General features: G+C 45.3%; 4 protein-coding genes across 17 annotated transcripts; 2 read left to right on the top strand and 2 right to left on the bottom strand.

Annotated features, from left to right (window-relative positions):
* Positions 1-6262: 6262 nt before the first annotated feature.
* On the bottom strand, positions 6263-51815 carry AMZ1 (archaelysin family metallopeptidase 1). 4 transcript variants are annotated; one of them, XM_029577553.1, is made up of 8 exons: positions 51433-51815; positions 35516-35658; positions 20713-21049; positions 17651-17818; positions 13414-13542; positions 9592-9722; positions 7997-8173; positions 6263-7421 (listed from the first exon to the last, which is right to left on the bottom strand). In XM_029577553.1, the coding sequence occupies exons 3-8, from the start codon at positions 21017-21019 to the stop codon at positions 6852-6854; spliced, it is 1482 nt and encodes a 493-aa protein (XP_029433413.1). In that variant the 5' UTR covers positions 21020-21049; positions 35516-35658; positions 51433-51815; the 3' UTR covers positions 6263-6851. The 4 variants fall into 4 exon arrangements, with proteins under 4 accessions (XP_029433413.1, XP_029433414.1, XP_029433412.1 ...); XM_029577554.1 differs by lacking the exon at positions 35516-35658; XM_029577552.1 differs by lacking the exons at positions 35516-35658; positions 51433-51815 and adding an exon at positions 25124-25256.
* On the top strand, positions 32771-61239 carry LOC115076097 (probable cytosolic oligopeptidase A). Its single transcript, XM_029577213.1, has 22 exons — positions 32771-32856; positions 35751-35807; positions 37159-37334; positions 38470-38529; positions 43672-43850; positions 44395-44531; positions 44821-44889; positions 45239-45399; positions 47595-47720; positions 48838-49014; positions 49325-49449; positions 51885-52002; positions 52946-52987; positions 53302-53423; positions 53775-53858; positions 54387-54505; positions 56700-56904; positions 57083-57158; positions 57374-57440; positions 58069-58232; positions 60119-60249; positions 60860-61239. Exons 3-21 carry the CDS (start codon positions 37300-37302, stop codon positions 60234-60236), a joined length of 2184 nt encoding a protein of 727 aa, XP_029433073.1. The 5' UTR covers positions 32771-32856; positions 35751-35807; positions 37159-37299; the 3' UTR covers positions 60237-60249; positions 60860-61239.
* Positions 61239-74531, bottom strand: BRAT1 (BRCA1 associated ATM activator 1). Of its 3 annotated transcripts, none has more exons than XM_029577539.1 (13): positions 74145-74531; positions 72861-73028; positions 71847-71994; positions 71352-71724; positions 69067-69186; positions 67466-67557; positions 67015-67130; positions 64699-64885; positions 64236-64309; positions 63919-64021; positions 63554-63652; positions 62938-63098; positions 61239-62401 (listed from the first exon to the last, which is right to left on the bottom strand). In XM_029577539.1, exons 2-13 carry the CDS (start codon positions 72975-72977, stop codon positions 61673-61675), a joined length of 2319 nt encoding a protein of 772 aa, XP_029433399.1. In that variant the 5' UTR covers positions 72978-73028; positions 74145-74531; the 3' UTR covers positions 61239-61672. The 3 variants fall into 3 exon arrangements, with proteins under 3 accessions (XP_029433399.1, XP_029433398.1, XP_029433400.1); XM_029577538.1 differs by having other exon boundaries at positions 72861-73015; positions 74145-74404; XM_029577540.1 differs by lacking the exon at positions 69067-69186 and having other exon boundaries at positions 72861-73015; positions 74145-74404.
* Positions 74532-74825: 294 nt separating this feature from the next.
* IQCE (IQ motif containing E) lies at positions 74826-108094 on the top strand. Of its 9 annotated transcripts, none has more exons than XM_029577543.1 (24): positions 74826-75186; positions 76154-76272; positions 77310-77357; positions 77964-78009; positions 84502-84648; positions 85241-85372; positions 85959-86029; positions 86185-86298; positions 86530-86580; positions 86669-86739; positions 87114-87186; positions 87866-87915; positions 88276-88439; positions 88908-88963; positions 89977-90191; positions 91301-91384; positions 93147-93222; positions 94692-94859; positions 96191-96214; positions 103211-103315; positions 103590-103717; positions 104233-104333; positions 105423-105533; positions 105654-108094. In XM_029577543.1, exons 2-24 carry the CDS (start codon positions 76219-76221, stop codon positions 105782-105784), a joined length of 2220 nt encoding a protein of 739 aa, XP_029433403.1. In that variant the 5' UTR covers positions 74826-75186; positions 76154-76218; the 3' UTR covers positions 105785-108094. The 9 variants fall into 9 exon arrangements, with proteins under 9 accessions (XP_029433403.1, XP_029433402.1, XP_029433401.1 ...); XM_029577542.1 differs by lacking the exon at positions 74826-75186 and adding an exon at positions 75257-75400; XM_029577541.1 differs by lacking the exon at positions 74826-75186 and adding an exon at positions 75447-75589.
* The last annotated feature ends 10384 nt before the right edge of the window (positions 108095-118478 follow it).

Genomic DNA, 118478 nt, shown 5'->3' on the forward strand with positions numbered 1-118478 from the left:
AAAACTTAACGCCAGCACTGGACTGGCATTAATTTTTGAGGGTTAAAATGTGAGGGTTGGGCAGCTCATTTGAGGATTGCATCAAGCAGCCTAGAGAGGTGATGTACACACATTCAAAAACAAATGTGCATCCAGGTTGGATGGGAGCTGTACGGAGCAACCTCCTGGCGGAGTCGGTGGCGACAAGGATGCTATTTGCATTCAAGAAAGCATGGGCTAAGGGCGGGGGAACTCTGAGGAAGACTGGCCTTACCATAAGAGTAGGAGTTCAAAGTAGTGACAGCTAGTTTTTAGCTTCCAGGTTTGCACGATGTTTAAACAAAACGTTGAGCCTGTGTTGGGTTACCCCCAGAGCTCCTACAGAAGGCCTCTCTGCTTAGCAGAGTTAAGTGGCTTCGATGGGGTAAAAGTGGAAGCTGCTGCCTTGGAGCCTGTAAAGGGTTTGCCCTTCGCCCTGCTCTTTTGCTGGTGGCTCAGGTGTCAGAGCACGGACCCCCCTGGTGACGAAGGAAACGCACGGCTATCCCTGGGCACTTTCCAGCCCCAGCAGCCAGGAAGCCATCAGCCTGCCTCCCGGAAGAAGGCAGGAGACGAAAACGCCGTCGCTAGATGGCAGTACAGGCTCGGGGGAAAAGAAATCCTGTTTCAAGCACATTGGGCCAATTTATGTGTCTTTAGTCCTTTTTAACTTAAATCTAACTGTTCCTGTTCATTTAATCTGGCAGGCACAGCCCATGAGGTTCAGCATATTTAATTTCCATCCCCTCTCTGTCGCTTTTCATAAAGCAGTGCAGCAAGGCTAGACAGCGTTTCTGTAATTTTCATCCATCCCTGCACAAGTACAAAGAAATGACCTTGGGCAGTGGTAGCAAAAAAATGTTCCCCAGCTATTGCCTACGTCTGCACACAGTAAGGCTAACTGGCTTGTGGCACCTCCTTATGGGAGATGATCCAGTTTATTTAAGAAACTCATAGCCCGCTAATCCGCAGTCCTTAGTTGGTAACAATGATAAGGTCCTGACGAGAGGGTGCTAAAAGCTCATGACTTTACGGATTGACTTTCAAAGCATTTTCTGGAGGATTTTAAAAGCCCTACGCGTGCCAAAGTCGGAAGATACGCACGTGACTCGGGCCGGCACACACTGTGCCGGTTTTAAGCACGCCAAAAAAAAAAGGAGGCTGATGTGGGAGGGGTCTGGGCATGTGGGGGGAAGATTAAGAGATGTGCGCGTAAATACGTACAAGCATGCGGCAGCGGTCCCCGTGGCGTAACTTTACTTCTACTATTGCTGGCGTGTAAGTCAAAAACCAGAAAAATCAGGGCTAATCAGTGGGGTTTTCAGGGTGGGGTCTAACTCAAGAGAAGGGAGCATTTAAAACTAGGGGGGGGTTAGGCAGTCCTATCCCTACACTGCGTGAACTGGGAACAAACTGAGAAAAAGGTAAATAGCCTCAGCACGCACCCCCTTATAAAATCCCCCCACACACACACACCTTGCATGGTAGATGCGGCATTTCCAGGTCTATATAAAATTAAGCGCACATGTACGCGCGTACAGCCGATTTTATAACATACGCACATATTTGCTCTTATGTTATAAATTGGTCGCATCCACTGGTGTGAGCGGGCATATGCACGTGGGTCTTATCATTCAGCTGTTTATGTGTATAAAACCTTTTAAGCATGTAAATTGTGCTTTGAACATCAACTCTTGGATTCTATGTGCAAAATCCCATTTTGCGCATACTTTTCCATTTACCTGCAGTCAAAGTAGGCATTCCAGGGACAGTGCCGAGGCTGGGAAAGGATCGACTTGTATACACTCTGGAAAAGCAAAAGCATGCAGGTACATGTACCCTCGCTTAATACATTTCTCTGGCATGCATACTAATGCTAGGGGTTCAGGTAATACGATCTTACTACTATTGCACTGTTCAGTAACTGCCTGAACATTTTATCAGCCTCTTGAACTGCTATCTATAAATAACTAAAGGCCTCCTCAGGCAAGCACTGGACCGTAATGGAAAAAGTAGTCTAAATGAGGATAACTTCGGCTGCAGACACTGATAGGAGAAGGGAACATTAATTCGAGGCAGTGGTCACGCTACAAGGAGGCCAAGGATGGTTCAAACAAATTGATGGAAGTGTGGCAGAGACTTCACCTCTGGGTCGCCAGCTCAGGTCCCTCCTGATGAAAAGTCATTAACATATTAGAACTGTTTTGGAGATCTCTGTCCACTTTCTAGCAGTGAGCTGTTAAGGTCACAAAAGCCACAATCCCAGTTTGGGACCAGTTGCAGGCATGGAGACCGAAATCCTCTTTCACGCTCAAGAGGCAATAATTGACAGGGTATCATGTAAGAGGTTGCATTGCCATTGGCTGCGCTGTGTTGGTTCTGTGCAGGACTTTGGTTTCCAGTGCTGGCACCTTTTGCAAGCACTAAAATTCAGTACAAATTAAAAAAAAAAAAAAAATACCCTCATTCTAGGAATAATGGCCCTCCAATAGACAGGTCTTTACCTGCACTTAAGTGAATATTTTATTTTTTTCAATTTATATAAAGATCAAACGATACGGGATCACGGTGCGGTGTTATAGCGTAATACAAAAGAGGAAAATTAACAATGAATACATACTAATCAATAGCCCACATGGCAGGGATCCCATTTAAATATATAAAAAGCAACAGAAGAGATAATATAAATTTATATTCCTTTAAACCTCACAACCTCCATTAAAGCTCTGTCAGCTTTACCATTCAGAAATGTTTCAAGATGTAGTGGATCAAAGAAAAAAGAATTGTTCTTCTGAAACTAAATATGACATTTGCAGGGGACTTTTAGGAAGAAAAAAAAAAGCAGCACCGTTTGTTAAAACCCTCTGCTTTAGTATAAGAAATTGTTTGCTGCTTGATTGTGTCAGGACTGAAGCAACATCTGGGACTATTTGAATGCTTTGACCACAAAATAAGAATTGTTTGAAAAACATTTTCCATGTAAGCAAACACTAAATCTTTCTCCTTAGCTAAACCACATGGAACCAACAGGGTAGCCCTCACTGGAATGTTATCTAAAGAAGACTCAAGGAATGTAAAAGGATAAACTGTCCCGTACACTTTCTTGTTCTTTAACAATCCTCCTATTCTTAAATAGATCATTTTAGATTAAGTACGAGTGGAATTTTTTCATCAGCAAATCCTAGAATGTCACAAAGAGTTTTTTAAACATTTCATAAGGGGACAAGAGCTGTGTCATTGGGAAATTCAAGCATCGTAACTTTTTTGCCCGCTATTAATATTTTCCAAACAATTATTCAGAATTCTGGTATCTTTAACAAGTGCAGTTTTTAATGCTAATTCCTCATCCATTTTAGATTTAATTACAGAAACCTCCTTTTCAATTGAACATCATATCCTATTCCTGAAGCATTGTTTAGAATCACCTGTAATCGGCTCCCTCCGTTCTTGTTACTGCTTTCCAAATATCAGTTAATGATATATTACCAGGCCTCAAATAATCTCTCAAGGGGGTGACATTTTGGAGGAGTTAACAAAGTTCCCCTAGATGGTGTTCTCAGCAGCCTCGGAACATCACCCAGATCTTTCCTCGCATTTTTCTCCTCCAGTACTCCCAGACTCCACTGTTCTGTCCATACTCTCAACAGCCCCCGAAGAACTGCAACCTAAGGTTTATTTTCCAAGGAAGCCTCCCTTAGAGTGGAGCACACTGAGTCTCCTTCCCTAAAGGTTGAGGCTGTAAAGCAGGTGAATTGGAAACGGAACATAGGGCGGCACCCTCCACTAAAATTAAGTGAATATTTTAAATCAAACCTTAGGGATGAATTTTCAAAATGTCACACACACAAACTTTAGCATATATGTGTGTAATTAGCCTCCACTTGCGCATTCTGTATTTTATAAATGTCCAAAATATACACGTATTTTCACTTTTGCATGAACATATATGGGTGTAAAAGAAGAGATCTAGGGGTGTTCCAGAGTGGAGCCAACATTTGCACGTGTAAGTTGCTATTTTTAGACCCGCATGGAGATTTGCCAACTTAATGCATGTAATTTTATACCTGCTAATTATTTAGCTTAAATGATTATTAAATGTGTTTATTGTGTAGTACTGACTGAGTGAGAGGGCTGGGGATACTGGGGGCAGTTCAGGCTGAAGAAGCACGAGGGTCTTAATGAGCTGGAAGAGGACTGGGTGAGCTGGTGGATTAATTGGTAAAACTGCTAGCGTCCTTGATGTGTGCATGTTTTAGAACATCGGTTTATTTAAGTCCGCCTTTATTTTCGCGTGTATATTTTTAAAATTGGTAGGAAATGTATGCACGTTTAATGCAATAAATGTATTCGCGTGCAAGCCTACATCCATGTGCATGTTGCTGTGTAGAAATATGCATATTTTATAAAAATACATGTATATCATACACACAGGTTATAAAATACTAACGTAGATCTGCTTGCAGCCTTATACATGCAGATACAGCGCTGGGCACATTTGTTTGAAAGTTATCCTCCCTACGTTTATGTCTAATTTTGAGGTATCTGAATAAAAGCAGAAATGTGCAACGTGTGAAGGTATTTGGTAAATCCAATAAAAGGGGATCACCTACAACTTTTTTTTTTCTACACATTTATAGTGGGGGGGGGGGGGTGGCCAACTTGTGGCTTGGGAGTCACGTGTGGTCTTCTATATGTGAAATGTGGCCCTTGCCCTCCTGTTCCCGTGGCAACTAAGCAGCAGTGCAGAGGTCAGAAGGGGCGGGGCTGAGGGAGGACGTGCACTCACCAGAGCAGAGGAGAATTGCTCTGCTCCCTGTTCCAGTCTCTCCATCCCTCCCTGTCCCTGCTGCTTGCTACAGAGACTAGAAGTGGGGAGGCAGCTCTGCTCCTAGAGAAACCCAACTAGGTGCGCTCTTCAGGAAATCCACACCGGCTATGCATGCAAGTGTAATCTTATGTATATTCATTGTGGCTGTCCTGACTCCAGGACTAGGATTGCCTGCCCCCCCGGTGGGGAGCATGGATCAGAGGCTTTTCTCTCCTCCTTCCTGCTCTGCCCCTACCTGTCTGCAGCAGCGGTGGAGGACAGAACCGTGGGCAAGGCTGGAAGCAGGCGGGACCAGCAAGGAAGCCCGTCCGTCATCTCCTGCAGGGGCTGGAAGGAGGAAGAGAGCCCCTGGTGCTGCACGGGCCCATGGGGCCTGCCCCTCTGCCGTGGGAAGAGGCAGCAAGGCTGTGGACGTGCTTAGATCAGGGAGGAGAGAGAAGGCGGCAGTCGATAAAGAAAAAACTGAAAGGGGGGGGGGGCCCATCCACACAGGTTTGCCCAGGGCCCCCTCTCTCCTTCCCCTCAGCTGGGCTAGAGTTTGGCGGCCCATAAACGTTGGTCAGCGGGGCTGTAGGTGGGGGATCCCTGCTCTAAGGTTCCAGAGCTTTCCTACTCTGAGCAAAACCAGATACATTTTTTTTTCTTTGTAAGCCTCTCCAGTCCTATTTCTCACAAACTAAGGGCTTTATAGTAAATGTGATATAGTCTTTCCTCTCTTGAAACATCCGTTTCAAAAAGATTTGGTGCATCCTGCTGTATTCCCAAATGGATAAATGTTGCTGTTACTTGTATGTAAGAAAGCTGTATTCACATTGATGCTGTAATCCCAGCCTCTCCAGTCATGGCTGCAGGAGGGCCACGGGCGGCATGAGATCGATGTGCATACACGCTCGGGTATCTAATAGGTGCAGCTCCTCTCTCCTGTCTATTCATTAGCAATAGCCCAACAACCTGCCGGGTTAGGGGAGCCACCTGGAGAGGGCTGGGAGACGCTGCTGTAATCAGCTTCGGGAGAAAGTAATACAGAAGTATAAAATATAATGTAATATTAGGGAGGCGCATCAGACTGAGCTTATGCCTTATCTGGCCCAAGCTCGGGTCCATTCAGCCAACGTGGTATGATCGGTCTCTCGCAAAGGGAAGGCGAAGGCTGTAGGTTGACGGATGACTTCCTTTTGTAGTGATGACTTGTCAGCAGTTATTCCAAAACGTTATCTTCCTCCTCGGCTTTTCAGAGCCTTAAATAAAGCACAGTCATTTCCCTGGAACCTATGCTTCATAAAGCATAATTTCTTAACTATAAATTGTTTGCCTTAGACCCCTCAAGGTAAACCAGCATCCACCCATGATGGTAAATTCAAAGTGTTATTTACAGCTTGAGTCACTAAACCGTGCTATAAATCAATCACTATAACGTGCATTGCATCTATTTTAATGCAGCTTACATTATAACAAATGTGGCCTATTCACTAAAGTACATTAATGTGAATAGGCCTGTAATTAAGGTAGCAATGAAATCTGACAAAGGTGAAGCAAAACCTGCTAGAGCAGGAAATCACAAAGAAACAAATGACCTTCTCCGCTCTCAGCATAACATAAGGATGTGCTGTTTTGTTTAGCATGCATTAAAAATTAATATATGCTAAATTTTTAGGGCACACGAAAACTATTTGCATTCCCTGGAGCAATTTAGCACCTGCTAAAAAATATTTAACACGTGTCAGAAGCAAAGGTGGCACAATAAATCTTGACATTAAAAAAAAAAAAAATCAAAAAGACCTCTTTTTCTCCTGCACACCTCCCCTAGATAAGGGAATAGTAATAGAAACGTTTTCTGTTGTCCGTGGCATAAGTTCTATCCCTTCATTTCCCACAAACCCAAACATTTAGGGCTAGAGAGATCAGCTTCCGAAGGACATCATGAACAAATCCAAACACGTTAGTGAGGGGTGGGCGCTGGCCTTCCGCCTGTCTTATACTAAGATGGCTTTGAATTTAGAAACACTTAACCTTCTTCACATCTCCAGCGATGGGGCGAACATTCACTTCTTGCCAATTTCCTTGAGCTCAGTTTCCTTCGGAAGGAGGAGAACTTGGCGCCGAGGACCCTCTTTAACCCTCTTTTGTCTGTTCTTAAGGTCAAATCCTTCTTTACAGAAGGAAGCTGCCCTGTAAACATTTCCCACGTAGTCAGGCCATCCACTTCTTTGTCCACTTTGGATAGCTCTTCTATAGGCGCGACCCTGTCCAGGACAGCCATGCAGCTTTCTAGCCACCCTTCATATTTGTGAAGCATGTCAAGGGACGGGCTAGCCTCATCTGGCTCCTGTTGGCTGCTTGTGTCTCCCAAGGTGCAGGACGTCCCATCGTCTTCCGGCTCCCGGTCAATGGTGAAAGCTTGGCTGTACGTGTCTAGGGATAAGGACTCTGAGAGAGACATCTGATGTTCAGGCTCGTTTTCAAAACCCATCCCAGAGTCTTCACTGAATGGAAGGATGTCCTCAGATACCGAATGATCTGCAGACCGCTCACCAGCCCCAGTGGCGAGCACAGTCTGTGTCCAGACATGAAGTTTCTGTAGGGGAGGGGGAAGAGTTACTATTACTGTACAGACATATTGGAACCAAAATAATAGTAACCTTGTCAATAATTTGTCATCTTACAGCAAACCTGCAGGAGGATTTACGTGCGTAACCTTTTTAAAATCTGGCCCACAATTTGTAGAAATCCCTATCGGAAATGTTTTATAAAACAAGAACCTGGAAGTGAAACCTCTCTTTCAATTATTCAGTCACTTGTTAACCTGTAAAGATACAAGAGTGCAATAGATCAAAGCTAGGCATCTCTGGAGGGCCACAAACAAGTCTGGTTTTCAGGATATCCACAATGAATAGGCATGAGAAATGTCTGCATGCACTGCCTCCATTATGTGCAGATACACCTCCTGCATATTCACTGTGGATATCCTGACAACCAGGCCTGTTTGTGGCTTTTGAGAACAGGAGATGGCTGAAGATCAAAGGGGATGTGGTCTCTTAATACAGAAGTGCAAAAATAATTATTGGATGTGACCGGGGGGAATATTAAAATGGTGCTGCTGAAATTAGAGATTTTTTTTACACTCGTCACAATGTACAGCATCCTCCTGACCTGGTAGCGTTCACGGAGTTTAAATCCCAGCAAGTACTGCAGCTTCCGCAGGCAGACTGGGCAGAGCTCCAGGGGCTGGACGTGCACCTCATTCAAGCTCCTGGTTCCCTGCATGATGCAGTGCAGCCAACGGCAACGTCCCAGACCGAGTAGGTGGCCAATCTCATGGCCTATAACCTTTCAGAAAAAAAAAATGAAATCACCAGGGTTACAACACGAGAAATCTATTACGTTCTAGCTGAGTGCGATGAGTAAATGACGCTTGCTAAAGCAGGCTAATTTGTCAGAGACAGATCGCCCTGTGGCACAACGTCTAGAGTCCAGGAGAAACCGTCGAGGAGAGGGCTGCAGACTCCGAGAAGTTGGTTTTGGTAAACAACGAATCCCCTGAGGAAAGGCATTCTTGTCTGAAACATGTTGGGATAACGCAGAAGAAGTATGGACACACCAACCTAAATCGGGGAAGTCTGTTTTTACCCTTTATTGACATTCTCATTGAGTATAACGGAGTAATTTTCCTTGCGGTTACGCATTTAAAAACAGCATTGTCACGGAAGAGCCCTTTCACGTGTTGTTAGGGACAACACAAGTTCACACAGAAAATTTTTAAAAAATAATTGTTTAAAGATCATTGAGGAGGAGGAGGAAGGTTGATGATTATAAGTTCACCTTACGGAGGTGCGGGGCACCTACACTATGTATGAAACCTTTCTCTGACTCCACTTAAATATTTTTAAATCCACATAGATGACAAAAAATTTTTCACCATTAACAGTGTAGGTATTTACTTTATCAAAAATAATTTCAACACACACGTTATTCATTAAAAAGTTTATTGAACAGCTTAGCGACAGAGCGGCGCTCTTGATTGTTTTTGTTTAGTATAGCAGTTCGCAGCAAAGGTGTATCTTTTGATATAGATTAATTTGTCTGTTTAGCCAGGTATTCTGCCTCAGGAAGTTTCTGGATAGCTTTGCTCTACTCTCATTTCCCTGCTAAGGATACCCATTCTAATGGATGTTACATTGGAAGCAATTATTCTAAATGCTTGTCAGGTTTCTCTACAGACAGACATCTAGGCTAGCCAGTCACCTTTCCTAAGCTATTTTGTGGGGTATTGTGTAATGGGTATTAGAAATTAGGGATGTTGGAAAATTCCAGTATCTCTGCTTTGTCCAGCAAAAACAAGAGCAATTTTTTTTTCTCCAAACTAAAAATGTCCCTTTTGCTACAGGCCTGTTTGTCGCCATGTAAATATCTCATTACCTCATCACAGGTATGGAGTGCATTTCAATGCCCTCTCAATTTTCATTCACTGATAGCCTGAGCTCCAGTCCTATAATGTAGTCTTCCAGTAGGGGGCAGGCCTGTCTTATTGTTTGACCTTTGCACCACCGTTCTTATCTACAAAAGAACATCTGCTTCTGTCATGACAAACATCACTCTGGCTTGGAGTGAGAAAAATATCCAGTCTTGCTCTTCTCTCTTTCCCTGTGTACTACATTTAAACAATGAAAGGCCTGAAAGGCAGCATCTATAAAGGGGATGGATGCACACTGAGAGCAAGGGCACTCAGTCCAGTCTGTTCCTCTTACCTTGCAGCACAGTATTATCTCTACCATACTGAACTCGCGGATTCCCTCACTCTCCCCGGCTCGTTTTAATGTGGCAGAAACCGATTGGGGAAAATCTTTTGTAAACCTGGCAAAGCTGCACACTCCAACCTCTAAAAACAAATATTTAAGAAACCAATATTAAAATATTTTGCCAATCTGTGACCACACTGCAAATGTTTACACTCCAGCAGCAATAACATGCATTGCAAACCTCAAGGAGTGGCCTGGGATGCTGAGGCACAAATCTCTTCCATACAAAATGGTGCTGAAGAAATTCGGAGGGGGAGGGGGTGCCAAGACAGGGTTTTTGGTCAATAGTAGTAAAAACTTAAAAAACGAAATGAAGGAAAAATATTTTTTCGTTTTTCTTTCATTTCTAAAATTAATTGAAACAAAATGAGAAATTTTATTTCATTTTTTTTTCAAATAAATATACATCCCTGCTAACGTGCCATCATGTAGGCCATTAACATACGTTAATGACTTGCAAGGCAGTAGATACATTTCTTGCAAATAACATCACCGCATTAACCGTAAGACTGATGCATAGGAACTTAACTATACCTCCATAACTTGTAGTTAAGTTTCTTGAGGAAATGGGGTTGCATTGGAGTTTGCATGCTTTAACTTGTGCTGTTTCACTATGTGTTCATAGATAATGAACTGATTTGCATAGTTACACAGCTCAGTACCTGTTTTGCATAGAGTTTTGACCAATGTTGGCAACTGCTAAATAACACACATTAAAAACGTTGATAACCTGTGGAATCGATGTAACCCACATTAATGCTTTCGCAAACATCAGCCTGCCAGTAAAGTATCAGACTGTGGAAGAGCATTATTCTGACTGCACTAGGTCCTCCGTGGAGATTGGTGCTCGCACATTAACAGTTTCAGCAGCAAATAAACCAAGGATCCTTCTGTCCTAAAAGAACGTCCCTCAATGTGTTCGTAACGCATCTGAAAGCTAAGAGTTTGCTGAATGCCTCCCTCGATTATATACAGAATGTATCCCTTGATAAGAGAGATGTGCTAGATAAACTTTTCACACTGCACAGTAACTGGCCTGGTTTTCATTTAATAAAGAATAATTTGGTCTCTCAATCGGCACTGTGCATCAAACCTCTTTTATGGTAGAATCCTAACATTCATGGCCACTGGGTCTGAAATATCTTCACTTCCTCCTGCACCCATCTGAAATGGTTTACAGCAGCAAGCCTTAGACTGTTACATCACTTGGCCTGTTTCTTAGCATGTTCAATCTTACCTTAGTCTTCCTCTTTTCCTGTCTGTCATATTTTCCTCAAAAATAGGGCTTAATTTGCTAAAGGCAACAAATAGAAATGTATCTATTTGTTGACTTTAGCAAATAAAAACCAATCACCTCTTTTGTTTAAAACAAAATCAGCCTTAAGGTCTCACCTATCTTGGAATTGCAATATATTATCAGTGTCCTTAAAATACGCAAGACCCTCAGCCCTTTCCTGATAGGCAGAGGCACTGTGATGTTATCACTAACATCTAGAATTGGCCACAGGAAGCACACCTGTCATGTCAGCAGGTCAAACTAACCCCTAGATTCATCAAAATGCTACAAATTTTACATGAATAACACCTGCGATAAGGAAAAGGGGCGTGGCTAGGGTAATTTTTTTATAGTTACCGCACTGTGCACTGTTTTATAGAATGCATCAAGCTAGGGCAAGAGAACGCTGTAGAAATCTCATCTTTCTGTACCTTTCCTCATTCCAAATCACGTCAAATCTTCACTGATGTGTACCGTGCTGTTCATATGTCTGCCTGTGCATGTAAAACTGGCCCCAAAACCCTACACCACCACCAAAACCTCACCTCGAGTTACCTGTTGGCCCTCCGATAGTGGTATAAATAGTTGACTACTATGTGTGCCACCCTAGAGGCTCGCTGTCTCTCTCTTTCTCTCTCTACTCCACTCCCCTCTCCTGCCTGAAACAGAATTTGCGAAAAATCCCAATTTTGGGCAAAACACACAGCTATTGCAGGTCATGATGCTAGGAAAAAAGGTGGAGTCATTTTCAGCCTTATTGCCCACAGCATTACCACATCCCAATTTCATTAACTCTGCCCAAATTCCTCCCAAAATCCACCCATCTGAAGAAAATTTGCATACGCAGCGCATGCTGCGGATAACGCATGCTTTATAGCATTATCGCAGGCGTTAGGGCCCTAACACGGTTTGATGAATGACCCTGTAAGGGCTAAAGTAGAAAAACGTTTGCCCACACTACACTGACCTCGCTCATTCAAACAGGCTCCAAACTATTTACGTGGCCCAACTCCAGAGGAATCAAAGGGATGCAAAGAATAGAAATCTCTTTCTTGCTGATAAATTATTATAATAAGGAGGATAAAGAAAATGCTACGTTTGAAGTGGGGAAGACTCGCACGCATGCAAATACTTTAAAATCAAAATATCTCCTCCCTTTTTGCACTCTGCCTTCTCCTCATTGTCTTAGCAGCAGCACTGCTCATCAAGAAAACGACATGTCTGCTTTTTCCTACTCTGAAGCTTCAGCCTCACCGCTCCTTCGTAGCTAGAACGGGCCCAAAAAAAAAAAAGCAAACATGCACAGAAAAGGCAGAAGGATGCTCAGCTATGTAAGGTAACACAGCCATCCTCAGCTGAAACCCATAGCATCACAGGACCGCTTCAATGCGAAGACAAAACTCTGACTAAAAGTTGTTTACATTTTTTATCTGTAAAATCCGACATTTTGTATACTTGTTTTGCTTGTGGTGTTCAGAATCACTGTGTTTGGCAGAAAAGATATGAGTGGTGAACTGTTAAGGGCAGGACTGTCTGCACTCGCTTGTATGAAATAGTGCTATTCAGTACTAGAGGTAGTCAGAGTGAATGATTTACAATTTATATAGCATTAGTATAGGACTACAGTATTGTCATGGGGGATCCATTGATGTGTGCTGTCTGATGGAAAAGACAAAACAATGCACATATGAGAGAGCTTTGCATGCATGTAGCAGAGGGCGTAAAATCCTGAATAAGAAGCAGTTACCTGTCCACAATAAGACATTGCTGCCTATCTCATTACCTTTTAATTTCCTTTGTACTCTCTTTTGATGGACTTCACCAAATGCCTTCTGAAAATCCAGATTCACTTTATCAGCTGACTCACCCTAATCAACATGCTTATTTTGTTTTACACATCCAAATAATTCTAACCGATTAGTAAAGCAGGACTTTCCTTTGCTAAATCCATGCTGGTTCTTTCCCTTAAACCATCTTTATTGATATGTTCCATAATTCTGTTTCAACAATAGCTGCCACCATTTTACCCAGCACAGTAAAACAGGAAAGTTAGATGAGAATAAGAATGTCTACAAACCATCAGATAGACCCTGAAACATTTTACAAGAATGTAAGAATGGCAATGTTGCGTCAGACCAAGGTCCCTCCTGACTCCGCCAGTAGCCGATCCAGGTTGCAAATATCTGGCAGATCCTATAAAGTAGGTTTATTTTATGTTACTCGTTCCCAGGGATAGCAATAGCTTTCTTTAGTATACCTGGCTAATGTGTTGTTAACTTTTCCTTCATGAATTTTGCTAATACTAATGCATTAAATATTATTACCAGGTATGCTGCTTTATAATGAGATCTCTGCATGGATATATATTGAGCCTGGGTTCTGCTTGCTCCTCTCTCGTTCCTTCTTTAGCATCCTGTGATTGCATTAATCCAGTTACACACTCCCTAAATGGCTATCAGGGATGTAGGAAACGTAGGCCAGTAGAAAATGCTTACCTTCACCTGGCAGAGATTTGCTGAAGGTATAACGCCAAGACTCACAGGGATAGATGTCGATAAGCGTAAGCCCAAGAACACAAACAGCATCCAATGGCTTATTCCTCTTGAGGAAGTTCAAAATCCCATCTGCCAATGGAAGACAATGGAGACAGTATGTCAAGCAGCCTCAAGGATGGCCAAGCCAAGTCCCTCACTTGCCACAAATGTGTCTGTGTTTCAAAATAACCTAAACAGTCAAAAAACTTTATTTTTATTTACAAACACAGAATATGATGGCAGATATTAATAACAAGGCCCATATGAATTGCCCATATTTTTCTTCCTAATCCAATAGTGCAAACCCTATTTTATGTATGGAAGTGTCACATAATTGATGGCTGTAGTTCAGTGGTCTTGACTCAACCTATTATAGGAATAGGTTGTTATAACGGGTTGCCTAAATTTAGATAAGCAAGGAAAGAAATCCTCACATTCTGATTGAAGTGTGCCTCGGTCCACCTGAACAAGATCTTACGCCGGTTCCATCTTTAATATCTGAGAGTCTGGATATTAAAGTTATTTGGGGTTTTGACAGATATTCATTTTGATCTGTTAAACCAAGCAGAATACATACAAATTATGTTAGAAATGTCCTTAAACCATCACTGATAAAGTTAGATGTAAAACTTTGATAAGGCAGGCAAAAAGAGAATTTGAATAGAGGCTGGCCTTAGAGGCAAAAACTCATAATAAAACCTTTTTAAAATATAACTGAAGCAGAAAGCCTGTAAGGGGGTCAGTTGGATAGTTAGATTATCGAAGGTTTAAAGGGTCACTTAGAGAAGGCCATAGCAGAAAGACTAAATTAATTTTTTGCTTCAGTGTTTACTGAAGAGGATTGTGGGGAGATAAACAGTATTTAATGGGGATGGTTTGGAAGAACTAAAATAAATTATAGTTAGCCTATATAATAAGGCAGCTTGATAAACTAAAGAATATCAAATCACCCCAGAGTTATTAAAGTACTCAAAAATGAAATTGCAGATCTATTGTTTGTTGATCTAACACTATTGTAACCCATTTTAATTGTATTGTAATCCGCTTTGAGACCCTTCATGGTAAAAAGTGGAATATCAAATAGATAAATGTTACTAGTAATTTGTAACTTATCATTAAAATCATCTGTTTGGCCACCTTCCAGTCTTCAGGCACAATGTGATGCCAATTTTTAAAAAGGGCTCCAGGGTGATCCGGGAAACTATAGACCGTTAAGCTTGAAAAATCGTGGAAGCTATTCTAAAGAACAAAATTCAAAATTATATAGATAGACACAGTTTAATGGGACACAGCCAGCATGGATTTACCCAAGGCAAGTCTTGCCTCACAAATCTGCTACTTTTTTTTTTTTTTTAAGGGGTTAATAAACGTGGATAAAGGTGAACTGACATTGTGTATTTGGATTTTCAAAAGGCATTAGAAGCCTCGCATGAGGGACCTTGGCAAAGAAAACGAAAAGGTCATGGAATAGAAGGTGATGTTCTCTCGTGGATTGCAAGTTGGTTAAAAGACAGGAAACAGAGTGGGATTAAATGGTCAGTTTCCTCAGTGGAAAAAGGTAAACAGTGGAGTGCCTCAGGGATCTGTAATTGGACCAGTGCTTTTCAATATATTTATAAATGATCTGGAAAAGAGTATGCAAGTGAATTGATCAAATTTGTAGATGACACAAAATTATTCCAAGTTGTTAAATCACAAGTGGATTGTGAGAAATTGCAGGAGGACCTTGTAGAAATGGGAGACCGGGCAGATGAAATGTAATAAGTGCAAAGTGATGCACGTAGGGAAAAATAACCCATGCTATAGTTACATGATAATAGATTCCATATTAGGAGTTACCCAGATCCTTTTTCTGTGTGGTATCATCGTGGACTAGGGTTGCCAACTGGCTCCAGATTTTCAGGACAGGTTCATTCAGTCCTGATTTTACCCCATTGCATGCTGGGACTTATTCTGATTTCCCTATTGCATTCCCTAAGAAAAGTAAGACTATAAGAACCCACATGCAGAAGAATAAAACCAGGAGTGGATCTACCTGTCCTGAAAATCTGGAGCCAGTTGGCAATTCTATTCTGGACAAAACTTTGAAATCCTTGGTTCAGTGTGCAGTTACGGTAAAAAAAGCAAAAAGAGTGTTAGGAATTAATAGGAAGGGAATGGTGAATAAAATGGAGACTGTCATAACACCTCTGTATTGCTCCATGATGAGACCGCACCTAGAGTACATTGTGCAGTTCTGGACACTACATCTCAAAAAAGATACAGCTGAACTGAAAAAGATACAGAGAAGTGCGACTAAAACGATAAAGGGGATGGAATGACTCCCCTATGAGTAAAGGCTACAGAGGTTAGGGCTGTTCAGTTTGGAGACGAGATGGTTGAAGAGGGATAAGAGAGAGGTCTTATAAAATCGTGAGTGGAATAGAGTGGGTAAATGTGACTCTGTTATTTACTCTTTCAAAAACTAAGGGACACTCCATGAAGTTAGCAAGTAGCACATTTAAAACCAATCAGAGAAAGTTCTCTCTCGTACAATTAAGTTCTGGAATTCATTGCTGGAGAATGTGATAAAGGCAGTTAGCACAGCTGAGTTTAAAAAAGGTTCCTGGAGAAGAAGTCCATAAACTGCTGTAAACCAGATAGACTTGGGGAAAACATTACTTATCCTTGGGCTTCAGTAGATAGATCTCATGCTGCTATTTGGAATCCTACCAAGATACTGGGCTTGATAGACCCTCAGTCTGACCTAGTGTGGCAATTCTTATGTTCTTATGTAACTATCCTAAAGGAGATAACGTCCTAAAGTAAAACTGCAGAAGTTACAAATTTATATTGCTCAATGTTTTTGTTTATAAGTTATTTCAGAGGGGTTTTTTTTGTTTTAATTGTACTGATCATTATGTTATGGTTCTATTGATTTGATGTCTCTCAACTGGTTTTAGTTTTTTAGCTTGTTAATTAGTATTTTTGTGCTTTTATGTTTATTGTATGCTTTGTATTTTTAGGTGGGTGTCCCCCACTCTAGGTGTTTGTTTACAGAAAAGCAGACTACAAATTTCAATAAGTCCTGAGCTGAACTTTTTTTTTTTTTTAACAGAAACAGAAATTGTTGTGAGATGTAGAAAGTAGATCAATTTATTACCTTTTTGAATATGAAATCTGAGTACAATTATAGTTGCAGCAATGAGCATAAGGCTATTTGCAGCTTTACAATTTTAGCGTAAAACAATTAAAATAGTAGCAACTTAGACACTTCAATTTGGCATTGAAAAGGTGCTTAACAGGCTGATGCAGTAATGTGTGCATTAAGAACCTGTGCAATCTGTGCATTAACAAAGTGTTAATGCACAGATTACAAGTTGTTTGGTGTTTTGGTTTTTTATGTTTGTTTGTTTTTAACTCCCTCCTGCAGTAAGCTAAAGTTATGTTAATGCATTGGGAGGTAAAAAGCACACTGAAAGGAAAATGTGCATTCAACACAAGCCCAATGTATATTTTAATCTGGGAAGGGAGAGGCGTTTTGGCTGACAGCAGAGAGTACTTATCCAGCTATCAAGAAGACTGCTCACCCCGTAAAAAAAAGTTGCTAGCAGTAATTTTGAATGCTTGGTTTTGATTGTAAATATTACTACCCTGTAAGGCTTGGAGGTAAGCTACATCGAGCAGCAGTTCTTAGCCTAAACAGGAAACATGGGGCTAACCTGCACGAAGTGGCAGTTACTATCCTTAGAACCTTGTTGGGCAGACTGGACAGGCCAGTTTGGTCTTTTTCTGCTGTCATTACTATGTTGCTATGCAATCTATCCCAGTCACTGCATCTGTGGCTACGCACCAGGCTGCCCCCAGAACCCTGCAATTCTAGGCCTCAGTCCAGCTACTGGGTATTGCCATTGCACAATGACTGATGACCCCCCAAGGACTGGGAATGCTATCTTCACTGCATCCTCTGCCCTGGAAGACCTGAACCAGAACTCAGATTCAGACACAGACTACCACTGAGCCACCAACGTGGCTGAAAAAATGTCTTTCTGAAAGCAGACTTATACTCCCAGGGGCCTGATATTGCCCTCTATGCTCACAACCTGTCCTCTGAAGCCATATTAGGGGAGTGGTTGTTCTGGGGAATTGGTTATCAGTGTGAGTTAGTCTGTGTGGCTCAGGCAGCTTTTTCCTACCCTTGTCCATGTCTGTTTCTCACCTGTATGGAGCTGCATCCTATTGGACTGCTGATTTTGTCGGAAGCTGCAATTGATGGAAGAAATGGGAATGGAAGGCAGACAGTTCACCTGAAGTCCCAGGAAGAAAGACTCAAGCCAGCTCCTCAGGCAGTCTAGCAGCGATATCACAGCAGGCTCTTCACTTAGATCTGAGAGCAGAAGAGCATTATTATTGGAGGGTAGAGTCAGAAAAACTCAAACCTACAATGGAGACATTACTTACCTGATAATTTTGTTTTCCTTAGTGTAGACAGATGGACTCGGGACCAATGGGTTTATACTCCCCTGCCAGCAGATGGAGACAGTCAGGTTTCAAAGCTGACGTCACCCTACATTCACCCCTGCAGTGACCTCAGCCCTTCAGTATTTTCTTCAAAAGCCACTGTGGACGTACTATCGAAAAAAATTAATTAAAAATTGATTAAAAACTGATAACCGCATCTGTACTCAACCAAACATAAACACTGAACCCCAGTAAGATTACAGATGCCCTGATCTAGGGACCGGATGACGGCTTATCCATAATCTCCTGGAATCAATATCCACTCCACAGGGGGGAAACCTTGGCACCGTTCTTGGGGCAGCCGTGGGCGGGATGCTGAGTCCCTCTGTCTACACAAAGGAAAACTAAATTATCAGGGAAGTAATTTCTCCATTTCCTAGCAGTCTAGTTTCCGCCCATGAGACTCCCTGAGCCCTAGTGGAATGAGCTTTAACCTGAAGGGATAATGACTTTCCTGCCTCTAAAGGACTGAGATCTCCCAAAGGATTGAGATCTCTGAAATGTTGAGCTTATGTACAGGAGAAAGCATTGGGAGAACCTGGATTGCCCTGCTTTCTCTTATCTTCGCGTAGCCGGAGTACTGGAGATTCACCCCATTTACCGGGCAGCTTTTCCAATTCACTTCCGAAGTGATCCTTTAAAGGGCATCTTTGTGAGAGTTGCCTTGGAGGTTGCGTCTGCTGACCAATTCCGCAGCCATAGCTGTCTTCTGGCCACCACCAGCGAGGCTACTCCTCTGGCTGAGGTACAGGTGCTAAATTTCCCTCTCCCAAGGTTACTCAGATCCTGGGTACTTCGGGTTAAGGCTGTGGCCGACTCATCCTCTGAATGGGAGGAGCCGGGCTTAGCAAAGTCCAGGGAGGCCAACTCTCCCAGGGCTTCCTCACAGTGCTGACATAAGCAAGAATCCAGGTCAGACTGTGCAGCCCTAATATGACAGCGCAGAGAGAAAGGCGCTTATGTTTCTTTGCTGCTGGAGCCACTGGCGACGGTAACTGCGTGCTCAGACGGCTCATGCTTAAAATTTTATGCGCACAGATTTCGGGCGCTTATGCGGGCTGTGGCGAGGCACAGCCCGTGCGCCCAGCTTTACTTGTATTCTGCTCTTAATCAGTTGTACGCGTATGTACATGTGCGATGTTATGCGCAAAGCACGTGCGCAGATCTGACACGCACTGTGTGTACCAAAACTCTATGGTGAGCAATACGGGCACAAACGCAGGTAAGATTGCGCCACCGTGGCCTACCACGCGGTGTGCCGAACAAGCCTAAAGCGGGGTCTAGCCCACCAGGGAGGCCGCTCAACCTGCTCGGAAGCCCACGGGATCGGGAAGCCAACGGGATCGGGAACAACGTCAGTGCGGCGCACTGAGCAAGGAGACCGGAGGAAGTCTGAATAGGGAGGAAATCTTCTCTCTTTTTTTTTTAATAACTTACCTGGGCTCAGCGCTTACCAGCTGAGTACAGAGATGGTCTCTGGCTGCGGGGGGAGAGGGCTTTGGCTGTCACTGTTGCGGTCGGCTTCCTGCACCTGCTGCCTTTCAGCTGCAAAGTACACGCCAGGAACCGGCTACTGGACCTCTGAGAGATCTCGGAAATCACCTCAGGAATCCTCAACTGAGGGAGGGACCTTTAGGTATCACCGCAGGAGAGTGGGGCTCAATCTTTCTCCAGTTTAAAAGCAGAATTTCTTCTTCCAAAAGGTACAGCGATCCCCATAGGGAAAGCACGTCCGCATCTGCTAGGAGACGGAGAAATACTGAAGGGCTGAGGTCACTGCAGGGGTGCATGTAGGGTGACGCCAGCTTTGAAACCTGACTCCGTCTCCATCTGCTGGCAGGGGAGCATAAACCCATGGGTTCCCGAGTCCATCTGGCTACACGCAAGGAAATACCAATTTACTTTACTAAGAGCATCATTAAAATTGCAACTTGAACAATGGACAATGGGCAGCCCTAGTCTAGTAAGTTACCATAGTAACCTTTCAGAGCTAAGCTTCAAACTGCAAGTGTAAGACTAAAGAGACATTCTGCTCATTCATCAACACGTTGCTATAGACTAAAAGCTGAAAAAGTGTTCCGTGCGACACCCGCCAGCAGCAGCAGCAGCAGCGAAATCCATCATAAACCAGCAACAAGAAAAACAACCTTGGTGTGTAATTCCCAGGGCCAGATTCCTTCCTGTGAAGGTCTGTTTGAGGGTAGCAGAAAACCGTTCCCTACTAAATGAGATTCATCAGATTTTAGGAGACAGCACATCTTATCCAGTGTGCGGCCCCTAAATGTTTGCTGTCCTAGGCACAAACATAACAGGGGCCTATAGACAAATCCAGAGCCGGGACCTCCGTGATGAGGCAGCATTGCACAATCCTCTCTGACAATCCAAAACCCCAGCCTTCCTCTCTAATATACCAATGCCAGACACCGCTCCTTAGAGCTGAAGTCGGCAGCAAAATGAAAACTTCCAGAAGGCGGCATGCACTGTTTTTTTTATTGGGTTCTTGACTACACCCTCTCTTTTCATTGTTTCACCTCTGTTCATGGAAAACTGCGTGGAGGTTCAGGCAACGCTGGAGCCTGTTTCCCGAGCTAGAGGAGCCATGCCCTTGTGCGCACATAAGTACTTAATGCTGTAACATTTGATTTCTTCATGCATTGGTTATTGGTATACAAACTTTCAACATGCGGCGTGCTGAAGCAAAGGAGGGAAGGACATACAAGCGGCCGGCAAAGAGCAGTAATTACTCTTTGCTGGAGTTACCTATGGGCTGCAGATAAATATTCTTCCGATAGCGCTTCTGCTTTTTCATTGGCAGCGAACGATAGAAGGTTTCGAAGTCTTCAGGGGCGTCCGGGTGACTGATAACCCAATCCGAGGCCGTCCTAATCAAGAGAGTGCAGAACAGCGTCCTGCGCGGGTTGTAGGCCTCGGAGAGGAAAAGCCTCTCTGAGCTGGAGAAAGTTTGGAGGTAAAGCTCCTGCAGCACTGGGTCGGTGGAGATGAGTGCATCCTTCAAAGCTCGAGGGCCAAAACTGAACTCTTGAGCATGTCTGCACTGCAACATCATAGCCTGTGCCAGAAATCACCACCGCGTTGCCTGAAATAATAATTAAAAAAAAAAAAAATGCTTATTACTATTACTCAGCTACACTTGGGAGAAAGTGCACAGACTCAGCGCTAGCTGATGTCACATCCCAGTTTTCTTGGCTTATTTAAGTACTGTATTAGCCAGATGCCTTCCCCACTTTCTGAATGTAGGAGAAAACTAGTAACATCAGTAACGACCTGATCGAGAGCTAATTTCAAGCTGCATCAAGATTTCTTCTTGGATTTTTCCTTCTCCTCCCTTTTTGACTTCCTATCTGTCCTTCACATGCATATATACTGTGCATGGGATAACAGGAACCAGCATGTGTTTTCCAATAATTAGCCTACAAAATGTCAGCTTGCCTCCCATCCCCACCCCCTTCGAGGGTCCAGTCCAATTGGTACCTACTCTAGTCCTGTTCGCTACCCTTGGTGATCGGGAGAGGGCCACAGCTAAAGGAGCCGCTGGCCTTCATTTGCGGTCACCAGTCCATTTCTTTTCATAATGGACTGGTGACCGCAAAGGAAGGGCCAGCGGCTTCTTTATTAAAATGTTTCATAAAATGCACCGTAGTTACAACATAAAACTTTTACTGGCAGCTTTTCTCTCAGTCATTGCAATAAATGACCATACCATGCTAATAACTGCCTAGGATAAACCTATGTTTATGTATCTTATAGTTTTTGTTGATTTATATATTTATCTCTCTCTAATCGTTTCTTAGTTTAAACTCTGTACTGTCTTCCATTGCCCAGGTTTTATGCTCCCTGTTTAATGTAACTTTACTTTCTACCTTGATGTTAATTGGTTTCCCCTCAGTTACATTGTAAACCGGTACGATAAGACCTAGTCTTGAGCATCGGTATAGTAAAAGAAACTAAATAAAATAAATAAAATAAATAAATGTTCCGGACATAGAGGCAGAGACCATGAGCCCCTTCTGAGCCCAGTACAAGTTTGCTCTTCAGTCCATTAGTGTGGAGCCTTCCTCTTGTGGGGTGGGTGTGTGTGTGTGAGCAAGACGGATTTTAAAAGCAGCTAATTATGGGATGTATGCGCGTGCGGGAGCTAAAAGAAAGGGGTGCAAAAGGAGGAGAGCCACCAGTTATGCGTATTTTAAAACCAGAGGCTGCAGTGCATGATGGCTTGTTAGCCACACGTATTTACTGCTGCTGCTGTTCCAGAGTTAAGCCTGCAGAAATCAGATTTTAGGCCTAACACGACAGGGTAATGGAACGGGACAACTGGAGGGAGTACTGGATGAAGAACCAGAGGGGGTCTGGATGACCTTGAGACTGACTGGGCAAACTGGTGGCCTAATTGGAAAAACTGGGAATGTCCCTTGCACAAGCATGTTTCCAAATCTGCTGACATACGTGTGTTAAAGCCGGCAATGACCTACAGGAGCTACGCAAAGTAGGTTTGCTTGAGTATCCACTTAAAATTAGAAGCATACTTAGGCACAATAGGGCTATATTAAATCATGTGTGTGCAATGACTTAAAATGCCAGTGTATGTCTGCTCGCGTGCCCATATGCGTGTGCATGGGCACCCACATGCTCATTTTAAAATTAGCCTGATAGTGTGTGTGTGTAATTACTGCTACATTATTGGACCAGGCTAAAAAAGATATAGGGCCTGATATTCAGCACTTTGCAGGTTAAATTTGGACTTAGCTGGCTAAGGGGTGCCATGTGAATATCTGGGTGCAGTCAGCGGCTGCCTCTTAGCCACCTACCTGTTTCTCTGGCTTAAAAGTTAGCTGACTCAGTGAGGGGGGAGGCAGAGGGTTCCGGGGCAGAGCCATTTGTGTGGCTAACTTTAGGGGTCATTTTCTATCCCTATCGCACGCGAAAAGGGACTTTTCGTGTGCGGTACCTAAATAGGAGCGGCATTGGGACTGGAAGAGGAGGAGTTGGGGTAGACGCTGCGGAAACTTCGCTGGCGGCGATAAGGTAAGACCCTTTATCTCCGCCAGTAGCGCACCCAACAGCGCCACCTTTCACGGTGGCGCTATTGGGTGCGAAAGCCGGCAGCGATAACACCGCGATGGCACGATCGCTGCCGGCTTTCGCAGGCCCGCCCCCCACTTCACCCCCCATCCCCCGTTACCGCGGGCTTCAATAACGTTTGCGACATTAGAAAAATCCAGCCCTTAGTTAGATAACTGCCGATATTCAGTGCTGTCTAGCACTGTTAGCTGAATAAGTGCAGAGGGACTGCTATTCGGCTGTACAAAAACCTAGATGGATAAACTTAACCGGCCCTCAGATAGCTGAATAAATGTATCTGACTAACTTGTGCAGCTGGACAGCGGCTGATCCCCTGTCTCCCATCTAGAAAGCTGTGCCAGCATAGTTATGTACCACACTGACAAAATGCCTTTCAGCAATTCACAATGAATAACTTTTCCCAACAAGCGTATTCTTAGAATGTTTAAATTAACAAATAAAAACGTGGAAGCAGTTAATTCCATTATAATGGTGTCGATGTAATGAGGTGCGTACGGAGGAAGAGCACGGTTTAACCTGCAGTTATATGCACCTGTTTTGTTCACAGACTTTACTGCTGATGCAGCACAGTGTTTTGGGCACAAAGTATACATATACGGGTTTGCATCCTTTCATGAAAGTCCCATGCTGACAATGTCATTCACTGTTACCCTCCAACGTAGACTTAACTCCTAGCCAGAGGTGGAATAAAGTTTCCAGGGCTAATGTTAGTCCGGGTGCAGATGCAGCAGCTCTTGTGGTGGCACCTATAATTGTAATCTTGTGCACATAACATGTATTTACACACAGAAACCCTGCTCTGGGTGCACAAAACATTTTCTGTGCATAAAAGTGTGGGGCTTTTTTGGGTGCATAAATCCTGAGTCCTTTTTTTTCCATTGCCAAAGGCTGAGTGCTTTTTAAGTCCCAATGCCCTGGTCTACCATTTGCTTTCGGCAGTGGGAGTTAGGTTTTAGCGGGGTTGGTTAAAGGATTGTGCGTTGACTTTCAGCAGAGCTCTATTTACAGCAAGCACTCATGAAAGTCTGGGGTCGGCCTCGGAAAAGGAGTGCAACTGGTGCTGAGGATTGTTTGGTTTTTCTCCTTCCAGTGAGCTAGGTTCAACCTTTCCAATGTTTTCCTAAAGAGAGATAAGATCATAAAATAACTAGAAAATTATGAACTGTGCCCATCTGAAAATTATGAGCCAACCTCGGTGTAGCTTGCCTCTGCTACAGCATGGGTTTTTTGTTTTTTCTTTGTTTTGGTTTGCAGCTGGAGCCCTACACAGATATTTTCCATTTTGCAAATGGGTGTTCTGACCCAGAGGACTAATAAAGCAATGTAATCTTCTCAGGCTGTGGTTCCAATGCTGGAATTTGCTATCCCACCCTTGTGGTGTGATAATCAGACAGCTGCAAGCCATTGTTTTCATTCTCCCTGTGGTGCTCCACTCCTTATTTTCCAGAATCCTCTGGAGCAGAGGTGCCTAACTCTGATCCCGGAGAGGAACCAACAGGCCTGCTTTTCGGGATGTCCACAATAAATAGGTATGAGGTAGATAGATAGATTGATTGATTTGAATGCAATGGAGGCCGTGCATGCAAATCTATCTCATGCATAGTCATGAAGCTCCTGAAAAGCAGACAGGTTATGGCTCTGGGGGACCGGAGTTGGCCACTGCTGCTCTAGGGAACTAAGAAGCAGTACTCAGACTGGACGAGGACCAGAATCTGTCTCCCCACCTCCCTGCAGGGTAAATATGTCCTGCCCTGGTGCTCGCGCGTAAACTCTTTCCACGCCCCTGCAGCCCTGGGTAACCTGTGGCACTGCTGCCTGCAGGGGGGTGGGCACCTGTGGCACTGCTGCCTGCAGGAGGGTGGGCACCTGTGGCACTGCTGCCTGCAGGGGGGTGGGCACCTGTGGCACTGCTGCCTGCAGGAGGGTGGGCACCTGTGGCACTGCTGCCTGCAGGAGGGTGGGCACCTGTGGCACTGCTGCCTGCAGGGGGGTGGGCACCTCGCAGGGGCACCGGTGGGCATTACAGTTTTACAGAAGCCGCTGAGGGGGGGGGGAATCGCTTGTACTTTACCTGCACGCAGGTCCTGCTCAGAAAGTTGGCCCCTTGCTTCCACGCTGCCTGCCCCCGGACGGATCCGCCGCACGTCGGAGCCGGCCCCGAGCTCGATCAACGCTAGCCCGGTTTGCTCTCCGGCGCCGCTGCCTGCTGCCCGGGCTCTGGGCTGGAAGAGCGCTTTTCCCCACCAGGGAAAGGAGATGGGGAGGGGGGAGAGAGGGCTCCGCCTGACGTCAGCGCCGCGGGTGGGAGGGAGGGCAGCAGGAAACGTGCAGGGAAACCCAAGTGAGCTAAGAAAGCCAGAGATGTCAAAAAACAAGGATCTCATCCTCGCTAGAAACAGAAACGCTTTAAGGATTAACGAGCAAAGGCCCCTGCAGATCCCCCTGAATCAATGTGCGAACGATTCATGATGCAGGAGAAAAGAGAAGTGAGTAGTTACGGTCTCAGGCAGGCGCAAGGTCGGGATCTGCCTGGTGATCACTGCAAGGTCAGCGAAGGGCATCGGTGTTTACTCAAGAGGATGCTGTGGAGATCCCCATGCCTGAAACTGTATTCAGTGCTAAGGATTCAGAAAAACTGAAACAAATCAGGGAGAAACTGGAAGATGTAATCGGGCAGATTAACCAACTAGAGTAGCAAATCGCCCAGACCAGATGGTACCCACGCCAGAGTTCTGAAGGAACTAAAAATGACATTGCAGTAATTTGTAACCTATCAATAAAAATCCATTGTAGGCAAAGATTGGAGAGTGGCCAATGTAACCTCTTTTCTTTAAAAAAGGGCTCCAGGGGTGATACAGGGAACTGCACACCAGTGAGTCTGACTTCAGTGCTTGGAAAAATCATGGAAACTATTTTAAAAAAGAAAATCACAGAACATATAGAAAGACTTGCTTTAATGGGACACTGCGAGCATGGATTTACACAAGGGAAATCTTGCCTCACCATTCTGCTTCACTTTTTTGAAGGGATTAATAAAAATGTGGATAATGGTGAATTGGTAAATGTAGTATATTTGGATTTTCAGATGGCTTTGACAAAATGCCCCATGAGAGACTCCTATGAAAATTAGAAACTCACAGGATAGGAGGCAATGTCCTATTCTGGATTGCAAAGTGGTTAAAAGATAGGAAACAGAGAGTAGGACTAAATGGTCAATTTTCTCAGTGGAGAAGGGTAAACAGTAGAGTGCCTCAGGGATCTGTACTGGGACCACTGCTTTTTTAAATTTTTATAAATGATCTGGAAAGGGGAGCAAAGAGTGACATGATCAGATTTGCAGACATCACAAACTTATTCCAAGTTAAATCACAGGCGGATTGTGAAAAATTACAGTCAGACCTTGCGAGACTGGAAGATTGGGCATCCAATGGCAGATGAAATTTCATTTGGGGGAAAGTAGCCTGCCCTGTATTTATTCATTGTTAGGCTTCATATTAGGAGTTTCCACCCAGGAAAGAGATCTGGACTTTATAGTGGACAATATTTTGAAACCCTCGGTTCAGAGTGCAGCAGTCATCAAAAAAGCAAACCATGGTAGGAGTTATTAAGCAAGGAATGGAGGAGAATGTCATAATAAGAACATAAGAAATTTCTATAATGGGTCAGACCAAGGGTCCATCAAGCCCAGCATCCTGTTTCCAACAGTGGCCAATCCAGGCCATAAGAACCTGGCAATTACCCTTCTATTATCAGAAAGAGTAAATAACCAATTCACATCTACCCGTTCTAGACCTCTCATGATTTTAAACACCTCTATCATATCCCCCCTCAGCCGTCTCTCTTCTAAGCTGAACAGCCCTAACCTCTTCAGCCTTTCCTCATAGGGGAGCTGTTCCATCCCCTTTATCATTTTGGTTGCCCTTCTCTGTACCTTCTCCATCGCAAATATATCTTTCTTATTTTACTTTCTCTCTTTTTTTTTAACATTTTATTCTTTAATTTTTTGGGGATCAAGCTGGGCCCCTCTAAAGCTTTGGGACCTGGACAAGTGCCCCAATGAATAAAATGATCCTGGGACCAGTGGCGTAGCCACGGGTGGGCCTGGGTGGGCAGGTGCCCACCCAACTTAGACCCAGGCCCACCCAACTGGCACCGGAACTGCAAGGCTGTCGCGGGATCCCATCCCCGCGACAGCGAACAAGAGAACCCACGCCTCGCGCGCCATCACGGCACACATGGGGAAGCGCTGCTGCGGCCGTATGGCCAACCGGTCTTCCTGTTCGGGGGGGGGGGGAGCGGAAGCGCGCGCGCAGCTTCCGCTTCCTCCCCCCCCAATGCAGGAAGATCAGCTGCCTCTCCTGCTGCCACCCGTTCTCCTGCTATCTTCGGGCCAAACGGCCGCCGAACTTCCTGTTTGGGGGAGCGGAAGCGCCGCGCACAGCTTCCGCTTTCTCCCCCAAAACAGGAAGATCAGCTGCCTCTCCTGCTGCCACCGGCCTCCTGCTATCTTCGGGCGTCGGGCCGTACTGCCCGCCGATCTTCCTGCTTGGGGCGGGGGAGGGAGGAAGCGGACGTTGTGCGCTGCGCTTCCGCTCCCCCCCCCCCGACAGGAAGTTCGGCGGGCAGTACGGCCCGACGCCCGAAGATAGCAGGAGGCCGGTGGCAGCAGGAGAGGCAGCTGATCTTCCTGCTCTGGGGGAGAAAGCGGAAGCTGTGCATGTGCTTGAATGTGTATGTGTGGATGAGAATGGGAGTGTGTGTGGGTGAAAACTGGAGCCTGGGTGTGTATGTGGGTGAGAATGGAAGCTTGAATATGTGGGTGAATGGGAGCTCGAATGTGTGTATGTGTGGTTGAGAATGGGAGCCTGGGTTTGTGGGTGGGTGAGAATGGGAGCTTGAATGTGTGTATATATGGGTGAGAATGAGAGCCTGGGTTTGTGTGGGTGGGTGAGAATGGAAGCTTGAATATGTGGATAAGAATGGGTGCTTGAATGTGTGTATGTGTGGGTGAGAATAGTACCTTAAATGTGTATATGTATGGATGAGAATGGGAGCTTGAATATGTGTGGGTGAGACTGGGAGCATGGGTTTGTGGGTGAGAATGGGAGTCTGGGTTTATGTGTGTGGGTGAGAATGGGTGCCTGGATGTGCGTCTGTGTGTGTATAAGAATATAAGCCTGGGGAGGGGTGAGAAAGTGAGAACTTGAATGTGAGCTTGTGGGGGGTGGGGGGGGGGGAGCATATGAGAGTGACAGCTTGAGTGTGTGAGAGGGAGTCTGTGAGAGAAAGCATGTGTGTGTGTGTGTGTGTGTGTGTGGAAGGGAAGAAGACAGTAATAGAAGAAAGACACTGAAAAGGAATTAGGAAATGAGCTATAAGGGAAAAAATGGGAAAAAGAGACCAGGACCAACTGATTAGAAAAATACAAAGATCAGACAACAAAGGTAAAAATATATATCTATATTTTGAGATGTTAGCAATTTAAATATAAGCAACACAACCGCTCTCTCAAAATTTATGGACAGGTAGGAGCCGTGTATAAAATCGTAATAATAAGAAGGCTAAAGTACCACAAATCACCGTGAATTATGTTTGTATCATTAAGTAAACCTCATACTTAGGCGTAGATGTGAATGCTATGCTGCATAATTTGGCATTATTTATCAGTAAAAAAACAACTAGTAGACCTGCATGCCTACAGCCCACCCATGTTAACCTTGTGCCCACCCAAAAAATCAATTCTGGCTACGCCACTGCCTGGGACTAACCATTGCTTATCACTGCGCTATAGCAGCGTGGGATCTATTTATGGTTTGGGATTTTGCCAGATACTTGTGATCTGGATTGGCCACTCTTGGAAACAGGGTTCTGGGCTTGATGGGCTCTCGTTCTGATCCAATATGGCAATTTTTATGTTCTTATATTGAGGAAAAAAAATAAAATAAATGCTTATTATGTTCTATTGTAAATAACATAAAAAAAACCTGGCTAGATGTACTTAAGACGAGTCGGAGGAGAATCTTTTCCCATGGCTTAGCCCAAAAGGATGGTGTAGTGAGGATGATCCTTCACATCGACACTGAAATGAGAAACGCCACCCTGCGTGGCCCGCTGCAACCTCTGCATCGCAGCAATTAACAAAGGGAATCACAGGAATTCGTTCTTGCCCTCTGACTCGCCTTCTTCACTGGTTGTGTCCGTGATGAGGTTTTTCCCCGCAGCTCCTGGTTCCTCTCCCCGGCTTCAGGGCCTGCTCTGTTTCTTATATGTAGGGGAGGTTTGACCAGGCAGCGTTTGCCCGGGGCTCAACAGCATTGCCAGGGTGGCGTCGGGCACAACGCATGAGATCTGAACAGGGGGGCTTCCCAAATCGTGGGTCGGAAACTCAAATGCGGTCACAAAACCTCCCGCTGCAGCCTCCGAGTGCCACCTGTATTGGTAGTGGAAGGTAGGGATGGGGGCCTTTGAGCCGCCTGCGGTGGCCCCACTCTGTCATCCAACTTTATGCACCGGGACTCAAGGAAAAATGTTTCTGCTGATCCTGGCCAGAGGGATGTTTGTAGAAGGGGCTGTTTGAAGGGAGGGGTCAGATGAAGGAGGGGCTTTAGGGTTGGGTATGCTGGAAGGGATTGTGCGTATGGGGAATACTGGGAAATGTAAGAGAAGAGCTTGAAGTGAGGGGATGTGAGAGAAGGATTGGAGGAGAGGCTGGTGGGTGAGAGAGAAATAATGGGGGATGGAATTATAAGAAAGGGGTTTGGGAGTACGAGGATCAGCTGGAGGAGGGGGATGTAAGAGGGCATCAGCTGGAGGGGAAGGAGACTGAGAGAAAGGATCACGTGGAGAGACTAGAGGTTGAGAGAGGGGGAGAAGAACCACACCCTGCTAACTTGTTTTGCTTGTCCTCTGGGGTCCTGTGAATTTTCAAGTGGGTCAGGATGGGACGTCCCTGTAATAGACTTTATGAGGCAATCTGGTCACGGCAGTGTTGGGTTATGGGAGTGTGATCGTCTGCTTGTATCTTATCCCAGAGTCCGCACTGCAGGAGGCTATTTAAACTCTTGACAAGATTGGCTTTCCTAAAATTAAAGAGATATCCAGTTCTTAGCAGAGGCACATTGCAGGCCATCTGGCCATCTCTCTTCTTGGCATCTTCTGGTGCCATCAGCTTGCCTCTCAGAGCACTTTATGTGATGGAAGTCAAAGAATATTTTGTCATAAGTGTAAATAAATGTGCTAAGGACTTGATGTACTAAGAGGTTTTTCTCATTCTGGCTCTTAGTTTTTAGTGCTTTTCAACCAGGGCTGAAAGCCTATTTAGTTATTTATTTTCTTAGATGTATTCATGGCTTCAATCCACAGCAGCTGAAAGTGATTTACAATTTTGTCGAAAAACATATAAAAGAAAACAATAAAATACAAGACAAGACATCTATCCTAACAATCTTTTGTTAATCATACATCAATATAACAAGCCCTAAAATATCTCAAAATTTTCCTGCTAAATGTACATCCTCTGACCCTAATCTGTATCTCACACTTCAGAATAATAATTCCTAAATAATCTGGTTTTGGCATTTTTCCTAAAAATCTAAGAATCTTTTTGAAATCGAATGGCCTTCAGAAGAGAATTCAACAATTTAGGGGCCACATCAGAAAAACTCTGCTGTGCAGTCTTAACTAGATGCACTTCTGAAGAAGCAGAAATCATTTACAGCTCTTTCTAGAGTGATCTCAAAGCTTTGCTTCACAAGTACTCAGGTCCTGCATCTGACAGGAACCAAAATCTTTAAAACCTCTAGCTTCAATAGGAAGCTAATGGAGGCACTTCAGCATTGGCGTCATTTGATCCCTTGCCTTTAAGCAACTTTTTCAGAGTCCTCTGGGGCAACCCACAAGGACTGAGTTACAGTAATCCCATCTGGTATCAATAAGATTTGGGCCACATGAACTAAATCTGCCTTAGACAGCAAAGATCTTAACTACCAAGCCATCCTCAAGACCCCAAAGGCTAACTTCAATATCACTGCAACCTGGGGGCCATGTCCAAATCTAACGTCATTCTCAGATCACGTACGATTGAGTGAACTGGCAAAGCGATATCCACCCAAACAACCTCCACATTAGGCTTCAGTTTATGGTTACTAAATCACAGAGCAACCTGAGTTGCATATTCGTTTAAAGACTTCAACTCTTTAGGATCTAGAACCTTAAAAGGGAATCAAACTTGTACATCATCCACAAACAGATAGTGGTTTGTACCCTTGAACTGAAAAATTGTAGTGATCCAACCCATCCCTCTGTCCATCTGTCTGGGTGCAGGAATACTAGTGACAATTAGAATTGCATTGAGTGAGGATATTAGTTACATTTATAGAAAATTAAGTCTACAATATATAAAAACTTCAATGTGCGAGCCAATGATACTGCCAATTGGTTCAAGCCAGTGACACCAGTGCTGTGCAGCCTGCCCCCATCAGCCTTTCCCTCTCTCTCTCTCCCCCACCACTACCACCACCCTCTCCCAGCATTCTCTCTTTCTCAGCCCCCTCACTCTGTCTCCACTCTCGTTCTTTCAAACTACCAACTCTGCTCACCAGTCTCTCTCTCCCTCAACACCCCACCCTGTCCCTCTACTCCAGGGGTGGACAATTCTGCTCCTCAAGCACCACCAACTGGTTGGGATTTCAGGATATCCCCAATGAATGACAGAGATTTGCATGCACATTGCCTCAATTGTATGGAGATGTCTCTCATGCATTTTCTCGAGGGATATCTTGAAAACCTGATCAGTTTGTGGCCCTCAAGGACCAAAGTTACCCTCCCCTGCTCTAGTCTCACTCTAGAAAAAGGCCATCCCAGTGGTAATTTTCTAAAGTGAAGGTACCGGATTGGGGCAGTGGCATCCATCTTCCACTTGGGAGACAAAGCAGATTTAAAAAGGTTCCAGGTGAGCAACAGAAGGTTTCAGATTAGTGACCTGCAATGACTTGGTAGAAAATCACCACTGGCCTTTCCTGCTTCTTTTCATCTTTGTGGATTGATTTGAATTTGTGTTGATTGATTCATGTTCCTCCAAAGCACTTTGATTACAAATGCTCAGGAAGCATGAATAGATAAACAGAATAAGTTTTGTATTTTAGTTACCTAAAATTATGCTTATTCTGGTCATTGGAAGGGGTTTTTGAGAGAAAAGCTTCCCTTGGGCTAAGTGCAATATGAGACTCAGTGTTCACGGCTGTTCCTTTATTTATTGAATTTGTTTAATAATTTTTATATACCGAATTTTTCATGCGAACATATCAAACTGGTTTACAGTAGGTAACAAATATTCATTTAAAAATATTTGCATTTCCAAAAGAGAAAAGGAAGTAAATACATAGTTTTATAATATAAATAAAATAAAGAATTAAGCAAAATAAAATAGTAAGCTAAATAATCATAAAATTTAAACAGATAGAGAGGAGTATAGTTAGAGGATAGATAATAAATTCAAAAATATATACATTACCTTGATATACATTCAGTAGTCCAAAATCGTTAAGTAAGTAGCTCTTGGTAGGCTTGTTTAAATAGCCATGTTTTTAATGCCCTTTTTAAATAATTTTGAGTCTGTTTTTATGACATCATTGCTTTTATGACATCATTGCTTCTTCTATTAGGGTTCCAGTAGTCTTGGACTATAAAGGATGGGAGAGGTCTGGTATCCTGGGAATGAGAGGCAGACGTCTCCAGTTACAGAGCTGGAGAAAGACGGACGCTCACTCAGTGCTGGAGCTTGTAACTCCTGAAGTCTTACCGGCTGTAAGTAAGAACTTTGAAATGTCAGGTTCCCAGCTCTGGATGTCTGTAAAGGTACTGTCCGATGCCCGTGAAGACTGTTAGTGGTATTATTGCTTTCCAATTGCCACTCTCTAGGTCAGTGATCTTCATTCTTTTTTCAGGTGGGGGGCCAGTGACATTGAAGTTGCACTGCCTATCACCACTAGTCTCTCTCTCAAGTCTTCTCCTAGCCTGTCCCACCACCGTGCATCTCTCTTTCAATCCACCCACCCTGTCAGCATCACTCTCTCTCTCTCTCTCTCTCAAATCCCCCACCGCCATGTACATTAGTGCTGCTCTTTCTCTCTAAAACCCCACTAGCCTGTCACCACCAATATCTTTCCCGCAGTGTCTCAGTGGCTGGCGGCGGGCAAGCAGCCCTCTTCCTGCACATCCAACGGAGCTGGAGCATGGCTGGTAGTCACAAAATCTTCCCTTCCTGTGTAGGAGCACAGGCCAACGACACTGCTTGTTAGATGTTGGCGGTTTTGCATGGGATTATATGGAGAAGCTGAAAAATGTTTACTGGGAGATGAGCCATGAAGCGGATCCTTCTAGGAGCTATATTAGAATTTTAAGAAACCCTTTTTATAATCAGTGTACCTCAGTGAGGGAATTTTGGTTCAAGAATGATATTTCTCCTCAAGAAAAAACTCTTTGTGGAATGATACCTGATCATGATCCCCAGTATCTCCTCCCAATCTCTTCTTTCATCTCACCATTCACCACAAACTTCAGTACTATGGTCCTTCAGAAATTTTGGATTCTTTCCTGACTCCTGAAGGCTACCTCGCTCTCTATTCAACATCCCAGTCTCCTCTCCATCCATGGTCAACATTCCCTCAAACACTAATAAATACCAAAAGACCACCTGCATGTTTTAACCATACTCTTACGTAAATTATCCTATTCAATTTAGTTTGTTTTTTTTTAACTATTGGTAATCTCAGCTACTTCCCTTTACACTTTCCAAATAAATCATTATTTGTTCCCTCCAGTCCAAATCTTCACCGACGTCCTGCTTTATACACCCTAGAAAATCATCCTGTAGTCTGCCCTTCTTTTGACTCACATGAATAACAGCATGAAGGCAATATTTTGCCTCTCAGAGGCACTATTCTTGTATGGAAGAGCAAGACATTCTGTGAGATATAGCACGCAGCCTGGGTCTGAAGTAGAAAGACAGGATTGAAGATAAAGATTATGGGGCAAATACAGACAGTTGAAAGCTGGAAAAGAGGCTGAAGAAAGTAGCCATTCAGGAAGGCCGAGTGAGTAAAAGAAGCACTAGCTAGAATTTGAGCAGAAATTGAATAATTGTAAATTGTCGCATGAAGAATGTATAATGAAGCTTTTGGAGCCTGCCTGGCTCTGAATTATGGACTACATTATCAGCTACATTACTATATGCATTATCCTCCTTATTGTTCTAGTGATGTCTGTAGACAGGCAAGGAAGCTGCACTGAGCATGTGCAGGTCATGACATGTCCTCGAACTAAGGGCAAGAAGTCAAAAACTGCCCGCTCACACTTCATTCTCCACCTCACTTCAATCGCATACTTTGTGCAACACTTATTTGTCCTGGTTCCATAGAATTCGGTGGTGAAAACCCCAACACTCAGACATTAAGGAAAAGAGTATTACAGGGCAAATGTTACAAAACTTGACATGTTACAGCCTCTACCAGTAAACATGTATGCAAACTCTATCACTGTAGTAAAGAGCAGTTGTGGCCATAAAGAAGAAACGACCTCTTCAAGTGACTAAACATACCTTTCTGTTATGCCTAGCGTGCATATAACTTCATTTTTCCAATGCAAGGGTGTCCTGACATTTCATCATCATCGTCATCATCATTATTATCAAGTGTTGTCTTTGATACAAAGATTGGCAATTCTATGTCCAACCTTCTTCGTGGCTTCACCCATATTTCCATATTCAATTGAACTGAATTTTAATTGGGTCACGCCTTTGTATGGGTAAAGCCATACTCAGCGTTTGTTATAAAATCACAATAGCATTAAATTCATATAAACATAAATACAGCAATAAATGATTAAATACAAAAATAAAACATCATAATATCACAAGTACAGAAAATTAAATCCCTGATAGAATGCATTCCATCCACCACTGTCACTAGGGAAAATAGAAAAGACTGTACAAGAAAGCTAAAATAAATTACCCACTCCCTACTCAATCAATGCATGAAATTACCCAAAGTAAAAAAAAATAATAATCCTACTCAATTTCTCTAAGCCCCCCACAACCACCCAGAAAGCCTACAGCAGAGACCTCCTTTAGGTTTGCTCCTTCAAGAGCGACCGGTCCCTATCTCCGGGATCGCTTAAGAGGCCCGAGTGGATGACATAAGTGGAGAGGAGGCAGGGACTGGGAGCAACAGGATCCTTACCGAGTCAGGTAAGGCTCTCACTAGCCTCCTTGGGGTCAGACTTGGTGGCAGCACCTTCTTCTCCTCTCCCCAAGAGGTCCATTTTTTTTTAACATCGTTGCCCCAGGCTACTCTCTGCTTTCATTCACTCCTTTGGCCTCTATCATGCATTCCATCACTAATCTGCCACCAGAATCTCCGAGAACATGACCAGCAAACCTCATTTTCCTTTTGATCAGGTTTCCTACCTCCCATCATCTCATGAACTCTTTCACTTCAGATCATGGCCTTCCAGTTAATCTTCGGAGTCCTTCTGTAACACCATTTCAAATGTCTGCATCTTCAAGATGATCATTCTTGCAAATCCATGTTTTGCTTGTGTTTCCTGCCACTGAGATGTATGCACTCTGTTATTTTCTTCTCTGTCTTTAAAGTTAAGTTTTGTTGAATTAAGAAAACTAGTAAAGTTTCTATGTTTTACAGATCGACAAAAGCAACAAGAGGAAAAGTAATGCTTGAAGTGGATTACAGACCCTGAAAGTAAATGATCTGTTAAAGAAACTCTTAGTGATTCAGCACGAGTGAAAAGAAGTAACTTTTATAGACTAACGCAGGAGTCCTCAAACTTTTCAAGGGAAAGGCCACATCAAACATTTCAAGTCATTCAGAGAGAAGGGGGGGATGGGATTCCACTCTCCCTCCCCCACATCCCCCTTGGAGTCTGAACTCACTGAGGAGGGGGAGGGATGATTTAGATGATTTGAATGCTGGGAAAGGGGGGAGGCAACTGGTGACTTGGCTCTTCGGCCATCTTGGATCCTGTAGGCTGAAAGAGTGTATGACTTTCTGGATAATGTGACTATAATTATTACGTAACTTGGACTTTGATAGCTTGAGGAGGCTTTATATCAAGGATAGGTCTACGCTCATAGGTATGTTTTATTATGTTGTTATAATTTAATTTGAATAGAAGACTGCTCTGTATTTAGGCAGGCTCACCATCTAGAGGCCTATGTTGTATTATACTGTTATGATTTTTTTTTAACTCTTTAGTTTTTATTGTATATGTATTTTAATTTGGTACTGAAAATGCAGTATTATTTTTATGTCTTGAACCTAGATATTCTGGGTAAATGCAGAATATAAATACCTATTTAGATTAGGTGAGAATAATAATATTTCTAGATTTCTGAGAAGCTGACAGCTTTCACACCCATAATAACCCTGACCCTGCCTTCCCGATGTAAGGGTGAGTGTGTGTGTGTGAGGGGGCGTGCATTATTCCCTTCATTTCCCTTTCCTCTCATTCTCTGCCTCTCCCTCTCTCCCCTTTCTCACCCTCTCATCCTCCTCCCCTCTCTCTCCCCCTTTATCCCCATTATCTTTCATCCCTTTCCCTCTCACCCCCACTCCCCTTCCTTCTCACACCCTCATTTCACTTCCTTCTTGCCCCCTTTCCTCACTCCCTTCATCTCCCTTCCCTCTCTCATTCCTCCTCAATCCCCCCCACCATCTCCCTTCCCTCTCTAACTCCCCCTACTCCTCCCCTCTCCCACCCTTTTATCTCCCCTCCCCTTTCCTCTCACTCTGCCTCCCTAGACTCCCACTCACCCTGTTTGATCTTCAGCTGCCAGGGCCTGTCCTCCCCGCCAGTGACTCAGTTCGGTGGTGCAGATCAGCCAGCTCCTCTTCTGCTGGCGGGCGATGGGAAACCCCCAGCGACCTTTCTGCTGTCACCGACACGGTGTGGAAAAAACCCAAAAATTTCCTGCAGTAGGGAGGCAAAGGACAGCAGGCCAGAAAAATTAGCCGTAGTTTGGGAACCCCTGGTCTAAGTAATAAAGCTTGATTGTCAAATAACCATGGCAGCCGAGTTCTTGTTTTCCTCTAGAACAGAGGAAAGTCCTGCAAAGTCCAGTAAAGGAACACATTTGACTCTGAACAGAGTAGACAAGACAGCCAAGGCCAAGGAGCGATGGATCCGTTGCAGAAATTGGAGAGCAGCAAAGTTTTTGCATGAAGCAGATTGTTCATGAAAAAGACAGAGGGAGTGAGACTGAGGATGCAGTGAGTACCCCAAAACGGACTGATAAACAGGGTAGAAAAGGACAGAGGCTTATGAAATACTTGCATGTGAGATATTTGTAAGTAAGAAGGGCATTTTGTTAAAAAAGTATTTTGTGTTACATAATTCTGTTGCTAGTTTGACAATAGTAGTACATTTCACGTGAAAATAATGTATTTAATAGTTGTTTATTTATTTAACATTTTTCTATACCGTCGTTTGGTGGGAACCGTCACAACGGTTTACAATAAGGCACATAAAAAATTAAAATTAATAGATGAAAAAATAAAGGTGGGGCTAATACATCCCACAAATATATTTTTCACTGCTAGGAGGGTGGACACGGGCTTCCGGTGGAAGTGGGAGGAGCCAAAACAATGGCTGAGTTCAAGAAAATTTGGGTCAGACATAAAGGGACTTTAGTGGCAGGGCAAAGGACCTCAGACTGAGTGAAATCCGTGTGAGCAGCCTGGGTGGCCCACCTGCTCCTGGTCTGCTGACATCTTCCAAGTACTTGTGTTTCTACGTAGGGTGTGTGCCGAGGAAAAAAATGAAAGTTCATCGTGTTTCAATGGGGAGGAGGTTGTGGTGAAATTTCATTTCGTTGGGGTGGGGGTCATTTTTTTGGGGAAGGGGATATTAATTGTGGGAAATAGCGCTCTTTCTGAATAGTGCGAGCTATTTACAATTAGCATGTGCTATTCAGAAATTTGCAAATAGTGCGGGTTATTTCCTGACGTGAAAAACCTGAAAACTTTTGAGTTTTTTGGCTTTGTTTTCTTTTCCGTATTCATTTAAATAAATGAATGCACATCCATAATGTAAAGCGGTTCAATCAGAAGAGCTGAAATCTACTCGCATCCACTACTGGGAGAATCTAAACGGTGGGCTCGGGACAAATGGGACATTATCTAGCAGCGCGGTGGAACCAAATATTTCTCAGTCTGCACTGCTAATTGCAGCTGAGCCTCATGGGGATAATTTGGAGAGTCGGGGTTCCCTCTAGGGCTTGGCGGTATATTGGAACCTACATTTTAGTGCAATAAAGTTACATGAGTGTGCTGAAAGTGCATTGAAGGACTGGGAAAGTGTCAAGGAAAGGGTTTGATGGTTTGATTCTTCACTGCTTGGTTGCAGGTGGTGTGTTCAATGTGCGATCCTCTGTATTACATGGAAAGGGATATTCTCTTTTAAAAGGTAAAATACATTTTTTATTCACTTGGTTTACACCGAATGCTAAGGGACGCCGTGCACTCGTGCATTTGGGAAGGGATATATGCAGTCCCAAAAGACAGAAGATGCCATAGCAAAGACAAATGTTTCTGTCTGGCCTTACGTATCCCTGGACCTTTGCGCCAGACCTTTTTGTGCGGGTAAATTTGGTAAGGAAAATATTAATAATGCGCGTAGACGTGGAAGTGTAATCCACACGCGTTATTTTCCAGTCCTAACCAAAGCATCCCCTATGTGCTGCCGAGCAACGTATTCCCTCTTAGGTTAATTGTCCCATTAATGCGGGTAAATCACCCGTGGCTTTGAGACTCGTCCTCCATGAAGACAGGTCAGGTGCTGTGTCTGGTCAAGGTTCTTGGGCCGGGGAGGGGGGGGGGGGCAGGATTTTCCATAGGGGCACACACCACGTGTAGTCCTTACCATGGAACGTCGTCTCTTTTGATGTCTTACTATTCCTTTTTAATGTCTTTCCTTAAAATAAATTTAAGATCTACTTTATTGGATACCCATTTGCAAATTGTGGCAGAGAGCGGTTAGACAGAGCAATACTTATGGTTTACCTCTGTTTTTGATCTCTGACACTGTTCCTTTTATTGCCAGATTTGACTGTCATTCATTCAGTCGTCTGATAAAAAGATACAAATAAAATTAGATTTAAACCAACAAAGCAGTTGGGTAGAGGCGAGACCTTTACAAAGTTAATGAATGTCTAAACGTGCAGGATTTCAAGACTACAAGGTCTCATCTTCACCTTCAACCTCATTAGTTTTCTTTATTTTGTGAACAGTTTCCAGCCAGCCTTTCTGGCCACAAGCAGTGTAGTAAATCAAGATGTTAACCACCTATCCACATCTCTTGGGAAGACTTTTCGTACAGCTCTGACAGTTCTTTTCGTAGTAGGTTTAACAGACTGATTGTTTACAACTTGATACGCTGCAATTCTTTAAACATCGAAGAGGATTAAAACTCATTTTCAATACTTAATAAAAGAAACCCATGCCAATCCACCCCTAATCCTATAACTTCCCAGAAATTTCCCCTACTAAAATAAAATTACGTAAGCACCCCAATCCATACTCAGTCCTCCTGAGCCTATCACCATAAGCCTCAGACTGATTATAGATCCCATTGCCTACAGTCAGTACAAACCACTTACACCCCTCACTCTTAACTCGATGTAAAGACCACAATAAACAACCACATTTTCACCAACTCTCCGAATTTAAGGTAGTTTAAGGATTTTGAAATACATTGGAATCAGGTTATTATTAAGGAGATTGATGCTAATCAAATATTGGTGATAGAGGCTTTATTTCCTTTGTTTCTATGTTATTTTATGTTTTACTATAATTATAAGTTTTATTTTATTTCTATTCCTTTTAATGTATATATAATTTATTTTATTGTAAGTTTATGGTTTTATTGATTATTTTATGATATTATTCTTTGTAAACCGTTATGATTGATCACAGAATGACAGTATATAAAATAAATAAATGTAGTGGTCCTCAGAGTGCAAAGAAAACACAACCAGCAACTTCCTCAGGAATGAGCTGCACACCAAGAATACGTTAGGCTGAAGTGGGGTTCCCATTATGCTGCTTTTAATTACACAGCACATAACAGCTTCATACAGTACTTAGCATGCTTCCATCGTCTGGTAGCACTTGCTCAATAGAATTCTTTGCTCCCTCCTCATTATACCACCCTTCCCTTTCTCTAAATGTACAATTGAATCTTTATGGCTAGAAATCCCTTGTGTGTTGGGGAAGAGTATAGTGATAGGAGTATACTGGCCAAAATGGTGAGAGACAGACAGTGAAATGCTAAGAGAAATTAGGGAAGCTAACCAAACTGGTAGTGCAGTAATAATGGGAGATTTCAATTACCCCAATATTGACTGGGTAAGTGAAACATCAGGGCATGCTACAGAGATAAAGTTCCTAGATGGAATAAAAGACAGTTTTATGGAGCAATTGGTTCAGGAACCGATGAGAGAGGGAGCTATTTTAGATCTAATTCTCAATGGTGTGCAGGATTCAGTGAGAGCGGTAACGGTGGTGGGGCCGCTTGGCAATAGTGATCATAAGAACATAAGAACATAAGAAAATGCCATACTGGGTCAGACCAAGGGTCCATCAAGCCCAGCATCCTGTTTCCAACAGTGGCCAATCCAGGCCATAAGAACCTGGCAAGTACCCAAAAACTAAGTCTATTCCATGTAACCATGTAACCATTGCTAATGGCAGTGGTTCTCTAAGTGTATCATAATATGATCAAATTTGAATTAATGACTGGAAGGGGTCAGTATGTAAATCCATGGCTCTAGCATTAAACTTTCAAAAGGGAAACTTTGAGAAAATGAGAAAGATAGAAAAAAACTGAAAGGTGCATCTACAAAGTGTGCAACAGGCATGGACATTGTTAAAAAAAATCCCATCCTAGAAGCACAGTCCAGATGTATACCATACATTAAGAAAGGTGGAAGGAAGGCAAAACGATTACCGGCATGGTTAGAAGGTGAGGTGAAAGAGACTATTATAGCCAAAAAAAAATCTTCATTCAAAAATTGGAAGAAAGATCCATCAGAAGAAAATAGGATAAAGCATAAGCGTTGGCAAGTTAAATGTAAGACATTGATTGATAAGACAGACTAAGAGAGAATATGAAAATAATTTGGCCATAGAGGCAAAATCTCACAATAAAACCTTTTTAAAATATATCCGAAGCAGAAAGCCTGTGAGGGAGTTCGTTGGACTGTTGGATGATCAAAGGGTTAAAGGGGCACTTAGAGAAGATAAGGCCATCATGGAAAATGTAAACAATTTCTTTGCTTCGGTGTTTATGGAAGAGGATGTTGGAGAGATACCCATTCCGGAGTAGGTTTCCATGGGTGATAATTCAGATCAACTGAACCAAATCACGGTGAACCTGGAAGATGTGGTATGCCTGATTGACCAACTGAAGAGTAGTAAATCACCTGGACTGGATGGTATACACCCCAGGGTTGTGAAAGAACTAAAAAATGAGATTTCAGACTTATTAGTAAAAAATTGTAACCTATCATTAAAATCATCTGATGTACCTGAAGATTGGAATACGGCCAATGTAACCCCAATATATAAAAAGGGATCCAGGGGTGATCCGGGAAACTATAGACCGGTGAGCCTGATTTCAGTGCTGGGAAAATCATGGAAACTGTTATAAAGAATAAAATCACAAAACATTTAGGTAGACATGGTTTGATGGGCTACAGCCAGCATGGATTTACCCAAGGGAAGTCTTGCCTCACAAATCTTCTACAATTTTTTGAAGGGGTGAATAAATATGTGGACAAAGGTGAACCGGTAGATATGGTATATTTGGATTTTCAGAAGGTGTTCGACAAAGTCCCGCATAAGAGACTTCTAAGAAAACTAAAAAGTAATGGGATAGGAGATGATGTCCTTTTGTGGCTTTCAAGTTGGTTAAAAGACAGGAAACAGAGAGTAGGATTAAATGCTCTGTTTTCACAGTAGAAAAGGGTAAACAGTGGAGTGCCTCAACGATTTGTACTTGGACCAGTTCTTTTTAATATATTTATAAATGATCTGGAAAGGGGTACAACAAGTGAGGTGATCAAGTTTGCGGATGACCCAAAATTATGCAGAGTAGTTAAATCTCAAGCAGATTGTAATGAATTGTAGGAGGACCTTGTGAGTCTGGAAGACTGGGTTTCTAAATGGAAGATGAAATTTAATGTGGACAAATGCAAAGTGATGCATATAGGGAAAAATAACACTTGCTGTAGTTACACTATGTTAGGTTCTATCTTAAGATTTACCATCCAGGAAACATCTAGGCATCATAGTGGATAGTACATTGAAATCGTTGGCTCAGTGTGCTGTGGCGATCAAAAAAGCAAACAGAATGTTAGGAATTATTAAGAAGGAATTGGAAAATAAAATAGAGGATGTCTTAATGCCTCTGTATTGCTCCATGGTGAGACTGCACCTTGAATACTATCTGCAGTTCTGGTCACCACATCTTAAAAAGGATATAACTGCACTGGAGAAAGTGCAGAGAAGGGTGATCAAAATGATAAGGGCATAGAATGACTGCCCTATGAGGAAAGGCTAAAGAGGTTAGGGCTGTTCAGTTTGGAGAAGAGATGACTGAAGGGGGATATGATAGTTATACAAAAGCATGAAAGGACTTGAACAAGTTAATGTAAATCGGTTATTTACTCTCTCAGATAATAGAAGGACCAGGGGGCACTCCATGAAGTTAGGAAGTAGCTCATTTAAAACAAATCAAAGTAAATTCTTTTTCACTCGGTGCATAGTTAAGTTCTGGAATTCATTGCCAGAGGATGTGGTTACAGCAGTCAGTGTAACTGGGTTTAAAAAGCTTTGGATAAGTTCCTAGAGGTTAAATCCATAAACTGCTATTAATTAATAAGCAATAGATCTAATGTTTGGGTACTTGCCAGGTACTTGTGACTTGGATTGGCCACTGTTGGAAACAGGATGCTGGGCTTGATGGACCCTTGGTCTGACCCAGTACGGCAATTGTTATGTTATGTTCTCATTCTTGCACTCCTCTTTGCTCCCCCTTCCCCCTCACCTCCATATCCCTTCATTCTCCCCCTTCTGTCTTGGCCCCCAAGCTCTCCTTTTCTTTTCCCCTAGAGGTCTCTGCTCCCTCCTCCATTCCCCCCCCTCCCCCCACCCCCTCCAAGCAGCGGCACCCGCTGTGGATCCTGGTCTGATGGGGGCCGAAGATTTGGCCTCCGCAGCTGCACTGGGAGGTCCTCCATCAGGAGGAAGGGGGAAGTGTTTGTATTTAGCTGGTGGGAAGCCTCCGTGGCTGTTCCCTTGTCAGGCTCATGTCTTCCTACAATTCTCTAGGCAAAGAATACCCAGTAAAAACAGCTAAACCACATTTAACAAGCTTGTTCCAGAAGATACGTCTGGCTTCCTTATTATTTTAGATATAACAATGAGATGAATAAATAGCAAAACTCAGCCTCATCTTTCTGCCTATTTTCTTTCTCCTTTCAATATTCACACAAATTCTCTGTCTTTTTTTCTTTTTTTATATATATATATATATATATATATATAGCATACAGTTCCACTCTGCTGAGGCCCAGTCAAAGACTAAGCTAAACCCACTGCTGGACACATCCTCTCTGCCTCGTTTCTCCAGCATTCTGCCAGCGCACGTTATTCCAGGGATCACAAAGGCAGGAAACGATCTTCTGAAGGCACTGAAGGACTACGAAAAGCGCCTGGAAGAAAGCAGTAGGTGACCCGTGCAGGGATCGAATGATCCAGTGGTGCTTTCTGAGGTTTTCCTGGCCTGGGCTGCACAAACGTACTTTGCATGGCAAAGCACAAACTCTTCAGTTGAAACCATTCATGTGGTGTTCACTGAGCAGTATATTCAAAGAGCGCGATTTAGAGAACGGAGCTGCTGCATAAAATGAAAATGTTATTACAGTTAATTGTCAAATTCTTGCAGGGGCAAATAAGGACTGCATTAACCCTCCTTCCTGGAAGGAAATGCCACCCACAGTATTCCCTATATTAGATCTGATTGATCCGTATTGACAAGAATGCCGCAAGATTTCTTGTCACTTCTCTTACTGTTCGATGTAATCGGAACTTGAAGCCTTCTTCAAGACAGAATATTTGTGCTCCGTTTACTAAATTTCACACTTTGTGCTCCTTATGGATAAAAAAAAAAACATATTAGGACTACGACTGATGGATGTCTGCATGAATATTTCCTTTTGTCCCTTTTCCTGACGTTGAGAAGCTCAGCCCTTCCTCTTGCTTCGTGCAGGGAATGTGTCCAGGACGTGGGAATCGGTGCAGGAACCCTTGGAGGTGTTGCAGTTTCCCTTCTTCTACAGCTGGCAGATTGTCAGCCACCTGCACAACGTGAAGAATTCCCCCGAGCTGAGGAGCAGGTTCCGGCAGGTGAGCACCAGAGGGGACGGGTAGCCGCCTACCTACCCACCCACTGGGCATCTAGCTCTCCTTGACCAGTGCCGCAGCACGGAGAAGGCACGGGGGGGATAACTTTTCCCGTTGAATGGAAGCAGCCTACGAATGGTGAATGAAGTAAGTGTTCTCCAATCTCCAGTGAATCTTGTTAAGGTCCTGACTTACTCAAACGTCTGTCTGCAGTGATAAGATAAGTTTATAGTTAATCTCCTTCGCGTACCACCGTGATAGAAAGGTGGAACAGACTGTTTGTGCATTGCAGGTGCAGCCCATCCTTGTGAACATCACCACCTGCCTCGATCAGAGTCTGATCATTTACAGTGCTTTCAAGGTGTGAACGACTTCTGATACTGCTTGTCATCTCATGGAACATGGTCGGATGTGTGTATGGACTTCTCATTTACATTTCTCTCACTATATAAGAAAGATCCTGATGTACCACAACGTAGTGAATTATGGGTTTAAAGATTTGAGTAAAAAATTATGTCGGCAGATTGGATGCTCAGTCTATCAGAGATGGCAATCCTCTTTGTCTGCTTTCTATACTTATAGGCATTTGTGACGTCGACAAGACTGATCATTTTTATTTATTTAATAACTTTTAATATACCGACGTTCGTAGGACACATCATGATTTTCTTCTTATTTTTTCACATGGAGATTTTTTTTTTTTTATTCAGAAGTTAAACCAAACTCAACAGATCTTGGATGGACCCCAGCGACGCATCGTCCATGCGTTCCTGATGTCTGCGCGCCATGGAGGTGCAGAACTCCACAAGCACGCACAGAAGAGGTTAAATACCATTAACCTGAGGCTCGCCAGACTCATCACAAAGTTCAGGTGCGCATCTGTTTTCTTTTGGTATTTTCTGGAAGAGATGTCAATAAAAGTTTCTTAATATAGTCAAACAGTAGAACCCTCTTAGATGTGCAGAAGACAAATAATGACTCACATAATAGCACTACCGGCCTGAGCAAAAATGGCTTTCACTTGCCTTATTGGTCAAATCCATCACTATGACAAAAATTCCATTTTTTTTGATAATTGTTTTGCTTTTGCAAGTAAAAACAGACTTAGCTTTTTGGATGATCACAGGAAGTCATTTGTAGAAGAACAGGCAACGTGGATGATAGACCCCCAACATGGTCCATGTTTCGAACAAGAATTCTGCATCGGGGGTACTTGCTCCGATTCTGTTTAGTTCCAACAAGCGCCGACAGAATCAGTTTCTGAAAATAGGTGGCAATGGATTTACAAGATGACCTGACGGTATCCCGCAGCGGCCTTGCGGCTCTGACCCTCCTCTTCGACGTCGCGGGGATGGGATCCCGAGACGGCATTGCTCCAACTGGCCTCTTCCGGTTGGCTGGGCCTGGGCCCAAATTGAGTGGGCCACTGCCCGCCCAGGCCCACCCGAGGCTAAGCCACTAGCTCCCTCATATATACGCATGCTTACTCATACCCCCCTCTCACATGTGCTCAATCACACACATACACACGCGCTCCCTCTCTCATGTTCACATATTCCCTCTCTGAAAGCACAAGTGGCAACAGCAACCTGTTCGTTCAGTTCTGCAGCGAATGGGACAACTCCCCCTTCAGGCCACAGGGACGGACGCTGGTCTGTCTTCTGCCTCTGTCCTTTTCCCCCCACCGCATGGCCGATGCTGCTTTACCTAGGCTCCTCCTCTTTTCAGCCTCCGCGGTGGACACTGCTCAACGTCCTGCTCCTTTTGGCCTACGTGGTCAATGCTGCTGCATCCTCTCCTCCTTTCAGCTGTGCAGACCTATGGTACAGCCTTCCCTTCGGCAGCATCTTTCTTTCTTTCCACCCACGCGGGCCCAGAAGAAGAAATGGTGTCACATGAGCTCGTGCTGACTGCAAGAACGAGACGCACTGCCACCCCCTCCAGTGCCGTGGTGCTCTAGGCAGCTGCCTAGTCTGCTTAGTCCTTCTAACGGCCCTGCTCCTAAAACGCTTTGGGATTTGCAGACCTCCATTTTTTTTATTGAAAAACAAATCTACAGGAATTAAAAACTAGGTGTAGTGTGAAATGTCTTTCTTTACCTGGAACCCTCTGGTTATGTGAATCTGCATATAGCATGGTGGATCCAAATCTATTCCTGCACTTAAGGGTTTTGATAGAGTCATGAGACTCAGTACCAAGCAAATATACAACTTTTAGAGGCCAATTTTCAAAGTGTTTTACCTGCGTTAATCGGAAGTTTGAGGCTTGTCCTTCCTCAGTGAGGCTAAGGATCGGTCATCTAGTCCTAGCAGCATTAAAAGGAGGCAGCTCGGGGGGGGGGTTAGGTCAGGGGAATAATAATGCAGACGTAGATGGCATTTTCAGCTCTACATGTGGACCTTTTCAGCAAAATCCTATCTGCAGACGAAAATACACACGTCAGAAATACACACATTTCACCCTGAGAATTGCTGCAAAGTCCCAGGATGAGGGATTTAAAAATACATGCGGTCCTTGTCCCAACAGGGGCAGCCTGAAAATTTGCCCCCTGAACAGTTTTTCATAGCTTTATATTGACTGTTGAAAAGCTCCAGTTAGTCAGATTTTCAGATCATGCGGCTACGTTAGCCGGTTTCCTCTGTGGTCAGCCTCTCTTATGCCTTATTGTTGATTTGCAAAATGGATCATCAAATCATCCGAATTCCGACCTGCAGCCTATCCAGGATGTACTTTTGCCATTCTCAGAGTTGTAGCACGTGGTGCACACTGAAAGGGTTTAGTATTGACCTGTATTCATGGGTGTCAATGTACAGTAACCTCTAATCACTATTTACGTACTAGTAGTGAGTGCCTGAAAAAAGCTTTAGACAGTGATGGTCTTTTGGATAAGTTGCATAAGGTGACTGACTGACAGACACTGTTCTCTTTCCCAGAGTCTAACAATTCTGGCTCCATAATTCTAAGCTGACCCCAAGTTTAAGAGTTTGGAGTTTGTGGGGTCCTTCCTTTCAGCAGGCCTCCAGTAATCCCCTTTTTATGAAAATGTTGTTTGTGTGTTCTTTTCAGAAACAACGTGCTGGATGCTACCACAAATTACTCCCTGTTGCTGACAGATAAGGAAAGCGTGAAGGGGCTGCCGGACTTTACACGGACTCTTCTTGTGATCAAGGCACTGCGTGGAACCAACCAAAGGTTTGCTTGGAAACAGTGTTCAGAGCATTTAACATTGCACACGGTGCCTCAGTCTGACTTTGGGGGATGTAAGCGGGAATAAAAGGAGACCTTGCATTCAGAGACTGCAAACTGTTGACTTTCGTCACCCTTAAGTAGAAACCCCCCCCCCCCCCTAAAATCTTCACGTCTATTCTTGTTGGAAGGGACTTTAACACTGAAGTCTCCTAAATTTACTGGGATGCAGGGCTCATTAGATGGAATTTTGTCAGGGACTCCATCAGAGGATCCAGAGAAAATTGATAGAAACAATCTTCAGTAATTTCATGATAAATCAGAAAGTATTATACCGTATATCCTACATAAGGGCTTTGAAGAAGGATCTCTGGGATAAGGCCTACTTCTCCTGCTCATTGTACCCATCTCGTCTCTCTCTCTCTCTCTCAAATGAGCTACGTCACCGTCTTTCTCCGAGTCTTAACGGCAGTGGCAAAACTATTGCATCTGGGGCTAATTTCATGAACTGCATTCTCATGCCAATATTTGTTTCTGCGATGAACTGAGCCCCATTCTGTAGCCCATTCTGGGGCAGCTACCCCATTCACCCCGCCCTAGTTATGTCACTGCTTAATGGTAAGATCGCCAATGGATACAGAGCTGTTTAACTGAAAGTCTTCTCTTACTGAGTAAATCTGAACGTCTCTTAGCCCCTCTTCTCCTCTCCAGTCACTCTCTCTCTCTCTCTCTACTGGTCTCACTAAGATCCTTCTTCTATACTGATCAGAGCTGCATCTTCCTCCTCCTCCTCTGCTGCCTGGCCCAGCTGCTGCCTTGAACAGTGCAGCTGTGCAGTCCCATGTAGTTCAAAGCCCAGAGGTGCAGGATGTGGCTTGTGCTTCACCCTTCTCCCCCTCCTGCCACCGAACAGTTGGGGCCCGTCCAGCCTGGCCCTGGATCTCCTGTGGTGACTGTGCATGAAGCTCCTGTGGCCCAGGCCCATCCCAACACCCATGCTGCTTAAGATTCTAGTACTAAGTCTATTGGTCTTGGAGTTAAAAAGTGTTCTGATTGGCAGATGCAGAGCTAATAAAAATGTAGAGGTCTCTCCCGTGTTTACTTTGCCTGTATTCCTTCATAGCACCGACTCTGCAGAAGGCCCTTGGAAGGTGACTTTAGACAGGCAATGTTATGGGTCCATCATGAAATACAGTCAAAATCGTCAGCTCCGAAGGCGCCTGTTCCATGCCCACATCACTCGTGCCAGTTCAGGCAAATTCAACAACAAAGAAATACTTGAAGAAATCAGACGACTCAGGTGGGACTTTTTAAGAGATCTAAAATATGTTGCTTTCCATTAGAAGAAATCTTTGCTTCCTTTACAGACAACTAGATTGTCTTTCACACAGGGTTATTGCTTTCCAACATGACGACTTCAAAAGACAACAAACCCTCTACTGATTTGACAGAGTATGTGCAGCTTGGAATTGTAGTTTTGAACTGGATAGTGCTGGCTAACACCGTATTCAACTCAGAATGAACGTCTGGCGCTTTGTTTTCCCACAATGATGATGATGATGATGTGTGTGACTGTCCGTCTGTCAGTTACATGTCTTCCTTCCCCACAGGCAGGAAAAGGCGAGCATCCTGGGTTATCGCAGCTATGCGCACTTTTCTTTGTCAACCAAAATGGTGCGCCAGGTGGAGGCTGTTTGGGAATTTCTTAATCTCCTCCGCAATAAGAGCTATCCCGGTGAGCACCAGCGCTCTTTCACAGTTTCGTTCAGATGGTAAATTCTATCCACGGGCCCATTTTAAAGAAATCAATTGGATGAAAGTACAATAGGATAATAATAATATTAGTGAGAAGAGTTAATTTTTGAAAGGGTCCTGAACGCCTGACTTAGCCGGCTGAATTAAGCTGATTTTCAGATGAAGGCAGCTGGCCGGATTTCCAGCTGAAAATGAAGCTTGGGAGCCTAAACTTAATGGGCTAGTACTGAAAATCGGTGCCAGCTGGCTAAGCTGCTCCCAGTCCCCTCCCCCCCCCCTTCCCCGGAGAGCTTCTCCAGCATCGTCCCAACCCTTTTCCGCCTGCTCGATATTTAAAAGAGCGGGCCCCCACCCTGATGGTAAAGAGACATACGTAGGCATTGCCAGAGCGACGTTGGGTGCCAGGCTGGTAGAGAGTACCCCCCCCCCCCCCCCCGTGTCCTCCTGCCAGCTCAGCACTGGGAGATTTTGGGGGTTGGACTTCTCTCCTTCTTTTAGATTACGGAGGGCTTCATCTATTGGACAGTGGGGGGGGGGGGGAGGGCAAGAGGAAGTGAGAGAGAGAAGGGATCATGTGACTTTATTCTTTGGAGGTTGAGCGGGTAGGAAGGGGGATTGAGGAGGCAGTTCTTTTAAAGATTAGGCTGGTGGGGGGAGGATCGTGGCAATGTTGCTACCTTTTGTTTTTTGTATGATTGGGAGAGAGAATATGGATTCCTGGCTCCAGCTGCAGAGTAGACTGGCTAGATTTAAGTCAGGCTATCCCTGCACCTAGACTGGGCTGGCTACTTTAGGAGGCTAGCCCTGAAAATCAACACAAGCCCCCTATCTCCCAGGGCTGCACATTTTTGGGGAGGATAAATGTGGTTGCTGGGAAGATGGAAATTTTCCCCTTGGGGAATCTTAAGCCGCCTAAGTCCCAAGTCAGATAGCTTGATCCCTTTCAAAATGCACTCCCCAAGGTTATTAGAGCATCCTCCCTTTACACGGACATAATTCACAACCATGGATATAAAATCCCCACCTCAAGAGCTTAAGGGGGGCCATCGTCAAAGATATTTACCTGCGTAACATGGCCCTCCTGCAATGCAGCCAAAGGTTTGCACAGTTGCCATAGCACAAGCAGCTTTAACCACATCAGAAAGAGGCTTTGCTGAGGGGCGCGCTCAGATCAGGTGACGAAAGTACATCTGATTGGGTTCACACACTAAGAGTCCATGCACCTTCTCAGCCACTCACACAATATAAGATGCAAGGTCGGTGCACTAAGAATGCACGTACCTCGTTCCTGATTTGCCACTCGCGCAAATATAAGATGCAAGGTCCATTTGCTAAGAGTCCACGTAGCTTGTACCTAGTCAGCCACATGTGGAAACATAAGATGCAAGGTCAGTGCACTCAGAATCCACATCACTTGCACCTACTCAGCCACTCATGCAAATATAAGATGCAAGGTCCATTTGCTAAGAGTCCACGTAGCTTGTACCTACTCAGCCACTCATGCAAATAGAAGATGCAAGGTTCACACACTAAGAGTCCATGTACCTTGTACCTACTCAGCCACTCATGCAAATATAAGATGAAAGGACGGTGCACTAAGAATCCACTTCCCTTGTACCTGCTTAGCCACTTGCACCAATATAAGATGCAGGGTCCATGCATTAAGAGTCCACATAGCTTGTACCTCCTCATTTTTAAAGAGAAACATCATGGGTTGTTTCCTTTTTGAAATCTTCCATGAAATGCACATGCTGAAGCTGCCCACAGAGGTTGTAATGATCAGGGCTATTTGAATGCACTCAGCATTTGCCCCAGATGCAAATTATTACATTTATTTATTTTACAAATGTACTACCCGCTCTATCCAAAGCGCAGGGTGGCATAGAAATTAGCAGTCGCAATAACATGGACCACATTTTACAACCTTGGAACAATTACAATAGTACAAATAAAAAGTACTTACTGCATATCAAGAATCACCCACATCTGGCTCCATGGCTCCAGGTCACACAGGGAGGGTAATCAGAGCATTCGTGGTTGTGGTTTCATTTCTTTATTGTGTATTCAAGCTCATGCCTTGTCATGAGCAGTGCAAGGCGAGTTCCAGTACCTTCTACTCCTTCTTCCCAGCGGGGGTTTATCCCATAGACACAGAACGGCAGAAAAGCCTTAGTAAATCAGGCACTGAGTTTCTACCCCAGCCAACGGAGGCTGAAATGATTTGCCCATACTCACAAAGAGGGCCAGCAGAAGAGGGGATTTGAACCCTGGCTTCCCTGGTCCTCCGCTCCAGTGGGTGCACAAACGCGCTCGCAGCCTGAGCCTGTCTGGCGTAGGCAGTAGTTGGAAGCCTTCTTTGCACCCTCTTTCTGTTTCATGCTGAACTCCATGTGCTGTTACTGATTTACTCTTCAGCCGCAGAAGCAGAACTGCAGACTTTGAAGAAATTTGCGCAAAGCCAGGGGCACACAGGAGAGCTAGAGAACTGGGACGTTGCATTCTGGATGGAGAGACAGTACGAATCCCTGTTCAGGTAACGAGTGGGATAAAGGCCCTTGCTTTATGTTCCTTAATGTCATCTCCCTACAGGTCTCCATTATTCTGCCCTCTGGTCGAACGTGTGCCACCGAGTGGGGTCATTCTCTCCTTACGTGATTACGCCCTTCCAGGGCACTACCAGAAAAGATGGGATCTATTGCCCGAGGAAGTGGTCAAAGCAACTAGAATAGTGGGGTTGAAAAGAGGGTTGCACAAGTTCCTGAAGGAAAAAGTCCGTAACCAGTTAATAACCAGTTAGACTGGGGAAAGTTGGCACTTATTCCTGGGAGTGAGATACAGAAATAGATCAAGTATTGCAGATCTGCCAGGAACTTGTGAACTGGACTGGCCACTGTCGGATTCAGTGGGCCTTAGTCTGACCCAACATGGCACTTCTTATGTTCCTAATGTATAATAATAAACACAGCTGGAACTTTCCCCCCACTCTTACTCTGAGCCAAAGTTTCAAATAAGCTTTCAGAAGTCTTAAGACGTTATGGTGCCAGGAGCCGTCACTCACAACTGTTAAGATAGTTAAAAAATGAAACACTCCTCCCTTGCCATCAAGTGCAGCCGTCACAGTGGGGGCCACAGACTCTCTGCCGAACCCATGTGCATGCACCGTGAGCCTGGCCTCTAGGCCTGAAACCTCCAGGGCCTGAGAACACTGTCGGCTCAAGCAACAGAAGCCGAGTGTGAGGACTGAACTCATCGCTCCCGCACAGCAGCGGGCATCACTGGCCCCTGAACCCTCAAGTCTATGTGCCATCTCCTGTCTAATCCTTTGTTCAGCATAAAATGCATTTGTGTTGGGAAAGTCAACAGAATGAGCTGATGCTAAGAAAATATTGAGGGAGCAGAAAAACAACATGCAGCTTTCTGTCTGAGCTTCAATTGCTTCCTGTTTAAAGCGCCTACACGTGCCTTCTGTTTTTCAGACTGAACGATACCGAGCTGAGGCGCTATTTTCCGCTGGAGACGTGAGTGCAATGCATCCCTTTCTCGTTTGGGTTTTGTAACTCTGCACGGCGCTGCGGGGACTGAAAGACGCAGCAAATCCTCATCCCCTCACTCTGAAGACAGGACCCCACCCCCCATCTTATTTCTGGGAAGGGATATCCACATCTCCTATAGTTTGCGCTGGGTTAGGAGTGGCTTGGCACCGGGCAGTTGCAGCTAGAGGCCGTTTTGGGGCGGTTCGGTGGGAGCCCCTGAAAAGGAGACAGTTGTTGAATGCTAGCCCTTAGATGAATGGTAGCCCGCTTCGAGTTAATATTTTTGCTTCTGTTTTCAGAGTTTTATCTGGCTTGTTTAAGCTCTGCTCGGACCTCTTTGGGATTAGCATTCATGCGGCAGATGGGGCTGTGGAGGTGTGGGACCCTGCTGTGCGTTTCTTCAAAGTCTACAACGAGAACGGTGATTGTGCTGCAATCTCTGCCAAGGTCCTGACAGAGGGAGACAACGGACACACAAAATATCCCATTCTGCGCTGTTGCACCTGCGTACAGCGCAGACTGTGTGCGCGCACGCAGGTGCAACAGCGCAGAATGCCGGCAGGTCCTAGGGTGAGGCCAGGGAAAGAGCGGGCATACGAAAGGTACAGGAAGAGTCCTCGATGCAAGGACATCCTGTGCCACAGCTGTCGCACATCTCACCTATAGGAAGGCAAACGTTCCCATTTCCCAGCGATCCTCTAAAACTGGAAATGTCTAGCACATTTAATAAATGTCACTGTAGACACCCTCTGCTTTACCAATTTCTCTGCAGGAAAGCACCTGGCCTCCTTCTACCTGGATCCCTTCTCCCGGCCACAGGAAAAGAACAGCGGTGCGTGGATGCAGGATTTTATCAGTAAGTTCAGCTCTGGTCCTGTCGGGCCTATTTTCAGCCAAACTTACAAGCCTAATTTTTCAGACTGAAAATTCACCTCAGTTTAGGACCTCTATACGATTTCCTAGACGGGCTCCTAAATTAGATGCCTAGGGCTGAAAATCAATCCCACAACTCCCCCCACCCCCATAGCCACCCCCATCTTAAATTTAAGATCCCACTTCGTAGGATCTTAAATTTAAGGACTCGGCCTTAGTAAATTAAAAAAAAAAACAAAACACAAACACAATTTAGGAGGTTAAACCCTTTGAAAACTGATCTCATTATTTCTCCTAATACATCCTGCTTTCTGGAGAAGAAGATGCTGAATCGTGAGGAAAAGGTGACCCGAGACGTGAAACTTGAAAAAGGCTGGATCTGTGAATATGAAGGCCTTATAGACTTTATAAAATGATCGTCCCCGGCCCCAGCAGCAGTGTTGTCTAAACTGCTTTTTACAGGCTGCTGGACGTGATCCGTAGAGTAACGTGTGCTTCTGTCTCTCCTCAGCCAGGAGTCAGCTTCTCCATCACACGCCCGTGGCTTTTGTGGTCTGTAACCAGATTCCTTCCATCGATGCCTCCCCATCCACGATGTCCTTTGGTGAAATCTCAACACTGTTTCATGAGGTGGGAGAGGGCTGGATTATTATAGGATGTTCAGCAGGACCACTTGAAAAATGGAAGCCCGAATTTTAAATTGCCAGCGTGCGTAAAATCTGGGGGTTACGGGCGTGGCCGGGGCCCATCCAGAGTGCATTTTAGAAAGGGCCCGGCCCTGCATGCAACTCCCCATACGCACAGAAGTGCCGGGCCTGCAGATAGGGGCGGGCGGGCGGGGTCTGCACGGCACCATTAGACGCTGTCCCGGGGAAGCGCACACCGGCAGCCGGCTGGCACGCCAAGTTTAGTTCTGCGCCAGAGGAACAGTAAGTATAAAAATAAAAAAAAGTTAGGGATAGGTAGGGTAGGTGTAGGGGTCAGGGAGGAGAGAGGAAGAGGGAGGAAGGATAGGGTTAGGGATGTTCCCTCCTAGTCCACTCCTTTATGGAAGAGGACTGGGAGGGAACTGGGCAAAGGCCCGATCGTGTTGCCACACGATTCTTTTGAAATCCCCCGCCCGCACGGACATTAAAATCCAGCACGCATGGGCACAGGGGAATCTCAGTTTATAACATGCGTGTGCCGACACGCGCATTTTATAAAATAGCCGTGACCACGTGTGTGCACCAGCAACTGCGCACGCGGGCCTTTTAAAATCTAGCCCCGACTGTAATTTTTTTGTGCATTGAAAAAACCCTATTAAGGCAGTGTTATTTAAATTAAAAAATTGTCAAGAACCACAAAAATCAAGAGTGGATACCTTTATAGTATGTGCTATCATTTTAAAATCAGTCTTAGTGTTGTATGCAATTTTAAAAAAAGAAATTTTAATGCAAATAAAAAGCAAACACTTGCTCATAACAAAGAACTTGAAACTTCTCATAGTTGGAGTATGAAGATGTGGGTAAATCTGCCCATATAAAAGTTCATTAGCGGTAGCTGAGATCACAGACCGCACATCTAACCCAACGCGCCACCCGTTTCCGTTACTTCATCAGAGTATGTGTCTTTCTCAAGCCAGTTTAATTCTGGAGAAGCAATGAAAACAAGTAGAGGGATCGGTGTAAACAGGACTTTATTGAAGCTTGCCCGACTCTGGCCGAGTTTCGCTCAAAGAGCTGCCTCAGGGGCTTAAAAGCCACATGTGTTGGCTTAAAACATCACAAGGTGAAATCAAGCGAAATTCGCACAAAAGATACCTTTGGAACATCAATAGCTTGCAAAGCAGAGCTTAAAAGGTGTCAGTATTGCATACCAATTGAAGAAGTACTTTAGACGAGAAGACTCGCAAAATCAGCACTAAAAAGTGGATTCTGCGAGAATCCACTTTTTAGTATGCAATACTGACAGCTCTTTGAGCGAAACTCGGCCAGAGTCGGGCAAGCTTCAATAAAGTCCTGTTTACACCGATCCATCTACTTGTTTTCATTGCTGACAGCCATCTTGGATCGGCTACCAGTTTGCTTTCTTGGACCACTAATTCTGGAGAAGAACAGACATGAAAGTCTCCAATCTTCTCTTGATTTTGTTGGTTTTGACAATTTAAAAATTTTTTTTTTATAATTGTTTGTGCACAGAGTGCAACTGGGACAAGCATATTTACTTCACAAAGAGCAATGGAACATTTTGCATGGAAGAGTAGCCCAGTGGGTAGAGCAGCAGACTGAGAACCCGAGAAGCCACCTTCCATTGCTTCTGGTGCAATCTTAGGCTCTGAATCTTAGAAAGACTTTTCTCCCATTTGGTGGATGGGGAAAATGCTTCATAAATGAGACCCTTAGATCTTGAGCCCTCTGAGGATAGGGACTTACCGACTGTAGCTGAAAATAATCTGCTTTGAAGTGGCTGAGCAATCAAGAAAGGCATTAGTATAAACTTAAAAAATGAAATCAAATTATGGTCCCACAGCAAAAGGGAAGCACAAAACCAGGATCACGAAGCTGTAGGATGCTCTGCAGTAACTCCAGCAATCTTACTCAGTTTACGGTGATTTTGCATTTGCAAATTAGGTCTGCATGCACCAGATCATAGCTCAGGCATTCGTCTGTCCACTTTGCTTTTGCTATATAGCTGGGAAGGTGAGTGGGACGTATGTATGATTTCTATACAATTAAATGACAATTTGATGGGTGGAAGCCACCTGGGCAGGCTGCAGCCTTCAGCTCCGAGGTATTCTGCATTTGTAACCGTTTCTTGACCTCTCTTTCCTTCCTCCTCGCAGTTTGGCCATGCACTGCAACACATGCTGACCACTGTCCCCTATGCTAGTGCATCAGGTATCAATAACATTGAGTGGGATGCCATAGAGATTGCATCTCAGTTCATGGAGAATTGGTTGCTTGACTGGGCCACAGTCTCTGGTATAAGTGGGCACTATGAGACGAAAAAGACTCTTCCTCACAGCACGTTCCAGGAGCTCCTTCGAGGTACGTACACAGCAGCACTACATGCGTACCACGCGCTAATAAAACTACCGCGATGCTTCAGGACATTGTTCGCCTCCACCGGAATAATTCTGGCAGGTTGAAAACCAGCACTGACCTTCCAGTAGGTCTGCCTTTCAAACTCTTGGCTCTTTGTAACATGGTGTGCTCTACTTTACAGCTCAGCATTACTTTAGTGCCTCCTCAATGCTTTACCAACTCTACCTGGCTGCTTTAGACATGGAGTTGCACACCAGGTGGGTGTGGCCCAAGAAAGGAAACTTAATATTCAGTAGGGGGAGGAGAAGTGCATAGACCCAGCTCCAGTGCCTCCTACAATCAGTTAAGACATTCTCCAGAGCATCCTTCTCAGGCACAGCCCATCCTCATTAGAGAAGACAACTGGATAACGACAGCCTGAGTCGTCACATCTTTCTCCTTACGTTCCCTCTACTCTTCTCTCATTTGACAGTTTGGATCCATGGGCAGATGTGAAGAAGAGAGTGGCTGCTCGGTTTACTGTCCTGCAACCTTTGCTGGTATGTTTTGGCATACGCCACCACACCAGTTATTAGAGAGGCACGAGTGTCTTCCTAATCCTCCCCTTCTTTACAGAGCATCTCTACTGTTTTATGTCAGAATAAGGCCCTTCACAGTTTTGATAGTCCCCAATCCCCATAGAACCAGACAATTCTTCTGTAGCTTTTTAGACCTCACTGCTCAGAGAGGAAGATTCTCATTTTTCATATGCACTACCACCACTGCTAGTGCTTTCCTATGGGGTAGAGGACGAGTCTGCTTTTGGGATAGGACACCAAAGTTCATGCTTTGACCACTAAATTCTATTTTCTTGCTGGCGTTGGTTCTGGAAGACACCCGTGTTACCAGGTCTCTATATTTAAAAAGTTACAAGCCTAGAAGAAACTCATTTTACGCTACTGCACATGCAGGGCTGTCTATCAGTTTCACCTTCCCCCCCTCCCTCTCTAGGAGCCATAATGTGGGTATTTAAAAATGGCTGTGACAGAACTAGAAGTCTTATTCTTGACCACTTAATTTTGCTGCGGTAGCTAAGGGGCTAGGGAAACGCCTACAGGAAGGTTATCGGACGGCACTAGAAACTCGCTCACCCTTGAGTTTTCTCATTTTGTTCCATCTGTGCTCCAGGACGACTGCTTACCTTGTACCTTCACGCATATATTTGGTGAAAGCGCCTATGCCGCTGGGTATTACTCCTATAAGTGGGCAGAAATGTTGGCTCAAGACGCATTTGAAGCTTTCACAGAAGTGGGACTGGAAAATCGAAATGTGATTGTTCAGATTGGCCGAAGGTAAGAACTAGGGTCAGAGAAGCAGAGGGCGCATGTTCACCTTTTGCAGTGCACTAATGCAACAAGCCTAGAACCTCATCGCAGGTGGCACACCAGTATATCTAGGGGGTGCTTTCAGTTTTCTCTCTGACTCCATCTGCTGGAGGGGAGGCATAACCCAGCAGTCTGGACTGATCCTGGTACGTACAGGGAAACTGAGTTCACTTTTTGGCCTTCAATTTTGACTTTAAATGTTCTTCATATTAAACATGGAAAGAATCATTTGAAATGGAGACATTTCAAGCCATTAGAGAAGTACTAGTCCTACTGCCAAATCCAGTCACAAGAGAAATGCACCAATGTTAGCGCTCTCCTAGAAACATCCAGATGACGATCCGCTAACACAGGCGGCACACTGGCCTAGCCAGGTTGCCTGGATGTCCGACTCCAGACTCCCATAGCAAATTTTATTTCCCAAGTTTAATCACGATGTATGCTCAAGAGGATGGTAAAGAAAACATATGAAAGACATCCTTAAGACCAACCTGAAGAAGTGCACCATCAAAGCCAGCTTGTAAGAGACCAGTGCCTAGGCCCGTCCCAGATGGAGGAAGTGTGTGTTACAAGGATCTCAGCAATTCAAAACCATACAGTGGCAATGCTCATGGGCATTAATGATGGCATGCGTAGAGTATCCAAACTCTGTACTTGTCTTGCACTTAGTGCAAAAGATACCACTTCCATACCATTGTGACATTTGATCTATTTTATGCAGTTTGTTCGGAGGGAAAGATGTTGAGCTGCCTATGGAATAGATTTTTTTTTTTGATGTGCTCAACAAGCGAGCAAGAGGGAAAGCAGATATGGCACCAGTGCTGTTTTGTGTCACACCCCCTCCCTGTGCTAAAGAATAAAATGGTTTTCGTACACCAGGGGGAGGCTTCAGGATTAAGAATAATGGATAGGAAGGAGGAGAGCAGAGGTTAAAGTCCTAGGGTCTGCATCGGAAAGCATATGAGAATGGAGGACCTAAATATGTAGTACCCGGGGGGAAAGGAGAGACAGGGGGGAGATACGATACAGACATTTTAAATACCTAAAAAATATTCATGGTGCAGAAGAATCAAACATTTTCATGCGATGAAGCTCCAAAGGACTAGGACTCAAGAACGACATCAGGAAATGTTCCTCCATGGAAAGGGCAGTGGATGGGTGGAAGAGGAGGGGAAGACAAGAGCGGTCATGGAATTCAAAAGAGCAAGGGGCAAACACAGAGGATCCCTGCTGGCTAGAGAATGGATATGAAATACCGTAAATAGGATAACCTAAGTTACCTTTAGGTATAACACATCTGCATGGGGGGGGGAAGCTGCACCCTGAACATTCTGCTGGGCCATTTTGGTTTGTATCTGTCGTTTACTATGCCACCCCCTACTCTTTTGGGACTGGACAAGTCACAGGGAGGGCAATTTTGAAAACAAGTCTAGCTGTGGTAAAGCAAGTTCACAGATCTAGCTTACCCTTCTCACCCTGGCTAAAAAGCATGCAGTCTTCCAGGGCAGGCACGGTCTTAGCCAGGTCATGCGGAGCCATTCAGGGCAGGGAGGAAGACAGCACCTGTAAATGACATTTCACACGAGCTCTTTTATGCCGCTCAGCTGGCTGCACAAAAGAGCAGGTGCAAAACATACAGACTTACACAGATTTTCAAAGAGAAATTACCCATGATGTATGTTTGTAGACACCCTGAAAATGCCCCTGTACTTGACAAATACTGGGCTATTTGAAAATTGCTCCCTTTGGCTACCCGTGCCCTCCTTAAATTGTAAGGTCTCTGGGTCGGTGTTAACGAGAGAAGTAGTCTTTTAAATGCTGTTTAAACCCTACTGGGTTTTTTTTTATTTTAGGTATCGAGACACAGTACTGAGTTTAGGCGGGGGGACCTCTCCACAAACAGTATTCAGGAAGTTCAGAGGTCGCAATCCTTCTCTGGCTGCGCTCCTCCGAAGCTATGGCCTCCAGTGAAGCCCGGCCGACGGTGAGTACTCACTTCTATTCACAACATGCATGTTTATCCATTTAGGAAAATCTATCAGCCTTGGACATAACGCTACAGCTTAATGAGCAAAGTGGGTCTTGGCTGATCATCATCAACGAGGACGAGACAGATCGCTCATCAGTGATGGGACGACCCCTGAAGGGGATGAGTAACCAAAAGGGAAACTTCTTTAAACAGGCAAGGACCTCACAGAAAAACACTTAATCTCAGGGCCAACCCTAATGCACACAGCTTTGGAAATAAGTAGAACAAAAGCTCTCTTAAACTGTTTCAGCGTCCATTGCATGTATAGAAAAGCTCAAACCGTTGCCCGACTGAAACATCTCATCTTGCATGGAAGAGGAAGGGTAGGGATTACGTCCTCTGGATAGGAGTCACAGACTGAATGCTAATGAAGGGAAAGGGGTTTGCTTATAGGAGCCATGAGAGTCTTCAGAAATGGGCAAGCAATGGCAGCGCGGTTTTACTGTGGGGTTTTTTCCCCCCAAGCACTGTTGTAAAGCCCAACTAAGGACGTTATTCAGAGTATTTTGCTTTACCTAGAGCTGCCCAAGTCTCAGCTGTGACTCTTTCTTTCTCTGATCTGCAGGGACAGGAAGGCCTTAGAGGAAACCCGTGAACAGCTGCCTCACCCAGTTATTCTGTTTCTTGGTACCATGCACGTTGACTTGTTTTGTATTCTCTCTCATATTTTTCAATAAACAGAAGACAAAAATATTATTGGGAAATAGAAGGAAACCCTACTAAGTAAACTTGAGCTGGTTTTTTTTTTTTCCCCTTCCCACTTTGCATCTGAAAACAAGGTTTACACATCCAGTGTCCTCATGAAAGGCAACCTAACTCCCTCTACACACGGGAGGGGGTGTAAGCAGCTGATCTGGCATCAGCATGGATCAAAGCCTTCTGCCCGTGCCATTCAAGCTATTTAATCATTTGACTTATAATAGCAAAGACCAAATTAGAGCATGAGCCATTCATCCAAAAATAAATTTTAATATAAAAACATACAGCTCAAATGTGTTTCTTTTGCTAGACTTTTACAGGCAATTTATTATATTAGTAAAAATAAATGCAAGATTGTCTCACACAGAGCCTTTTGCTTAGAAATATATCTCACTCTTATTACTCTCACCATTCACTTTTCATTTGTGAAGTTTGCTTAAGTTTAAGCCTATCCATACTAGCACCTGCTTTATCCGATATAAAGCAGAGCGCCAGCGCCCATTTTCTGAATTTTTCCTTGCTGGAAATCAAGACCGGGGTGCTGAGGAGGCTACGGGTTAACAGCAAGAAACTCCAGATTCCAGAGCCCCTTACTGCAGAGCTTTTCAGCCCTTTCCCTTATATTAAAAACAACAGACGACCTGTTTCTTTTTCGCAGGACAGGGGAACCACGGTAAGGTTAATAGCAGTCAGCGCCGTTCTCATCCAAGGTTCCTGCTGTGGCCAGGATATCTTGTAAGAGAGAGCGAGGGCTCTTCTCGACGTGGTCGCTGCTTTTCTCTAGCGCCACCTGCAGTCCACCCAGGTCCAACGCCCCTAAAACAGCCAGGGCCCGGTTTGGCTCCCCGTGAAGAATCGCTGCAAGGGTTTGTTCTTGTTGGGTTTTGCAGCGAGACCTCCAGCTCCTCAGAGTCTCCTCTAGCCAGTCAGTCCCTTGCGACGCCCAGGGTACAGGCCCTGCAATCAAAGCTTCTTTTTCACAGAGCACAGCTTTCAAGGAAATCAAGATACTGCAGGACTTCCGGGCCACGGGCCTATCGCAGTCACACAGAGCATCCAGCAAGAACTCAAAAAGCTTCACCCGGCCAAACCTCCGTAGCCATTCTTGCAGAAAGGAAGCGTCAGAAGTTGAAGGCGAAACTGCAGCATAAGGACACGAACGTGATTCGGGACGTCCGACTGTTCTACTAATAAAAACCTCAGCTAGTTCCAGCCCATGAATCTTGACCTCCCAATCCAAGTCAGAGTTTGCCAATTCAAACACTTTGGAAATCAACCGATCCGTGTCGCCCAACGACTCCAGGTGGCCTTCTCTAAGCCAGGCCGTAAACACTCTGAGCACAGCCCTTCTCGGAAAGCTCTCCGTGTCCTCACCCAGGATTTCCAGGAACCGGGCTCCTAGATTCTGCTAAAAGGAGCAAAGAGAGAAAACAGTGAGGCAAAATTCATAAGTAAAAAAACACGCGCACAAACTCTAAAATCTACTAGCTAACACCACAAGAGGCAAGTCCGGGGTGGACTGGGCTGCTCAAATACTCGTCTGTTGAATAGAAATGCATTGCCTTGTCAATATTATGAAACAAGCTAGGAGTCCTGCATGCCCCATTTTACTCCCGACTCAGGGTGTCATTCCAAGTGCCTTCGCTCTCGCTATAAATTCCTAGAAGCAAACAACAACTGGCCTAATCCCTTTCTCCTACTGTTAAGCAATCAATTATACTTTTGCAAGTACATTTCAAAACAAAAATTCCCCTGAAAGAATTTGCTGGATTTGGACCGAATTCAGCAAAAGGTTTTTCCTCCCCACTTTCAGCAACGCATCAGGACACTGGTTTCTAATCTTTTAAAATAGATTAGGAAATGGGACAAAACAAAACACAAAAAAATGTTTCTTCGTCGATGGAGTAAAAAGTCACAGCTTTTCACGCAAGGTCCGGCGATTACCTGGTGATTATTTATTCTCTCTGGTCCAGGTAAGGTCTGGGCGAGCTGGCCCAGTGCATTTACAGCACTGGCTCGCACATAGCTCTCGGGATCTTTCAGAAGATCCCAGGAGAGCTTGGCTGCTTCGGAGGACTGCAGAATCTGTTTGAATTCATCCTGTTCTGTAAAGATAAAAAAACCACACAGTTTGGAGGTGAACTTTCAACAGCAAAGATAACCGCAGTATGTTAGATGAGGACAAGTCCCACCTCGCCTGTGTAAAAGTAATGGATTTCTCACAGAATAATTACAGGCACACATTGTCTCAGCTTCCGTGTAGTTTTTATAAACCTTATAAAACCGTCCAAAAGCTGTGTGTGTATTATCGGCCAGGTCGCGGTAATCTTTGCCAGGTTCCCTCCCTCTCCCTGGTGACCACACAAGCACCGAGCATACTAAAGTTACTATCGGCGGAATATAAATATTTTAATAAAATAAATTTAGAACCATACTGGTGGGAAACTTTACCCAGATAGGAGAGAACACAGCAGCTCAAAATGAAGCAGGAATTGCCGTCTCCCCCCCAAGTCCCAAAAAAAAAAAAAAAAAATTGTAACTCTCTGTTCTGGCCACCTACCTGGAAAGCACTGCACTAGAGAAGTAAGGAATTCTAAGGCGGTGTCCCGAACCTCCCAACAAGTGCTAGACAGGCGCTTGTGAAGCAGCGGAAATAAATCTGCAAACAGGAGCAAATCAGGAGTCTTCATACAGGAGTTCCAAAAGCAACCATCAGCGCCTCTCAGTGCCCACACGATCCACCTCTGCATCGTAACATGAGCACCGTTTCAATCAGACCCGACGCGCTGCAAACGTAAGCTGCAAACGCGTTTTCTGCATCGTGTTTTTGTTTTTTTTTCTCTAGTGCGCAAGAGGCTAAAATCGCAGCAGTCTTAAAGCAGAAAATCCCTATCATTTCTACAGTCCTAGAAGAGACCTGGTTACCTCTCAGACACCTGTTCCGGGCAAGCAAATGTTCTTGCAGGTTTGACAGTTTGGAGCAGCTCAGGAGCCATTTGAGAGTGGCCTGAAAGGACTTCTTCAGAATCTGCAAGAGGACAGAGCCCGATTTCAGACAGTTAATGACGGACAGCTCTCCGCTGGCTCTCATCGCTACACACGTGTGTGACCGGCCTGCGAAGCGTGTCAGCTGGGCATCGCTTTGAGATGAAAGCCACTCGGGCAGAAAGAACAGCCCTCAACTCACGTGCCTCGCAGGCTGTCAGGGACAGACGTACGGCAGTATTATTAAAAACACTTACTGTAGGGTTACTATCTGGACTCTTCAGGTACACAAGAAGAACGTCAAACGTCTTTGCCAAAGATGCACTGTTGACTGAAATACACAAAGAGAAAATTCCTTTGCTAAGTTTGTTAAAAATTTTGATTGGTGGCTTGAAGTATACAAATAAGATTAAGTTCTGCGTGGCATGATTACTGGAAAGGGCTCCTTACACTGGACGGTTGTTTAATAATGACGTGTCCCCTGTTAAATTAAAGAAGCAAAGGATTGGATTAGCACGTGGCCTCCTCTTCCAGCAGAGGTGCTCTGGTAAAGGAGCACTCAAGGAAGGAGCGTGTTCACATTTGGTAAGCCTGCAGAGGAGAGGTCATCGCACCCAGGTGTATGCTCCATACATCAAATCACAAACTTGTAGTCCTTCCTTCCTCCCCCCCAATAACATTTTCTTGAAGAACGTAAAGAGACAATTTGCTTTCACTTACCAGTCCAACAGGAAAGCGCTCCGAGAACATCTAGAGACAACCTCTGAACTCGAAGCGAGCCAACCAGGAAACTGCTGATCTTGGCTTCCGTGGAAGAAGAGGGGTTTGCTAAGCCAAGGCAAAACTCTAATAGGGTCAGAGTACAGTGCAGCAAGGATTCGGGGGGCAGCTGTACTGGGAGAAGGTCCTGAAAGTCAGAGCAGGGAGGGTATTACAAGCAGCCAGCAAAAGTATCCAATACATTCGCATATCCTGGAAGGGAAGTATCCTTATTTTTTGTGTTTCTTTAAAGCATTTGACCTGTATCCTTTTGACTAGAAAACCGATCCAATTGTGGCATCAACACAATCCCTTCAGTACCCTTCCAGCTCTCGCCCCTGCAGGCAACCGATATAAATCATTGCCACATTTTCTCTTGTCGTGTTCACAAACCAGCACTAGCACACCAAAAACTCCAAGAGACGCCATCTACTAAACCAGGCAGCAACTGAAACTATCCTAGAAGGAAAACAAAGGCGGAGGCCAAAGTTATAAGGATATAATGATAATAGAAGAAAAGCAGAATATGCAAAACAAATCAAATAACCATGCTTTGGGGAAAACCCAACACGGACATGCTGCTTTTTAACTGAAATAAGGTTATTTGATTTGATTTTTGCTGGGAATCTACTTTCATTGTATTATATATGAATACAATTCCAATACATTACATACACAAACATCCATTGGCTTCTGCTGCTTTGGCCTGTGCTTGTCTTGCCTCTGTGCTCTACTCACTACCCTGGAAGGGGCTTAAGCCTCCTAACAGGGATCTTAAAAGGTTTTAAGCGGAGCCTGCAGCCCCTCGTGAAGGGGAGGGATCTGGACAACCAGAGCTACACCCCACGGGCGCACAGACCAAGCACACCAACCCCCGGCTTGGCCGCCTCAACCGGACAGGGTAGAACCACTAGGATTCCAAAAATCAAAAAGAAACCCCCGGGAGGAAGGCTCAAAAGGAAATAATTGCTGAAAAACAGAGAAAAGAAACTGCAGGAGGCAGTGGGGTTTATGATACAGTGTCAACGAAGATTTCCTCTGTCTCCACCTGCTGGCTGGGAGGACTGAAGCCAGGATTCTGGACTCATCCAGGTACGGACAGGGGGAATATCCATTGGCTTCTGCTGCTTTGGCCTGTGCACTACTCGCTACCCTGGAAGGACCTGTAGGCCATGATGGATTTACGATTTTGCTGTTCCTTGGTGCAGCAAACCCTCCCCCTCTTCCCCCCCCCCCCCCTTAAGGTTGGGCAAAAGGGAATAGATGGTCCAAGGCGGCCCCGCGGTATTCTGTGGCAACTCAGTGGTAAAGATTTGAGAAGCCTGAAGGACATGGACAAACATTTCCATCTTTTATTTTACGTTATAAAAATAGCTTTCCAACCTTGCTTGTCTCTGTATATCTTGTTTTCTTTATACTGGATAAGAAATACCTTCAGTACCTGAATATAATCTGCTTTGAAGAGGAGCCGAAAAGTGGAATATAAAAATCAGAAAAGGGAATGTGAACTATCAGTGCGGGGAGGAGATGGTAATGGTAATTTGTTCTATGCCAACTTTCACATATCAAACTGGTGTAGAATTAAAAGAGAGAGAGGAAGGGAGGAGGATCAGGAATGGGGTGAGAGGGCGAGAAGGTAAGAAAACCGGGGTCTGGGGAAGTACTGTGATAAGTGAAGACAAGTGGGGAGGGAGAGGGACGGGGGGGAAGAGCAGGAGAGGGTTGGGATAGATTCCAAGATCTGAGGATGAAGGCAGAGATGCTGGAAGATCCAGGGGACAGAATAAGCTGCTCCCCTTACATCCCCCGTCTCTAACCTCCCAACCAAGCTGGCATATACACACACACACACACACACACTGCCCCCTCCCCCCGCTGAACCCCTCTCCTCGCTCATCCTCCAATGAATCCCCAAACAGCCCCTCCTAACCTTCCCTACATGATTCCTCTTTGCTCTGTCTGCTCTAAGCTCACCCCCCTCTCCTCTTGTCCCTGAACAGGAGACACACAGCTGGATTATAGAGCAGAGCAGCTCTTTTTTTTTTTTTTTGCTCTGCTATGACTGCTCCGGGCTCGCCCCTCTCCTCCTGTTCCCTGCACACTAACCTGGAAGGGAAAGGGCTGCATCAGAAAGCAGAGGGCTGTTTTCTGTTCAGCAAGATACAGCGCCAGCCTGTGCCCAGGCACAAGCCTAGTGTGCCCACTGACAAATCCCAGCCCGCCTGTGTATACTGCAGCTCCGCACTCCCCACTCCTTCCCATCGCCTTGTGCATTACCAGGCACTGGAGGGCGTGAAGGTGGGCCAGAGTCTGGCACAACAAAGCGATGCAGGAGGACTTGACGGAGAGAAGGTTTTCAACCGCTGAGGAATCAGGAACCAGCTCAAGTAGGCCTGGGTGGGAAAACAAATAAAAGACATGGAGAGTCCACGTCCTGGCAACGATAAACAGAACAGCAATGATCTGACATAAAAAACAGTAAAAGAAAACAAACTAAAGCACATGCTCTACCTTCCCTGGCCCCTCACAAATCCAGTAATGGCCAAGATTGCATAGAAGAAGCAGGTCTATCCCAAGGCTATACCCCCTGTGTGTAATGCATGCAAGATCTACATTGCCAGCTGTTCCCCAACACTCAGAATGGGGCTCTCCCTGTCACTCCCTCCCTACACCACCTCCTGTCTTTAGGGCAGGGCACCGTCTCTTCACCCACACTTTCATACTGTACCTGGCTGTTCCGGGCGCACCAAGGCTGCTCTCAGAATACAGTTCAAGGGCTGAAGCAGGACACGAAGGGCCGAGACGGTCACCCCCTGTGGACTTAAGAGCGCGTACACGTTTTAACCAGAAATGCCCGACTCGCTAAATGAAAAGCAAAGTGAACCAAGAATCTAAAAGGGGAGCAAGGCACCAGGAGGATGCCAGTCCTTACGGTTTCCGGGGGTTGAGGTTGAAGCACTTGATGTCACCTGAGCTGTCCTACGTGATTTCAGTACAGCAGTCTGAGCTTAGCTTTCTCCCCCCGTTCTACCCCTCTCACTTCAGTTATCCGCCTTTACCTACATTACACTTCAGTCATCTCACAGCAAAGATTATTCACTTATTAAAAGTTATACACATAAAACACTATCATAGATGTACCAAGTAGCTGCCTTTTGTTTATTAATCTCATTTATTTTCCATGAGATATTTCAGCAAAATTAAAAAAAAACAAAAAACCCACAGAAGTCAGCAGGTAGATCAAGTGATAGAGAGTAGGAGAGATTCTGATTCGAGAATGGGGTATTCTAGCTCCTGGTACCAGCTAGAGAGCTGAGCTGTGCACTGAACTAAAAAGACTACTAACATGTTACGCTGTAAAAGGAGCTTTTGGATTTGAATTCTAGAGGAAACTCTGCTCTTGTGGCAAGAGTGTGCTGTTCTGATGCGCGCCATGCACTTCTGCTGAAAACAGGTAATATTATACACGTTGGTCTGTAATTAGTGGGGGTTAAAAGCAAACCAGCCTAGGGCAGATAGAGGTGGCATAAGCATCACCAGTAGGACAGCTCAACTTCCCAAGTCATTAATCAGCACTGGGTTCATTTATTACAATTTTGTTATGGCTATAAAATAGAACCAGGAACTACAGAGGGCTGGCCTGGTTTCTTTGTTTAACTTATAACCTGCCAAAACAAAAGAATTCTCTAGGCAAGGAGCAGCAGACGCACACGAAAACTGTACATAATCACAGAATGCAGAGCTCTAAACCCCTTCCTGCAATAATTTTACTAACATTTATTCCACGGTAACTTTGGGGTAACTTACTAGCAAAATGATAGAGGGGATGGAACGTCTCCCCTATGAGGAAAGGCTAAGGAGGTTAGGGCTCTTCAGCTTGGAGGTACAGCTGAGGGGAGATATGATAGAGCTTGATAAAGTCATGACTGGAGAGAAAAAGCTAACTGCAAATTGGTTATTTACACTTTCAAAAATAAATAAATAAATAAGACTAGGAGACACTCCATGAAATTATTAAGTAGCACATTTAAAACAAATCGGAGGAAATATATCTTCAGTCAACACGCAACTAAGCTCTGGACTTTATTGCTGGAGGATGTGGTAAAGGCATCTTGCGGAACTGAGTTTAAAAAAAAAAAAAAGGTTTGGACAAATTCCTGGAGGAAACGTCCATCAGATTCCATGCTGCTTCTCTTAGGGATAAGCAATAGCTTTCCCCAAGTCTGTCTACCCCTTGGGATCCTGCCAGGTACTTGTGACCTTGATGGGCCACTGTTGGCAGTTCTTATGTACTAAACACCTAAATTATATAAAACACAAATTTTGTACCAGTTGTGCAACTTCAGAATTCCCACTGATAACGAGCTGGCTTGTAGCGGATCTAAACGCTGCATGGTGCGCGTCAGCAAAACCCAAAGCTCACTTCCGTGATGGCTGAAGACAGGCAACCTGCGAAAGGAGAAAAACAGAATTCTACACCGTTGACTTCCTTTTGGTTTGAAGGATTCCAAAGCACGAAAGACCCTTAAGCAACAGCGTCTGTTTCCACTGAATTTGTGACACGGGGCCGACAGACTTTTTGAGTGCAATCAGTGTGCTGCTTATCAACCTCTATATAAATACATTTGCATAGAAATGATCTGTGACCTCTTTCAAGTCATTGCCCTTTACGCTGCTGCTGTAGTGTTCTCACTAAAAAAAAAAATATTTTGCAGATCGGCCCTGTGGCCGAGTGGCAGTGCTGCAAGCTGCCATGCAGGAGAGCTGGGTTTCGTTTTCAGGCCCAGCTCCCGATGCTGAGGGGGCAAACGTTCACAGCTCCTTGGCAGGGAGAGTCTGGCCAGTGTCACCATTTTGCAAAGGCTAAGCGGGAGCTGTGGTCTGTGCACAGGCCAACTACTGCCACTGCAATGGCTGGACTAGTTGGGAGGGGGGTTATAAAGAGGGGGGAAAAACCATGGGTATTAACAAATAAAGATTTCTTGTAGCCCAACAGAGGCCGATTCTGAAAAAGCTGGAAGCCAAAAACAAAATAAAGGTTGTTTGTTTTTTTTTTACATTCTTTCTGTAATCTGGGTGGACAGTGCTGGAAAAGGACCATGTTCTGGTAGCACATCATGGAGTCCTAGCGAGGAGCTTCTGAAAAATGGAAACTTAGGATAAGATCCTGCGTAATTCTTGAGAGCCAGCCAGCAGGGGGGACTCTCTATCAATTTGTCACAGATTCCTGACGGGCCACGATAGCGTGGACCAGGGCCGATAGCATGGACCAGGACCAGAGGCACTGAGCTTCAAGGGTGACCTCTTTTCTTAATTTTTAAAAATTACCTCTATGGGCACCCGAGAGTCAGGCAGCATCTAGTGGGATTTTACACATCTCGGTGAATAATCTGTATTATCTTGCTCAGGGCAGAAGAATCCCTGTTAGGTGCGGGACTGGGAGAGGCCGGGCCTCCTCAATTATCAATGGATGCACTGGATTTAGCAGCAGCAGGCTTGAGACAGAGGACAGAGGACGCACTTCTCGCGACACTGGTGTTTCTACAAGAACTTCATTCCACATTTATTATTTCACCATAAGCAAAAGTTCTTTCATGGTCTTAAAAATCAAAACGCACAGCAACACCACAGAGTTTATTGCTTTGTGCCAGGAGGTTGGTGCATAAATGTTTCTTTTGTACCCTTGTAAACGCCTAATTCAACTTGAAGGTAATAGATAATATGTTTTTGCTCCTAAACAATTGGAGGTGTTTAGTGATCCTAAGCAGGTCTCTGGAGATAAGAGGCGTGGAAGTCAGGACTAGGATTCTGCCATGGCAGAAGGGGCACGCTGGGCCCAGTTACCTCTCATCTGTTTTTTTTAATTAGGTGTCTTGGTCCCACCAAGTGTTGTGGGCTAATGTGATATGAACTCGATTAATTTGTTTTTGTCTTTGCCTGTTCAGTTTTCTATGCAGTAATTGCTTTTCTGGGACTCATATATGTATTTCGTTAAATGCAGTATAAATTAAAAAAAAATTTTTTTTTAAAGCAGCCAGGATTCCTTATAACAATTAGATTAGGAGATTAGGTATCAGCCTTCCCTGATACCTAATCTCCGCCTTGGACTGTTTTTTTTGCTAACTGCCGTCCCTGATACCTAATCTCCGCCTTGGACTGTTTTTTGCTAACTGCCGTGCCCCTTCCCGTCTCTTCCCTGCCCCCCTGCATATGAAGTTTCTCTACCGTTTTAGCCCATATTGCTCTATGTACAGCCCTTGAGCGAAGTTAATGTACCCGTTGTACCAGTTTGGGCCAAGTCCCGTTACCTCCACATTGGCATCGCCTACGAGCGAAGTTTTCTACTGTCCTTTTTATCCATTGTTATCTATTGTTCTTGTTTTCCATTGTTATCTTGTTCCATGTATAGCCCATGAGCAATGTTCTATGTACAGCTCATGAGCAAAGTTTTTCCGTTCACTGTAAACCGAGGTGATTTGTATCTCATACAAGAACCCCGGTATATAAAACCCAATAAATAAATAAATAACAAGGAGGTAGGTCAGTTTGGCTGGGATGGTTCCACTGCTAAGCTCCCGCTTCTTCTTTAAAAATTTGCCTTGGGATGTTTTTACCTGGCCATAGAAAGGAAGAGTTCCACTAGCAGAGGCACTTCACAGACAGGTTCCTGCTCCAGGAGAGACACCACTGGTTGTGCGAGGTTTGACCAGAGGATTTCAGTCCAGGCATCATGGCAGTTCCCAAACACCATGATCACTGCTTTCAAGGCCGGCGCCACCCGAGATGGAACGTTGGATCCCAGGGACCTCTCCAGATGCGCTACGATGCGCTGGGCACACACAGGCCAATCAGAGTCTGCGCTGCCGAGCGGCTGCCGCACAGCAGACTGGACAGAAAAGACCAGGAGGTGCACTATGAGTTTATTGGCAGCAGAGGTGACGAACAAGCTGGTGTCTCCCTGCAGAGTTAAGATTAAATCCAAGGATCCTGGAGGGCCAATCAGAAAATAAAATGGAGTTTAAGGGAGGATTCTGACACTAGTTCTGTTTTACTGCATTACACACACACAAGTCCTGCAGCAGCTCCAGCAAATAAAGCAAACTACTCACCACAATCGCACAGGAACTGGATGGCATGCACATGCTGTGCCATGCTGTGCACACCCTGGATCCAGCCGCTTCGCACTGTGGCATCGTCCCATAATGCACTGGTAGAAAGCTTCTTGCCAAAGAGAGACAGTAGCAGCAGCTCTTCTCTCTGCCCCAAAATACAGAGGAGAGGGAAATGCTTACTGTGTCTGAATTAAAATAAACTTGTGCATGCGCAAAGTGCATGTCTTTTGGGGCAACAGCTTGCGAAAAAGGAATAGGATGATAAAGCTCTCTTAAAAAAAAACAACTTCCGAGTTGTGTTCTTTTTGCAATGCAAAACAACTTGTGGGACTCTGAAATTCCTGAGTGAAATTTAACCAATGGATGCACAAATCAGATATAAGCTAATTATGGGTTTGTGTCTTTGGGATTTGTAGTTCAGAAATTTCTTGCAAATTGGATTGTGGGAGGAAAAAAAAAAAAAAATCAAGTCACCCTTATTTTGCCAGAGGCACTGTCTTACTGAAAAGGAATCAGATTAGAAAAAAATTAAAATATTTAAGTTTAAAACTAAAACCTAAAAATGTAAAAGCTTTAAGTAGGGTTTGTTTGGGGGTTTTTTTAAATAACTGTAGACATACAAAACTCCCTGCAACATAAATGATCATGGTCTCTCGAATGATTCCTGCACAGATGCTGCTTACATTAAAGGAATTTGCATTAGTAAATGTTAACTTTCTGTATCTATGTGCATAGTCTTCTTACTGATTAGGACCTTTCGGTTATCTCTTGAAGTCCCAACTTTCATAGAGTAACAGATTAACAACCCAATGGTCTATCCAGTCTGCCTGCCCTCTCTGAATATTGACTTCTTAATTTTTTTTTTATGCACAGCTTCTAGACAGCTGGAAGTAGATACCAAGCTGGAATTTTGTGTTTTTTTGTCTTGCAGAATGCAGCTTCCGCAATAACTCAAGTTGCATTTCTAGCTCCTGCAGACAATGACGCGGGTTCTGCCCTCACTCTGCTTACCGAGAGCCGCTGGAAGCCACTTTCAGAGGCTGCAAACAGTCCCGCCAGCCGAAGGATGAAGGCCAGGAGGCTGGGATTGGGCTCCTCCAGTCTCAGCCCCTGGAGAATAAGGTCCATCAGGCAGGGGTTTTCCTGCAGGAGCAACGTGCCAGAGCCTAGGAACAGAACCTGCAGTTAGGGGCCGGATGTACTGAAGGGTCTCTCTTGTTTTGGACCTATTGTGCATTTAGGAACAGGACCTGCAGTTAGGGGCCGGATGAACTGAAGGGTCTCTCTTGTTTTGGACCTATTGTGCATTTAGGAACAGGACCTGCAGTTAGGGGCCGGATGTACTGAAGGGTCTCTCTTGTTTTGGACCTATTGTGCATTTAGGAACAGAACCTGCAGTTAGGGGCCGGATGTACTGAAGGGTCTTTCTTGTTTTGGACCTATTGTGCATTTAGGAACAGAACCTGCAGTTAAGGACCGGATGTACTGAAGGGTCTTTCTTGTTTTGGACCTATTGTGCATTTAGGAACAGAACCTGCAGTTAGGGGCCGGATGTACTGAAGGGTCTCTCTTGTTTTGGACGTTATTGTGCATTTAGGAACAGAACCTGCAGTTAGGGGCCGGATGTACTGAAGGGTCTCTCTTGTTTTGGACGTTATTGTGCATTTAGGAACAGAACCTGCAGTTAGGGGCCGGATGTACTGAAGGGTCTCTCTTGTTTTGGACGTATTGTGCATTTAGGAACAGAACCTGCAGTTAAGGGCCGGATGTACTGAAGGGTCTTTCTTGTTTTGGACCTATTGTGCATTTAGGAACAGGACCTGCAGTTAGGGGCCGGATGTACTGAAGGGTCTTTCTTGTTTTGGACCTATTGTGCATTTAGGAACAGAACCTGCAGTTAGGGGCCGGATGTACTGAAGGGTCTTTCTTGTTTTGGACCTATTGTGCATTTAGGAACAGAACCTGCAGTTAGGGGCCGGATGTACTGAAGGGTCTCTCTTGTTTTGGACCTATTGTGCATTTAGGAACAGGACCTGCAGTTAGGGGCCGGATGCACAGATGGGTCTTTCATGTTTTGGGGTCTGAATCACCAAGGCACCTTCTGGTCCATTTTATGTGCTGCTGTGCATTTAGCTCGGGCCTGTTCCTTGGTAGCTCACGGCGAGTTCCAGTCCGGTCCGGGCAGCACCGATTGAAGAAGGAGCTTCGGGAGAACGCTCCGGTCCAGATACAGCAGGGAAAGGAAAACACCCGCAAGCAGAACCGCACAATAATCTAACGCGGCTCGGGCCTTACCTGCCTGCGCGAGGGCCCGGAACCAGTCCAGCAGCTTCTCCAGGCAGGTGTCGTCCGAGAGCGGCTGCCCGGGGTCGGCCAGCACGGCACAGACCGGCGGCAGCAGCCGCGCGCACTCGCCGTCCATGGCGGCCGCGGGGGGCGGAAGTGCGGCCTCCCTCCCCTATCGGGAGGGGGGGAGCGCTCAGAGTTAACCCCTTTGTTGCCCGGAGGCAGAGAGGGCTTTACAGCTATGGCTGCTGTAGGGCTATTCCGCTCAAACGCACCGTGCACAGGCAATGCCTCGCGGTCCTTGGTTAGGTCATGGGTGGGGAGGGTTTCAAGCTTAATTGTATTTATAAAAAAAAAAAGTCCAAGGGAAAACAGTTTGCGAGAGCCACCCAAAGGAACTTTATAGGCTGTACAACACCCAAGGCTGCTGCAGAAATAAAGAAAGCAAAGCGAGGAGCCAAGCCTGTCGTTTATCTTCCAAAAACGACATGGGTGTTGACTTTTCGGGACATTTACTGATTGATTTTGTTTATTTAGGGTCTTCTCTTGGCAATTGGGATGCTGTGAGCAAAAACTGTTGGTTAGGTTGTTCTGGGAGCACTTTGAGCCGGGATGGGATGGGATCCGCCATGGATCCGCCAGGGCTCCTCGCTCTTGAGGCCATGGCACCTTGTGCAAAAAGGTCCCATTGATCCCTGCAGCTCAGGGGCAGAGTAGGGAAGTCAGACTGGGAGAACGACTAACATCCCCCCCGGGATTAGCGGGGCTGGGCAAGCTTTAACTTGTCCCCTAACTGAAGCCTGTTCCCCGTTTCCCCCACCCCGCTCCTTAGAGATACATATTCTCCACGCATAGAAATGCTGCTTGCATCTACAGTCTGCCCTCCTTTCCTCCGAGCAGCAGGAGCTAAGTGGCAAGGGGGGCCACAGAAGGGCCTGGAATGGCTCGGGTGCCACGGACAGGGTGGCTCTGCTATTAGGCAGAGTAGGCAAATGCCCTGCCGTGTGCGTCACCCCTTTCCCATCAGCTCTGCTGGGCTGCACCATGTTGGGTAAGGCTTGGGGGGAGTTCGGTGCTGGGCTGCACCATGCTGGGTAAGGAGAGGGGGGGGGAGTTCGGTGCTGGCCATAGTGGAGGTGACTGGTGAAGCCCGCGGCGGCCGGGTCCGAGGCTGCCCCTCTGCTGGTGTCCGGCCGATTCATTTAATTGCATAAACCGCCTGTACCAAGCTTGTTATCCAGGCGGGAACAGAATGCGAACTCCGGGTAAGGGGGCGGTCGTCCTGCCTGCGCCGGCTGTGGAACTCCGGGTTAGCGGCGGCTTGGCCCGGCCCGGGGCCCTGCTTCGGTTGCTAGGGACTCGCGGGGAAGCCTTGGGAGAGGGAATTCGCCTGCAGCCACGGAGGGGACGGAGCTGCGCCTCGCCCTTCCCTCGGGGAGCGTCTCCGCCTGCAGGTCCGGCTTCCCCCCCCCCCCGGGAGGTCAGGGGTGCAGGGGGCGCGGGCGTTCACGGGCTGCGCTGGAAAGGTCTTGCCCTTGCGGGTGGAGTCAGACGATCGTGGGGGAGCTGAGGCTCTGAGACCCGGTGCCCCCCCCCCCCCAGCAGGGGGCTGGTTGCTTCTCTCCGGCCTTTAAATCGAAATAGCGGGGCCCGATTTCCCAAGCACGGTCGGGTCAGCCAGAGCTGAAAGGGGAAACGCGGGTCCTACCCCCTGCCGTGTTTTGTATTGACAAAGAATGGAAGCTCCCAAAGGCCGCATGCGAGGGGCGCGACCGGCACGGAGGCAGCCCCGCTCGCCTCTAACCTGTACAGCTCATGGGGGCAGGGGTCGGGCCATGAGTCAGGCTACAGGGAGAGCGCGCTGATGTGCTGGGGGGGGGGCTCATCCTGAGATAAGCGCCGCATTGACTCCTGAGACGTTTATCTGTCAGGAATCAGTCCGGCTGGATTGCAATCTAGAGTAGACGGAAACCGTGAAATGCAGTTCAAATTGTGCTTTTTTTTTTTTTTTTTTACAGGTGGACGCTGCAGTTCCAGCCCTCGGCTTCTCTGATCAGCATTGCCAAGTGATCACGGTGTGGCGATGTCCTGGGCAGCCAGTGAAACTGGAACGGAAATTGAGGAGCTGGAGGAACTGGTAAGAAAACAGCAATTGTGTAAATATTGACCCATATGAATATCATCCATAGGAAAATGCACTGCACAATGAAACATCAGATATAACGGAGTTAGCTGCATCTTTTATGCCCTTTAGGTGCTTTGCTTTTATGTAGGTTGAGACTGATGAAGGTGTTAGCCGATCAGGAGGAAAGAATTTGCAAAGGCATAAAACATGGTTTTATGCATAGCCCCTTCATGTATGTGTGTAAAATTGCACTCAGAACACTGTTGTATTACGTGTGTACTTTTGTTTGCATACTAAAGTAGGTATTCTGGGATGGAGTTGAGGAAGAATCAGGATTTTATGCACCTACTTTTAACATTTTCCAAAGGATGTCTGTAAATCTACTTGCACAAGGTTACACCAGCCCTCAAACAGGCAATATCATGCTTGCATGCGCCAGGTTCCACACACCCATGAATTGTCAAAATTTGGGCTAAAGGCCACAATTTTCAGCTGAATGCATGTCACTGAAAATTACCCTTTGTATGTGCAACCTTCTTATTTCTATAAGAGATCTTGCTTGATGTCCCAACAGGTACAGTAAACATGGTGATTATGTCTATGAGTGCTGAATTATCGTGTAACCATTAAAATATGAATACTACCAAGAGACCCTCTTATGTTGATACAAGTGGTTCAGCGCTCTGAAATTCATTACTTCCTTATAGTCCCTGTACTTATTGATAGCGAACAAGAATACTTACATACATCACTGGCGCTTTCATTTATAATTCAGGTTTAGTTAAGTTTTGTTTTTTTTAGCTGGGCAAGTTTAGGGGCTAGCAGAAGCAATGGGATAATGAGTCTATCCTCTTTCATGTCTTACGTGACTTCTTGTAAACGTTTTCAGAATTGAAAGGGTCCAGGAAAATATTTATTAAAGATGGAGACGGTCGGAGCACAGTGACTATTGTTACACTTGTTAATAGGAACATATTTACTTTCCCTTGTTGTGTGTCTTTAAAAATCGCTTAATATTTAAAGTTACATTGTAAATATTTTTTCTTCAGGGAGATGATGGCCTGTCTGCGATTACATATGAATCTGACATAGAGAAGGTTAGTTTTGTTACTTGTCTGTCAAATAAGCTTGGACTCTTTAATCAGAAATGTCCTTGATACAGTCCAGATGGTAGGTTCATCCCCCAGTATTTCAGAACACTGCTGAAAGTGGATGCCAATTTTGCAAAAGTCCAGAGAAACTCTGTCTCCTTCCATAGGTATTACCCAGAGCCCTTATTGTTTGGGTATGGGGAGGAGGGAAATAATTTTCAATATTTTAATATATTGTGCTCACCTTTTCCTTCAGCTATTGCTGTCCCAATACATTTATATTCTTGGGTTACTGACCCCATTCCTCTTTTAATGGAGCTTAGCCCTTATGAAAGTGTGGCTAGTCAAGATAGGTTTGGTGAAATTTGACTTCTGTCTAGGTTCTCTGCTCAGTAGTATTCTTGCCAATTGCTTATTCTTTTCATTTAATTTCTTTCCTTCTGGAAATGTCTCTAATGTGTAATTGTCAGGCAGTAGAAACTGAATATAATCACAGATGATACCTACAAGGCCCATGTCATGAACCCATTGAGATGTCAGAGGGGGAGGAGAGGTTTGTAATTTGTAATTCAGGAAAAAAATGTTACATCTCTCTTTTTTTTTTTTTTCTAGAAGCAGCAGAAGAAGAAAATGACTCATAAACCTTCCCGATCACCAAGTAAGTTTTATTAAAGGGATATCTCGATTGAGATCAAATGTCGGTATAAATAAAGGGGAAAGCATTTGGATCAAAGCCATACCCTGGGTACTAGGTCTCTCAGGTGTTTTGATATTTTCAGATATCATCTTTGTCAAAGCTGTGGAATTTTTAAAGAGCAGTGCAATAGGGACAGGAAGGAGGCCACCTTAGTTTTTGGGACCATCAAATTCCTATGATGCAATGCAGGTGATGTTACTACAGCTGGAGGAGACATACATGAATGTTATGTACAGTAAGAGAGCACTTTAAAGGCTGTAGTTTGAATGCAATAACCGGCATAAAAAAATCCTTTCAGCATTGAGAAGGTAGGGCTAAAGTCTGTGTATAACTTGTACATGCAGGCTTTAGCCAGCATTTTCAAAGTGAATTTATGTGCATCAGATTGCTTTGAAAATCCTGGGGTAATTGGCCTGGTATGTGCACAAAGTTACACCTTTTCTTTCCCAGCATGTAGTCAGATGGACTCAGGACCAATGAGTTATGCTCCCCTGCCAGCAGATGGAGACGGAGTCAGATTTCAAAGCTGACGTCACCCTAGATACACCCCCGCAGTGACCTCAGCCCTTCAGTATTTCTCCGTCTCCAGCAGATGGTGGATGGTACCTCTCCCTATGGGGATTGCTGTACATTTTGGAAGGAGAAATTCTACATTTAAATTGGAGAAAAAAATTGAGCCCCCACTCTCCTGCGGTGATACACAAAGGTCCCTCTCTCAGTTGAGAATTCCTGAGGTAATTTCCGAGATCCCTCAGAGGTGTGCCTTTGTCCGATTCCCGGTGTGGGCTTTGCTGCTTAAGCAGCTGAAAGGCAGCCAAGCGCAGCAGTAATGGCCAAAGCCCTCTCCCCCACAGCTGGAGACTGTCTCTGTACTCAGCCTCCTTGCTCAGCGCACCGTACCGACGTCGTTCCCGATCCCGTTGGGGTAAGGGGAAGTGGGCTTCCGAGCTGATTGAGCAGCCCCCTGGTGGGCTAGTCCCCGCTTTAGGCTTGCTCGGCACACCGCTTAGCAGGCCGTGGTGGCGCCATCTTGTGTGTGTCATTGTTTGTGCCGTATTACCCTCCGTAGAACGTCTGTACACGCAGTGCATCGACTCTGCGCATGCTCTATGTGCATAATATCACACACTTACCTACGCACACAACCTACTAAGTGAAGAATACAGGTAAAGTCAGGCACACAGGCTGTGCGTGTGCCTCGCCACCTCCCGCCTAGGTGCCCAAAATCTGTGCGCATAAAATTTTAAGCGCAAGCAAACAGAACACAGAGTTACTGCCGCCAGTGGCTCCAGCAGCCAAGAAACATAAGCGCCTTTCTCTCTGCTGACCTGGATTCCAACTTATGTCAGCACTTGAGGAAGCCCAGGGAGAGTTGACCTCCCCGAACTTTGCTAAGTCTGGCTCTTCCCATTCAGAGGATGAGTCAGCCATAGCCTTAACTGGAAGTACCCTGGTTCTGAGTACCCCTGGGACTAGGTCATCCATGAGAGAGGAAAATTCAGCAGCACCTACCCCAGTACCTCCTGAGCTAGGCATGGACCTGGCTGCCTTCTCTTGGGTGGAACTTTTTCCAGGGCCTTCAAACCTTCGTACAGGCGCAGTCTGCTACCTCACTTGCCCCTGTCCAGATGGAACCTCAGCCGGTAAGCCCTCCCTCTCCCAGTCCTATCGGCAGGCCTCGAGGCATGCCTCGCTTCACCAAGGGTATCCCTGGCAGGGACCCAGATGGTACGGATGAAGAGGAGGATACAGATTCCTTGGAAGATGGGGAAATTCCCCCTGGTTTAAAACCATATCAGACCAAGTTATGGTTTTTCCATAGAGACAAATTGCCGGCCCTGGTTTCCCAGACCCTGAAGATGCTGGGAGTTCCTCGGACGGACTCTACGACGGAACCAAAGAAGAATCCCATTCTGATTTCCCTACGGAAAACCTCTTGCTATTTTCCAGTACTGGAAGCCATCCAGGAGTTGATTGACCTGGAATGGGATGCCCCAGAAGCAAGTTTTAAAGGGGAATGAGCAATAGAAGCTCTATACCCACTAGACACCCAGCAGAGAGAAAGCGTTTGCATTTCCCTAAAGTGGATGCACTGGTCTGTGCCAAACAACTATCCCAGTGGAGGGAGGAGCGGACTTAAAGGATGCGCATGATAAACAGATGGAGTCCATCCTTAAACGCTCCTTTGATGCAATAGCAATGACTTTACAGATTGCTTCTTGAGCCCTGGTAGTTTGTTTGTGCTTACTTCTCTTTCAGGAGGTAGATGACTTGGGGGTTAATTCCAGAGCGGTCATAGAACAGCTTTTTAGCTGACGCAGGCTTGGATCTAGTCTGTACTTTGGCCAGAGGAGTGGCCTCAGTGGTGGCTGCGGAATTAGTCAGCAGACGCAACTTCCAAGGCAAATCTTGCAAGATGCCCTTTTAAAGAATCACTCCTTTTCAGAAGCAACTTGGAAAAGCTGGCCAGTAAGTGTGGCGAATCTCCAGTTCCCCAACTACCAGAAGATAAGAGAAAGTAGTTACAGTGTCCCTCGCCTGTGAGGAGTTGATCCAGGTGCTCTCAGCGCTTTCGCCTGTACAGAAACTCAACATTTCAGAGGTCTCGGCTCTTTGAGAGGTCTCGGTCCTTTCGTCCTGAATCCCCCAATGAAAATTTTCGGACCCACCTTTGGAACAAGGAGATAGGGGGTCAATTGTCCCTCTTCTACCAGAAGTGCATTGAGATCACGTTGGACAAATGGGTACTGGAGTTCATACGAGAAGGATATGCACTGAAATTTCACAGCACTCCTCAGGACGTGTTCATGATGTTTCCTTGCCACTCCAGCAGAAGAAGTAGGCAGTGGAGACTACTCTTTTAAGGCTCCTCAGATTGAGGGCTATAATCCCAGTACCTGCGCCCCAGGAAAATACGGGACATTATTCCATCTATTTCATCGTACCCAAGAAGGAAGGTTCCTTTCGCCCCATCCTGGACATCAAGAGTGTCAACCAACATCTACAAATGAATCCTTTCTGCATGGAAACCCTATGCTCCGTGATAATGGCGTACAATTGGGAGAGATCTTAACCTCCCTGGACCTATCCAAGGCCTTTCTGCATATTCCAATCCATCAAGAACACAGTTTCCTACACTTTGCAATACTGGGTTGCCCTTATCAGTTCTGGGCATTGCCCTTTGGCCTAGCACTGCCCCCAGAACATTTTCCAAGATTATGGTGGTCGTAGTGGCAGCATTGAGAAAAGAAGGAATCCTGGTGCACCTGTACTTGGACAACTGGTTGATCCGGGCCAAGTCTGTGGAAGAAAATCTCCGGGTGACCAACAGGGTCACCTCCATGCTTCAGGAACTCGGTTGGGTCATAAACCTGAAGAAAAGCAATCTCAAGCCCTCCCAGTCCTTGAAATATCTGGGAGTCCGGTTCGACCCCAAGCAGGGCAAGGTCTTCCTTCCAACCACGTGGATAAGGAAGTTGATGTCCCAAGTGCATCAGCTGATGAGCACGATATGCCCAACGGTGTGGAGCTATCTCCAAGTTCTCGGTTTGATGGCAGCAACCATGGAGGTGGGTGCTATGGGCGAGGGCACACATGCAACCACTTTGATGCTCACTGCTGTCACATTGGAACCCGCAATCTCAATCCTATTCGATTCGTCTCCACTTACCAATGGGAGTATGCCCTCAACTCCAGTGGTGGCTACAGGAAGCTTATCTGAGCAGGGTGTACCCCTGTCCTCTCCGAACTGGCAGGTCCTCCCAACAGACGCGAGCCTCTGGGGCTGGGGAGCTCTCTGTCAGGAACCGATGGCCCAGGGACGTAAGACCAAGGAAGAGGCCCTTTGGAACATCAACCGCTTGGAAGCCTGGGCAGTCAGATTGGCATGTCTACAATTCAGCCACAGACTCCAGGGTCAAGCGGTCCATGTAATGTCAGACAATACAATGACTGTGGCCTACATCAACCAAAAGCCAACAAGGGTCACAGGCGATAGATCTCATTATGGAATGGACGGAAATAGATCCATAGATGATCTCAGCCTCCCACATTGCAGGAAAAGACAACGTCAGAGCAGACTTTCTAATCAGGGAGAGTCTGGATTCAGGAGCATGGGTGTTGTTGGCCAAAGCCTTTCAGCTGGTAGTAGATTGCTGGGGTCTCCCGTCCATCAACCTGCTGGCCACATCTCACACTGCGAAGGCTCCCCGATTCTTCAGTTGCAGAAGAGATTAGTGGTCCCTGGGGATAGACACTCTCGTTCAGACCTGGCCGGAAGAAGACTTGCTTATATGCCTTCCCTCCATGGCCCCTGCTGGGCAGGGTCATTTGCAGAATCGAGCACTACAGGGGATTAGTCCTACTAGTAGCTCCAGATTGGCCCAGGCGTGCGTGGTATGCAGACACGCGGAGACTCCAGTGGAGACCCCCTTGTGCCTCCCATGGCACAGGGACCTGCTACAGCAAGGACCGGTCCTTCACGAGGATCCAACTCAATTCTGACTTATGGTATGGCCCTTGAGAGGGCTCGCCTGATGAAGCAAGGATATTCTGTGGCAGTAATTACCACCTTACTCCGTGCTCAGACGTTCTCTCCGTTCCTAGCATATGTGCGGGTCTGGAGAGTATTTAAGGCCTGGTGCGAGGAACGTGGTGTCCCCCTTTGGGTGGTCAAAATCCCACTAATTCTGGAATTTTTGCAGGACGGCCTGAATAAAGGTTTGACCCTTAACTTCTTGAAGGTCTAGGTAGCAGCCCCCTCCTGTTTCAGGGGCGAAGTGAACGGAACCCGCCTGTTGGCTCATCCGGACATGGCCCGTTTTCTGAAAGGAGTGAAGCACATTCGGCCACCTCTACAGTGGTTGGTTCCCTTGTGGAATCTTAATCTAGTATTAGAACTTATGGCAGGGCCCTCCTTTCGGCTGCTGCACAGTCTTTCCTTGCATTTATTAACCTTGAAAACTGTGTTCCTGGTGGCTCTATGCTTGGCATGTCGCATTTCTGAACTACAGGCATTGTTGTCGGGAACCATTCCTCTGGATGACTCCAGAGGCGTTACAGCTTCATACTGTTCCGTCCTTCTTTGCCCAAGGTAGTCTCGGAGTTTCATTTGAATCAGTCCATTTTGTTGCCATCCATAGATAAGCACAAGGACGTGGAAGAATACCGCCTCCCCTGTCATTAAGATGTCAGTAGACTTTTGGTGCAGTATCTGGAAGTTTCAGAACCGGTGCAAAAGATGGACCCCCTGTTTATTCTTCCCAGTGGAAGGAAGCAGAGGGAACCAGCTTCGTGAGCTACCATGGCTCGCTGGATTAAGGAGGTGGTCACGGGAGCCTGTGTGGAGGCAGGAAAGCCATTAACTTTTCAGGTTAAAGCTCATTCCACTAGGGCTCAGACAGTCTCATGGGCGGAAGCTAAACTGCTGTCTCCCGTCAACATCTGCTGAGCAACGACGTGATCCTCCCGGTTCTATCGCCTAGACGTACAGGCTTGAGAGGACGCAGCCTTTGCGAGTGCGGTACTAACCAGACCGCGGGAAGCCTTCCGCCCTGTTCGGGAGTAACTTTTGTACATCCCATTGGTTCTGAATCCATTTGGCTTCATGCTAGGAAATGGAGAAATTACTTACCTGATAATTTCGTTTTCCTTAGTATATAGACAGATGGACTCAGCATCCCGCCCATGGCTGCCTAAGAACAGTGCCAAGGATTCGCCCGTGGAGTGGATTACAGGTAAACCTTCATCCAATCCCTAGATCAGAGCATCTATATTCTTACTGAGGGTTCAGGATTTATGATTGGTGGAGTACAGTTATGGTTATCCATTTTAAATCATATTTTAATTCAAGACTTTTTTCAATAGTATGACTACAATGATTTTTGAAGAGAATACTGAAGGGCTGAGGTCACTGCGGGGGTGCATCTTGGGTGACGTCAGCTTTGAAACCTGACTTTGTCTCCATCTGCTGGCAGGGGAGTATAAACCCATTGGTCCTGAGTCCATCTGTCTACACTAAGGAAAATGAAATTATCAGGTAAGTAATTTCTCTATTGCACCTGCAATGCCTTGTAAAGGTCTACACACTCTTTTACGTTTCTCAAGTGTTCTTTCACGATGAAAGTATAGCGTATGTTGTCTGGATCCGTGAAACATTTTGCATTTTGTTTGGACAGCAGGTTGTGAAAAACGTACAAGGATGTGAAGACTTTTACAAAGCATTGCGTATAAACTCAACATTACAATGAAAATCCATAATAAAGATCGGTGTCTGCAATGTGTTACTGCTTTATGGCATTGCTTGAACCTGGCAGAGTGACAAGCTCATTGGACTGACATGTCTCAGGGGGGTGCACAGTAGTTTGTGCTCTCTACATGGCAGGAGCCTTATAGCAGATAAAGGGAGGGTAAAGAGTACTCAGTAACCCTGGCCTTTTATGTCCTTTCTTTTAGAGTCTCCATATCTCTCCAGCACACTCCTACACCCTAAAAAGGCATCAGTGTGGCGATCCCTAAAAGGAACAGGTACCATGCACACAGAGAATCCGATGATCAAAGGGCCAAGACAGCTGTGGCTGGCATCTCTCAAACAAGGCTTCGGTAAAGTGGCTGACATCCTCAGTACTATAGAAGCCCAATTACACTCTATAGATTCTCTTGCTTGGATGTTTCCCAAATCAAGCATTAGGGCCATATGATTAAACAATCTAAGGCAGAAGATGCTTTTGAGTGCCTGATGGCACTTAGTCAGTCAGTCGCTCGTGCACATTAAATAAATTGCATGTACTGTACTCTTGAGTGAAACACTGCGCTATGATTTTGCATACCAAAATAAGAGTCTTAATGCTGCAGGAGTCTGGCTGTTGGGAATACGTTTGGATTGATTTATTGTGATTGGTTTTCTAGTTGCTTTTAATAAATGCATTCATTATTTTAATAATTGTTTGCCTTCCCATCTTTCTTCATTTTACAGGGGTTTTTTTTTGCTCTTTGTGGGCATGCTGACTTTTTGCTGGTAGCACCTGGCTGTTATGTGCTAGAACTGAGTTCCTTTGAAAGGGCATCAGCTTGACTGAGTGGGCCTGGGCAGCTAGGACAGAGTCCACTTACTGTTGTTGCCTCCAGAAGTCCATTCTCCTGAGACTTGGCATTTGTTGCCTTTTTTCTTTTTTTTTATTCTTGTTCCAAGTAGGACTGACCCAGTCTCTGAAATCAGACACGGATGTAGGGCATGCCTGGGTCACCTCCTCCAGCAGTACTCCAGAGTACCTGAAGGAAGCTCTTGGGATGAAGAAGCCAAAATATTCTCGCTCTTCCATCAACGGTGAGGAAAAAGGCTGGGAGCACTGAGGATGTGGCATTCCCTCTCTCCCACGTTACAAAATGATTAGAGGAGCAGTCGGAGCCCCCAGCTGAGATGATGCTCGGATGAGAACAAACACTTTTAAACAATTGTTTGTTCCCATTTTTTTTTTTTGGGTGGGGTGGCATTTAATTACAAAGTAAAAGCATGAATGCCTAATGGATAGGTCACGTCTGTCTGTCTGTCCTGTCTGTGGCCTCATTTTGTCAGAATCCAAGAGGACAAACTTGATATTACAGATTGCAGGACTGTGGATCTAGTGAGGTCAAGTCCTGACCGTTGTAAATGTTTTGCAGGGGAATATGTTGCTGTATGGTTGGGTCTGTTCTGTTTTCGGTGCACTAACTGGTTGTGATGTGCTGTTCCGCTGTGTTATGTGTTACAGCCTGATGGTAAAGTGATTTAGTGCGTGCTTCATGGAAGAAAAGATTAGCTGCAGCATTCTCTGGATAAACGCTCCATAATGCCACATATGTGCCACCCTTGGAGTACATCTCTTATATCTGTTGCCATCTTCACCATTTTCTCGCTCTCCTTTAATTCCTAGGTTACATACCTGGAACGCCAGACTATAAAGAAAAGGAAGATATGTACGACGAGATCATTGACCTGAAAAAGGTGGTATTATTGCAGAGCTTCCAATCAATTAAACATATTTTTCATATAAGGAGTCTTGTATTTGCTTGGTAAATCATCAAGAATTGAGGTTCATGGTATCTACCTTGCATTTTACCTGTGCTGGGAACCTGATCTGTGAGCCTGACCTTTTCCAGATGTTACAAGCTCAAAAGTCTGAGGGGGATGTGATGAAGACCAAGCTCCGACGCCTGGAGGAGGAGAACAGCCGAAAAGATCGGCAGATTGAGCAGCTGTTGGATCCTTCCAGGGTGAGTTACTGATCCCCGGCAGTAATTCTAGCAGAAAGTTCAGTGTATGCAGCCAGCGTACGACAGATTATTTCAGGGTTCTCAGTTTATACTGCAGATCTGCTGCTGTCCCTTTAGAGCTACACAGGGTGGAGTTGGAGGCAGAGAGAACTTGATCGAGGGAACGAGAAAACCAGAAATGGCCGTAGAAATCATGGCCTTCTGCTTTGACGTTTCTGTTTTTCGTTGCAGAGTTCGGACTTTACCAGAAGTCTGGCAGATAAAAGGAATGACACCAGTTTGGTAAGCAGGGTCATGGAATGCAGCGTCTTGCTACTGCATCTTATCTTTTCATTCTTGTTGAGTGTTTGATTTCTTTTTCCTTCTATAGGCTATGAATATTCTGAAACAGAAAATTCTCAAGTTGGAGCAGCAGTGCAAGGAAAAAGATACTGCCCTGAGGTACAGCAGCTCTGGATGTGTAAGCTCTACCGGGCAGGAAGAAATGGAATAAGGTGCAGGGAAGTGTGGGGGGTGAGACAAGATATTTCAGAAAACACCTTCGGTAAATCACATCGCTTACCATGGGTGTATGTATATTGGTGGAGTCTTGCAAAATATTTCATTGACTGTTGCATTAGCAATTGGAAGTGTGGGGGGATGGGGCTTGAGAGAGAACCTTGCCCTCCAAAATTCATTTCTTTGCTTAAATTTGCAGCTTAAACAAATGTTGCTCTAAATCTGTCTTTAGCTTTTATTTTAGTTTCTTTCCTGTGTCGTTGTCATGAAGAAGTGGTTGAACTGAATTGTTGATGTGCCGTGTTCTTGGTTTTCAGCAAATTGCAGACAGATCTGAAGACCACCAGCCTGGAGGAGATGAAGCTAGCCGTGGAAACGTACTATGAAGAGGTACAGCTGATGAGACCCCCAGGGACAGAGAGGAAGCAGTTTGATGGCGTCCTGTTTGGGATCCCTGGATTTGCTCTTGCAGTTCATTGCTATAGAAGGGTCTTCAATCAGCAAAGCGGGAAAATGATAGGCAGGCGACTGCTTGACAGGAGCTAAGGTGGTGGATTCTGAAAGCAGAAGGGGAGACCAGTGGGAGTCTGCATGTAAATGCAGTGGGAGGCTACGTAACTTCCCAACCACTGTGCACAAATGAAATTTCCTTCAGGGCAAAGTAAATGTGTTTAGGGATAGCCAGGTCTACCATTGACTTTCTGCCTTCAGTGGCCGAGGAGAATCCTACATTTTTTACTGCAGCGACAGCTGGGGCTCAGAGGTTAATATGAGACCCCTGGTGGATCAGCCAGGGCTCCAGGGTCGGGGGACTTCCTTGTGTACAGTGTCGGGCTGGGGGGAGCTGTTTGTTTAAGTATGAAAATCCACCTTGGCCCCCTCACATTAAACATGGTTTCGGTACCACTGAAGTGATTACTAGCGCATACATTTGTCTGTGTCTCAGCTCCACAGAGGAGGGACTGTCTCTTGTAGAGAAATATTAAGAACTGGTAGCAGATGTGTCTGCTGAATCTTTCATTGCTCATGTCTGCTCTAGCCTGTGCAATCTGTCCTTGTTACTTTACAGATTCGGCGGCTCCAAATACTGCTGGCAAACGCCGAGGCTATGGAGAAGAAGTATGTGTATTTTTGTGTCTCTAAGATACACAGTTCTTGTTTGCACACAAATAAATAGAGAGAAATGAAACACTAACACTTGAGAGTCCTGTTTCTAAAAATCATATTTTGGCTCACACTGGATCCCTGTGAAGTTATTCCCAGCTCTCTGCTGGTTATTTGGTTGCAGACAGCATTGGGGTGGAAAACCGCACCTGTAAGATGGGTAGTGAGACTTCTGGATTTACCCAAGCAGCTGGGTTCTCAAGGGCGGTTTTTGATCGTCTCTAATATTCTGAGCATCTTAGTTATAAATTCTTCAGTAGATGCTCTTCTCTTTTTTTTTTTGTTGCCTCTTCCTTCTCACCGTTCTCTTTCCAGAGCCCCTGCAGAACCAAAAGAATCCCAGAAACGTCAGAAGCTTCTGAATGCTGCAGTCCTGAGGCTGTCCAGGAACATCAAAGAGTTGCAGGATGAGAACAAGAGTCTGAAGGTGGACCTGGACCGAGCCCTCAGCAATTCACCCACTTCTAGCAGAGCCAAAGGTGATTGCGTTGTAAAGGAAAGGGGAGATGCAAGGGGAACTGGGACGCCAGCTTGGGTAAGCAGCATAGAATAATGATTAGGGCATAGAGCTGCAGAGCTGAACGACGTGTGCAGCATTCACCGTGTGCATCTGAGACGGGGACATTAGAACCAAACGATACGTTTATCCACGGGACAGTGCGCGCGCTCTTCCAGCTGTGGCTGTGAAGGCAGGAGGGCATGGAGTGGATTCACATAGCAGCCTCAGAAAATGGTTCCAAACTCGAAATATATTCAGGGGTTAGACAAGTTTTTCTTTTTGAATTGGCCCTGCTTCTTGGATTCCTTCGAGGAATAAGTGGGGACGTTCTTTGATCGCAAAGCCTCTGAAGCTGCTGGCATGATTTCATTTGACGCTTCTAGACCACGGCTGTATTTGTGCTGCTGACCGTTGGATGCTTGTTTCTCACACACCTGCTTGCTTTCAGGTTACAGTGACCGTAGCAAACAAAGGCTGGTGAGGCGGATTTCTGAACTAGAGAAAGTAAGTGGCAGAATTAGACTGTGCATCTGGAAGAAGCATCTCTTGTTTTCTTTTCCTGTTTTTTATTTCTAATATCAGCCTTTCGAATCCATCTCCAGTTTCAGTCATTTGAAATTGTGTATTCCTTTTAAAACTAAAAATGAAAGCTGCAAAGTTTAATTTTAAAACAGCTTTCCTTTGTGGCTATACAACTTATATTTTTTGGGCAGGCGTCGGGCTCTTGTCATTTAGCACCAAAGACTCGTCCCCTTGTAGCATCCTGCATCTACTTCCTGCTTCCTAAAGGGTTGAACTTGGAAGAAAACAGGAAGTAGATGAATAAAATTACAAACTAGGCAGGAATAAGCCAGTAATTGACTGCAACCGGAACCTACAGCGGACACAGAAAATCTGAATTAAACATTTTTAAACCTGATTTTAGCTCAGTTGAACTAAATCTGGAAAAGGACTGGAAACACATGCATGAAAACAAAAAGTAAAATATTTCAGCTACAGCCCTGAAATGTCTCTCTAAGCAAGAAAATGACTGGTGCTGCCTTATAAAGACTAATAAATGTTTCATTAGCCTGTGAAAGGCAGGGGAAATGCTAGCTAACACTTACTCGGCCTGTATCGAAAAGGGATAAGAGCCAGACTGGAGAGCATAAGCAGAGCGAGATGAAGGACAGAGGAAGCTGACCCTTTAAGGAGGCCTTTCCACGCTGCCCGCTGTCTTTGCAGCAGTTTTCAAAGTGAAAGCGTGCGCGGACGCACTCTGAAAATTGTCCTGGGTGCATTGTGCTTGCGGACATTTGCCCCCACTTTTTCTGCAGGTTCTTTTTGCACAGAAAATAATGCGCATTGGAGGAACGCGACCTCACAGGTTATTTTCCGCCATCTCCTAATGCGCGCTGGGGGGAGGGGAACCCCCGTGCCTGCTTCTTACCCGGGTTAAGGCGAGGGCATGTTTCTTACCCAGGAAATGGCTTTTGAAAATTGCCCTTCTCAACTCCCTTTCTTCTTTAAACCTGCAGAAAGTGGTTGAACTGGAGAATCTCAGAGCCCAGTCTTCAGATTTGGATCTTGCCAGGACTGCACAGCTGCCTCTGCCATCTCCAGCCTCGGAGCAGCTGGCTCAGCCGACGCCTGTAAGATTGGACCCTCACGAGGAATGCGAGCGACTCCAAACGCTGGTCAAGAAACTGAAAGGAGATCGCAGTGCACTGCAGGCTCTTCTGGGCAGCAAAGAGTGAGTTGAGACAGCTGTCGATGTAACCTTCCTTGTGAACCAGGAACCCTCCCTGCTTCGGGTTCATAGGGGCTGACCTTCAGCTTGTCCGGTATTATGTGCTTATCATGGAAACCGTCCCAGCAGGACTGGCTAGCTTGTACTGTCACATCTCTCTGCTCCCGTTATTCCTGGAGATGAGCTGCAAGGTTTGTACCACACACAGAGCCTCTCACACACTGACAGGGTGTGAGGCACTGGTCATAATATTTCTTAATTCTAAGGTAGCTCTGAAGGTTTAACGAATGCATCCTGGCACTGCCCAAAACTGAGAGACAGTTTCTCATCCACAGTCTACGTATTGCGTTGGCAAAATGTTACCAGGGTATAGATGTCTGAACTATTATCAGCAAAAGCATTTCATGTATCCAGGAACTCAATGTAAATTTTACAGGTGAAAAAGGAGCCATTGTGCCCCCATGTGTATACATCGATATGTAAAGAAGTAGATTTGAATAGCTTTTTGGACTATATCCTGAAATAATTTGATTTAGTGGCATGCCAGTCAATAGTCTGTTGACTATGCATACTGTGTTTTTATACAGTGCTGCTCACAGATGATGAAAACCTTAAAATCTGGCTAAATTCCAACCCAGGTTCTTACCATCTCATCTACCAAAATTCCCTCTGTAGAAACTTCCTAATTTAGGATAAAAAAACAAACCCAACCCTCTTTCCCTTTGCTTGACTCCTGCTCCTAAGTGTTTTGCGTGGACGTTACTAATACTGCCGGAGCCTAAGTTCAGCTGGAGCCGTCCCGAGCTCTGCTCTGTAAATATTTTATCAAACGATGCTGGCCCTGTGAACGAGCGTTCGTAGGCTTGAGCTGTACTGATCTCGCAGGGAACAGAATTGGCAGGTTTTGAAACTGCTGGCGTTGTGCGTGGCCGGAGGCTTCCACGGCCATCTCTCGCAGCCCCTTGGCCTGAGGACCCCTCTCTTGGAGGTGAGCTCTCTCGTACCCGAAGGGGGGGGCGGGGTTGTTGGAGAGCTCTGGGAAATAATTTGTGCCAATTTAAGGCCTGACTAACACGAATACGGATTTAGGACTTTTGTCTTTCTCCTTGCAGCTCAGAAATAAAGCAGTTAATAAAGGAGGTGGATGTAGCGAAAGAACTTCAGAGCCTTCAGGAGGCAAAGATGGAGAAGAGCAAGTAAGGCCCCGCCGGTCTTTCCTCCTTCCAGTTTGTTTTTTTTATTTGTATTTATTTCAGATATTTGCAAGGACGCTCCATCCCATGTTCTGGGTGGCTTCCAAAACATCAACCTAATAATTGAAGGTTGACCGACGTGCCGCAAATGCGCAGTAGAGACCAGCTCTACCGCGCATGTGCGGGCGAGCACGTCTGTCTCTGCCAGCGTCAGAAAAAAAAAAAACATGGCGGCGTCGGGTGGCAGCGGCGGCGGCAGCGGCGGCCAGTAGCGAGGGAGGGAGGAGAGAGTGAGAGGGAGGGAGGGACTGAGTGGGAGGGACTGAGTGAGAGGGAGGGAGGGATTGAGTGGGAGGGAGGACTGAGTGGGAGGGAGGAACTGAGGGAGGGGGAGGGAGGGACTGAGTGAGAGGGAGGGAGGAGTGGGTGAGTGTGTGGGAGTGAGGGGAAAGGGAGAATGAGGGAGAGGTGAGAGACAGGGATGTGAGTAAGTGGAAGGGGGAGAGGGAGAATGAGGGAGAGGTGAGAGACAGGGATGTGAGTAAGTGGAAGGGTAAGAAGTTGTGGAGCAGAGAAAAGGGAGTGGAGGAGGGCTGAGGGGGAGGGGATGGGATTGAGAGAGGGTGGGGAGTGACTGAGGGAAGGGGAGAGAGGTGGGAGTGACTGAGGGAAGGGGAGGGAGGTGAGAGTGAGGGGAAGGAGGCAGTGGGAGACAGAGGGTGAGTAAGACTGAGTGGAGGAAAGGGGAGGAGTGAACGAGGGGAAGGGGGAGAGAGGGAGAAAAAGTGTAGAAGGGTGCTGTGTTAGAAAATGGACTGAAAAAAAAATGTAATGTAGCCCGTTTTAACGGGCTTAACGGCTTGTACAGACATAAAAATCACAAATAACAAAACATAAACAAACCACCAAGAAATAAAAAGTGAAAAACAAGCTTCTTACACCCTTATAATGGGGCAAACGTAAACAGAGCAGGATGCAGTTGGCAAGGCTTAGATAACCGCCTGCTGCTTAAACTGCTCACTGGGCCCAGACGTTAATCAAAGGCTCGTTTGAATAGGTGGGTTTTAAGATCCTTTTTAAACAATTTGCTGCACGTAATTTGGTTTCAAAGAAGGGCTCCTGCTATCGAGAGTATCCGCTTCCTGGACTCGGAAAGACGAATGCTCTTTTGGCTGGGCTCGTCCAACAAACATTGACCTTCAGGCCTTACATTTCCGGTCTATAAAGTTTCAATAACAAATTTTACTCCGTACAGAAGGAAGGTCATCATTCAGGGCGTTTATGTAAGAATTTTGTGCTGTATGCGACATTGCATGGGCAACCAATGAAGGGTCTTCAGCACAGGGGTATTATGTTCAAATCTGGAGGTCCCGGAGCCTCTTCTCGCTGCGGAATTTAGCCTTAATAATATATAAGGGCACGCCTAAAAGGAGCGAGGTGCAGTGATCTCTACTAGATAGAAACAGTAGTTGGACCACTGTTAACATCAGTATTATGCATAGAATTGCGTTTTCCCAGCAAGTCATCTTGATGCTGCAGCCGACTTGTAATAATCCTTGGACTCGGACTATATCGTCTGCTCCATGGTCGCTGGTAATTTATTCTTATGCTGAAATATGCCGTGTACGTCTGACCCAACACGCTATTCGTGTGGCATGTTTCCACCGTGAAGGAGAGTTTTCTGTGAGCATCCTTTACTTTAACCATCATTGAGTTGTTATCTCTATATCCCCTTGACGTTTCACTTCTGTGCCTTCCCGTTTAGGGAGGAAATTCAGCGACTCAAACAGAAAGTGAAAAAGTTGGAGGCGGAACTGGAGAACACGAGGCGAATCAGTGAAGTGAGTGCTTCGGGCCTCCAGAGAACGTGGTTCTCCTTTTCAGAAGGGTTTCTCCTGTGTTGTTGCTGGGAGGAGAATAATCTACTGTTACCTTGCTAATGGATATCTAACAGTCATTCCTTTTTTTCTTCAGCAATTTTCACACACTAGCCTCCCCGATCGCTGTAGAAATAATGCTTTTTTTTTTTTGTGTTTGTCACCCTGTGGCTCGTACATTACTTTCCATCGGCTTTCCTAGACATTGAAACCGGAAGCCCTAATGCTGTAGTCTTGTGGTTCAAGAACAGAGCACTGAAACCAGACACCGCCTTTGGTTCCTCGCTTTTAATCCCATCACTGTAGATCATGTGATCTCTGCACTTGCTTTAATCTTTATTCACTTTGGAGGCGGGGATCATGGAATCTTTATCTGTCACATGGCTGTGTAGCCCGGATGGCACGTTACCAGTAATAATGAATGCAGCAGTTGGGTGGAGCACTTGCCATGGTAGCGTTCCTAGACTATAGTGGTAGGTGGATTAGCCGGATACATTTACCTGGCTAACTTTGTCAGGATATTCAGTGGTGTGGCGGCACCTGCTGAATATACCCTACAGACAGCCTGATAAGTTTATCCAGCTTGCTTTAGGATTCCTCCAGGGCGTCCCCAGAGTTAGCTGGAGAAGTTATCCACCCCGGAAGGCTTCCTAGTTATCCGGCTCACTACTTAATCTGAGGTGGTCAGCTGGCAGGGATTTTCAAATCCTGCTCTTTATCCCACTAAGCATTTTTGTTTGCTTTTTTTTTTTTTTTTTCATTTTGTTTGTTTAGTTTTAAGTGTAACAAAAGAAAAAACAGCTTCAGGGCCCACCCTACTGAGTTAACTGTAGCTGTAAGTGGATTTTATGCAAAGCACCACATGGGAGCTTTTCTTATGTGAAGAATCTCCCAAGCCACTAAAAGTAACGAGTCAGAAGCTGCTGCCTTTGGTTGGACTGGATCCCAGCATGAATCCAGTCTAAATGTTTCCGAAATGGAGAAGCCGACATCCCTTGGGCCCTAGCAGCCATGCCCGCCAGCTAGGAAGCAGGAAGCTCCCCCAGCCCTGCCCTGCTCACGTTACCCAAGTACAGTTGGCTAAATTGAGGTTAAGAGAGATGAAGGGACTTTCCTGCAGTTACGCGATATGAAACTGCACCAAAGGGCTTTCTCCTCTCCCTCTGGCTCTGCCGAAGAATGAATAGCAGTTCCTGGCTACGATTTCAAAGGATGTTTGCCTTTTTTATAGTGTGTTTTCCACTTATAAACCAACTAACATGGTCTTATTGTCTTGCGAGCATGAGCAGTAAATTAAAGTATTTAGCTGATCGGGAGGAGAAGTCCTTTCCTTGAGATTTTGAATCGAGGTTTGCTCGGCATCCTCAGATCAAACGGTGAATTTTCCATGGTTTGCATCCCTCGCTCACTCGTATGATGGTTTCTTCTCCCAGGCACAGAGAGGCTCACGCAGTATCGGATCCCGGCCAGGCCCGACAGATAGCGTGAGCGGTGTGCTGTCACGGCCATTGTCCGCCTCTTGTGGCGGAAGCAAGGAGGAGCAAAGGAGGCAGGAGGCGGCGGAAGTAATCCAGAGCCACTGGAGACAATACAAAGACAAGGTGAGGAGGCCACCACCAGAAGCCCTGGAGACGGTGCGGTCGCTGCAATCCAGCGTTTCCCTACCTCCGAGGTTCAGGATCACAGTCTTGAGGGATGAAGAGGCTCTTTAAGAGTCGCTGGTAATTTTGCCTCTCCCAGGAATATTCTTCTGCTTTTATTTTATCAACCATAGACATTCCCCAGCCACTAAATCTTGATGTTGTCAGGGCCTTTTGCCAGTGCTTTGATGCAGGATATGAATTTGGCCAGGGTTAATGACTTTAATAAAGCAGGAATGAAAAACAGAGGTACCGAAGGAGAGAGCTCCTTTGGGCTGAAGTACCAGGGAAAAGAAGAGACTGCACTAGTTGTTTTGGCAAGCTGAGCTGATTTTTAGGACGGCAGCTGACTTGATCTCATTACGCAAAATGGCCTGCCACATTAGGTACCTTTGGTGCAGGATGCCAGAGGTCTGGATAATAGTGATATAAAATCATTGGTGTGAATCTGATGAAGAATGGCATGACTTTACATGTTGCAATCACTCGGTTCAAAGGATCCTAATCCGCCAGCCTTGTAAGTTACTATAGGGTTTGAGTATACGCCTCTGTCCGTACACAACTCCCAGCACTGGATTTGCTTTACTGCTTTCAAGGGTCTGTCGGACAAGTCCTTGGTGACTCGAGAGCCGCCTTCAGTTACTAACGCCAGTCCACTCACAGCCCCCATTTTCTCTTAGTGCGCTCAAAGCCCAGTGTTGCATTCTCTAGGTTGGAGGTCCCCAAATCCTTTCTTAAGGGCTGCAGACCCTTCAGGTTTTCTACAATGACTATACATGAAGTGTATTTATGTGCAGTGGAGACTACGCATGCAAACAGATCTCGTGTACGTTCCTTGTGGAAATCCTGAAAACCAGACTAGTTTGCAGCTCTCGGGGGGACCAGATTTGGGGACCTCCTCTCTAGCTTGCGAACAGGCTGTTCACTTCCAGCATCTGCTCACCAGTTGTGCTCTCTCATATCTGCTTCCCTGATGCGCTTTGTGCCTCTGGTACTCAGTTGTTTCTTTTCTGTCAAAACCGTGAGGAGAAAGTGGTGGGCGCATGGAATGGCCTTTCCAGTGGGGGCAAGAATAGTAAGAGAAGGCAAGGAAGCGCAGGATAAGCATAGAAGATCCTTAGATGTGAAAGTCAGAGATCGACTATAGTGTGTGGCCTTGCAAAAGGAAGGAAAATGATTGAGCGTCATGTTCTTTACCTGCTATCATATTCTCTGTTTTATAGCTGTTCCATTGAATCTATTAGTAACAAAATATTGTGCTGCTAATTGTGGATTTTGTTTCTCCTTTTCAGAGAGAAGAAGGCGATTTGGATGAGGTAAACATGGCCGACTTTCGGGATGTGCAGGCTGTGCTGCTGCACAGAGCATCATCCACTAGGGGGCGCCAGTGCCCTCTTTCTGTGCAGCTACCAAAGAGCACCCTCTCTTTTTTTTTTTTTTTTCCCCCTGATACTGCACTCAGGTCAGAGGAGTGGTTGCAGGCCTGTGGGACCCAACAGTGGTGCGCTGGCTTCCTCGTGGCCCATGGGGCTGAAGAACAGTTTTGCCACTGCTGCCGCTCCTCCCCATCCCGAGATGGCCCGCACCGCAGGGCTGAAGATCAGCGGTTGTGCCCCAGAGACCAACACACACAAGAGTGGAGCCGGTGGCTGGTGTTTCTAACGTCCTCCTCTTGCCACCGGTTCTTCTCCCTCCTGCATGGTTTGGTTCAAAAACAGCAGATGTGCTCAGGATGGAAAGTAGCTGGCGGCAAGAGGGGGAAGTTAAAAGCCATGGCCGCCTGCTCTGCTCTCCTACCTGTTGGGCTGCAGGGGGGGGGGGGGGTTCGAGAGGGAAGAAATGTAAGGGAGAAGAGGGAGCAGGATAAAAGGTTGGGGGGAGGGCTTTGGAAGGTGAGGGAGAGGGGAAGGATGGAAGTGAGGGGGATTGACAGACGTGGAGGGGAGAACAGAAGGTGAGAGAGGGGAGCGGATAGGATGAAAGGTAAGAGGTGGAAGGTGAGGGAGATGATGATGGAAGGAGTGTGTAAGGTCAAGGGGAATTGGGAGAGGAGAGAAGGGTTGGAAGTTGGGGAGGGTGGAAGGGATGGAAAGTGAGGAGTGCTTTAAACTGAAGAAGGGAAAGAGTTTCAAAGAGCAAGAAATGAAGCAGCTTTTGAGGGAAAGGCTAAGAAAGGGAGCGAGATATTTATTTGATTTGATGTATATTCCACTTTTCAGCACTTCAGAGCAGATTGCATTCAGGTATTTCCCTGTCCCCAGAGGGCTTAAAATCCCTCAGGCTTTTCTCCCATTCTGCGTTTATGGGAAAATGCTTGGTAAATGAGGCTGTAGGTTTGTACCTAAGGCAGTCGATGGTAAAGTGACTTCCCAAGGTCGCAAAGAGAACAAGTGAGATTTGAACTCTGGCTTCCTGGTTCCCAGCCTGCTGCTGCTGCAACCACTAGGATACGCCTCCACATCTAATACAGAGCTGGTGAAAGGAGCAGTCCAACAAGGGAGAGAGCGAGGGAAGGGCTGGGAGAAGGCAGGAAATCTAGCTATGATCTTATAGTGAGGCAGAGAGCAATGGAAAGCGAAAAATTAATCAGAGAGAATGTAGGGAAAGAAGTGAAACCAGAAGGATAGAGAAGAAACTGAAAATGAACAGGAGACCCTGAAAAAGGAGTTAATAAACTGACAACAGGAAAGTAGAAAAAAAAGAGATGAGGACCAAGACGATTAGAAAAATAAAAAGTCCGGACAGCAAAAGTAGAGAGAAGTGTTTTATTTTCAGTTTAGTGAATGGAATATGTCCGTTTTGGGAATGTGCATGTGTGATATCTTTGTATTTTGCACAACACAGGAGCAAATGCATTTCAGTTTGTTTGGTTTTTTTTTTTTTGTGGTGTTGCACTGCAAGCAGAATCTGGCTTCTTGTTCCTGTTAAAGTTTTTGCTTTTGTGTTTCTATTTCTAATTTGTGATCACTTATTCTTGTACTTGTTGAGGATCTGTCTATGCTCTGTGTGTGTGACACAGGTAGATATTTTGCTAGCATGCAGTTTCTGTTTAAGGCTCTGTAGCAATCCTACTTGTTTCGTTTTTCCAGTAGGAGGTATTTTGTGTTCAAAGGTCTGTTGCCTTTTCATAGCTAGGATTGTTGCTGTTTGAGTCCCGAGAGTGAGTGCTGTTTTGGCATGAAAAGTTTGCTGTATAGGTTCTGAGTAACTTTATGCTGCATCACAGAGGGCCTGCTAGTGTGGAGGGTGTTTGCACTGTTACTGAAGTGGCATCAACATTTGAATATTTTTTTGTATGGTAAATTGAAGGATGATCCTCCTAGTTCTGCTTTGCACCCATTGTTGGAGTTTCTGTGAATGCAGGCTGTGTTTACTGAACTCCAGGTGCAGGGGTTTATATTGGGGTTCTTTTTCATCCAGTATAGACCCCAGACTTCATTAAGTCTGACCTAATTGGGGGTGGGGGGAAGTGCCTGGGGATGGCAAAAAAAACCTAATTCCCTGTACGTACCACAGCAGCTTACCCAGGGCCAGCTCTAGGCTAACCGGTGCCCTGTGTGAAAACTGAAACTGGCGCCCCCTACCACCCCCACTGAAAAGTACTGCCTTCACTCATGCCACCCCCCTCAGCCACTTCAGGGGGTATCTTGCTCCCCGACTCCCACTGCCTAGCTGATCGCCCAGCTGTTTTCCCTTCCCAGTATACCTGGAAATTCCCCCAGAATGCAGGAAGTTGCAAATGCAAACACTTTAAAGAGGTGTGGAAGGCAGGGCAAAGCTTAATGAAAAGATACAGAGGCTAATTCATTGCAAGAACAGAGACCAAAGTAGCTTTGAAACTAGGGAAACTATTGACAGAAAGATGGAAATGGAGGCCCAATGCTCACAGTGGCCACAAGGTGTCAGTGTCGTCTGTTATACTGCAGCTGAACAAGTGATTTGTCCCAGTTTTGGGGTTAGATCCTAAAGTCCTCTGGGAAAACGTTATTCCTATTTCTAGGTTTTATATAACTCTACCTCTCGTAAAAATTTGGTTGCTGATTTGAGAGAATGTGCATACAAACAGACAAAGCAAAAATATAGCTAATTTTCTTTTTTTTTTTTTAGAAAAATAGCAGAAATCACGTGCTTTTACTGTGTGTATGCACAATATCTCTCAAACCATTTAACAAAGCAATTTTTTCAGAATAGTTAGATCTCTATAAAACCTAAAACCACAATAACTTGTTATCTTGAAACTTGGAGATGCAGCTTAAAATAGGGGAAAATGACTTTCTTCGGCTGGCCAAAAGATGGCAATATCTTATTATAATAAATGATGCTGACACCTTGTGGCACTGTGAGTACTGCAGTCTGCACAGGCAGATGGATGTACATTTCCAAGAAAATCAGGGTTAGGAGAGAAAAAGTGCTTCATCAGAACTGATCTGCAGTTCTTTCCTTGCTTATTTGGGGGGACGACGACACTAAAAAGGACAATTAAGAAAAGTTCTTTAATCATTTACCCTTGTGTTCTTGTTCCATAATGCATCTTTTTGGTACGTCCGGATGGAGCCTGATGTATGTGCTGTCTGCAGTGTTTCAAGACTGAGAACATAATTTATGGGATTTGAAAAACATGCTGATGCTAGAATTAATAACTGAATTGCATTGGCTGGATTCCATCATTTAGCTGTAGCTAAGTCAGTCCTAGCTTTCTGCTTCCCTTAGATTTAAACCTAGCTTAACACCAGCCATGGACTGTACCCCACGGGACAGCCTGGGGATGCCATCCTCCATTCTTTGTGGCTCAGGCTGCCCACTTCAGTCTCTTACTTTTCTCTGTGAGTTTGTACTTTCCTAGTGTACAGCCAGATGGACTCAAGACCAATGGGGTTATGCTCCCCTGCCAGCAGATGGAGACGGAGTCAGGTTTCAAAGTTGACGTCACCCTAGATACAACCCTGCAGTGACCTCGGCCCTTCAGTATTTCTCCGTCTCCAGCAGATAGAGGACGTGCTTTCCCTATGGGGATGGCTGTACTTTTTGGAAGAAAAAATTCTACTTTTAAATTGGAGAAAAGATTGAGACCCGCTCTCCTTCGGTGATACCTAAAGGTCCCTCCCCCAGTTGACAATTCCTGAAGTGATTTTCGAGATCCCTCAGTGGTGTGCCTTGGTCCGGTAGCCGGTTCTCGGCGTGGACTTTGCTGCTTAAGCAACTGAAAGGCAGTGGGAGCAGGAAGCCGAGTGCAACAGTGACAGCCAAAGCCCTCTCCCCCACAGCTGGAGACTGTCTCTGTACTCAGCGGGTAAGTAAAAAAAAAAAAAAAAAGATTTACTTCCCAATTCAGAGATGTTTTGGAGGGGTTCCTCCGGTTTCTTAGCTCAGTGCGCTGTAACGATGAGGTCCCAATCCCGTTGGGGTAAGGGGAAGTGGGCTTCCGAGCGGGTTGAGCGGCCCCTCCCTCGAAGGGCAAGGCCCCGCTTTAGGCTTGGTCGGCACACTGTGTGGTAGGCCACGGTGGCGCATCTTGCGCGTGTCTTTGTTCATGCTGTATTACCCACCATAGAGCGTTAGTACGCACAGTGCATGTCGGCTCTGTGCATATGCTGTGCGCATAAGATCACACTCGTACATACGTGCACAACTTATTAGGCGCAGAATACAAGTAAAGCTGGGCGCACGGGCTATGCATGCACCTTGCTGTAGCCTGCATAGGCGCCCGAAATCTGTGCGCATAAAATTTTAAGCATGAGCCTTCTGAACACGCAGTTACCGTCGCCAGTGGCTCCAGCAGCAAAGAAACATAAGCGCCTTTCTCTCTGCGCTGTCATATTAGGGCTGCACAGTCTGACCTGGATTCTTGCTTATGTCAGCACTGTGAGGAAGCCCTGGGAGAGTTGGCCTCCCTGGACTTTGCTAAGCCCGGCTCCTCCCATTCAGAGGATGAGTCGGCCACAGCCTTAACCTGAAGTACCCAGGATCTGAGTAACCTTGGGACAGGGTCATCCATGGGAGAGGGAAATTTAGCAGCACCTGCGCCAGTACCTCCTGGGCTAGGCATGGACCCCCGGCTGCCTTCTCTTGGTGGAATTGTTTCAAGGCCTTCGTATAGGCGCAGTCTGCTACCTCACTTACTCCTCTCTGGACAGAACCTCGGCCTCTAAGCCCTCCCTCTCCCAGTCCTATCGGCAGACCTCGAGGCACGCATCGCCTCACCAAGGGTGTCCCTGGTAGGGACCCGGACGGCACGGATGAAGAGGAAGATCCTGATTCCTTGGCAGATGGAAAAATCCTCCCCTGGTTTAGAATCATATCGGACCATGTTATGGTTTTTCCATAGAGATGAATTACTGGCCCTGGTTTCCCAGACCCTGAAGATGCTGGGAGTTCCTGGGGCTCTAAGTCGGAACCAAAGAAGAATCCCATTCTCATTTCCCTATGGAAAGCCTCTTGCTACTTTCCATTACTGGATGCCATCCAGGAGTTGATTGACCTGGAATGGGATGCCTCAGAAGCAAGTTTTAAAGGTGGACGAGCATTAGAAGCTCTATACCCACTGGATCCGGCGGCGAGAGAACGCCTGCATTTCCTTAAAGTGGATGCGCTGGTCTGCGCTGTTTTGAAGCGAACAACTATCCCGGTGGAGGGAGGCGCAGACTTAAAGGATAAGCATGATAGACAGATGGAGTCCATCCTTAAACAGGTCTTTGACACAATTCAGCCACATACTCCAGGGGCAAGCGGTCTGCGCAATTTCGACAAAGCAACGACGGTAGCCTACGTCAGCCGCCAGGGTTGAACCAAAAGCCAGTAAGTGTCACAGGAGATAGACCTCCTTATGGAATGGGTGGAAATACATCTACAGAAGACCTCAGCCTCCCACATTACAGGAAAAGACAATGTCAGAGCAGACATTATAAGCAGGGAGAGTTTAGATACAGGAGAGTGGGCATTGTCGGCCAAAACCTTTCAGCTGATAGAAGATCACTGGGGCCTGCTGGCCGCATCTCACAGTGCGAAGGTTCCACAGTTTTTCAGTTGCAGAAGAGATCAGTGGTCCCTGGGGATCGATGCTCTTGTTCAGACCTGGCCGGGAGAAGAGTTGCTATACGCCTTCCCTCCATGGCAGGGTCAATCACAGAATTGAGCACCACAGGGGACTAGTCCTACTAGTAGCTCCAGATTGGCCCAGGCAGCCTCCCGCCCTGATCGGGAGTAGCTTTTGTATATCCTTTTGGTCCTGAGTCCATCTGGCTACACGCTAGAAAAATGGAGAAATTACTTACCTGATAATTTAGTTTTCCTTAGTGTAGACAGATGGACTCAGCATCCCGCCCACGGCTGCCCCAAGAATGGTGCCAAGGTTTCCCCCCTGTGGAGTGGATATCGATTCCAGGAGATTATGGATTAGCCGTCATCCAGTCCCTAGATCAGGGCATCTGTAATCTTACTGGGGTTCACTGTTTGTTTGGTTGAGTACAGAAGCGGTTATCAGTTTTTAAGTTTTTAATCAATATTTTTCAATACTATGTCCACAGTGGCTTTTGAAGAGAATACTGAAGGGCTGAGGTCACTGCAGGGTGCATCTAGGGTGACGTCAGCTTTGAAACCTGACTCTGTCTCCATCTGCTGGCAGGGGAGTATAAACCCATTGGTCCCGAGTCCATCTGTCTACACTAAGGAAAACAAAATTATCAGGTAAGTAATTTCTCCATTTGCATTGTTTGTCCTAGCCCTTTAGGTTTGAGGTTTCATCCTAAATTATTTAGCTTTGCTACTTCTGATTCAGATCACATTGATTTTCTTCTCTGTGTTTTCTATATTGTAAGGCGTCTTATGAAATCCGGGCTTAGTGCAATTATTATTGTACTGTAGTTTGGTTTCTTAACTGGGGACATAGAGATTGAGTACTTATTATTTATTTGATGTATATTCCGCCTTTCAGGCACTTCAGAGCAGAATACATTCAGGTAGTGCAGGTATTTTCCTGTCCTCAGAGGGCTTACAATCTAAGCACGTTCCTGAGACCATGGCGGATGAAGTGACTTGTCCAAGGAGTGTCAGCAGGATTTGAACCCTGGCTTTTCCTGTTCACAGCCTGCAGCTCTAATCACTAGACTTCTCCTCCGCTTGAGTGTAATGGGATGGGAGTTTAAAAAAAACCAAAAACCCCAGTCTGAATCCTTCCATAGTGTGGGTTTACATCAGCTACTGTGATTGCCAATTTCTTCAGTTTAATAATTATGGCAATGTTATTTGAAAAGTTGAAATTGGTGACTTTATTATCTTGTGTCTCCCGTGCTAAAACATTTCCTTTTTGCTGTTAGGTGGCTGTGGTGCTTCAGGCAGCTTTCAGGGGACATTTAGCTCGGCAGAAGCTGTTTTCATCAAGCAATACCTGCGGGCCCAGATCTACCAGCCTTTCAGAGAAGGTATCCTACTACCATTGCTTTTAGAGTGGCAATCCCTTCTGGTGGTGTTTTTGCTCTTTACAGCTGGATCCACTTAGATATTTCCAAACCTAGGTCTCCCAGAGTAGGCTGACTGGTCTTCTGCTCATTTCAATTTTGCATTGTTTTAAATGGTTTGAAGACCAGAGATGGTATAGAGTATTTATAGGTCCAAAGTATGTCTGATTGGGAAACCATAAAACTTTTTGTTTTAATCAATGAATCCTTTTTTGATCCTCTGGTGTGACTTTTGTAGGATCCTAGTATGTCCTGCCGTGACAGCTCATCAAGCTGGATTTCCAACAAGGGTGCAGAGGAAGCTGTTAGTACCCTCCAGTCAGTTTTCCGAGCACATCTGGCACGTACAAACCAGCATCAGCACAGGTAGGTAACGGGGAACAACAGCTGATAAAACAAGGCTGATGCCCTAAGGATGCTTGCGTAGCACTGTATGCAGTGGTGCTTCGGCTGGGCCACTTGCAATAAGATTTATCACTGAAGCAGCGAGTGCAGTAGATGGTCTCTTCCTAGGTAGAACACTTAGACGAGGCACTAGGCTTTCCTGCATCATCTATACTGCACGCAAAGGGGAAAAACGGCCATACGAAAAGAACTTTTAATTCATCTTTGGGGACAGGAATTAAAACCTTCTGACTGTAATCTGCTAATACCATCTATTATGCTTCTCAGACTCTCCCCTCCCGAATCTCTTCTGGCAGACTAGATTACCCTAGTCGCCTGGTAGCCGTGAACAAAATCATTCATTGTTGTCCGACTCCCTCTGGTCAGGACTGGGTGCTCAGTGTCCCTAGATCTCTGTGATTCTTGGTGACTTGAGCAAATGAACTAATGTGACGTGTGTCTCAGATACTGTGTCTTTCTCACCCTTCTGCATCCAGTCCTGCGGGTGAAAGAACAAGTCCCGTTAAGAACCGTAGACAAAAGAAAACTGTTTCACCATCCCCCAGGAAGCCGTCACCCTTCAGACAGCCTTCTCCAGGTAATTCCAATCTCTGCAGCATCCACAAGCTAATTATGTTATGTGGAAGGTACCATTTACACGCGTGTATAAGTCAAGCCCCAGGAAGCGGGCGTGACGTATAAATGCACACTAGAGTTGTGCACAGTTTGTGGGGTTTTTTTATTTTGTACCCGTTTTTGGTTGGGGGTCGGCCATTTTGGTCCACCCCCGGATCGGAATTTTTTTTTTTTGTTAAAATTCCATTTAAACAAGAACCACCCCAAAACCCGCCCCAGCTCTTCAAATTTCATTAAAGATAAAGCCCCCCCCCCCCCCCAAGATTCCCCCAGAGTCTCTGGTGGTCCAGTGGCCCTTTGCCTTTACCATGTGACAGGGGATACCGGTGCCGTTGGTAGGAGCAATGGCCCCCCCCCCCCCCCGCGCCATTTTGAATACTGGCAGCCGACAGCCCGGCAGTGGGAGATTGCTCCCAGGCCCCCCCCCCCCCCCCAACTGGACTACCAGGGACTTTGGGTGAGTCTTGGGGGGGGGGGGTCGGGAGAGTGGGGGCTTCATATTTAAGGAAATTTGAAGGGTTGGGTTGGGGGTTTTTTTTTTTTTTTAATCCTTCCTGATTGCTCATTTTAAACCTCGACTTATACATGGGCCAGTGGATTTTGATAGATTTTGGTTTCAAAATCGCACATCGACTTATACCATGAGGTCTACCTGTACATGAGTATATTCAGTGCATCCTGTCGGGCTTCAGAACCCACTCCTGCATGACGTTGTATTTTACTGTTGCTCCGATGGGAAACGCCATGAAAGGTGGAAGGGTGACCCAACGATAAGCCTTCCACTGCTGTCAAAGGTTCAGAAAAATCTCGCTAACGTGACTGACGCTGGAGCCATGTCCCTGAAGCAGAAGAGCACCAAAGCCCATATTTTTTTTATTTTCAGACTTCCTCTTTCCAGGATTAGGCTGGGGGTGAGCTCTAGGTTTAGTTGTCAGTATGCTAAAGGAGGGTAGAATGACTTGAGACTAAGTTGAGCGGTGCGCTGTGGTATCTCCATCCCAGACAGGGAGGAGAGGTTCTCTGCCTGCAGCATTTCACTGTCATTCGGCAGCGGTAGGTGTCGTTTCAGATGATGGCGACGAGCTTTCAGGGGCTGGAGGAGACGGAGAAAGGTGGAGAACGCCACTCGAACGCAGTCCGTCGCCTCAACCACTCTCGTCAGGTGCGTGTCGATTGATTGATTGATCTATTCCTGCAGTCTATAGAGAAGGAAGAGGATGTAGACTGAAAAGAGTTTTTTTTTTTAAGATCACTGAGCCTTCTTTTCTTTTTAATTTTTCAGCCCATTTTTACCAAAGCCTCCACCAATCAACTTCGCCAACACCTGCGCCCGAGGTGCCGTCGGATGATTCAGATGACGTTGTCATAGTGCCGCCATCTCGGCCAGCGAGAAAGAGAGACTCCTTATTTTAGAAGGACTGATTGACCTAGTCCTACACTCTGATTCAGAGCAGAGTTGAGCGAGCTCTTCATTCCTGCTCTGATAAATTATGTGCAGCCGTAACAATACTCGCCACCTCTAAACTGAGCCTCTGATATACAGGCACTTCCTGTTTATCACAAATGGACCGGGAGCCAGCTGCTTGCAAGAGGACCTGGTCTGAAGCAACAAATATGGTACAGGAATTCCATTAGGGGGGGGCTGGCCTAGTTGCTTAAAAAAAAAATGTTGTTATTAAAGTATCTGGATTTATTTGCACTGCGGTGAAAATAATGGGATCGCTGTGGACTGTGCTACCATTTTATTGGACCAGCAGCTAAGACGGTAGGCGTGCACAAGTCCCATCATCTGGGAGCATGAGAATCCTTTCACCATGTGCCTGTAAATAAAAAAAAAAAAAAGCGTTCAGCATGAGGGCACGAGAGTTCATCCCAGAAATCTCATGTGCATAGAGGGCTGAGGCTTTGAAAATAGCCCCAGGTGGGGTGCAGGTGCACCTGCAAGTTAATTTCCAACTCCCGCGGAGTTTTCCCTTTTCAAAATGAGGGATTGGGGAGAGGGCAAGCTGCGGGTGCACCGGTTTTATAGCATCTGCATGGAAATGTTTTATAATGAAGCCCCCGTCCCCCAAGGTGTTTTACCTTCCGCTTCTCAGTTTTTTGCCACAGGCAAACCTTTGGTCACATCGAGGGAGGGGCCTCTGGCTGGGCCCCCTCCCCATTTCTAAGCTGAATTAGAATGTTCAGGGGACCGATTTGCATTCCTATTAATTCACGGGGCCTGGTCAAGACTCTCTTTAAGGTATCCTGGAAAGAAAAACCGTAACTAATTAGGTATGATCGCCACCGGGCAGAGCAGCTGTTCCCACCCCCATCCCAGTTATAGGTGCTTAGCTTGCCAGAGTTAATATGCAAATGAGAACGGGAGTACATTCTACGGCGGTGCAGGCGGTTTTAAACGTCGACATTCTCTGGGTCTGCATTTTAAACCCTATCTATACATTGCAAAATTATTGAACCTGGAAAGATTTTTCTGATTACCATGTTGTGGTAGCTGCTTTACCACCTTCAGGCAATATCACCACGACTCCTTGTACCATTTTTTTAAGCTTTCCTATTTAGGGGTGGGGGGATGGGTTTGCTTAACCTTATCTTGCCCACATTCTGTCACCAGTCAGGGTTTAGAAAGGTGGGTTACACATTGAATTGGTGCTGTACAATTTAAGCCATTTTTTTTTCTTTTTATCTACTTGCTTTTAAATGCACTGTTTGTTTTGAGGCTCTAGAAAAAAAGGGACTTTGCACCTCATTAAGATAATCATGGTCAGTCTTCCTGCTAGCAGTCTCTCAGAACTCTGAATTTGTTTCTGCAGACAAAACCGTTTGCTTTTTCATCCTGGGCAGTGATGATCTTAAATCTCACTCAGTTGTGAATGTAAAAACTGCTGTTTTTCTTTAGAAAGAAAACGTTAAAAGGAGAGAGTGGGGAGGTAAACTGTCTCTTCAGCACTAAATCTTTTACAGACTTTCCATGCTCTTTCAGAATCACTCTAAACTTTTGTATTTGTGCAGCGCTCTGTATGACATACCCTCTGTTAATGAAGTTTGCTCATAGTAAACTGTTCATTAAGTTTATAAACAGAATGAGCAATTGTAATTTCAGCTGTTAATGCTGGCATCCAGTCTAAAACCTATTCCACAACCTTTTATTTGTATGTATCAACAACTTAATCCTGTTACGGCTAGCTGTAAATTATAAATGTGTTTTTAAAGGACCCTCGTATGTGAGCAGAACAGAAAACGTTCAACCAGAGCCTTATGACGAGCCCTCCATTAATCATCGGTCCAGAGTATTTCACTCTTTATATTTTATATATTTTTACCTTTGTAATTTAAAATATAGACCTGTAGCCCCTTAGTGGCACTTACCCGCACCAAGAATTAAGTCGTTGACATACAAAAAATATGATTTTGGGATAGGTTTTGAACTTGAATTTTTTTTACATCCTTACCTTTCCCACTTGGACTGATTTTTGGTGGTAATTATTTCAGCTATGACAGGATATGATTGAATTCTTAAACTGTAATGGTCACATAAAGATTTACATAGAAAATTATCTAAAAAAAATGTTTGTATAAAATGTGCCTTAAATTATATATTAGTAGACGATTATTGTTATAGTTTTGTATGTACAAATGTATAATTAGTACACTTCTCTTTTTAAGGCTCTGTTGTATGGCTACCTCTGTAAGAAGGATGCAATATCAGCTCCTTAAACAATTCATTAGTGTGGTGACTGTTTTCATAGAATCATGGAAAAATAATATTTCTAGACTGCATTTCCAATTTTAGCACCAGTTTTTCGAGTACATAAGCCTTGCGCTACTGGGTCAGACCAAGGGTCCACCAAGCCCAGCATCCTATTTCCAGCAGTGGCCAATCCAGGCTCCAAGTACCTTATATAACTTCTGTGGCTTTTCAGTTACCTGTCTGATGGGCTTTTGATTATCGACCTCCAGCTTCCATTGTCGTCTTTGTGCTATGCCACAGACCACTAAAGTGGCTCCTAATTACTGGCCCAGGACACTGCAAAAAGAGTAGGAAAGTGACCTAGTGCTGTTCTCTAGGAATCAACAACTTCAAATAAATCACTCTTTTTTTTTTTCTAAAATGGGGACTGTGTTAAAAAAAAACAAACCCCAACACACAGCCTGTAGTTCTTCACCCTTAAGGGTCCTCTTCCTACTTAGTGTTAATTTGAATTCTTCTGCTTGAGGGTGGTGCTGAGTAAATATGAGATATATAAAAGGTATTCCCCTGGCTGATTGCAGAGTTTGAATGAAGCAGATGGCTGGGATGTGCTGACTCTTTACCTCACCAGTGCTGCTTGGGAGATTCAGTTTGAAATCAACACACTGAATGCTCTTCCGTATTTAGCAGAGATCCACTCGAGCCTTGCTCCCACCAAGGGATCAGTTTCACGTGCAGGCCCGAGCCTTCTTAAAGGCAGGTTCTCTTTTTATTTAAAAATCAGGCACCCTCTCGCTGCTTCATCCCTTTGTGGAGGTGTGGAAACTGGACCTCATGGGTTGCTTGCTAATCATGGTTCAGGCAGACAGGAAATCATCTGTGTGGGACTATAGCACGCTGCTTTCATTTCCTCTGTGCACACAGGGGACGTTTAGCAGCAGCCACCGAGAGCTGACGCTGCTCGTTCACACACATCTCAGAAACCTTCACAAAGTACTACACGTAAATCTTTCCTTGCGTTAGCTTGGGCTGGGATTGATGAGAGAGGCTGGGTCGCTGCTTCTGGGTGATTTTCTAGTGTTAGCACTAAGAAATGTAAATATGAGCAGGAGCTGTACAGGGAAATGCAAGGGAGAGGGGAGCATTTTTTTTAATTTAAACACAACATACTTGGGTGAATCAGACACAATACCTCGCCCTAAATTTCAGAACCTGGTTAATTCTATTTTAGGTTGCCCAGGTTAGTGAAAAGGACATTTGGAGACCCTCTCTCAGCCTCCTGCTGGGCTTCAATCTAGCAGAAGACTTATTTCCTTGCATATACACAATACCCCTAGCTGCACATATACATATATCAGGACATATGATGGCAGACAGAGGAGTTAAATTAATACAAATGTCAAGCAGGAGTGGGGGGTATGATTTTTTGGTTCATTTTACAATAGTGCAATCAAGCCCCAGGTGCCATTTTTACATAACTCTGCTGCCCCTGTGGGGCCCCCTCAAATACTCTCCCATCCCCCTACAGGCCACTCCAGACCTTTAAAGCTGGTTCCCAACCAGGGGCGGGAGCAATCCCCAATCCTTCCTGCCCCCACCTCTGCCTTTTCTCATCAATGGGGACGGCCTTTTGGAATTTTCCATACAAAAATTGGTGCCGGTGCTGTACAGCCAACCGTACAAGAAAATGGCGCTGGCTGGCTCGGACGGGCACCAAGTTGTTGTCACTTTTGCACCAAACTGAAGGCCGCCGGCCCCATCTTTTCAAGCATAGAGCCTGGCAATTTCTAGGAGAGCAGGAGCACATGGGCACCACTCCTACCATTTGGACCTTGCAGGAATATGGGGTAAGTGAGGGCCTGGAAATGTTTTACAGTGCGGGAATGGCGAGTGGAGAGGCCCTGACTGAGCTCGGGCTGGTAGGGGGCTTGGAGGGCCTTGGGGAGGCCTTTTTTGTTTTGGTTGTTTAAAGTTTTTCAGCTCAGGAAATGAACCACACAGCGAAAAAAACCACTAAGCCAAAAATGAAAAAATTAAATTAAAAAACTGAAGCAAGAAAAATGAACCAAACTGAAAATTGTTTTCACCTGCAGATCCCTAGTGATGATAACATCCTTTAATAGGCTATCGGGCAGCGGAACCAAGGACCCAACCTTAAATCCGTTTTGGTCACACCTAACAGGAAGAATACAACAGGGCACGGTGGGTGACTGCTCAGCTGGCAAACCTACAGGAATCGAGCCTTTCCCCTATCTCGGGCCACTCAATGATGTAATTAGGAAATGGGGGCACCGGTATTTTGTCCGTGCTGATGACATTCAGGGCTTTATGTCCGTGGCCTCTTGACAGATACAGAGCCATGCAAAAATAATGAACTGCCATGCAGAGGTACAAACTTCAGCTCGTTCCCAACAAAACAGAGACATTAACACCTGTGCCCCTTGCTGGAGTTAAAACTTGCACTGAACAATTCCCCTCAAAGTCTGAGGTTCGGTGCATGGCCGCCATCCTGGATACCAAACTAAACATGGAAGTGAGGAATGCTTGCCTTAACCAGGTAAACCTAGCGACAACTTGGCCACCCTTGTATACCCACTTGTCCTATCCCAACTAGACCGCTGCAATGTACTGTACATAGGTCACTTTACAGAAGTACCCCCTGTACAAAAATATAGCGCCAGCCTCAGGGCCCCCCTGGTGCCATTTTCAATAGAGTACAAGCCAGGCAGGAGCATTTGTGCATTGTTGCTGCCCTGTGCAGATGCTTATGATTGCAGATAAGCTGGGAAGTGGGGGATGGAGATGGGGAAAAAATTTGCTGCAGGACTTTTTTTTCTAAGAATCGTGATTTTTATGGACAGGGAAGGGACACAGGACTGGCTGCTACTACCATTTTTTTTCTTTTCACACAAAATTACAAAAAAACCCCCAAAACCAATAGAATGGAATGAGAAATGCTTCACCAATGAATGCAAATAAAAGCAAAACAACCTCCCCCACACCCCCTTGAGCCCATCTGGATTTCCACCTCCAAGGATGCAGCCATGGGAGAGAATACTTGGCGCCCCGGGCAGGCTCCTGTCTCGCCTGTCCCATCTGATGCTCCTGGACAGGTTTAGTCGTTGAACAGCGTGGATATGAGACATTAATGCTCTGGCAGGCAGTAATAAAAAAACCATTAACAAAACATGAGAGGCAAGTAAGAGAGAAGAGAGAGTCCTAGATTTCTAGTGAATGATAAGACTTTTTAAGGGAGCATCAGTGCGTGAAAGACGTTCAGCGCAGAGCAGCCACAGGTTCAGGTGGACGTCCGTAGGGATGAATTAATTAATTAATTAATTATTTAGGATTTTTATATACCGACATTCTCGATACAAATATCAAATCAAGTTGGTTTCCATAGAACAAAACTGTCGCGGTTAAGGCGTTACATTAAACAGGGTTTCTGGTCATAAGAACATAAATATTAAATAGACAACAATAACTCGTCAAAATAACGTGAATAAATGTAGGGATTAGCTAAGAAGGAGGGTAGGCTATATAGGGATATACAGGTAACATGGCATTAAACACTTCCTAGGAATTAAACACGGCAACACTTCCTAGCCACTGCTCTCCATCTTTCAATCCCCACCTTCAGCTAATTCGAATTCACAGTGAGATTTTAAACTTGCTCACGCGAGTTTCCCAGGCCAGGCCCAAACCTGTTGCTATCCTGTTGAGGTGGTGAGGGTTCAAGTTATAGCAATTCATGCATGAGAAGAGCCTTCCACGTGCTAACGGAGAAATCACTGAGAACAAATACATTCGTAGGGTTTGCAGAATGCAAAGAGGGATGAAGAGCTTAAATAGTGCTGGCTTTTCATTAATTAGCACTGTGTTACCTGTTTTTGTTACATCCAGTACACTGTGGATCCCTAAAGGCTAGAGATGGGATGAAGAAAAGGGGGCAAGGAGCGGCAGCCACCACCCCTAACGGAAGACACGGGGACTAGATTCGGACGGCAGCCAATGCTGGGCCCTTGACTTTTACTGTCCGAAGTGCTAATACACAGACATTAAGGAAAAAGTGCAGGACGGCTTCTAGGACCAAGTCCAAAGGCAAACCACGATCAAGCAGCATTGTCTGAATTATCAAGAAGGCTGCTCACCCTGTAAAAATGTTGCTAGCGGTAATTTTGTTATGGGTTTGACAATTGCTTGGTTTTGAAAGTTAATATCACTACCCTTAGCATGCTTGGGGTGTGACCTGCATGGAGAGGCAGTTACTACCCTTGACAGAAACATGAGAGTAACCTGCACAGAGCAGCAGTTACTACCCTTAACATAAGGCTCGGGGGGTAACCTGCACAGAGCGGCAGTTACTGCCCTTAACAGAAACATAGGGGTAACCTGCACAGAGCGGCAGTTACTGCCCTTAACAGAAACATGGGGGTAACCTGCACGGAGCGGCAGTTACTGCCCTTAACAGAAACATGGGGGTAACCTGCATGGAGTGGCAGTTACTACCCTTAACAGAAACATGGGGGTAACCTGCACGGAGCGGCAGTTACTGCCCTTAACAGAAACATAGGGGTAACCTGCACGGAGCGGCAGTTACTGCCCTTAACAGAAACATGGGGGTAACCTGCACGGAGCGGCAGTTACTGCCCTTAACAGAAACATAGGGGTAACCTGCACAGAGCAGCAGTTACTACCCTTAACAGAAACATGGGGGTAACCTGCCTGGAGTGGCAGTTACTGCCCTTAACAGAAACATGGGGGTAACCTGCACAGAGCAGCAGTTACTACCCTTAACAGAAACATGGGGGTAACCTGCCTGGAGTGGCAGTTACTGCCCTTAACAGAAACATGGGGGTAACCTGCACAGAGCAGCAGTTACTGCCCTTGATAGAAACATGGGGGTAACCTGCATGGAGTGGCAGTTACTATCCTTAACATAAGGCTTGGGGGGTGACCTGCAACGAGCGGCAGTTACTACCCTAAGAAACTAGCTGGGCAGACATGATGGACCTTTGGTCTTTTCCTTCTGTCATTGCTATGTTACTTACCTGTGCATAACACAGTAGAGAGATGGTTAATGATCTGCTCATATTTACAATTGACATTCCCATTCACAATCTAGATTGGTGGGGAGGTTCCTGATCTTTGGCTCTGTTGACAGGGAATCACGGATGTTATCCCATTGTCTACAACTGCTGCGCCCTTGCTCTGTTTTAATTAATTTTCTTTATTTTATTACGGAAATAAAATCATTGGGATTCCCACTGTGTGCTGCTTAGAAGTCTTGTGTTGTAGATGTATTACAAATAAGTAATTATTATGAACTAGTATTCCTTTTCCTGGTTTTGCAGCAAGAAAACAAAAAAAAACAAAACAGGTTAAGCAGAACATTTAAACAATACACAGTGATCTTCAGACAGAATGTATTAAACATGAAGAAGAAATTCATGGGGAGGGCAAGTCTTAAAGCGTTTCATCTGCATCATCTCGCAGAAATTTGCCCTCCTTCACCGCGGCTAAAGGTTTGTCTGTTATTCCGCGCCACGTCTACGTGAGGCCACACTGAAAAGAGGCTGCGTTCCCGCGCAGGGAGAGAGGGACGTTTAGGTCAGAGGAGGAAAAGTACGCGTGGTGTAGACATCGTTTCAAATCTTCATGCACACTTTTCCAGCAAAATTCCCACTTGCAGAAAAAACAGGTAGGAGCGAGTTGAAAGGGAAAGCATGCATGCACGTTTGCTTTCAGAATCAGCGCAAAGCTCGGGGGTTAAAAAGGCGCACGGTCTTCATAAGAACAAGCCATACTGGGTCAGACCAAGGGTCCATCAAGCCCAGCATCCTGTTTCCAACAGTGGCCAATCCAGGCCATAAGAACCTGGCAAGTACCCAAAAACTAAGTCTATTCCATGTTACCGTTGCTAGTAATAGCAGTGGCTATTTTCTAAGTCAACTTAATTAATAGCAGGTAATGGACTTCTCCTCCAAGAACTTATCCAATCCTTTTTTAAACACAGCTATACTAACTGCACTAACCACATCATCCCGGAGTGGACACTTTGGAATACACAACACCTTGCTTAAATGCGTCAAATGATAAGAGAAGAAACACCTTGGCAGTACTGTAAACGTCTTGCAAGCATGGTAGGCCTAGCAACAGCGTCACCGCTCAGTTCTTCCTGCCACTGGTCCTGGGAACAGAATACACTGGGCGAGTATCAGGATGTAATAAATGTAGAGGAATCCAGCTCGGTCAAGCGCTCCAAAGAGGAAAGAGAAGAGTATGTCAGTGATGCCTTCAGGACTTGCTCCGTCACTGGTAACTTCTTACCGTCATCCCAGTGCAATTCTTTGCTTTGGAAGGGAGCATCCTCCCTCAGCATCTCATTTCGGCGATGGCTGATAATGGTCGGTGCCGAACCTGAGATTCTGTCCAGCGGTATACAGCACTACAACACAACACTAAATGCTCCGAATGTGGAAAACAGCTTTTGGATTGTAAGTTAGCTGCGACACGCTTCAGGGTAGTGCACGTTTAGCTGCCCTCTAATCTTATTGTGGAACATATCGGATAGCGCAACGATTCTGCGTGCTATGCAGCCTTCCCATCGGCCAGTCAGCGGAAATCTTCACGGAACTAACCTTGCTCTCACTCTAGCCACCTTCTCAATAGGGCCATGACTCAGCCTATTTAGCCTATTTAGCCCTTCTTCTCTGCCTCTTCCTGCGTGGCCCTTGGGCCTTCTAGTTTGGGCCTTAGACAGAGTACACAGAAGGTCTGGTTCAGTCCAGTCTTTTCCTTGCCTAGCCCTTGTTCCTCACCATTACCTTGCCTTCAATTCCTGTTTTCCAGCCTTGACCTTCATGCCCAGCCGGGTCTTCATTCCAGCCTGGTCTCCAGCTCTTACCTGCAAGCCCAGCCGTTTCTTCAGTCTTCAGCTTAGCTCCAGGCCCTGTCCGGTCCAACCACTGTTCCAGCAAAGTCTGCTGGCCACCAGAACCCAAGGGCTGAACCTGTGGGGGAGGTGACTGGTCCAGGCGGAAGATCCTGTCCTGCCTTGCCCAAGAGTCTGGTACAACTCCTGTTGGCGGAGTCCTAATCCCAGCCAGTCAGTCCGTGGCAAGGGTTTGGAGTAACCACGACCAGGGCAGGAACCAAAGTTCCTTTGGGAAGAAAGGGAGATGATGGTGCACCATCTAGTTACCTTTCTCAGCTGGCTATGTTCAAATGCCTCTTTAAACAATTTGCTGGAAAACAGCAGTCGGCTTTGTCATCAGCCTCAATGTAGAAATACTGCAGATAAATTTAAAACAGGATCAAAATTTGAAAAAAAAATGATTGTGACTCTATGAGTATAGTCCATGTGTATTTATTTATAAAATGTATATAACATCTTAAGCATAGGGATAATCATTATATATTATAAATCTCGTACATCATTTGATATCAAAGCATTTCCTATTTCCGCGCGCCGAGCCTATTTTGCATAGGCTCGGCGGCGAGCACAAGCCCCGGGACGCGCGTGTTGGGGGGAGGGCGTGCCACGAGTGATGCGGCGTTTCGGGGGTGGGCCCGGGGGCGTGGTGCTGGCCCGGGGGCATGGTCGAGGGCTCCGGACCAGCCCCCAGGTTGGGTGATGGCGCGCCAGCAGCCTGCTGGCGCGCGCAGATTTACACCTGCTTTCCGCACCCCCTTGCGCGCGCCGACCCTGGATTTTATAAGATACGCGCGGCTACGTGCGTATCTTATAAAATCCAGCGTACTTTTGTTCGCGCCTGGTGCACGAACAAAAGTATGCCCGCGCATACATTTATAAAATCTACCCCTTAGGGAATAGCCACTGCTATTAATTGCATCAGTAGCATGGGATCTTCTTAGTGTTTTGGTAATTGCCAGGTTCTTGTGGCCTGGTTTGGCCTCTGTTGGAAACAGGATGCTGGGCTTGATGGACCCTTGGTCTGACCCAGCAAGGCAATTTCTTATGTTCTTATGGTATGTGTGTATGTGTGAATAAGAGCATGAATGGGGTGTGTGTGAATGAATGGGAACCTATCTGGTATGTGTGTGTGTGTGAAGGAAGTTTGTGCTGCCCCATTAATCCACATCATAGTCAGGATGACTGAAAATGAAAAGTTTTCAGGTATGGAGAGCAGTGAATTTCCCATCCTTATTAGTTTTAATTATTGGGTGTCTGTCTCTGTCATTTTGAAATATTTTATGGTTTAGAAAGTTTTTTTTTTTAATTTTAATTTTATTTTTGTTTTAATGCATTTCAAAATTACACATGATATAACAATGTGAGGAAATTAAAAGGTGATACATCAAATAGAAATCAAGGAATTAACTTCTTCCAATATAATCTTGTAAGATTATTATTATTACAATATTATACCACCCTTAAAGTAAAGGTATGCTTGGGGGAGTAATAGCCATATAACATGGAGCAAAAAAAAAAAAAGGAAATAAAGTAAAAAGTAGATACTAAGATAGCCTACACAATTGCCATATGTACTGATCAGGTCGCGTTTGGGTGAGCATCCAAAAAGAATTTTAACTGCGAGGGTTCAAAAAAGATATAATCATTACCCTGATACTTCATATAGCATTTGCACGGATAATGAACTGTGAATTTAGAACATATCACTAGTGCCTCAGATCTTAAACTTAAGAATTTCCTTCACCTTTCTTGTGTGGCCTTAGTGATGTCAGGGTACACCAACACTTTTTGGCCACAAAATAACTCTGTACTATTTCTAAAGTACATCCGAAATATGCTATTCTTCTCAGCTATAAAGGCGAAAGCCACTAGTAATACTCCTCTTTTTGTGATTATTTCTTCTTGCATTCTTGCATTCAGCTGTATCGATTATTCCAAATTTCCTTGGTCTTTTCCAGCTTTCCTTTGCGGCAAAAAATAAGCTTTTGTGATTAATGGGAGTGCCTCCTTCGGAATCTTTAACTTTGCAATTAAATAATTTTTGAATAGTTCCGTAGGTGATATCTGGGAAATAATAGGAAAGTTCACCACTCTTATATTTGTACTCCGTAAAGAATTTTCTATATTTTCCAGTTTCTTGTTTTGAACATTTTCAGTGTGAATTATGTTCTGTTGGTTTTTCTCAATCTGTTTCACTTTCTCTTCCACTTCCAAAACTTTTTTCTCTTGTTTATTTATTCTTTCTTCATTCATTGTACCTGCTATTTTTATTAATTTCAAAATCAGATTTTGACAAGCCTATTATTGCATTTTCTATCGAGGCTAACGCATCCCATAATGTTTCCATGGATATTTTAGCCGGTTTAACCAGGAAAGATCTTACTTGTATCTGCTCACCTCCTCTCGCGGCCTCAGTATCATTGTCCCGATTCGATTCTAACGTTGGCTCAGCGGGATTGATCGATTCCCGAAGTAGGGGTAGGTAGGCCCCCCTGTGGTAAAACCTGAGGTCTCGCTCCACGTCTCCAATTTCAGCGGCCCTCGCTCCCGGCTCTATCGGCGTTGATACGAAAATCTTCTTGATGGTAGGTTGTTGGTTATTCGAGCTTTCAGCGGCAGCTAGGCTTTCACGAAGCCTGGCTTTTCGCTTGGCGTGAGGCATGAAAATTATCGGGAAAAGTCCAAGATTCAGGAAACAATGTAGAGCTGTAACAGCGAGAGCTTTCCGAACCTCTTAGTCAGTCGCCATCTTGGCCACTCCCCTGGAAAATGTTTTTAATTTTGTATGAGCTCTTAATTTTCGGATGTTATTCTATTCCTTATCTTGTTGGAAATATTCTTTTTAGAAGTATGGTTTTACTAATATGATTGATTTGTATTCCTTGATTTTAATGTTTGATGACTGATTTATGAGGACTAGTGATGGTTCTGTTTGTCCATTGCTGCATTGCATACAGACTCTGGCTTGTTGCAGTTTGTGATTCATTTCTGTTTATTTATTTTTTTATTTATTTAAAAACTTTTCTATACCGTCGTTTAGTGATATACCATCACAACAGTTTACAAATAGGCACAAAAATAATTTCGAAATGGATTAACTTTAACCAGGGGGTGCCATAGTTGTTCAGATATATGATTCGGTATTATAAGCTATATGTAAAGTGTCTTAAAATTCTCTTTATGAGTTAACCGTAGCTGCTGTAAACTGTAATTCTTTAACGTAATACTTAAGTGTGATAAAATAAAAATAAAAACACACATATGTTCTCATATGTGTTTATAGTCTCCTTATTCTATATTTAGAAAGGGTGAGTCTGTGTGCTGCCCCAAACAAACAAACAAATGAGGAGCCAGGCAGCACAATAATTGTTCAAACAGGACAGCAAAAAATGCAAGCACCGACCCTGACTACATACATACCAAGAAATATTAACGTCAGACATTAGATTAAAAGAATAGATCCCAAGAATCCCCATACA

This window comes from Rhinatrema bivittatum, chromosome 14, assembly GCF_901001135.1.
Source record: "Rhinatrema bivittatum chromosome 14, aRhiBiv1.1, whole genome shotgun sequence".
Classification (NCBI taxonomy): Eukaryota; Metazoa; Chordata; class Amphibia; order Gymnophiona; family Rhinatrematidae; genus Rhinatrema; species Rhinatrema bivittatum.

Excerpts from the sequence above, each read along its gene's own strand:
- AMZ1 (XM_029577551.1), bottom strand. The coding sequence starts at position 25,436 with ATGAGATCCTTGTTTTTTGACATCTCTGGCTTTCTTAGCTCACTTGGG. Across the intron at positions 17,819-25,123 it reads TGAGCAGGACCTGCGTGCAG|ATCTAAGTGAAGAGCCTGCT; the intron begins GTAAAGTACAAG and ends TTCTGCTCTCAG. Across the intron at positions 9,723-13,413 it reads CAAATCTCTGCCAGGTGAAG|AGGTTGGAGTGTGCAGCTTT; the intron begins GTAAGCATTTTC and ends ATTTGTTTTTAG.
- IQCE (XM_029577543.1), top strand. The coding sequence starts at position 76,219 with ATGTCCTGGGCAGCCAGTGAAACTGGAACGGAAATTGAGGAGCTGGAG. Across the intron at positions 103,316-103,589 it reads CTACCAGCCTTTCAGAGAAG|GATCCTAGTATGTCCTGCCG; the intron begins GTATCCTACTAC and ends TGACTTTTGTAG. Across the intron at positions 104,334-105,422 it reads CTTCAGACAGCCTTCTCCAG|CGGTAGGTGTCGTTTCAGAT; the intron begins GTAATTCCAATC and ends GTCATTCGGCAG.
- BRAT1 (XM_029577538.1), bottom strand. The coding sequence starts at position 74,271 with ATGGACGGCGAGTGCGCGCGGCTGCTGCCGCCGGTCTGTGCCGTGCTG. Across the intron at positions 73,016-74,144 it reads CCGGGCCCTCGCGCAGGCAG|GCTCTGGCACGTTGCTCCTG; the intron begins GTAAGGCCCGAG and ends TTCTGTTCCTAG. Across the intron at positions 64,310-64,698 it reads AGCGCTTTCCTGTTGGACTG|TCAACAGTGCATCTTTGGCA; the intron begins GTAAGTGAAAGC and ends TGTGTATTTCAG.
- LOC115076097 (XM_029577213.1), top strand. The coding sequence starts at position 37,300 with ATGAAAAAGACAGAGGGAGTGAGACTGAGGATGCA. Across the intron at positions 53,859-54,386 it reads GTGGATGCAGGATTTTATCA|CCAGGAGTCAGCTTCTCCAT; the intron begins GTAAGTTCAGCT and ends GTCTCTCCTCAG. Across the intron at positions 57,441-58,068 it reads CTGTCCTGCAACCTTTGCTG|GACGACTGCTTACCTTGTAC; the intron begins GTATGTTTTGGC and ends TCTGTGCTCCAG.